Source organism: Nomascus leucogenys, chromosome 14 (assembly GCF_006542625.1).
Source record: "Nomascus leucogenys isolate Asia chromosome 14, Asia_NLE_v1, whole genome shotgun sequence".
NCBI classification, from domain to species: Eukaryota; Metazoa; Chordata; class Mammalia; order Primates; family Hylobatidae; genus Nomascus; species Nomascus leucogenys.
Genome location: NC_044394.1, coordinates 90,535,341 through 90,661,423, shown reverse-complemented (window position 1 = coordinate 90,661,423; position 126,083 = coordinate 90,535,341). Strand labels below are relative to the sequence as shown.

At 47.0% G+C, this 126,083-nt stretch overlaps 2 protein-coding genes across 5 annotated transcripts; both read left to right on the top strand.

The window, feature by feature from the left end:
- Positions 1-16,737: 16,737 nt before the first annotated feature.
- Positions 16,738-112,468, top strand: RNF157 (ring finger protein 157). Of its 4 annotated transcripts, XM_030827512.1 has the most exons (20): positions 16,738-17,085; positions 41,819-41,937; positions 83,214-83,302; positions 89,166-89,312; positions 89,754-89,871; positions 90,354-90,420; positions 91,342-91,385; positions 92,392-92,439; positions 94,559-94,630; positions 95,180-95,339; positions 95,533-95,645; positions 97,612-97,850; positions 98,685-98,793; positions 100,883-100,994; positions 101,470-101,642; positions 101,887-101,952; positions 102,874-102,922; positions 104,739-104,849; positions 109,884-109,924; positions 111,834-111,917. In XM_030827512.1, the coding sequence occupies exons 1-19, from the start codon at positions 16,998-17,000 to the stop codon at positions 109,922-109,924; spliced, it is 1,965 nt and encodes a 654-aa protein (XP_030683372.1). In that variant the 5' UTR covers positions 16,738-16,997; the 3' UTR covers positions 111,834-111,917. The 4 variants fall into 4 exon arrangements, with proteins under 4 accessions (XP_030683372.1, XP_012367952.2, XP_030683373.1 ...); XM_012512498.2 differs by lacking the exon at positions 109,884-109,924 and having other exon boundaries at positions 111,834-112,468; XM_030827513.1 differs by lacking the exon at positions 104,739-104,849.
- Positions 112,469-116,471: 4,003 nt separating this feature from the next.
- Positions 116,472-121,445, top strand: FOXJ1 (forkhead box J1). Its single transcript, XM_030827511.1, has 3 exons — positions 116,472-116,650; positions 117,203-117,870; positions 119,654-121,445. The coding sequence occupies exons 2-3, from the start codon at positions 117,373-117,375 to the stop codon at positions 120,419-120,421; spliced, it is 1,266 nt and encodes a 421-aa protein (XP_030683371.1). The 5' UTR covers positions 116,472-116,650; positions 117,203-117,372; the 3' UTR covers positions 120,422-121,445.
- Positions 121,446-126,083: the final 4,638 nt, after the last annotated feature.

Genomic DNA, 126,083 nt, shown 5'->3' with positions numbered 1-126,083 from the left:
CGGGTGCGGTGGCCAACGCCTGTAATCCCAGCACTTTGGGAGGCCGAGGCGGGTGGATCACGAGGTCAGGAGATCGAGACCATCCTGGCTAACACGGTGAAACCTCATCTCTGCTAAAAATACAAAAAATTAGCCAGGCATGGTGGCAGGTGCCTGCAGTCCCAGCTACTCGGGAGGCTGAGGCAGGAGAATGGCATGAACCTGGGAGGCGGAGCTTGCAGTGGGTGGATTTTGTGCCACTGCACTCCAGTCTGGGCGACACAGCGAGACTCCATCTCAAAAAAAAAAAAAGGCTTGAATCACAAATAAAACATGGTATCCTCAGAAAGAAAATCCTTGTTACATCAGTGGTCTGGGCTCCAGCACAAGCGGTGAGGCAGCAACCAAGAAGAGAAACAATCTTAGCAGTATTTCCTCCGTTCCCGGATAACAAGGTTGTTGTGAATGCAAGTCATTGAATGAGTCCTGAAACAGGCACACAATAGCCGGACCATAACAAGCAGCTGCCAGTTACCAAGCACTTCCTGTGAGCCAGGCAGCTCTCTAAGACTTGAATGTCTATTAACTCATTTCAATCCTCCCCCAAATCCAGAATCTCATTTCACGGGTAGGGCCGCTGAGGGACGGTGGAGGGGAAGAGTGTCCAGCGGTGGAGTGAGGCAGTGGTTAGCTCACCCATGCTACCTCCCTTCCTGCTGCAGCTGTCACTTCTGTGGGACTCTCAAAGGGCCCCTTCCCCAAAAGATCTATAGAGGGCACTAAGAGTTCCACTGGAGATGCTTGAAATGAGTGAACCCTCCTCGCCTCCGTGGGGATGAGAAAAGGACACCAGCTCTCTTGGGTACTGGGTTTGGGGGAAGGGTAGAGAACTGGCATTCCCAACCTCCATCTCTGCAGTGCATTAAATTCTTGTTCTGGCCAGGCGCAGTGGCTCACACCTGTAATCCTAGCACCTTGGGAAGTCGAGGTGGGCGGATCACTTGAGGTCAGGAGTTCAAGACCAGCCTGGCCTACATGGTGAAACCACCATCTCTACTAAAAAAAAAAATACAAAAATTAGCCGGGCGTGGTGGTGCGTGCCTGCAATGTGTAATCCCAGCTACTCGGGAGGCTGAGGCACAAGAATTGCTTGAACCCCGTAGGTGGAAGTTGCAGTGGACCGATATGGCACCACTGCACTCCAGTCTGGGCGACAGAGTGAGACTCTGTCTCAAAAATAATGACAATAAAAAATAAAAATAAATTCTTGTTCCATTCTTCCTCCTTTCCACCTCTTAGTTCCCTAAATCCAAACAGATCCAACAAAGCTGAAAGATGGAACTTGAGGGCTCTCAGAACTCCCAATAGGCCCAAGGCTCAGAGAGGGCACAAAATCCACTCAAGGTCATGAACACTCCCTTTTCCCTGCTGACTGATGGTCGCACTGGGATTCCATTCAGGTTTGGTTGATCCAAAAGCTCATTTCCTTCCTCCCTCGCTTCCTTTCCTTTCCTTTCATTCTTTCTTTTTTCCATCCTCTAATTTTTACTTCTTGCTTCCCTATTGTTTCTTCGAGATGCCAGGACAAAAGGACAAGGTGGCCAGGAGAAGCAGAAAGGTGTCGAGAGGAGAAGGAGAATGGGAAAGGGCCAATAAGAAGAGAATGAGAACAAGCAGCGCCAAGGCAGCTGGGCAAGGCTGGACTCACACACTCCCTGAAGGCCTGGGTCCAGGAGGCACTGGTGGTGCGATGGTTTTCTTCTCCTTCTGTGGATTTCCAACGCTATTGCTAGCCGTTGTTTGTTTAACATAGCCTATTTTTTGCTGCTATTTTTCATTGCAAATTTATGCTTTGTTTTTCTTTTTTTGGAGACAGCTTCTCACTCTATCACCCAGGCTGGAGTGCAGTGGTACGACTTCGGCTACTACAACCTCTGCCTCCTGGGTTCAAGCGATTCTCGTGCCTCAGCCTCCCTAGTAGCTGGAACTGCAGGCATGCGCTGCCACACCCGGCTAATTTTTGTATTTTCAGTAGAGACAAGGTTTTGCCATGTTTTCCAGGCTGGTCTCGAACTACTGGCCTCAAGCGATCTGACTGCCTTGGCTTCCGAAAGTGCTGGGATTACAGGTATGCGCCACCACGCCCAGCCAGTTTGTTTGTTTTTTTTTTTTTGAGACACGGTCTTGCTCTGTTGCCCAGGCTAGAGTGCAGTAGCTCACTGCAGAAACCCTCAACTCCCCTGGGCTCAAGCAATCCTCCAGCCCAGCCCCCTCAGAAGCTAGGTCTACAAGTATACAACACTACACCTGGCTGATTTTTATTTTTATTTTTTTGCCCCGGCTGGTCTTGAACTCCTGGCCTCAAGCGATCCTCCCACCTTGACCTCACAAAGTGCTGGGATTACAGGCATGAGCCACTGTGCCTGGCCATTTTTTTTCCTTCTATTCTTTTGCCTCAAAGAGGAAGGAGACTGTGCAGAAGGGCTGCTTCTACTCCAGGCACATCCCAGTCTTCCTGGGTGATGAGAACAGCTCTGTCTATTGGGAACACACTAAGAGCCCAGCTCTATGCTAAATTCTTTATTTGGATTTTACATCATTTAATGATTTTTTTTCTTTTTTGAGACAAGGTCTCGCTGTGTTGCCCAGGCTGGTCTTAAACTCCTGGGCTCAAGCAGTCCACCTGCCTCGGCCTCCTCAAGTGTTAGATGCCTGGCCTAGGTTACATCATTTAATACTCACAACTACCCACTTAGGTGGGAGTCTGCATGTCCCCAGTTAATAAATGGGAAAATGAAGGAGGTCAGGGTGGCTAAGTGATTTGCCCAACATCGCTCGCTAGCTCAGGGAGCTGAGATTTGAGCCCAGATACTTGGTTTCTGCTTCCAGAGCTGGCTCTCTTAATTATCACATTTGACTTTTTAAGCCCTGTCCGCCCCCTGGAATCCCCCTTAGCTCTCCCTCAATGATACTGAAAAGATACAAAAGCTTATCTGTGCTGCTGGAAGCAGCAGGAAGGTGAAAGCCAATTCCCCAGTGATGAATTCATTGCTGGCTTATGCCAGATTACATTTTTCGCCAAATGTCACGTGTCCCACAAAGGACAAAGGCCGCACCACTCCCAGCACAGTTAATGGCATTTCCTAAAAGCAGCACTCTGACTGGTGAGTACTTTCTGTCCTGTACCTGCCAGCCCAGTGATAAGGTGGCCCTACCTCTGCTTGCTAGGTGTGTCTAATGGTAGGTGAGTCCCTGGCAATCTTTTTTTTTTTTTTTCTTTTTTTGAGACACTTCCTCTGTCACCCAGGCTGGAATGCAGTGGTGCGATCTTGGCTCACTGCAAGCTCCGCCTCCCGGATTCAAGCGATTCTCCTGCCTCAGCCTCGCCTCCTGAGTAGCTGGGATTACAGGCGCCCACCACCACGCCTGGCTAATTTTTGTATTTTTAGTAGAGACAGGGTTTCACCATGTTGGCCAGACTGGTTTCTAACTCCTGACCTTAGGTGATTTGCCCACCTTGGCCTCCCAACGTGCTGGGATTACAGGCATGAGCCACCATGCCCAGCGCTGGCAATCTTTTCAAAGAGACACTTGGCTGGACACAGGAGGTTGCCTCTCTGCTAAGGAAAAGATAAGAAGTAAAAGCTTTCTAAGGAGGGTCCTCCTTCTCAGGGGTCCTTAGTTATCTGCTTAGACTCAGGACTCCCAGCCACTTTCTCTGGGGAAAACGGAAATGGATGGGCCTGGAGCTAGGCCACTATAGCTTCATGTCCAAAACACAAGAGGCCTATTGTTGCAGCAGGCACCGATTTCAGATACGAGGCAGCTTTCCCACCTGGCCCACCCTTTTTATTTTTTTTTGAGTGTCTCAATGTCATTCCAGCTGGAGTGCAGTGGTGCAATGTAGCTCACTGCAGCCTTGACCTCCTGGGTCAAGTGATCCTTCTGCCTTAGCTTCCTGGGCAGCTGGGACTACGAACATGTACCAGTGCCCCAGGAGGCCCCCAGCTGCCCAGACCAGGTCTCAGCCCCATCTCCGTGGGTGCGCCCTGCAGGATGGTGGGTGGGAAGCAGATGTAGAGGTAGTAGTTTTAAATATGTAAATATTGATCTACTGTAATTGAAAGTAAATACTTTCTAAAATTCATAAATCAAGAAATAGCAGTATAATCATTTTATTCAGGCTGAGGTGGACAGATCACTTGAGCCCAGGAGTTCAATACCAGCCTGGACAACATAGGGGGACCCTGTCTTTACTACAAAATAAAAAATTTTAAGTTGGGGCCGAGTGCAGTAGCTCATGCCTGTAATCCCAGCACTTTGGGAGGCTGAGGTGGGCGGATCACCTATGGTCAGGAGTTCGAGACCAGCGTGGCTAACATGGTGAAACCCTGTATCTACTTAAAATTAGCCGGGCGTGGTGGCAGGCACCTGTAATCTCAGCTACTCGGGAGGCTGAGGCAGGAGAATTGCTTGAACCTGGGAGACGGAGGTTGCAGTGAGCCGAGATAGCGCCACTGCACTCTGGCCTGGGCGACAGAGCACGATTCAGTCTCAAAAAAAAAAAAAAAATTCGTATAGCTGTGTTCCAATAAAAAAAATTTTTTTTTTGAGACAGGGTCTCAATCTGTCACCCAGGCTGAAGTGCAGTGGCTCCTTCTTACCTCACTGCAGCCTTGACCTCCTAGGCTCAAGCCATCCTCTTGCCTCAGCTTCCTGAGTACCTGGGACCACAGGGGAGCACCAGCATGCCTGGGTAATTTTCAACAGAACTTTATTTACAAAAACAGGCAGCAGCCTCAGGGCTACAGTTTGCCAACTCACAGCTAGGAGAGAGGATGGAAGATTCCTCATTTGGGTCATGATATTACTGCCCCGAGGGAAGATTTTCTTGAGTAACTGCAGCTGCCTTCATATGGGTGAGATGGAAAACCGTCTGTTACCTCAGTATGGCTGAGCCTTACCTGATGAATCTGAGGCGTCTCTGGGCCAACCTGACAGCATGTGCCGCTTTTCATGGATGAAGGATGTGACCCCCACCCCGTCTCCTTCCCTGCCCAGAGCACGTTCATTCCAGCCGTTGCCTGTCCAAGCTTAGCACCTCCCCAGGCCCCACCGGCTCCCAACAGATGCCCTGAATGGGCGTGGCTATGAACTTGCTTTGGTTTGCACTGCTCTCTCTTCCAAAAATTCCCTTTCTTCTCCTTCCTGTTTATCCAAATCCTTCCCAGGTTCAATTTGCCCTGCTCTAAGGAGCCTGCTTGGATTATCTCCTTCTGACCTATGGTTGCTCGTTTGGATCAGAGTCTCTGTCTGAGGTCACAGAAAAGAGAAAAGGAGCCAGGCCGTGCTTGGAGGAATCTACCTTGGTAAGAGAACTCCACTGAGCTCACCCACCAGAAGTTAGGGAGAGGGGCTGGGTCACATATGCAGTGGAATCAATGTGCCAACCCACAATGCATTGCTCGGGGATACACACATATAGGATTAAATGACGATGAAAAGCAAGGGACCGATTAATGCGAATCGGAGGATGCCGAGTCTCTGGTGAAGAAAGGAGGATAAGCATCGGGGAAAGGTCATTCAAGAGGCTTCAAAGGTCTGGGACTTCTTAAATTCTGTGTCGGGTACACAGGTGATTGTTTATTATTCTTTAAATTGTGCATATTTCAGTTTAGCCAACATGGCAAAACCCCGTCTCTACTAAAAATACAAAAATTAGGTGTGGTGGCATGCGCCTGTAATTCCAGCTACTCGGGAGGCTGAGGCTTGAGAATTGCTTGAACCTGAGAGGCACGAGGCTGCAGTGAGCTGAGATCTCCACAGCACTCCAACTTGGGTGACAGAGCAAGATTCTGTTTGTTTTGTTTTGTTTTGTTTTTCTGAGATGGAGTTTCGCTGTTGTTGCCCAGGCTGGAGTGCAATGGTGCGATCTCGGCTCACTGCAACCTCCACCTCCCAGGTTCAAGTGATTCTCCTGCCTCAGCCTCCCAAGTAGCTGGGATTACAGGCATTAGCCACCATGCCCAGCTAATTTTTGTATTTTTAGTAGGGACAGGGTTTCACCATGTTGATCAGGCTGGTCTTGAACTCCAGACCTCAGGTGATCCACCTGCCTCGGCCTCCCAAAGTGCTGAGATTACAGGCGTGAGCCACCGTACCTGGCCTCTGTCTTTCTTTTTTTTTTAATTGTGCATGTAAATTATAAACACACTTTGGGTGTATGATTGTTTTTTCTCGAATTAAAAAATAAAGCGCAGAGCTGGGCATGGTGGCTCACATCCATGGTCCCAGCACTTTGGGAGGCTGAGGCGAGTGGCCGGGTGGATTGCTTGAGCCCAGAAGTTTGAGACCAGCCTGGGCAAAAAAGCAAGAACCCGTTTCTACAAAATATAAAAAATTAGCCGAATGTAGTTCATGCTTCTCAAGAGGACCTCAGATACCCTTCCACAGTGTAGAGAAAAATACTCTGTCCGTGGTCAAGTCCTGCCAGCTATTATGTGTGCCTGCTCGTGTGCTGACAATCGTATTGTGTGTGTGTGTGAATGCACTAACGGTCAGTCTACCTACTGTGTGCCTCCTAGTGCACTGTCATTACACCTATTGCGTGTAATGCCTTGTGATGGCACATTCCAAAGAGGGAAGGGTCTGACAACCACTGTGAGGCTGCCAGGGAACCCACAAGTTCCCCCAAGTCCTCATCCTCCTCTGAAGACGTCTCCAGGCTCACCGTTTCCCAGCCACTGGTGAAATCCTCAATACAGCCCCCTTCGCAGCCCACGCGGTCTCTCCGCTGTTCCCCTTGTGTGTGACCCTGGGGCGAACCTCTCCTCCTTTGGAACCTTGATCTCCCAGTTTATCTCCCAAATTAATAATTTTTTTTATTTGAGTAGCTGCAATATACAAACCATAAAACCATAACGATGTCCTCTCTGGCACTTTGCACCACATGGAACATGCCAGCAGACAATGAGAGGACTGGAGAGCTGAGCATCGGCAATTAAACGCTTAGCCTGGGAGCACAGCACACGCTGCATAAAGACATTTCTGGCCGGGCGCGGTGGCTCACGCTTGTAATCCCAGCACTTTGGGAGGCCGAGGCGGGCGGATCATTTGAGGTCAGGAGTTTGAGGCCAGTCTGACCAATATGGTGAAACCCCATCTCTGCTAAAACTACAAAATTAGCCAGGCATGGTGGTGCATGCCTGTAGTCCCAGCTACTTGGGAGGCTGAGGCAGGAGAATCGCTTGAACTCAGGAGGCAGAGATTGCAGTGAGCTGAGATCAGCCCATTGCACTTCCAGCCTGGGCAACAAGAGCGAGACTGCGTCTCAAGGAAGAAAAAAAAAAAAATCCCAGAGTCACAGAGGAAATTTAAATGGACTAGGACTCAGCAGAAGGGAGAGAAATGTTAAAAGAAGCCAGAGTTTCTGAAGAGATCATGCTTGAGGATTTAGAAATTGTCAGGAACTCAGGAAGCCCAGGTATAGTGAAAAAAAAAAAAGTGAAAGAGAGAGAAAATAAAAAAGAGAGAGCAAGAAACAAGTGCTGGGAAGAGAAGAGTTTGTTTACCCTAAAGCCCCTTCCCCTTCTCCTTCAGAAACAAAGCACCTCCAGAGTGAATGAGAAACGAATGCTATTTCTGACCCCAACAGCCCAAGCCACACAAATCATTCTCTGGGCCAGGCATGAGGTGCTGTTAATAAAACACAGAGCCAGTGTTCTGCATAAAGAGGAAGGAAGTATTTACTGAACACTAGAGCACTGGGTTGTACACAACCGAATTGGGAAACCACCAGAATATGCCTCATCAACAACATCCGTGCCACACTCTCCCGTGCCCAACATGCCCTGGGGCCTGGGAACAGTCAGAGAAAATCTTGTGTCCTGCCTTTGGGAGCTTCCAGATCAGAGCTGACCCACTGACCACACTGTGTACAGAGTCCAGTCATCAGAAGGGATTGAGCAAGTAAACAGGGTGTCCATCCAGCCCTGAAGACAGGCAGCTGCCTACGCACAGGCTTCATGGCAGCATTTGCAGGAGGGCAGGTTACTCATCTGCTAGAACTCTTAGAGGGAAGCTTAAGGCCAAAAAGGACTTCCATAGATAAGAGTTCCCCAGGGCCTGTTGAGGAAATAGTCCTGATACAGGCAGGGAGATTGATAATACAGAGGGAAGTGAGGAGGAAAAGGAAGAAAGATTAAACCTGGAGAGAGGCACGGTGAAGGTGGAGGTGGTGGTGTGACAATGATGGAGACGTCCCCATGCATTGCCCTTTGTCACTGGCACCACCCCGGGAGAATCGCTCTGCTAGAAGAACCTGGGGCCAGTTCCTGCTCCCTGTGCCTACCTGAGTTCCAGTTTCCTCATCTGGGAAGTGGGAACAATAATAATTATCTCTTAGGGTTGTTTTGAAGATTAAATGAGGCTCAGGTGGGAGGATCGCTTGAGCCCAGGAGGTCAAGACTGCAGTGAACTGTGATCACACCACCGCACTCCAGCTCGGGTGACAATGCATTCCAAAGTGCTTGGACAGAGTCATTGCTCAAAAATGACTATTCCTGGCTGGGCTCGGTGGTTCACACCTATAATCCCAGCACTTTGAGAGGCCAAGGTGGGTGGATCACCTGAGGTCAGGAGTTCAAGACCAGCCTTGCCAACATGGTGAAACCCTGTCTCTACTAAAAATACAAAAATTAGCTGGGTGGGGCGGCATCCACCTGTAATCTCAGCTATTCAGGAGGCTGAGGCAGGAGAATCGCTTGAACCTGGGAGGCAGTGGTTGCAGTGAGCCGAGATTGTGCCACAGCACATCAGCCTGGGCTACAGAGGGAGACTCCGTCTCAAAACAACACCACCACCACCACCACCAACAACAAAATAGTCATTCATTTAGTGAGCACTTTCTATATGGGAAGCAATGTGCCCAGCCCTTCTGGGGGATTAGAAGAAACCTAAGACCAGGGGTATGCTGGTAAACTGGCTCTGGAGAATGGCAGGAAGCCGTGATTCACAGCATCTGATGATTTCTGTGTTGTAAATACTCCCATTATGCTACCAACAATTTAACAACTGGCTGGCAAAATTCCTGAACTATGAGCCCTGGAGAGCTGGCCCCAACTCAGTGAACTTGAACATTCTCTCTAGTTAGCAAATGGCACTTAAGTGAGAAGTTAACAATGGCAGAAGGCCATGCGCGGTGGCTCACACCTGTAATTCCAGCACTTTGGGAGGCTGAGGCAGGAGGATCACTTGAGCCCAGGAGTTCAAGACCAACCTGGGCAACATAGCGAGACCCTATCTCTTAAAAAAAATAGCCGAGTGTGGTGGCGCACTTTACTCCCAGCTACTCAGGAGGCTGAGGTGGGAGAATCGCTTGAGCACAGGAGGTCGAGGCTGCTGTGGGCCACGTTCATGCCACTGTATTCCAGCCTGGGTGACAGAGCAAGACCCTATCTCAAAACAAAAAACCAAACCCCCCAAAACAATGGCAGACAAATTCTGACCCACAAATACACACACCCGCAAATACACACACCATACACGTCCACAGATGGCTAATCCAGACAGCAGGGGTAAGAGGGCCGATTAGGGGCCCTGCTTTCTTCTAGTGCAGTGACTTGGTGGCAGTAGTTTGTTAAGAAGGAGCAGGGCTGGGCTAGCTTTTTCTCTGGCCCTTTAGCAGCCACCACACATGAGATAGCGGAGACATGTTCCTGGCATTTTGAGTTTCAATGAACACAGAAAAGTGATGGCTCAGGAAATCGAAACCCCGGGGCTCTGCCTCCACCTGGTGTGGGAAGTGCGTGGACCTCGGTTTCATCCTGGGCAGACTCTCAAATACATATCCTGACTTGGAAATCCAGAAACTCTTGAGTTAAAAATTATTATTATTATTATTATTTGAGACAGAGTCTCACTCTGTGGCCCAGGCTGGAGTGCAGTGGCGCAATCTCGGCTCACTGCAAGCTCCGCCGCCTGGGTTCACGCCATTCTCCTGCCTCAGCCTCCCAAGTAGCTGGGACTACAGGCTCCCACCACCACACCTGGCTAATTTTTTTGTATTTTTAGTGGAGACGGGGTTTCACCATGTTGGCCAGGATGGTCTCGGTCTCCTGACCTCGTGATCCTCTTGCCTCAGCCTCCCAAAGTGCTGGGATTATAGGCGTGAGCCACAGTGCCCAGCCTTAAAAATTATTTTTTTGGAAGCTAATCTCTTTGTTAAAAAAAGGGATTTTTGTTTGTTTGTTTTTGCTTTTGAGATGGAGTCTCGCTCTGTCAGCCAGACTGGAGTGCAGTGGTGTGATCTCGGCTCACTGCAACCTCTGCCTCCCAGGATCATACAATTCTCCTGCCTCAGCCTCTCGAGTAGCTGGGATTACAGGCACCCACCACCACATGCAGCTAATTTTTGTATTTTTAGTAGAGAAGGGGTTTCACCATGTTGGCCAGGCTGGTCTTGAACTCCTGGCCTCAAGTGATCTGCTCGCCTCGGCCTCCCAAAGTGCTGGGATTACAGGCATGAGCCATCATGCCCAGCCAGCTTTTTTTTTTTTTTTAATTAAAAAAGTTAGCATTCATTAAGCACCTGCTGTATGTCAGGAACTGTGTGAGGGCTGCACATGCTTTGGCTAACTTAATGTTCAAACAGCTCTTAGATGTTCTCATGGATGAAGCATAAATGAACTCAGAGAAGTCAAAGAACTTTCCCAGATACGCAGACAATAATGGAAGATCTGGGTTTTGAACCTTTCTCTGTTTGACTCTAGAGCTTTATGAAGTTGATCCTTCAAGTCCATGGGTTCCATATCCATGGATCCAATCAACCATGCATCAAAAATATTAGAAAAGAGTCTGGGCGTGGTGGCTTATGCCTGTAATCCCAACACTTTGGGAGGCCAAGGTGGGCGGATCACCTGAGGTCAGGAGTTTGACACCAGCCTGGCCAACATAGTGAAACTCCATCTCTACCAAAAATACAAAAATTAGCCAGGCTATTTGTGGTGGCGCATGTCTATAATCCCAGCTACTCAGGAGGCTGAGGCAGGAGAATCGCTTGAACCTGGGAGGTGGAGGTTGCAGTGAGCCAAGATCAGGCCAGTGCACTCTAGCCTGGGTGACAGAGAGAGACTCCATCTTAAAAAAAAAAAAAAAAGATAAGATAACAGGATACGGCTAACAGTGTAATAAATATATACCTCATGGTGCATAAAAAAGATCTAAGGCTTCCAATAGCTTACTGTGAGAACCGTAAGGGTAAGTGGTATTTCTGTTTATTACTTTGTCAAGATCCACACACAGTCTTTGAAATACCCTAATAGGATAGTAGTTATCACATAAATAAACAAGCAATTAGCTCGGAAATAAATGTGTCATTGTAAACAAATTGCTTGTCTGTAGTGGACTTTGGCTGGCACTCAGACTTTAGCTGGACACACTATTAGCATGCATATGGCACTTCTAACCTACTTGCTAAGAATCTGATCTTCTAACCCTCAGTGGCCTCTCATTTCTCTTTTCTCAGCAGCCCTTTGGTTCCTGTGCCTAGGAGGAGTTAGGTGACTGGTTGATCAGTTCAGTTCTGCAGCCCTGACCTCAGCTCCAGTTTCAGAGGAGCAGAGGGAGGGTGCAGGGAGTCTCCAGCTGAGAGGAGCTCAGTGGTTTTCTGATTCTGACTTGAGCACGGTTACAGACGACTTTCCTGTGAGTGCGGCTGATTGCATGCTCACACTGATATTGCAACAGCTGAACACGTGTGTGCACTTGCGTTGAGCTTCAGAGCTCAACCTCAGGTTCGCTTGTCCTCTTATGCCAGCTGTAGGAGATGGCTCACCAAGGAGAGAGAGAGATAAAACCAGCGTAGCACCAGCTTCCCATATCAAGACCCAGTGCACAGGGAGCCAGGGATCCCTGGGTTCTGAGCCATGGCTACCACTCGTATGGTCTTGGGCAAGCCTCTTAGCCTGTAGAGGCTGCAGCTGCCTCATCTGTCAGGGGAGGGGCTGCACCTTTAAGATTCCTTCCAAATCTGACCATCTAGCCAGGACAGGCATTTTCAAGAAACCCTGTTTGTTATTTTCTTCTTTTGATCTAAGTAACCACAGTTGAGTATTTGTTTTGTTAAGGAAAGGTTTGGGGCTGTCACCGTGCTGCCTCTTCCACATTCTACCTTCTCTAGGTAGCAAGAGGCAGATGCTGGGCTTTGTGCCTGTTTGATCTGGTCTGTTTCTCCAAAAAGGGCAGCTGGAGTCGATACTGGGCTGAAATGTTCTTTTTTGTTTTTTTCGAGACAGGGTCTTGCTCTGTCACCCAGGCTGGAGTGCAGTGGTGCAATCTCGGCTCACTGCAACCTCCGCCTCCTGGGTTCAAGTGATTCTCCTGCCTCAGCCTCCCGAGTAGCTGGGACTACAGGTGTGCGCCACCATGCCAGGCTAATTTTTGTATTTTTAGTAAAGATGAGGTTTCACCACGTTGGCCAGGATAGTCTTGATCTCTTGACCTTGTGATCTGCCTGTCTCGGCCTCCCAAAGTGCTGGGATTACAGGCGTGAGCCACTGTGCCCGGCTGAGAATGAGAACTTCTTAAAGTTGACATTTTGGGTGCCCCACTCGCTTCCCCTTATCCCCACCACGTTGGGCAGTGTAAACATCATCTTTCATTGTAGTCTTAACTTGAAAAATAGGTTAATAGGCTACAAACTAGACTGGAGTCTGCATCCATTTGAACAACTCTTCTTTATTGGCAGCCCAGAGTGGAGGATGAAATTAACAATGAGGAATTCACACTCAGCAAAAAGCAAAATATGAAAGCCTGATTGCAGATTTCCTAATGGACAAGATTATTTTCCTCTACAGAGAGCCTTAGGTTGCCAGAGGAACCGTCTGCAGGGCCCCAAAACATTTAGGATCAGACTATTCTGTCGACGTTAGCCTAGCCCACTGATCTGGAGCAGGATATGACATTCTCTGCTGGTGGTTTTGGCTTCAATCCCCCGAAGCCACATGTCGAGGACTAAAAGAAGGATCGGGCCCATGTGTGGCTGATTGGGCCCTATCTTCTGGAGAGAGCTGGTACTCATTAAGAACAGCCAAGATTCTCATCTTCCTGTCCCAGAGTCAGGGACCTTTCTTAGCTCTTTCAAGTCACCTGAGATACTGGTTTGCCTCCCAAACCCTGCTGCCTCCGGAATGCTGTACTGCAGGGCGGTGTCTGTCAGTTTCCACCTGCAGGCTCCCTCACTCCTTCCTGCGCTAAGCTAATTGTTGCCTGTGTTACAAGGGTGGAAATGGCACAGCTGGGCTGAAACCAGGAAAGCAACATGAACAAAATGAAAAGTCCAAAGGGACAAGCTCACCTAAAAGTTACTTGTCCCCGTACTTCCCCCACCGTTCTCCTTTCTCCCTTAGACCCAAGTTACAGAAGAAGAGCTTGAATGTGATAAAAATACTTGGCTTTGCCCCTTGCCTTCCAGGGATGTTTAGAGAAAACCCCTGAGATCCTTGGATGTTGTGTTGTCTGCTAGGATTCTCCCAAGGGCTGCATCCACAGTGTGGAAATGGATAGGGTGCTGCAAGGCTATTTCCACAAAGCACGTGTGGGATTTGCATGTGATTTCCCTATGCACACTGTGCAACCCCTCCCCAGACCATTTTTCAAGTTAAAAACATTTTTATGGCTCTCTTGATGCAGTCACTTCTGGATTTTTTCCTCCTATCCGACCTGCCTTCTCCCTCGGGCACTCTCCCTGGCCCAGATCTTTGGCGAGGGAGCCAAGTGGAACCAGGGGAAGAACCACAGAGGAATGCAGGACCCAGCTCCTCTAGAGTCGGCTGCTCTGAGGGTCTAGCTGCTTATCTCGCCTTTGCCCGGGGCACTGGCTGAGATTCTATTTCCAAAACTGTTCACACTAGGTGATTACACGGTAGACTGTGGGACTGTAGCTCAATTAATTCACAAAAAGTCTCTTTGATCTAGAAGTTTCCAGACTGCCTTCTATCCCTTTCTCTTCTGCCTCTGGTCAACATTCTTTTAAAAATGAGTCTTGGCTGGGTGTGGTGGCTCACGCCTGTAATTGCACCACTTTGGGAGACCAAGGCGAGCGGATCACCTGTGGTCAGGAGTTGGAGACCAGCCTGGCCAACATGGCGAAACTCTGTCTCTACTAAAAATACAAAAATTAGCCGGGCGTGGTGGCAGGCGCCTGTAGTCCCAGCTACTCAGGATGCTGAGGCAGGAGAATCACTTGAACCCGGAAGGTGGAGGTTGCAGTGAGCCGAGATCGCACCATTGCACTCCAACCTAGGCGGCAGAGTGAGGCTCTGTCTCAAAAACAAAACAAAACAAAAGAGTCTTGATTCACTTATCACATCTTTGCAATAACCACTGGAGACTGGGCTATTTCCAGAGGAGGAAACAGAGACAGTTTCTAAGGGCTTAGTTCAAAGTTACATAGCTGCTTAGGGGTTTGATTTGTCCAACTCAAAGTCTAGTGCTCTTTCTGTGCCTCATTCTCTTCGACTGTAAAATCGGGGTGTAAATAGCATGTATTTGATAGGGTTGTGGGAGGATTGAATGCTTTAATACGTGTGAAGTGTTTAAAACAGCCTGGCACATACAGTGTTCCATAAATATCCACTAATTTTATTGTGCTATGCCTTGTTTTTCTTTACCATTCTAAGCATTGGACTCATGACTCCTTGGGAGGAGGAACCAACTTCTTGGCTTGGGGAGTATTATTCAAGATGGAGAAGCTGGCTTCCCAGCGTCAGGCCAAGGTGGGACCAGAACAGACACCCCATAAGCAACAGGACTGGGCTGCTTGACTGAGCCACATCCCTGCCTGGCCCTGGCTAAGCAGAAGAAACTCTCAGACATGGATAAACCCACAAAGGGAAAGGATGTCCAGTTTACAAAATGCTGAGGGCAGGAAGAACCAAGGCTTCTGAATAGAGCCGAGGAGCATAAGGCAACATTTTACTCTGTGATGTGTCGAAGGCCTTGTGTTTTGAGGTGGTTCTAGATTCTTCATTACTTGCATTTTACCTTTACCCAGCAGTTACAAGGTAGCCCCTGTGTGTGCTGAAAGGAGTATGGAGGAGGACACCAGTTCCCTCCCACAGGGATGACAGAAAGCCTTGGAGTAGTTAGGACCAGGGACTCTGCCAGAGAGCTCTGGTGCTTGGGAGAAGCTGCCTGGGCCAGGGACTTGCCCTGTAACCCAAGCCTTCCTTAGCAGCAGCCAATATAAATGATAGGGATGGGTTCCCACCATCCTGGGGACCCTGGAGGAAACCAAGGCAATTAGCATCAGGTCTGTTGGCTGCTGCTGAAAAGACGGCAATGAAAAATACAAAATGTGCCGGGCGCGGTGGCTCACGCCTGTAATCCCAGCGCTTTGCGGGGCGGAGGTCATGAATCGGAGACCAGTCTGGCCAGCATGGTGAAACCCCATCTCTACTAAAAGTACAAAAATTAGCCGGGTGTGGTGGCACACGCCCGTAGTCTCAGCTACTTGGGAGGCTGAGGCAGGAGAATCCCTTGAACCCAGGAGGCGGAGGTTGCAGTGAGCTGAGATCGCGCCACTGCACTCCAGCCTGGGTGACAGAGGGAGACTCCGTCTCAAAACACACAAAAAACAAAAACAAAATATAACCAGGAAAGACCTATACTCCGTAAAATGGCTTTACAAAGCTAATCAAGGGAACCAGACACCCCAAACTGTACTTCGAACACTGTTGAAAAGTTGTTAAAGTCATGTTCTAGCAGTTGAAATTTTTGCTGATCAGTCCACTCTCTCAGGAAAAAAAACACCAGACCCACAAAGAAAATAGAAGGTTTAAAACACAAATGTCTGTAATTAAGCAATGGAATGACGTCTTCTGCCGGCCCAAGCTTCCCACTGTTGCGTGTGTTTCTATCAAGAGAAGCCCCCGGTTCTGCCTGGCCCGGTTCGCTTTCGCCTGCGTTGACTGTCTTGGCACTCAGGCCTTTCCAAAGTTTCCAGGGTCCCGTTTCCAAGATACAGACAGAGGCTGAATGTCTTGATCTTATCCTCAGTCGATGTTCTCCTAACTTTAGGGCTACAAGGAGCCTTAAACAGCAGGTATAGACTTGGGAGCGCTTTGAATAGACGCACGTGAGAGGGACGCGGCATCTTCCCAGCCGGTCACCAGCATTAACATGGGACAGGAGAGATGCGAATACATCGTGGGACCCCTCTCCTTGCCCCCCCTGCATGAGGTTTCCGACGACCTCCGCCGGCAGACGCTGAGGGGCGGGGCTGGGAAGGCTTCCTCCAGGCGCGGGAGCTGCGGAGCGGGGGCCGCCCGCTTCGGGACGCCCGGGACAATGGCGAGCGAGCTCCCGACCAGGCCTCGCGGACCGCGGGAGGGGGCGGCTCCCTGCGCGGTAATCCGAGCCGGGATAAACAGGCGCGGAGCGGCGACGCGTCCCTGCCCGGCGCAGCGCTCGCTTCCTGGGGTCCCCGCTCCGGCCGGTCCCGCCCCGCCCCGCCGCGAGCCCCCAGCCGCGCCCCCGCCCCCGTCGCGAGTCCCCGCCCCCTCCCCGCCCCCTCCCCGCCCCCGCCGCGAGACCCTGGGCTGCGTCCACGGGCGCCGAGTCCAGCCGCGGCTCCCCGCGCGAGGCACGCGCCGCCGGCTCCTGCTGCAGTCCCGCGCTCATTGGCTGCTCCGGCGCGGGCGCTCCCGCCCCGCCTCGCCATTGGCTGGGGCCGCCGCGGTCCCCGCGCGGAGCCGCCGCTGACATCACGGGGCCTGAGGCGGCGGCGGCGCCCCCGGCCCAGCCCCGCAGCCCCCTCGGCAGAGGCGCCGCCGCGGTGCCCGGCGGAGGATGGTGCGCGGCGCGCCGGGGGCTCCCCGCCGCCAGAGCCGCAGCGCCACAGCGGAGCCGGCCGCGGCGGGCAGTCGGCCCCCGCACCGGGCGCGAGGCGGGCGGCCGCGGTGAAGCGCGGAGGGCGGCGCGGGCACTGGGGCCGGGCCGGGGCTGCAGCCGCAGCGGCCATGGGGGCCCTGACGAGCCGGCAGCACGCGGGCGTGGAGGAGGTGGACATCCCGTCTAATTCCGTGTACCGCTACCCGCCCAAGTCCGGTGAGGGCGGGCGGGCGCCGCAGCCGCGAGGAGGGAGAGGGGCAGGGGCAGGGGTCCGGGTCGGGACGGCCTGAGGGGGCCCCGCGGGTCTTCGGGGACCCAGTGGTTGCGGCCGCTCCGAAACGGTCTTCGAGCGTGGGAGGTCTTCGAGAAGGCCGAGGTCTCCCCCGCCCCGGGCGAATTAGCCCACGGGGCGTCCTGCGGGGTCTGGCAGGGTCACCGAGGGCACCGAGCCCCTCCACGGGAGGACGGGAGCGGCCTCCATTGTAATCGGTCCCGTGACGGGGACGCGTGCCCGCAGGGACTGAGGCTCCTGGGGAGCCGGGCTGCGGCGGCGTCGCAGGCGAGGTCGGCGCCCCGCACGGACCCGGCTGGCCCGGCCCACAGCCTGCTTGCCTCGCGGGGTCCGAGGGCAGCGGGGGAGGCGACCTCGGCATCCAAACAGGCACTTGCGCCAGGTGCTATCACTGCGCTGCCGTCTCCTGGCCTCTGGGAAGGTTAGAATTAGGTTTCTCCTGGAAAAGCTTCCATTGCCTGCTGGAGGATGGAAGCCAAACAGGCATTTGCAGTGCTGGTGCTTTTGCAGAGGCTGTCAGAAGCGGGGGGTAAAAAGTAACAGAAATGTTTGGGAATCTGAGTATCAGAGTCACTCGGATTGCCCCTTTGCTAGCTTAGTGGCAAGCCTGGGTTTTGGAGCGGGACCAGCTCTGGGACAGGGCAGAGGTATTGGAAACGTATAGAAGTATGTGTGTTATTAGAATCATCCCTTCACTTAAATGTCTCCAGCCCCTGGGTTGTGGTATCAGCATTGGAGGTGGAGGAGGATTTTGACAGCAAAGCAGAGAATCACAAGAAGGTAGTTCAGTTACGTGAGCACCGGCCAGTGTGAATTGCATGATCTAGCCGGTGTTTACTTTTAATTGCAAGTAGTTTTACTTTAATTAATTACTTTTAATTTTATTCTCAAGACTTGTGGGGATGAATGGCTGCCACATTCTGTCTGCTTAGGACCCGATGGAGATTTTGGTGATCTCAGAATGAGGTGTGAGAATTGGAGCAGAGCCTCGTCTCTTTTTGGTAGAATAGAGACATACTAATGAGATGAGCTGGTTTCTCAGCAGTGTGTCCAGTGTCTGCCAGGTGAAAGCAGGGGCCAGACGATGAACCTGCCCGCATCCCTGCAGAGTGTCTGCCAGAGCTGTGTTTCTCACTGCTTTTGTGCCAAGGAATGAATCCTTGCAAAGATGAATATGAGGAAGAATTGTTTTAGAAAGGTCTAAGATAAAGCTGTGGGTCATTAGTATTTTAATAAAGCTCTGACCGATTTTTTTTTTTTTTTTTTTTTGAGACGGAGTCTCGCTCTGTCACCCAGGCTGGAGTGCAGTGGCACGATCTCGGCTCACTGCAAGCTCCGCCTCCCAGGTTCACGCCATTCTCCTGCCTCAGCCTCCCGAGTAGCTGGGACTACAGGCGCCCGCCACCATGCGCGGCTAATTTTTTGTATTTTAGTAGAGACGGGGTTTCACCGTGTTATCCAGGATGATCTCGATCTCCTGACCTCGTGATCCGCCCGCCTCGGCTTCCCAAAGTGCTGGGATTACAGGCGTGAGCCACCGCGCCCAGCAGCTCTGACTGATTATGACTACGTAAAATCATGCTAAACAAGGCATAGATTTTGTTTTTTAATAGACAAAAATATTCTTAGGGCGGCATGAGGAAATCTTTTTAAAATAGACAAAAATATGCAGCAGTATTTGTGGGCTCTGTTTTTCTTAAGCCACATGGCTTTTATTGATCAAAATATGGAGCATACTTTGCTGAGCTTGGAATTTTCAATAGTGTTTGCTGCCTCAGGAAAGTATTCACTGCTCTTTCACATGCGGGACTTAACATAGGTAAACCTCTGGAAGGCTGTTACCCGAAGCATATTTGTACAAGTATGAATCTTGGGTGATGATAATAAAAAGACAATAGACCAAACCAAAACTTTTGTTAATTAGCACACTCAATACTTTGTCTTAAATAATCCTCTCCACTCTACCAGTCTTTTAACAGTTTAACTGTAAAACTGTAATTCATGTTAAATCAGAAGTTATACTTAGAGAAGTCTTTACAGCAAGTGGACCAAATTATTTATGTTGAAGCTAAAACATAGAAAATGGAATCAGAACATACTGTCTCTGTCAGCAAACCTTTGTGTATTTGAAACCTTATGTGAGCTTGCATATATGTTCTAGATAGAGGCATCGCCTTTCTTCTGATCTTTGAATTGACCTGGCTCTTTGTGGGATTACGGTATTAGTCCTGAAAGGAACCGTTGACAGAGTTTGGCTGTGACCACCATGCCTACCTAATGTTTAATCTTTTTTTTTTTTTTGAGTCGGCGTCTCTCTCTGTCACGCCCAGGCTGGAATGAAGTGGTGCGATATTGGCTCACTGCAACCTCTGCCTCTAGGGTTCAAGCAATTCCCCTGCCTCTGTCTCCCAAGTAGCTGGGATTACAGGTGTTCGCCACCACACCCGGCTAATCGTTTGTGTTTTTAGTAGAGATGGGGTTTCACCATATTGGCCAGGCAGGTCTTGAACTCCTGACCTCTCAGGTGATCTGCCTGCCTCGGCCTCCCAAAGTGCTGGGATTACAGGCGTGAGCTACCACACCCAGGCAAGTTTTTTGTAGAGACAGTGTCTCACTATGTTGCCCAGGCTGGTCTTGAACTCCTGGTCTCAAGCAATCCTCCCGCCTTGGCCTCCCATTCATTTCACTGATAAGAAAATGGAGGACCAGCGAAATAAATTGGTCCGGCCAGGGTCTCTCAGCCAGTTAGTGTTCTTCATACTATACTGTCTGCCTCTACCTCTCAAGGAATTGGGTTTTGAACTTGTACTCAAAAAACAAGACTTAAAACAATCATTCCATGATTGTGGAATGAAGGCTATTTTGTGTCATAATTGAAGTCCCTGTAGAGGAATCAGCCTGGGTTGATTTTGAGAAGTCTCCTTATCCTGAGTACTAATAGTGGAACAAAGCAAGTAGCAGAGTCAGCTTTCTCCAGATGACATACCTTGCAGTTTGAGTGTTAAGTTGAGACCACTATCTGGTTCGCTGGCAAGCGGCTAGAACTGCACTGCCTGTAGAACAGGTGTTTCGGAAAGAAACACCATCATCTGTCCTTGTAATGATGGTCACAGTGTCCAGCGGAGATTGCTTTTTTCTTAGTACTTTTAATGGAACTTCTTAGTTTTGTATACACATTGAAATAGAAACATTTAAGTCCTATCAAGAATGGCTGATTTCAAGTTGAGACTTGGGTTTGTAGCTTTTTTCTATCCTTAAATAGAGGTAGATAGAAATAAATAGCCTAAATTATTTAGAATTATTTATTTTTGAATAGGTAATATAGTCACATGGTTCAAACTTTAAAAGAGTGAAAACGCCGTACAGTGAAAGCCTTGTTCTCGCTGCTGTTGTCCATCCACCTGGTTCTCCTTCCTCCCTCTAAACCTCCCATCCCATGTAACCACTTTTGGTTTCTTTGGAATTCTTTTAGAGTTTCTTGTGTAAATGCAAGCATAGCATGCTATTAGACTGTTCTACACCTTGCTCTGTTTGCTTTCAGAGATATTGGAGATCTTTTTATATTGTCTCATATTTGGTAAGTTTCTTTGTGCTTTTTAACAACTATATAGGATTCCTCTGTATGCATATGCCATCTTTTTTTTTACGTAGTCTCCTATTGATAAACATCTCTGAGTTGTTTTTTCAGTATCTTACTATTGCAAACAATGCAACAGTGAATAATGTTATGCATTGGGTGATTTTTAGATTTATTAATAATTGTGTGAATATTAATCATTTAAGTAATAGAAAGTATGGTGGGAGTTTCTGTATAGCATTTCTACATCAGCATAGAAAGCAATTTAGAGCACGATTCTACTATATTTGGATGTACTTTTGTAATTTTTGAGTTAGAGGTCATACATGCTTCTCTAAGATCTTTGCATCTTTAAAAGCCCAAGATCATTTGTTTAGCAAAGAAAGGTATGGCTTTGCGGAGATGGTTGCTTTTATGAAAGTTCATCTTTTGACAGAAGTATCCACATTGATAAAAGTCCACATTGATACAAGCCTGTTTTCTCTATCCAGGAAGAAATAGGCATAATATAAAGACAATTTAATTTATATAAATCAGTACCTCATAAATGTAGTTTGTTTCCCTCCACATATTTGGGCAAGTTGGAAAATAGGAATAATTTGTTTTGCTGAAGTCTTTAAGAAGTAAACCTACTACAGAAATTCAGAATGGTAATCAGAGTCCTGACCAGCTAGCTTGGTTAAACCCGGGTTTTTGCTTTTAAGGCCTTCAACTGACTAGACAAGGCCCACCCACATAATCAAGGATAATCTCCTTTACTTAAAGTCAACTGATTGTAGATTTTAAAAAATTAAATAATTTATTTTTAGAGACGGGGTCTCAGTCTGGCACCCAGGCTGGAGTGCAGTGGTGTTCTCAAAGCTCACTGTAACCTCAAAGTCCTGGGCTCAAGCGATTTTCCTGCCTCAGCCTCCTCAGTAGCTGGGATTACAGGCACATACCACCATGCCTGGCTAATGTTTAGAGTTTTTGTGGAGACAGTATCTCACTGTGTTACCCAGGCTGGTCTTGAACTCCTGGTCTCAAGCAGTCCTCCCACCTCGGGGTCCCAAAGCACTGGATTACAGGAGTGATCTACTGCACCCAGCCGTAGATGTGTCACGTCTGTCTACATCATCATTCTCCAAATTTTTGTTATTTTAGAGTACACATATTCTTGTCGAATGGGTCTTTCCTATTGCAAGAACAGTTTTTAAAGGCATGGATAATAAGTCTTTGTCGAATAACTATAAAAGTTTTTATATAAGTTTCTTCTAGCTTTAGGAGTATCAATTTAATATTAGATTTGAAACCATACACTTAAAAATATGCAATTTACGGCTGGGCGCGATGGCTCACGCCTGTAATCCCAGCACTTTGGGAGGCCGAGGCGGGCGGATCATGAGGTCAGGAGATCAAGACCATCCTGGCTAACATGGTGAAACCCCTTCTCTACTAAAAATACAAAAAATTAGCCAGGCATGGTGACGGGAGCCTGTAGTCCCAGCTACTCGGGAGACTGAGGCAGGAGAATGATGTGAACCCGGGAGGCAGAGCTTGCAGTGAGCTGAGCTCGCCCCACTGCACTCCAGCCTGGGTGACAGAGCAAGACTCCGTCTCAAAAAAAAAAAAAAAAAAGTAACTTATTACAAAATAAGGAATTATTTGGTTGGCACAATTTGACACTTTAAAATACCCAGAACAATTTTGAAAAAGAACAAAGTTGGAGGACTATCACTACCCTATTTTAAAAGTTACTATGCATATAATTACTATAACGCCACAGTAATCAAGATAGTGTGGTATTGGCACAACGAAGAGCATATAGATCAGTGGAACAGAGTTATGAACCAGAAATCCTTACATTTATTGTCAGTTGATTTTGACAAAAGTACCGAGACAATTCAATGGGATAGTGGTTTCGACAAATGATGCTGGGACGAGCAAAAAAGAAAATGAACTCAGACCTATTCTTTACATCACCAAAATTAACTCAAAATGGATTATAGAGTTAAAAGAGAACCCAGAGAATGGGAGAAAATATTTATAAATCATAGGTATGACAAGAATTTGTATCTAGAATATATAAGGTACTCATATGCTCAATAATAAAAAGACAACCCAATTAAAAATGGTCACAGCACTTGAGTAGACATTTCTCCAAAAAAGATATACAGTGGACAATAAGCACCTGAAGAGATGATCATTATTAACTTTCAAGGAAATACAAATCAAAACTATAATTAGATACCACTTCACACCCACTAGGATGGCTATAATTTTAAAAAATGATAATGGTGAGTACTGGTAAGGATATGGAGAGAGCGAAACCCTCATACCCTGCCAGTGTGAATGTAAAATGGGGCAGCCACTTTGGAAAACGGTTTGACAGTTTCTCAGATGGTTAGTTACTAAATGACTCAGCAGTTCTACTCCTAGGTATACGCTCAAGAAAAATGAAGAAAATACATTCACATAAAAACTTGCACATGAATTACTCATAATAGCTAAAAGGTGGAAATAACCCAAATGTTCATCAACTGATGAATAGAACTACTGATAAATAAAATATGGTAAGTCTGCACAATAGAATATTACTTGGCAATAAAAAGGAATGAAGATTTGATATGTGCTACAACCTGGATGAACCTTGAAAATGTTATACTCAGTTAAATAAGCCAGGTGCAAAAGGCCATCTACTGAATAATCTCATTTATAAGAAATGCCCAGAAGAGGCAAATCCACAGAGACAGAAAGTAGATTAGTGGCAGTGGCGCAGTGGCTGTGCCTGCGGCTGCCAGAGGCTAGGGAGAGGGAGAAATGAGCTGTGACTGCTAATGGATTTCTTTTTGGGATAATGGCAGTGTTCTAAAATTACATAGTGGTGAATAGTTGTATAACATGGTCAATATACTAAAAACCATTGGATTGTACACACTAAATAGGTGAATTCTGTGATATATAAATTGTATCTCCACAAAGCTGTTTTCAAAATGGGGCCAGGTATGGCGGCTCATGCCTGTAATCCCAGCACTTTGGGAGGCCGAGGCTGAAGGATGGCTTGAGCCCAGGAGTTCAAGACCAGCCTGGGCAACAGAATGAGACCCTGTCTCTACAAAAAATTTTTTAAAAAATTACCTGGGCATGGTGGCATGATATCAGCTACTCGGGAGGCTGAGGCAGAAGGATTGCTTTGCCTAGGAGTTCAAGGCTGCAGTGAGCTATGATTGTGCCACTGCACTTCAGCCTGGGTGACAGATTGAGACCCTGTCACTAATAAAAGAAAAAAAATGGATCATAGACCTGAATGCAAAAACGATGAAACCCCTAGAAGAAGTCATAGGAGAAAAATGTTATTTGATTTGGATTGGGCAAAGAGTTCTTAGATGTGACGCCAAAAGCAAAATCCATACAAGTAAAAAATAATAATAAATTGGATTTATTTGAAATTAGAAACATTACCACCTCAAAAGACAGTAAAAAGTTGAGAAGACAAGCCACTTTCTGAAAGAAAATATTTGCAAATCACATAAAGGATGTGTATCAATATTAAGAACTCTTATAACTCAATATTATGGAGACAAACCACCCAATTTAAAAATGTGCAAGAGGCCGGGCACGGTGGCTCACGCCTGTAATCCCAGCACTTTGGAAGGCTGAGGCAGGCGGATCATGAGGTCAGGAGATAGAGACCATCCTGGCTAACACGGTGAAACCCTATCTCTACTAAAAATACAAAAAATTAGCTGGGCGTGGTGGCCGGTGCCTGTAGTCACAGCTACTCGGGAGGCTGAGACAGGTGAATCACTTGAACTTGGGCGGCAGAGGTTGCAGTGAGCTGAGACTGGGCCACTGCACTCCATCCTGGGCGACAGAGCAAGACTGTGTCTCAAAAAAAAAAAAATGTGCAAGATTTGAATAGATATTTCACCGAAAAAGTTGTAGGAATGGCTGATGAACACATGGAAAGATGCTCGACATCAGCAGCCATTAGGGAAATATAATTAAAACTGCAATGAGATACCATTTCACACCTATTAGAATTGGGATAACTAAAATAGAAAAGGCAGACAATGTCAAATGTTGAGAATGCAGAGAAATTGGAATCTTTATGAAGTGCTGTGGGAAATGTAAAATAGTACAGCTAGTTTGAAAAGTTGGGCAGTGTCTTAAACAGTGGAACATAAATTTGCCTTATGATTCAGCAGTTCCACTCCTATGAATCTGTCCAAAAAATTGAAAACATACGTACACTCAAAGACATGGATGCAGATGTTCATAGCAGCATCGCTCATAATAGCCAAGAAACTGGAAATAATCCAAGTGTACATCAGCTGGTGAATGGATAAACAAAATCCATTGTTTATATCATGGTACAGTCATATAATGAAACACTGCTCAGCAATTTAGTTTTTTGCTTGTTTCTTTGTTTTTGTTTTAGAGACAGGGTCTTGCTCTAGTGCTCAGGCTGGAGTGCAGTGGTGCGATCATAGCTCCCTGCAGCATCGACCTCCTGGGCTCAGGCACTCCTCCAGCCTCAGCCTCCCAAGTAGCTGGGACTACAGGCACATGCCACCACTCCCAGCTAATTTTTTAAATTTATGTTTTGTAAAGATGGGGTCCCACTCTGTTGCCCAGGCTGGTCTTGAACTCCTAGTCTTGAGCCATCCTTCAGCCTCAGCCTCCCAAAGTGCAGGAATTACAGGCATGAGACAACACACCTGGCCATATTCAGCAATTTAAAGGGATGAACTACTGATACATGCTTTACAACATGTTTTAACTTCAAAAACATTATGCTAAGGGAAAGAAACCAGATGCAAGGCTATATATCATATGAGTTTGTTTATATGAAATGGCTAGAAGAAGCACATTTATAGAGATAGAAAGCAGAATAGTGTTTGCCTAAGGCTGATAATAAGAGTAGGAATTAATTGTAAATGGGCATGATGGAACATTTTGGGGTGATGGAAATGTTTTCAGAGTTGGGGTGTACATTATAGAAATGCAAACAACTCCAGAGGAATCATAAGCATGGTTACCCTAAACTTTACTTTAGAGTTTTACTGACTCTTTAAGTTCTCCAACCCTAGCCTTTCTTTGTCCTAATACCTCCTTCCTCTTATCTTTCCTTTTTTCTTTTTGACTCTTCACTCTTATGTCTTAGAAGAAAAACAAATTGCAAGCAGTTTAGGTTCCATCAAGGAGCTACAGAAGCACCCATACATACCTTTAGTGTGCCGCTCTCCATTCTAAGTAGCTCATTAAGGTGCATCCTCCAAAAAGATAGTGCCTTCCCTAAGAAGAGTTCTGGTGCCAGCTCTTCAGATAAAGTCCTCTTGATTCCTCCTCCTTCCAGAAGAAAAGGTTATTGAGTTTGAGGCAAAGATGGGCTATCTGGATGAAAAGATATGGCAGGTGATTGAAGATTTGGACTGAAACGCTGAAGATCTGAGACAAAGGTTTGGGAGTTGAGTATGGGAAGGGAGAAGCCAAAATTTATCAGTAGCCCACTGGGCTTAACCAGCTTCTATACACATGTGATCTTACTTGATCTCAACAATAATCTGTTGAAAGAAGTATTATTGTCTCTATTTTACAAATAAACCAAAGCTCAAAAAGTTTAAATAATTTGTCCTAGGTCACAAAGCTGATAGACAGCAGCATCAGGATAAAATCCAGCTCTCTCATAAGTCAAAACCTTTGCTTTGATTCTGTGAAGAGGAGAGAAAGTGTGAAGGAAGAGGAGAGGGCTGAACCCTTAAGATATGTCCATCTTTATGGTGAAAAGTGAAACAAGTGAGAGGCAGAAGAGACACAAACTATCCAGGGTTTTGAGGAAAGAGAGCCTTAGAAATGAGTGTTGAATTCTGCAGAGGTAAATGAAGTGTGAGACAAGACTTGGTTTGGTTGGTGTTCCAGAGAACAGTTTTAGTAGAGGGCTGGAAACTATTGTAAAGACTTGAGGAATTACTGGACATGTGGTGTGAAGGGACAGGATGAATCGATGGATGGGTGAGTGGGTGGGAGGGTGGGTGAGCGAATGGGTTTTTTTTTTGTATTATTATTATTATTATTTTGGAATGGAGTCTCACTCTGTCGCCCAGGCTGGAGTCCAATGACGCAGTCTCAGCTCACTGCAACCTCTGCCTCCCAGGTTCAGGTGATTCTCTGCCTGCCTCAGCCTCCCGAGTAGCTGGGATTACAGATGCCCACCACCACGCCTGGCTAAGTTTGTGTTTTAGTAGAGAGGGAGTTTCACCATGTTGGCCAGGCTGGTCTCGAACTCCTGACCTCAGGTGATTCACCTGCCTCAGCCTCCCAAAGTGCTGGGATTACAGGTCTGAGCCACTGTGCCCGGCCCGAGTGACTGGTTAGTAAGCCATGGCAGATGGAACTTTTCTGGTGTTTGTTATTTGAGTTGGGGAGACCAGTATATGCTTGTAGGTTGAGGTAAGTAAGAAGCCAGTGGAGAGAGAGGAACACAAGTGTTTAACAAGAAGGATGGTTACAGATGTGATCTCAGGTGAGGTAGAGGCAGTTGGGAATGAGAACTCAGGTGAAGAAGTTAACCTTGGAAAGGAGGAATGCCTCCTTGAGACTGGAAGAAAGTATGGATAGAAATATGGGAAGTTGTTAGGTGTTGAAACTTTTGTAATGCGTAAGGGTTTTGAGAGAGCACCACAAGGAAGAAGGGTACAGGGTTGGGGTTGGGACTTGAGAATGTGGGAAGGGTTTAGATGCATTGATGTGTGCCTTTCTCTAAGTGCTGTGAAGCTACTGTTGTTCAGACTATGTTCTACTGGTTCAGAATAGAAGAGTCCAGATCTAAGTATATTTAGCATGATAAGCATAGGAGTTAAATTAGTGGGGGAAATGGAATATTCAATAAATGTTTTTTTTATTTCTTTTTAGAAAAAAACCCCACAAAGTCTACATCTATGAATTCCATTTGTAAAAAACAGGAAGCAACATAAACTGTAAACAGAATGTTTATCAGTAGGGAAACAGTTACTTAAATCTGGACATTCAGTGGGGATACAGTATAACGGTTAAGAGCACAGGTTCTGGAATAAATATAGCTAGATTTGGGGACCTGACACTACCTCTTTTTTTTTTTTTTGAGATGGAGTTTCGCTCTTGTTGCCCAGGCTGAAGTGCAATGGTGCGATCTTGGCTCACCGCAACCTCTGCCTCCCGGGTTCAAGCGATTCCCCTGCCTCAGCCTCCTGAGTAGCTGGGACTACAGGCGTGCGCCACCATGCCTGGCTAATTTTGTATTTTTAGTAGAGACAGGGTTTCTCCGTGTTGGTCAGGCTGGTCTCAAACACTCGACCTCAGATGATCTGCCCACCTCGGCCTCCCAAAGTGCTGGGATTACAGGCGTGAGCCACCACACCGGGCCACTACCTCTTACTATCTGTGTGACCTTGGGCAAATTATTTAACCTCTGTGCATTAGTTTCCTCTTCTATAAAATGAAAAGAAAATAGCAACATCTTCAAAGGGTTGTGAAGAATAACCCGTGTAGTACTTGCTAGTACAGTGCTGGTATAGAGTCAGTCCTCTGAAGAGGTTATAGGCCAGGCGCAGTGACTCATGCCTGTAATCCCAGCAGTTTGGGAGGCCGAGGCGGGTGAATCACCTGAGGTCAGGAGTTCAAGACCAGCCTGGCCAACATGGTAAAACCCTGTCTCTACTAAAAATACAAAAATTAGCTGAGTGTGGTGGCAGGTGCCTGTAGTCCCAGTACTTGGGAGGCTGAGGCAGGAAAATCTTCTTGAACCCAGGAAGCAGAGGTTGCAGTGAGCCAAGATCGCGTCATTCATTGCACTCCAGCCTGGGTGACAAGAGTGAGACTCCGTCTCAAGAAAAAAAAAAAAAAAAAGAGGATATTAATATTATTTGGCCACTAAAAACAATGAGGTCATGCCATAAATACAGACATAGAAAGATGCCTACAGTATATTAGGTGAAAGCAACTTGCAGATCAATATGTGCAATAGTCCATTCAATTAAAAAAATAATAGAACAAAACAGAAGACCCGGATATATTTGTATATGTATAAAAAAATCTGGAAGGCCACACCCAATTGTGAATAGCGGAGTTACTTCTTATAGAGCAGGGTTAAATTTTAAATTACTAACTTCTGTATACTAATTTTTTTGGCAAAGGACATGTATTGTATATATTTTTTTCTTTTTGTGGAGATGGAGTCTTGCTATGTTGCCCAGGCTGGTCTTGAAGTCCTGGGCTCAAGTGATCCTCCCACCTCAGCCTCCCAAAGTGCTGGGATTACAGTTGTGAGCCATTGCACCTAACATGTAATTTTTTGTTTTTATTTTTATATTTTTGAGATGGAGTCTCGCTCTGTTGCCTAGGCTGGAGTGCAGTGGTGTGATCTTGGCTCACTGCAGCCTCCGCCTCCCAGCTTCAAGCGATTCTTTTGCCTCAGCTTTGCAAGTAGCTGGGATTACAGATGCCCGCCACCATACCCTGCTAATTTTTGTATTTTTGGTAGAGACAGGGTTTCACCATGTTGGCCAGGCTGGTCTCGAACTCCTGACCTCAAGTGATCCGCCCGCCTTGGCCTCCCAAAGTGCTGAGATTACAGGCATGAGCCACCACACCCGGCCCTAATTTTTTAAATAAATAAAAATATGCTCTAGGGCAAGTTTGTACTACCCGTGCCCCACAGGCTGGGCTACATGTGGCCCAGGATGGCTTTGAATGCAGCCCAACACAAATTAGTAAACTTTCTTAAAACATGATGAGTTTTTTTGCAGTTTCTTTTCTTTTCTTTTTTTTTTTTTTAAGTTTGTCAGCTATCATTAGTGTTAGTGTATTTTATGTGTGGCGTAAGACCATTCTTCTTTTTCCAGTGTGGCCAAGGGAAGCCAAAAGATTAGGCACTCTTGCTCTAGGGGGAAAACTTAAAAATGAAGAACAAAAGCAGCACTGTAGCATTATAGAATTGAGCTGAATATTTAGAGGTTTTTGCAATTTTCTTCTTATTTTTGTACTCTAAAGCTTATTGTTATTGAAATGTCATGTAGATGAAGATTTTTTCAAATATATGAAAATTTACTAGGATTCCCATAGCCTATAGATTCCCATAGAATTGTAGAAGAATGGAAAATGGGTTTAATTGTCCTTTATTATATGTTGTTATAATTAATAGTGGTTAGGTAACAAATGTCACAGTATCTCATTGAGGCAGACATAATTTAGGGAACCCATTGCTCAATATTTAATTTCACTATGGTGGTAGGAATATGCCCCAAAAACTTAAATTCAAAATGATTAGGCAAATTATTTAATACAATGAATTTTAAATGAGATTTTTCTTTTTTGTTCACATTATAAGGAACCAATAGTTGATTTTCCTTTGTTGAAGTCAATTTACTGATTTTGGGCTCTCACTTCAAAAATTGCCATTGATAGGGTAGGGCTCCCTCAGTGTAATACAAGTTCCCTTTGCATTGCCCTGAGTTCCTGTATAGCCAGAAAGTGGTGATAGTGACTAAAATAAAGTCAGATGTTAAGGAGTAGTGTCTGGAGCTGCTCTGGCCACTGTGGGCCTTGCCCTGTGTTATTATACTTACTTCTTTCTGATGGTGCTCTGCAAAGTTGTACATGAATTGTGTATGTGTTGAAAACACTACATGTTCTAGCATTGTTTACCGAGATTCAGAGTTATTTTGCTTTTGTTTCCAAAAATATAAAGGTGGGCAGTGCAGTCTATTTGGTTTTTTGTTTTATTATATTCCATATTTTATTCTGAACAGGGAGGCTGTACGTTGAACTTAGTGGTTCTTCCACTAGATATGTAAAACACGGTATTTAAAGTTGATGTGGAAAACAAAATGTTTTTGAGACCAAGGGGTTTGATTTACAATTCCTGTTTGTCAGAAAGAAAAAAATTTGGGTTTTATATGGTTAAGCAGTTTATCATCAATTCATTATCCCTCTTTCTTTTTTCCTATTACAGTACAGGAAAAGGAAAAGTCAGGTATTCTTTATATTGTAAAGAACCTTGGCCGAGCATGGTGGCCCATGCCTGTAATCCCAGCACTTTGGGAGGGCGAGGCAGGTGGATCACCTGAGGTCAGGAGTTCGAGACCAGCCTGGCCAACGTGGTGAAACCCCGTCTCTACTAAAAATACAAAAATTAGCCAGGTGTGGTGGCACACGCCTGTAATCCCAGCTACTTGCAAGGCTGAGGCAGAAGAATCACTTTAATGTGGGAGGCAGATGTTGCAGCGAGCAGAGATTGGACCACTGCACTCCAGCCTGGGTGACAGAGTGAGACTATGTCTCAAAAAAAAAAAGTCTGGGTGTGGTGGCTCACGCCTATAATCCCAGCACTTTGGGAGGCCGAGGCGGGCGGATCACGAGGTCAGGAGATCGAAACCACCCTGGCTAAGATGGTGAAACCCCGTTTCTACTAAAAACACAAAAAATTAGCCAGGCGTGGTGGCAGGCACCTGTAGTCCCAGCTACTCGGAAGGCTGAGGCAGGAGAATGGTGTGAACCCGGGAGGCGGAGCTTGCAGTGAGCCTAGATGGCGCCTCTGCACTCCAACCTGGGCGACAGAGCAAGATTCTGTCTCAAAAAAAAAAAAAAAAAAAAAGAACCTTAAACATTTGGCTCTTCTTCCACATATATATGAAATAATAAACATTACATTTACACACACACACAGTTGTTTATTTTCATTTCTGTCACACACACATGCTATTCTTTGCCACTGTCGGATGGAGAGACAGGTGCAGGGTTGAGATGTGGAGTTAGCCAGACTTTCAGTTCAAACCTTGCATCTCTTGGTCTCTGCTGTTTCTTAACTGTGGGACGTTGTGCGAGTCACTGAACTCTTCTAATCCTTAGTTTCCTCCGCTGAAAAATGGGCATAAGAGAATATCTTACAGATGAAAATCAGGGATAATTTTGGTAAAGTTCTGTATCTTGCTTACAATACATGCTTGGAAGTTAAAATAAAAATTCAAATGACAGCATTACAACCTGACTGTGCCAAATTCTTCCTCCCCATATGATTTTTTAAAATTGAGGTGAAGTTCACATAACATAAAATTATCTTGAAGTGAACAACTCAGTGGCATTTTGAACATTCACAATGTTGCACAATCCACTACCTCTATTCTAGAACTTTTTTTTTTTTTGAGATGGGGTCTTGCTCTGTCACCCAGGCTGGAGTGCAGTGACACGATCCTCAGCTCACTGCAACTTCTGCCTCCCAAGTTCAAGCTGTTCTTGTGCCTCAGCCTCCCAAGTAGCTGGGATTACAGGCATGCACCACTACACCCAGCTAATTTTTGTGTTTTTAGTAGACGGGGTTGCTTCATGTTGGCCAGGCTGGTCTTGAACTCCTGACCTTAAGTGATCCACCCACCTCAGCCTCCCAAAAGGTGTGAGCCACTGCGCCCGGCCTCTAGAACATTTTTATCACCTCAAAATAAAACCAATTAAGCAGTTTGTCCCCACTCTCCCCTGCCCCCATCCCCTGGCAATCACCCAGTCTACTCTCTCTGTGGATTTACCTATCTGGATATTTCATATACATGGAATCATACTACGGTATGTGACCTTTTGTGTTTGGCTTCTTTCTGTCAGCATACTGTTTTGGAGGTTCATTCATGTCGTAGCATGTTTCAGAACTTCACTTCTTTTTATGGCTGAGTAATACTCCGTTGTAAGGGTGTATGTTGGACACACTATATATCACATTGTGTTTACCCATTCATCTGTTGTTTGACATTTGTTTCCACCTTTTGATTATTATAAATAGTACTTCTGTGAACCCATATGATTTGAACATCTATTATTTCCTTGTATTTTATTTCTCATAGTTATTTTAGAAGAACCAATGAAGGAGCATGAACAATAGCTGGGACCAAGAAAGTCCTGGTTTTTGTTGATCGTATACAGTAAAATATGTGGAAATTAAAGGGTTTAATAAAATAAAGTCTGTACTTTGGATTTTCTGTTGCCATACTTTCCCCCCTTACAATATATTCATTGAGGAAACCTGGTCATTTTTCTTATTAAGGTTTTCCGCAGCCTGAGTTTTGCCAGTTGCTTCCCTGAACTCTCATTAATCATGTTCTGTTTTATTCCCTATAAGCTGATGGTTGGGTTCAGCAGCTCAATCAAGTTCATTTTTTTTAAAGCTTTAACATTTGAAGCTACTTACTTTGGTAAGACTACTTTGTTACGTTTTGTCACTAGCATGTATCTGGTTGTCTTTTTTGTGGGGGAGAGGTTTGGTAATGGATGATTTATTAATTTATTAAGACTTACATTCTAATCCTATCATTCCTTCTTTGTTTATTAGCTAGAATATTTCTGTAAAGAGAAACTTTCCCTCATCTACCTTTTCTTTTTGGTTTGAAATAGGGTCTCTGTTGCCCAGGCTGGAGTGCAGTGGTGCAAACACGGTTCACTGCAGCCTTGACCTACTGAGTTCAAGTAATTCTCCCACCTCAGCCTCCTGAACAGCTGGGACCAAGGCCCTTGCCACCAAGCCGGCTAATTTTTTTTTTTTTTTTTTTTTTGAGACAGAGTCTCACTTTATTGCCCAGGTTGGAGTACAATGGCGCGATCTTGGCTCACTGCAACCTCTGCCTCCCCGGTTCAAGTGATTCTCCTATTTCAGCCTCCTGAGTAGCTGGGATCACAGGCGCACACCACCACGCCCGGCTAATTTTTGTATTTTTAGTAGAGCAGGGTTTCACCGTGTTGGCCAGGCTGGTCTCAAACTTCTGACCTCGTGATCCACCCACCTCGGCCTCCCAAAGTGCTGGGATTACAGGCGTGAGCCACCGTGCCTGGCCCAGCTAACTAAAAAAAAAAAAAAAAAAAAAAAAAAATGTGTAGAGACAGTGTCTTGCCGTGTTGCCTCGGCTGGTCTCAAACTTCTGGGCTCAAGGCCTTCCCAAGTGCTGGGATTACAGGTGTGAGCCGTGGCACCCGGCCTCCCCTCATCTATTAATTATTCACTCACCCAGAGGTACAGTTCGTATAGGAAAGGCAAGATAAATGCTTGAGGCTTTCCCTTTAATTGCCAGTTTCCAAAATAATGAATTGGTTTACTAGCATCTTTCAATGGTAACCTTTTTTTTTTTTTTTAAGATATTATGAACTCATTGACCTAGACTTATTTTATTCCTTATCCTTATTATGCTGGTGAAGCTTAATATAGTCCATCTTTGCTCTGCAGGACCTCTTTAAGTCAGCTCTTGAGTCCCTTGGATATGACCCTAGTAGGTTTAGAGAGCGTCCTTGTTATCTGGTATGACAAGATGTTCTAGTCCCATCTTGTGTATTTCCTGCCACAGACTTGGAATGTGGCCTCCAAAGAGCCCTTGTTCCTGTTAGTGGGAAATGACTTTTGGAGACTACCGGCTGGGTGCTAGAGGCACCCCCTCCTACTTTGTTGGTCTTTGTTTGTAGGCCTTTTGAGTGGCCCAAGCTAGGAAACATTGTTTGTAAAGATAAAATACATATCATGCATTTTTATTGATATTTCTAATACAAATTCAGGACTATATGGTTTTTGTTTGACCTTGGCTTTCTTTAACTTTCTCTCTGATTCTCAGTACACTAGGCATGATAAAATTGAAATATCACATAATTACTCATCTGCTTAATGCCACATTCTCAGAAGAAAATACTGCCACCAATAATAGGATTACTGTAAACTGTTTGAGATATCTTTTTTGCAGTTTTCTTTCCTATTGAGATGTACAGTTAAATTACAGTCTCTTAAAGTTCTTGGGAATAGTTTCTCTTTCTGTAGTTATTCCACTACACACACACTTAGGTTCATTTGTTTCACTTTACTTTTGATTTTTAGGGATTGCCTTACAGAAATTTTAATTTTGTAATTATGCAAAATATTTACATGGTTCCAGTGGTAGATACATAAAACGATGTGTATTCAAAGAAACCTACCTTCTGTCTGGTCCCTTCTACTTCATTCCCTCCCTCCTCCTATGGATAATCACTTTAAAATTATTATGATTTATCCTTACATTGCTTGTTTTGAAAATATTAATTGATATGTATATGTCTTCATAGCCACTCTTCCTTACATGCATGGTAGCATAATATAAATTAAGCCTATTTATATTTATTGATATGATTGATATGTTTGGCTTAAGGCTGGCCATTTTATATCTATATGTATATAAATAGATATAAAAATTTACAGTCTTTCACTATGTAGTCTGTTTTGTTTGCTCTTTTTTTAAGATGTATTTTTTGGATTTAGGAAGGTTTGTATTTTTCTCTAATGGTTACCCTTATTTAATCTTTATTTACTACTGTTAGGTTGTTATTATTATTACTATTTTTGTCTGTTAGTTTCCTACTGTGAATAATATGGATATAACTAGTAACGTCTTCACTCACCTCTCCTCTTTACTCCAGCATTTGAAGTATCTCCTTTGACCCTCACTTACACCTAAAGTTTGTCAGCAAACATATTCTGCTTTTTCTCTGCTATCCATCCCCCTTCTTTATTTTTTGAGAGCTGTACTGTATTTTCTCTCTTTCTGTTTTTTTTTTTTTTTTTTTTTTTTGAGATGGGGTCTTGCTCTGTCACCCAGGCTGGAGTGCTGTGGTGTGATCTTGGCTCACTACAGCCTCCACTTCCCGGGTTCAAGTGATTCTCCTATCTCAGCCTCCCGAGTAGCTGGGACTACAGGCACATGCCATCACTCCTGGCTAATTTTTGTATTTTTAGTAGAGACGAGGTTTCACCATGGTGGACAGGCTGGTCTCAAACTCCTGACCTCAGTTGATCTGCCCACCTTGGCCTCCCAAAGTGCTGGGATTACAGGTGTGAGCCACCACACCCGGCCTGTTTTTCCTTTATTCAGACAAGAGTCTCACTCCGTTGCCCAGGCTGGAGTCCAGTGGTGTGATCATAGCTCACTCCTGCCTTGACCTCCAGCAATCCTCCCACCTTAGCTTCCCGAGTATCTAGGACCACAAGCACATGCCACCATGCCTGGCTAACTTGTTAATTCTTTTGTTGTAGAGATGAGGTCTTGCTATGTTGCCCAGGCTGGTCTTGAACTTCTAGGCTCAAGCAATCCTCCTGCCTTGGCCTCCCAAAGTACTGGGATTGCAGGCGTGAGCCACTGGGCTTGGCCTGGAAACTTATTCCTTAGTAGACTCCTCAGAAGAGCTCAGGGGCTTTTCTTTCTTTGACTACCTTAGAATGTTACTCCCTCGTCTTCTGACATAGTGTTTCTGTTGAAAAGTCTGATGACACCGATTTTCTTCCCCTCTAGAATTTTGACTTTTTGCCTGGATGCCTTTCTTTCTTTAAAAGTCAGTCGTTTTACTGAACTTGTCTTAGTGTTGATCATTCTGGCTCATACCTTTTGTTTTTTTTTCTTGATATTTATATGTTTATTATTGTGGCAAAAAAACACACAACATTAAATTTAATCATAGTAACCATTTTTAAGCATACAGTTCATTCGTGTTACATATATTCACACTGTTTTACAACAGATGTCTAGAACTTTTTTAGTTTATAAAACTAAAACTATGTACTTTTTAAACATTAATTTCCCCTTTCTCTTTCCCACTCATACCTTACGGTTTATGTATAATCTTGGAGATATGTGTATGATGTGACTTCTTAAAGCCTGCAAAGATTTTTGAATATGAGTTTTAAGAAATTATAGCTCACTAATAATGGAACACTCGAAGTTTATCTACTAGTGACATATGTTTTTTTCCCGTTAGCAAATAGGCAATGGTGTATTTTAGTTGAGTTCTGCAGTTTATCTGTGAGTGACACGTTTTTCCTAGTAACAAAGAGGCAAAGAAGTACTTTAGTAGAGTTCTTTTCCCCCACCACTTCTGATTTTGAAGCACAGTTCTTTGTGTTAAGAAGTAAAAATATGCATAAGTTGTCTAGAAGTCATCTTGTTTGGGGACTGTTGATGTGTTTGGTGTTGGTAATCTGATGATCTAGTAGCTATGCATAGCTGTGCACCAATTTGTCCCTCTAGAAAGACTGAGCAAATAGAAAGCTTTATTCAGTCTGAAAAGGGCTGATTTGCTTTTCTCACTTGTCTAAATGAAAGCAAGCTGCCAGAGGGGTTCATTTCCAAGAAAGGAAAAAGCAAATTTTTGGTTGTAAAACAAAATACAAATAAATAAATTTATTTTTCCTTTTAACAGATGAGGAAGGCTGGGCTCGGTGGCTCACACCTGTAATCCCAACACTTTGGGAGGCTGAGGCAGGCAGATCTCTTGACCCAGGAGTTTGAGACCAGTCTGGCCAACATGGTGAAACGCCATCTCTACAGAAAAACAAAAACAAATAAAAAATAGATGCAGGTTTGGGGAGCTCTTTTTAATTCATACAATCTTGCACATTTTATGCATCTTCCCCTTAATAACCAAAAGTTTAGAAATTAATATTGCCAAAGAATTATTAATTGAGTGATTGAACAGGTGTTCAAGCTAATTTTAAGTAAAAGTAAGAACAATTTTGCCAACTATGTAATTTTGAGAAAATCATTCCCAGTTATAAGTATACAGCTTACACAGCTTTTGTGGGTTTTGTTTGTTTGTTTGTTTTTTGAGACAGGGTCTTGCTCTTTTACCCAGGCTGGAATGTAATGGCGCAATCATGGTTCGCTGCAGGCCTGACCTCCTGGGCTCAAGTGATCCTCCCACCTCAGCCTACTGAGTAGCTGGGACCACAGGCTTGGGCCATCATACCTAGCTAATTTTTTAATTTTTTGTAGAGACGAGGGTCTAATGGTAACATATTGTGAACATTTTTAATGTCAGTAGATACAGATTTACAACACCACTTTGAATGGCTTCATAATACTCTACTGACTGAATATACCATAGTATTATTATTATTATTATTATTATTTATTTATTTTTTTTTTAAATACACAGAGACAGAGTCTCACCATGTTGCCTAGGCTGGTCTTGAGCTCCTGGGCTCAAGTGATCCTCCTACCTTGGCCTCCCAAAGTGCTAGGATTGCAGGTGTGAGCCACCACGCCCAGACTATTCTTGATTTTAATGCAAGGCAAAACTACAATTAGCTCTACACATCTTTTGTGGTCATTTCTTTTCTTTTAATATTATGGCATAAAAGGGCATTTCTAATCGAATGCTGTTGCCTCCTTTAACTCTTTAGCCCCCAAATCATTGGTGGTCCTCTCTCGCTAGGTTCAATCACGGCCACCTCTAAGCCAATCATCCGTGGATTTTTACTGCCCCAGATCCCTCCACTGAGCTCTCACAGGTACTGGAAATTCAGTGGTCCCACACTGAGGTCAACCTAGACAATTCCAGACATCAAACTCTCTTCTCCCCCTTTCTTTATTCATGATTTGGGCAAGCCATCCATCTGTGTAACATCTTTAACTTTTCCACTTTTACCTAATATATGATAAATGTATAATTCCTGATGCATAGAAAATATATCTTACTAAAGTTCATCAGGAAATGACTTAAATTATTTGAGATTGCTGCTTCTACTTAAGGCAACTAGTTACCTCCCCTCTCCATAAATTATGCACTTGGAAAATAGGGCTAGCAAGTGCTGGACATAAATAATTGATAATTAAGCTTTCCTAAATGATGAATTCCACTGCTGTATCACTGTATCAGATGGCTGCCCTTTGTCTTTTTAAGTTTTGATGGGTGACTTTCAGGAGTTCCTTAGTGATTGCTTTGATTTGGGCTGCATTATTACTCTCAAAGAATGTTTTCCTGCTTGTTTAATTCAATAGGTGCCTCACTTTGTGGTGGGTGATTTTATCCACATTGTTTTGTTTAATAGATGTTTCTAGACTAAAGCTCCTTTGTAGAAAGTTTTAAAAATGAATGTTTGGTTCAGTTTTTGCTAGAATTTTCTTCTCTGTCTTCCTTCCTATGGCTTCTCCACAGGCTCAAAGTACTGAATCTCATTTTTTCTTTTCTTTTTTTTTTTTAGTTTGCTATAAATCTTTTTTTCCTTTTTCCTTTTCTTTTCTTTCTTTCTTTCTTTTTTTTTTTTTTTCTTAGGGTCTCACTCTGTCACCCAGGCTGGAGTGCAGTGGCAATCATAGCTCGCTGCAACCTTGAACTCCTGAACTCAAGCGACCCTTCTGCCTCAGCCTTCTGAGTAGCTAGAACTACAGACACATGCTACCATGCCCAACTAATTTTTGTATTTTTATTTTTTTGTTTTGTTTTGTTTTTAGTAGAGACAAGGTCTTGCTAAGCTTGCTAAGTTGCCCAAGCTGGTCTCGAACTCCTGGCCTAAAGCAATCCTCCTGCATCAGCCATCCAGAGTTTTAGGATTACAGGCAAGACCCATCACACCCTGCCTGCTACAAATCTTCAACAAATATTGCAACTGATTTAGGGAGTTTGTGTATATCCTCACTGTATTATACACAAACGTTTTGCCACTTAATAAGTTCCTTGTGTTAATTTCAGAAATGGGGTATATGAGATTGTTGATAAAGGTATATTATGGGATGTGTCCTTTACTTTGGACAGCTTACCTTCATGGGAGAATTAGATAATAGAAATTAGAGGTAAGAGTCATTCGTTTAATCATCAAACTTAAAATGTATTCCCAGATGTAATTTTCAGCATAACCTAAGCTTCCTTTGGTTCTCAGTTCCATCATATCCTGTCACAGTTCCTTGGTTTTTCCAGATGAGGCTGATGGGAATTTTGGCCCCTGACTGCTGATTTCATTTGGTTATTATATTGTACTGAAAATATTTCTGCCTCCTGGTTGATTAAGAAGAGGCAAAGGGGCCCTGCCATGACTGATGTCCCAGCAGTTCTGGCCGTTAGCACTGTTAATGAATTTGAGGTGGAGAGGGTATGTGTGTAGCCTTCTTTCATAGCATTAAATTGTCCCCTTATTTTACACCATAGTCTGTGTAGTAATTGGTAGAGAAAGCCAGGGATAGCTGTATTATTTAAATTCATATTTTCCTGTGAAACAATAATGTTTTACAGCAAGTTAAAGTGTGAAGAACCTTCATCATAGAAGGTTATGGAGGTATAGCAGTAGTGTTGGGTGGGTACTGAGACTTCTGTGTGTAGGTATAAGCTGGCTTATGAAAATCTAGGCAAATAAATGTATGTATCTGCGGATATAGGAAAAAAACTCAGTTTCTCCTATACACTCACAACACAAGCAGCGCAGAAAACTTCTGTGACCTCTGGTCAGCAGAATATGTGGGGATTCTCTCCACCAGCAACCACTCAGTTCTGCAGAGGACACCAGCTGGGTGTCCTCCCATTCATTTCACTTCTGATACTACTTGAAGATAGTGTCCGATCCCACAGGTTGAGGGTGCAATCTCACAAGACTGCTCCCCACCTCTGATGCCCATCCCTAGCCCCAGGTTGTTTTACCTGTGCTTCTGACTAATCAACCAGAAAGCAGGGTTCCCATAACCCCCTCTTTGGGTTTGATTAACTTGCTAGAGAGACTCACAGAACTAGAGAAACACATTTACGAGTTTATTATCAAGGATATTACAAAGGATACAGAGAGAGATACATAGGGCGAGGTTATGTGAGAAGGGGCACAGAGCTGCTATGCCGTCTCTGGGCACGTTACCCTCCAGAAACCTCTAAGTATTCTCCTGTTTGGAAGCTCTCCGAACCCAGTCCTTTGGATATTTATGGAAGCTTCATTACGTAGCATGGTTGATTACATCATTGGACATTGATGATCAACTTAACTTTCAGCCCCTCTCCCTTCCTCAGTGGTTGCGGAATGGGCTGAAAGTCCCAACCCTCTAATCCTGCCTTTTCTTTCCAGTGACCAGCCACCATCCTGAGGCTACCTAGGGGCTGCCAGGCACTGGTTAATTCATTGGCATATGTAAAGACAAAAAAAAAAGACATCACTTTGGATATTCCAAGGACTTTTTTTTTTTTTTTTTTTTTTTTTTTTTTGAGATGGAGTCTCGCTCTGTCACCTAGGCCGGAGTGTAGGGGCGTGATCTTGGCTTACTGCAACCTCTGCCTCCCAGGTTCGAGAGATTCTCCTGCCTCAGCCTCCCAAGTACCTGAGACTGCAGGCACATGCCACCATGCCTGGCTAATTTTTGTATTTTTAATAGAGACGGGGTTTCACCATGTTGGCCAGGCTGCTCTCTAACTCCTGACCTCAAGTGATCTGCCCTCCTCGGCCTCCCAAAGTGCTGGGATTACAGGCATGAGCCACCATGCCGGCCTGGATATTCCAAGGATTTTAAGAGTTACATTCCAGGAAATAGGGTTGAAGATCAAACATATATTTTACAATATCACAGTGTATGTATATGCTGATACTTGTAGCTGAGATTCTTCAATACATGGAATAACTACTTCAAGTTTAAAGGCAAAAGTCAGGAACCAAAAAATATATATTATCATTAATGTGCATTGTAGGACCTTTTGGTCTTTTGGCTGGAGGTATTTTAAACAGATCATTAGAAGAATTCAATTAAGAATGTTAAAAGGAAAACAGTGATTTATTCTATGTTTGGTATCTGGGGTTTTCCCTGCCATGATTTTGCTTATTTTGTGCCATTGTCCCAAATCAGGAAAAGAAAACACTCTTGGGATTAGAAATTGCTCTAATTATTCATTCAGAGGGTTAACTTTTTTGTTTTTGTTTTTTTGAAATGGAGTCTCACTCTGTCACCCAGACTGGAGTGCAGTGGTAGGATCTTGGCTCACTGCACTTCTGTTTCCTGGGTTCAAGCCATCCTCCTGCCTCAGCTTCCTGAGTAGCTGGGACTACAGGCATGTGCCACCACACCTGGCTAATTTTTACATTTTTAGTAGAGACAGGGTTTTTCCATGTTGGCCAGGCTGGTCTCGAACTCCTGATCTCAGGTGATCTGTCTGCCTCAGCCTCCCAAAGTGCTGGGATTACAGGTGTGAGCCACCACGCACGGCCCAAAAGGTTAACATTTTTTTTTTTTAAGGTTAACATTTTTAAAATCCGCTTTTTTTTTTTTTTTTTTTTACTAGATTTAGGTTGACTGTTTTCTGCTTGTTTGATTTTTTTTCTGTTTGTTCCTCTCTAGGAAGCTATTTTGCCAGCCACTTCATTATGGGAGGAGAGAAGTTTGACTCAACTCATCCTGAAGGTTACCTGTTTGGAGAGAACAGCGATCTGAACTTTCTGGGGAACAGACCAGTTGCGGTATGGCTGTAATCAGTTTACTCCCACTTGGAGCTTAAGTGGCCAATTCAAAAAGTGTACCAAAAATAAGTTTGCAGTTGCTTGTTCAGCAGTTTGTAGCTTGGTCTGAGTTGAGAGCGATGCACTAGAAGACAAACTGCAGCCTCCTTGGTTGTATGGGGTCTCTTGTTGCTAGAGGACTGGAAGAGCTCCTGGAGTCTTGTGAGGGAGAGGATGAGTCTCACAAATTAAGCTTTCTTGAGGATCCGGATCTCTCCCTAAATGCCACCTCTTCAGGCAACCCTCTTCCAAGGGCTTACCTTTTGTTTTTTCTTCATAGCACTTAACACCAACCTTTTATTGATTTGTCTCTTTCTCTGCTTATTGTCTACTTCCTCCTTTAGAACGTAAGTTTCATAAGGCAAGGACTGTTTTTACTGTAGTATCCCAAACCTAGAACAAAGCCTGGCACGTAATGTTAAGCCCTTAATAAATGATTGTGGAATGAATGACTGAAAATTTTTCTCTTGATATGTGAGTTGATATGAGAATACATTTCTCTCAGTTGTTCCTTCTCATAAATTTCTATTGAGCACCTTCTCTGCATCATGCAGGAGGCTTTGTAATAATAGCTGCCAGGTGGCTGTTGAGTGGCTACTGTGTGCTAGGAAGGTCCTAGAGACCCCTGTTCCATATGAAGACCACTTGACATAGGACTTATCACTCTATTTTATAAGCAAGAGAACTGAGGTGTTTGGAGAGATGAATAATGGTAGAAGCTAGGAAGTGCACACTATGTTCTAAGCACTGTTCTAAGGGTTTTTATATACATTTTTCTCAAAGTCATGTAACTAGGTTTGCCTGGTCACAGATCAGTAATCTTTCCAGTGCTCCTCACTGCCTTGAACTATTCTGCCAGTTTGGTGGAGCAGACAAAACACAGAAACAGGAAATGTTTAATTAACAATAAAGATCAGAAATGATTGAATCTGGTGGGAATTGAGAGTGGGAGAAGACAATGGCAAGGACAGGTTGCTTCAGTGTTGTGCTGGGAAGAGGTGCAGGGAGTTGAACTGGCCTTTGAAGAATGGTGGGTTGGATGAGGCCTTTCCAGGAGTAGAGCACAGCACGGGCCTAAGAGCATTCAAGTTGTTGAATTGGCAAACATTTACTGAGCAACTACTGTGTGTCAGGTACCGTGATAGTCGCTGTGGATACAGAGCTGAAATGAGCATGGCTTGTTCTTCCCTGGAACAAATAAGGAAACCAGTCTGGCCCGATTGGAAAGGTGGGCCGGGCATGTTGGCTAACACCTGTAATCCCAGCACTTTGGGAGGCCAAGGTGGACAGATCACCTGAGGTGGGAGCACGAGACCAACCTGGCCAACATGGTGAAACCCCATCTCTACTAAAAACACAAAAATTAGCCCGGGGTGGTGGCACACCCCTGTAATCCCAGCTGCTCCAGAGACTGAAGCAGGAGAATCGCTTGAACCCTGGAAGTGGAGGTTGCAGTGAGCTGAGGTTGCCCCACTGCGCTCCAGCCTAGGGGCTAGAGTTAGACTGTGTTTCAAAAAAAAAAAAAGAAAGGTAGCTGGCGGCTGTGTTACCTTGATAGGTTTTTTACTCTCTCCTGTGGACCGTGAGGAATATTTAAGACTTGTAGGTAGGTGAGTGACCTGGAGAAATTGCTTTTTTAGGAAGATTGATCTGATGATGGTCTTCCATCTTGACCTTTAGCATAAAAATAATTATTTTGTTGGTTTTCATTGTTCTCTTCCTTTCTTTCTTTTTTTTTTTTTGAGACGGAGTCTCGCTCTGTCGCCCAGGCTGGAGTACAGTGGCACGATCTCGGCTCACTGCAAGCTCCGCCTCCCGGGTTCACACCATTCTCCCGCCTCAGCCTCCCAAGTAGCTGGGACTACAGGCGCCCGCCACCACGCCCAGCTAATTTTTTTGTATTTTTAGTAGAGACGGGGTTTCACTGTGTTAGCCAAGATGGTCTCGATCTCCTGACCTCGTGATCCGCCCACCTTGGCCTCCCAAAGTGCTGGGATTACAGGCGTGAGCCACCACGCCCAGCCTGTTCTCTTCCTTTCTATCTGGAGTGACCCCTCTGCTAATTTTTTGTTCAGTAGTACACTTTTCAAAATGCCAAATCTTGTCTGCTTCAAATTAAGTTATGTCAACTAATACTTATCAAATGTCTACTCTTTGATTTTGTTACTACGCCTTGGTAATTAGAGTAGAAAGATCTTTCTTTTTTTCTGATAGAGCCAGATAAAAATATTTCCTCACTCACAGGGAGTCAGCTTGTGCTTTGAAAGTAGCCCTTTCTGCTGGTCATGGTGATTCATGCCTGTAATCCCAGCACTCTGGGAGGCCGAGGCGGGCGGATCACAAGGTTAAGAGATCAAGACCATCCTGACCAATGTGGTGAAACCCCATCTCTACTAAAAATACAAAAATTAGCTGGGCGTGGTGGTGTGCGCCTGTAGTCCCAGCTACTCGGGAGGCTGAGGCAGGAGAATTGCTTGAACCCAGGAGGCGGAGGTTGCAGTGAGCCGAGATCACTCCACTGCACTCCAGCCTGGGCGACAGAGTGAGACTCCGTCTCAAAAAAACAAAAACAAAAATGAAAGTAGCCGTTTCTTCTATTAATAACATGGACTTGATGTTTGCCTCTGTGTCTTTTTCCTTTCATCTGATGTAAAGATAGTTTATATATTTAAAAAAATTTTGGCCTTTTCAGTCCATAAAGATGATATAAAACTAAGTAAATGTAAAAATAAGTAAATCAGGGATGTCCAATCTTTTGGGTTCCCTGGGCCACATTGGAGAAGAAGAATTGTCTGTCACATTGGGCCACACACGAAATACACTAGCAGTAACGATAGCTGATGAGCTAAAAAAGAAAAAAGAAACCGCAAAAAAATCTTACAATGTTTTAAGAAAGTTTAGGAGTTTCTGTTGGGCCACATTAAAAGCCGTCTACCCTTGGGCCACAGGTTGGACAAGCTTGAAGTAAATGCTGCTTTAGGTTCAACTTGAGGTTTATGCTGGCTGGCAGACTTTTCCCAAGCCCATGCCGACCTATGAATGACTGAGCTCTTCCTGAAATGCTAGGTAGCAGCCTTGACCTTAAAGTTGAGGCTTTTTCCCAAAGAAGATCAAGCTGGGCACAGTGGCATGTGCCTGTGGTCCCAGTTACTCAGGAGGCTGAGGTTGAGATGGGAGGATCACCTGAGCCCAGGAGAATTCGAGTCCAGTTTGAGCAACACAGCAAGACCCCCATTTTAATCAATCAATCAATCAATCAATCAGTGCCACTTTAAAAAAAAAAAAAAAGAACATCAACGTTGGAGTTTTTGTTGTTGCTTTTATGTAGTAATCATTAAGTATGCTTAATGTTACACAAAGCAAATGAATTTTTTTTTTTTTGAGACAGAGTCTCGCTCTGTCACCCAAGCTGGAGTGCAGCAGCAAGATCTTGGCTCACTGCAACCACAGTCTCCCAGGCTCAAGTGATTCTCCTGCGTCAGCCTCCTGAGTAGCTGGGATTACAGGCGCCTGGCACCACACCTGGCTAATTTTTGTATTTTTTTGGTAGAGATGGGGTTTCACCATGTTGGACAGGTTGGTCTTGAACTCCTGACCTCAGGTGATCTGCCCATCTCGGCCTCCCAAAGTGCTAGGATTACGGGTGTGAGCCACCATGCTGGCAAATGTTTTTGAAAGACATAATTTTATATTAGGAAAGGAAATCAGAGTAACTTCATATAGCTACATAAAAATGTAGTATAGAGAATAAATGCAGCATGTTTCTCTTTTTCTTTTCCCCACAGGTTATTTGATAATAATAATGGCTAACATTTGAACACCTAGTTTTTGCCAGGGCTGATTGTTCTAAGCTTTTCATCTGTGTTATCTCATTTTGTCCTCACATCATAATGAGAAAGGTCCTCATTCAACAGGTGAAGAACACGTGGCACAGAGAGTTTAAAGACTGCACAGCCTGTAAGGGATCAGGATTGGAACCTAGCAGTCTGGCTCCAGAGCCTGAACCACTCTGCCATTTTTGCTAATTAGGCCGGGTGTACTCAGAAACTCTGCCCACATCCTGTTGGTGAGTCCATTGTGTAGATCTTCAAGTGCAATTTCTGAAATATTGGTATCTGAAAGTGGAATGAGGTCAGCACAGTGGCTTACGCCTGTAGTCCCAGCTGCTCAGGAGGCCGAGGCCTGTGGATCTCTTGAGCCTAGAAATTGAAAACCAGCCTGGGCAACATAGCAAGACGCTCATCTCTACAAAATATAAAATTAAAAAAAAAAATAGCCAGGCATGGTGGTGCATGCCTCTAGTCCCAGCTACTCAGGAGGCTGAGGTGGGAGGATCGCTTGAGCCCAGGATGCCAAGGCTTCAGTGAGCTATGATCACTGCAGCCTGGGCAACAGAGCAAGAACCTGTCTCAATAAATAAATAAATAAATAAATAAAAGTAGACAAGTGGCAGTGGTATGTTCTCTTGGAGCGCCTCTTCAGAGTCCATATTCCATGTGTAATTCCATCTGCTGAGCTGGCCTCTGGGTTTTGCCATTACTGCACAACATGCTTCTTTAGGGGAAGGCCCAGAGATTGAAGATTGACGTGTAGCTTGAGTTCTAAACAGCTGACTTCCATTCTCTAGCAAAAGATCTTGGGTGTCAGCACATGAGTGTTGGGTTACAGGGAGCAGGAAAGAGAACAACCTTTTACAGCCATCCAGCGGCATGCGGCAAGAGCGGCTCCTCTTCGCAGAGAGAATGAATATGGGCAGTGAAATATGTTAAAATTAATTGTTATATTAAGGTATAAATGCCATAGACTTCCTGGCTTCTGGGATATCCTGTCATTTCTTAATGAGCAGACTAAAATGTGTATCATTTGACTGAGCTGTACTTCGCACCACAGATCTACCACTTAGGATAATGCATCAAAGCCAATTTTTTTTTTCCCTAGAGATAGAGTCTTACTCTGTCACCCAGCCTGGAGTGCAGTGCCGTGCTCATAGCTCACTGCAGCCTCAAACTCCTGGGCTCAAATGATCTGCCTGTCTCAGTCTCCTGAGTAGCTGGGAATAAAGGTGCATGCTACTACACTGGGCTAATTTTTAAAATTTTTTTGTAGAGACAGGGTCTTGCTTTATTGCCCAGGCTGATCTCAGTCTCCTAGATTCAAGCAGTCCTCCTGCCTCAGCCTTCCAAAGTGTTGGGATTGCAGGTGTGAGCCACCAAGCCCGGCCCAAAGCCAAGTTTATTATCAAGTCTTAAGGGTCAGATTTAAAGAAACTAGAGTGTGTGTATATACAGAAAGATGGTGGAAGAGAGTTGGAATCTAGATTTCAAGTTTTATTTATATCTTACCGTTAAACTCTTTGTAACCTTGGCAAACGTATCACTCAGGCACTCAAATTACCTACTTGTAACATGGAGATAGTTCTGACTTTAGGATAATGTAATGCTTGGAATATTTCTTGGAATTGCTGGACAAAAAGCAGCATGCAGCAATGTTAGCTATACTTGCTACCTTTCCAGTTGGTTATTTCTACAGCTACTTGTTATTCTAGGTAGAGGGATCTTCACTGTTTTGTTTGCTTGTTTGTTTTTTGAGACAAAGGTTTACTCTTGTTGCCCAGGCTGGGGTGAGCCAATTGCAGTGAGCCGATTGCAGCGAGCTGAGATCCCGAGATCAGGCCATTACACTCCAGCCTGGGCAACAAGAGCGAACCACCATGCCCAGGTAATTTTTTGTATTTTTAGTAGAGACAGGGTTTCACTATGTTGTTCCAGGCTGGTCTCGAACTCCTGACTTCAGGCAATCCACTCACCTTGGCCTCCCAAAGTGCTAGGATTACAGGCATGAGCCACCTTGGCTGGCCTCTTCACTGTTTTTTAAATACTGTCTTAAGTATTTAAAGTAGTAAACTGGGCTTCTGAAGGTCTTTCTGCTCTGGTCCCCTATATAGAGGAACTGAGGTGTCTGAATCAGTTATAAAATGTTAAATAAAGACCATCCCTTCCCTTCCTAGGTGGCGGAAGAGCTGGTGTTGCTTTTCTGCTCCTTTATTGAGTTAGATCTTGTTTTGTTGGGATAATTACTGCCAAACTCTAAGTTATTAGAGGCTTAGAAATTAGTCAAGTAATGCCTTGACTCCTTCCTGCCCCTTTTTTTTCCTTTTGAGACAAGGTCTTGCCCTGTTGCCCAAGCCGAGGTACAGTGGCACAACTACAGCTCACTGCATCCTCGACTTCCTAGGCTTAAGTGATCCTCCACCTCAGATTCTCCAGTAGCTGGGACTACAAGCACGCCCCACCATGCCTGGCTTTTTAAAAAAAATTTCTATAAAGAGAATGCCTTACTATATAGCCCAGGCTGGTCTCAAACTCCTTCGCTCAAGTAGTCTTCCTGCCTTGGCCTCCCAGAGTGCTGGGATTATAGCTATGAGCCACTGTGCCCCGCCTCTACCTGCCTTTTGTAGACAGGAGCTCAAACTGTTCCTCTCATTTTATAAGGAAAGTAGTTGAGTTTTAGCCTAGTTCCTAATAGTCTGTATCCTCTTGTGTGTTCTGTAGCTGGGCCCCATTGACACAGTTTCTTCTTCCTCATGCTCCCTGCAATCAGGGCTGCATAGCTGGCATTATTATTTTTATTTATTTATTTATTTATTTATTTAGAGATGGAGTCTCGCTCTGTCGCCAGGCTGGAGTGCAGTGGCACGATCTTGGCTCACTGCAACCTCTGCTTCCCAGGTTCAAGCGATTCTTCTGCTTCAGCCTCCGAAGTAGCTGGGACTACAGGTACGCACCCCCACGCTCAGCTAATTTTTGTATTTTTAGTGGAGACGGGGTTTCACCATCTTGGCCAGGATGGTCTCAATATCTTGACCTGGTGATCCACCCATCTCGGCCTCCCAAAGGGCTGAGCCACTGTGCTCAGCCACTGACATTATTTTAAGAACTAAAATGTGCCAGGCATGGTGGCTTATCCCTATTCCCAGCACTTTGGGAGGCTGAGGCGGGAGGATCACTTGAGGCCAGAAGTTTGAGACCAGCCTGGGCAACATAGCAAAACCCTGACGCTACAAAAAAAAATTAGCCAGGGGTGGTGGTACACACCATATTCCTAGCTACTTGGGTGGCCGAGGCTAGAGGATTACTTGAGCCCAGGAGGTCAAAGCTGCAGTGAGCCATGATTGTGCCACTGCACTCTAGCCTGGGCGACAGAGCATGACCCTGTCAAAAAAAGAAAAAGAAAGAAAGAAAAAAAAGAAAAAAGAAAAGAGGAAGGGAGGGAGCGAGGGAGGGAGGAAGAAAGGAGGCTGGGCATGGTGGCTCACGCCTCTAATCCCAGCACTTTGGTAGGCCGAGGCAGGTGGATCACTTGAGGTCGGGAGATCAAGACCAGCCTGGCCAAAATGGTGAAACCCTGCCTCTACTAAAAATGGAAAAATTAGCTGGGCGTGGTGGGGGGTGACTGTAATCCCAGCTACTTGGGAGGCTGAGGCAGGAGAATCGCTTGAACCCAGGATGCACAGGTTTCAGTGAGCCGAGATCGCACCACTATACTCCAGCCTGGGTGATAGAGTGAGACTCAGTCTCAAAAAAAAAGAAAGAAAGAAAAGAAATAAGGCGCATACAGTGTACTTTTCTTCTTTCTCTAGTACAGATATACCAAAAGTTGTACTCAAATCCAGTTTCTGTGAATTGAACCCTTTTATCACATGTGTCAGGAAGAGCAAGTTATTTAAAGGAACTTGGTAGTATATCCATTTGTAACATAGAGTTTTGCACACATGGAGCTTTGTGGCAAAAAAAGAGAACATGATTCTGTTAGTCCCGGTGCTATTCATTCATTCAAGTATTTATGAGTCAGATACTGTGCTGGGAACTAGGAATGCAGAGATGAAAAGACATGACCCTTGACCTGAAGATGCTTGCTGCAGAGTGGGGCAGCTGATGTGCCCCCACTGCGAGGGACTGTGATAGGTTCTACAAGAGAGGACCAGAGTGCCCTGGAGCACAGACCAGTGGGGATGCCCTCTCTCCAGGGAAGGGGCTTCTGGGAGGTGACTCCTTTAACCTGGAGGGATAAGCAGGATTTCCTAGATAGGGAAGATGAGGAGAGGCATCTGAGGCAGAATTAATTAATAAGCAATACAAGGAAGCATAAAGATGCAGAAGTGTGCTTTTGGTGCTCAGAGTGGTGAGTAGTCAATAAGGATTGGACTGTGAGGGATGCTGGTTGGAGTTGAGGCTGGAAAGACAAATTGGGTTCATATCTGAAGAGCCATCAATATTGTATTAAGAAGTTTTTACGGGCCAGGCGCGGTGGCTCACACCTGTAATCCCAGCACTTTGGGAGGCCGAGGCGGGCCAATCACGAGGTCAGGAGATCGAGACCATCCTGGCTAACACGGTGAAACCCCGTCTCTACTAAAAATACAAAAAATTAGCCGAGCGTGGTGGCGGGCACCTTAGTAGTCCCAGCTACTCGGGAGGCTGAGGCAGGAGAATGGCGTGAACCCAGGAGGCAGAGCTTGCAGTGAGCCGAGATGGTGCCACTGCACTCCAGCCTGGGCAACAGAGCGAGACTCTGTCTCAAAAAACAAACAAACAAACAAAAAAACAAAACTTTTTACAGGCCAGGCGTGGTGGCTCACGCTCATAATCCCAGCACTTTGGGAGGCTGAGGCGGGGAGGTCACCTTAGGTCAGGAGTTTAAGACCAGCCTGGCCAACATGGTGAAACCCTGTCTCTACAAAAATACAAAAATTAGCCAGGCGTGATGGTGGGTTCCGTAATCCCAACTACTCAGGAAGCTGAGGCAGGAGAATTGCTTGAACCCAGGAGGCAGAGGTTGCAGTGAGCCAAGATCGCGCCATTGCACTCCAGCCTGGACTGGACGAGACCATCTCTCAAAAGAAAAAGATAACTATTACAATCTAATTCGCATTTTAGAAAATTAATTCTATAAATTAATTCACAGTGTAGGTAATGAATCAGAAAGACAGGAAATAAGAAGACCAGTTAGGAAGAAATTTATTTTAAGAAAAAATACATGAAATACCTGAATAGGATTAACAGCATTGCAAATAAACATGGTGCAGACTTTCTATCCTAGAACCATGGACCAATTTATAACCTTGCAGAGAAGGCCCCAGGGCTGATGATCATTGCTTTGACTTATCTGAAGCATCGATTGGCCACTTTTTGGTACTATGCCAAGGCTGAGCTGCTTCCTCCAACCCCTAGTGAGATCTCTAGAACTATTCAGAGCCTGACTGAAAAAAAATAGTAATGCTCTAATAGCTCACAGTTAAGAAAGCTTTGCTGAATGATGTGGTGGCCACTGAGGTGTGGATGTGATTTTATGTCAGAGAGCTCATAGGCAAGTGTGGCATCATTGCTGTAATCTTTGAAGACCCATCTTTAACATCTGATTACATTTGATTTATCACTTGTATGTTCTTGGACCATGTGTGATCAGACTAAAATGTGTCTAAAAAACAGAAAATAAAATGAATACAGTGCAGATTAGAGAACTGCAGCAGTGTGAGTTGAGGCAAAGGAAACTCCAAGGAACAGCCTCTGTGAGAGGCCACCACTTACCCAGATGCTGTGCATGTGTTATGTTTGGAGATTTATTTGTGCCTTGGACTTGGAGTAACTGGCCTAATAGGTCACAGCACAAGGACCTGGCACTTACTGCCCTACAGGCCTAAAGCCCACGGTGGGAACGGGTGTCTTTCTCATGCACGTGTGTGTGTGTGTGTGTGTGTGTGTGTGTGTGTGTGAGGAGAGGAGAGAGAGAGAGAGAGAGAAACTGAGATGAGATTGGGTTATTTGCCTTTTGCATGCTATCTTCTTTCCTTCTTCCTTCCTTTATAATTTTACTACAATTTTTTTTGTCCTTTAGCCTGGAAATATTGATTAAATTTTGAGCTGTGCATACCCTTTGGCCCAGCTGTTTCACCTCTTCGAATCTCTCCTACAGAAATATTTTGAAGAGTGTGAAATGATTCCTATTTACAATGTATATTATAGCATTACTTGTAGTAGTGCAAAATTAGAAAATATCTAATGGCCATTGTAGCGGAATGGTTAAATAAATTATAATGTGCCTATGCCATGAACTGTTATTCAGCAAAAATTAGATGGATCTGCGTCCACTGAGATGGCAATATGCCCACAACCACATCACTTACTGAATAAAGGAAGTTGCAGTATATAATGTAGAGTCTGATTTCATTTCGGATAAAAATAATATATGTACATGTGTGCATTTATGTAGATATATTTATAGCCACAAAAATATACTATTACAATGCATTTAAACTGTTACAATGGCAACTCTTGGGATATATCAAGAAGGGGGGTATTTACTTCTTAATTCATATTTTCTAAAATTTTCTTTATATTTTTTTGAGAAAGAAGTTTGTTCTGTCACCCAGGCTGGAGTGCAGTGGTGCAATCATAGCTCACTGTAACCTGGAACTCCTGGACTCAAGCAGTCCTCCTGCCTCAGCCCTCCTGGTAGCTGGGACTACAGATGCATGACACCGTGCACAGCTAATTTAACATTTTTTCTTTTTCTTTCTTTTTTTTTTTTTTTGTAGAGAGCAGGGTCTCACTATGTTGCCAAGGCTCTTGGGCTCAAACAATCCTCCTGCCTCGGCCTCCCAAAGTGCTGGGATTACAGGTGTGAGCCACTGTGCCCGGCTCTTCATATTCTTCTATGTTGTTTGAATTTTTTCCAGTGAACATGTTTTCATTTTTAAATGAAAAGTATTTTAATTTTGTTTAAAAATAGAGGTGGGAATACTTCTAAGTAGAGGAAGGAAATAGGCTTAGAAGAATATTTAGAAGTAGGAAAATTAAGGGAGTTAACAAAATAATGGTTTTAATTTTTTAGTGAACTACAGGAAAGGTAGGGTCTGCTCAGTGGGGTTGGGATGTGTGCCAGGAAGTGTCTGGGGGCTTGTGGAGAAAGACAGAAAACCAGAGTAAGCATGGGGAGGAATAGAGCCAGGGAGCTCGATCCTCTTGGTGCCAACATGCAGTAATTCACCTTTAGAAACAATTGATTCGAAATGGTATGAGATTCAGTACGGATGTGGCCTGCTTTTCAGCAACCTGACAGTAAAAGAACTAAGGGATTAATATTCCTACTTTTAAAATGGTTTAGGGCTTTAAAGAGTTTCACTTAAGGCATTCTTAGAATACATGTCTCCCTACTTCCACGCCCTCCCCAGAGGTGACCACCCTGCTCATCACACATTGTTGTACAGTCTCCAGAACTCCTTTCATCTCACAAAACTGAAACTCTGTCCCCATTGGACACTGACTCCCCATTTCCCTCTCCTACCAGCCCCTGGCCTCCACCATTCTGTTTTCTGTCTCTATGAGTTTGACTACTCTAGGTACCTCATACGAGTTGAATCATAGAATATTTGTTCTTTTGTGACTGGCTTATTTCACTTGGCATGTCCTTGGTTCATCCATGTTGTAGCATGTGTCAGAATTTCCTTTTTAAGGCTGAATAATATTCCATTATATAGATACACTGTATATCCATTCATTCATCGGTAGACAGACACTTGGGTTGCTCCTGCCTTTTGGCTATTGGGCTAGGGAAGAAATGCCTTTTTTTTTTTTTTTTTTTTTTTTGACGAGACGGAGTCCTGCTCTGTCGCCCAGGCTGGCGTGGAGTGGCACGATCTTCGCTCACTGCAAGCTCCGCCTCCCAGGTTCACAGCATTCTCTTGCCTCAGCCTCCAGAGTGGCTGGGACTACAGGTGCCCGCCACCACGCCCGGCTAACTTTTTTTGTGTTTTTAGTAGAGGGGTTTCACCATGTTAGCCAGGATGGTCTCGATCTCCTGACCTCGTGATCCGCCTGCCTCAGCCTCCCAAAGTGCTGGGATTACAGGCGTGAGCCACTGCGCCCGGCCTGAAATGCCTAGTTTTATGAAATTATGTAGGCTTGTTGTAGGTTCAATTTTGAAATTTAACTTGTTTTTATGTTCTTACAAAAAACATTTTATTCAATTTATATTACTTTTCGTCCTTAATAAAGATGAGGACATTATTTCAAATGCCCCCTTCTAGGGAAAGTAGCTCCCAGTCGCCTAATAAATGAATACTGAATACACAAACAAAGACTATTTTGCTGTGTGTAGGTAACATCATAGTCATATTTTCAAGTACCAAGAAAGTATAACGAGATTGTAGATTTTATTCGAGTTAGTTTCAACTCTCTCTTGATTCCAGAGATAACATGAAAAAAACTGGTTACTTTTATAGAGAATAGTATAGGATTGGGTTTTTAAAAAATATATAAGAGCATAAAATATGAGGCCTAACAGTATGTGGAAGGTTAACTATACCTTTGGAAAATAAGTAGCAAAAGAAAGAGAACTTTGGAAAGCTATTAATAGGTCCAAGCATTTGCTTGGCCCTATAAAGGGGATTTTTATGGGGCTTCTGTTCCAGGAGTTTCCTGCCCTGAGACCTCTGTTTTATGGAGTTGGATTTCTGTGGTAGGTGGATCTTCAGAGGGACAGGGGTCCCAGTAGCATGAGCAGGTGGCAGTGGGATGGAGACCAGCGAGCTGCATCACCAAGTTCAGTCACACTTCACATTGAGATCACCAGTGATAAGAAGGGGCACTCCCAGAGAAGTTGAATCAGTGTTTATACCTATTAGTGTTGATGTAGCTCTTCCTGCCAGCTGTTCTTTTTTTTTAACTTTCTGTTTTGAATACAAAAAACAGCTGCTTTTGGCAGGGCACAGTGGCTCACATCTATAATCCCAGCACTTTGGGAGGCCAAAGTGGGAGGATCACATGAGCCCAGGAGTTCAAGACCAGCCTGGGCAACATAGTGAGACCCTCTACAAAAAATAAAGGAAATTAGCTGTGTATGGTGGAGCGTGCCTATAGTCCCAGCTACTCAAGAGGCTGAGGTGGAAGGATCACTTGAGCCTGGGAGGTTGAGGTCACAGTGAGCTGTGAACAAGCCACTGCACTCCAGCCCAAACCAATTTGGAACATAAGTGCACTGGGAGAAGGAGGAAGAGAAAGTAGAGAAAGGAATAGTTTCTTCTTTGTTCATATTTTAATCTGGTCTCTGTACTAATTGAGAAGATAGTTTTCTTAAATGATCATTACACGTTGCCAGCTTTGATCTTCTTTCCCCTCTGTTACACAAGTCACTGACTGACTGGCTCACTCCTTCATTATTCCCTCAATCATTTACATTCTGTGGAATACCCATTGTCCTCCAGGCTGATGTTAGACACTAGAAATACCGATGAAATGCAGTCCCTGCGTGAAGGAGTTGTACAGCTAGGAAACATGAACACGTTGGAGGAGGGCCCATGAGCAGAGGCACAGAGACATCTAACCAACAAGCGGTCTGTGCACTGCAGATGATTCAGCATAAGCAGGTGTAGCATCCAGAGGGTGGGAGGAGACTTTGCAAGAGATAAGGCTGAGACGCCAGGCCTGGACCAAGGGGCCTGCTATGCCTCCCTGTGAGCTTCGGATTTTTGTCCTGTAGGTGTGAGGAACCACTAATGGGCTTTAAACTGGGGCTCACAGAAGACACATTTTAAAAGATCTCTCAGATGAAGTGTAGAAGGTAGATTAGAGAGTCATGAGAATGGATACAGGGTAACCAGTTGTCCAACTGAGATGTGATGGAGGTCTGACCTCAGGCCGCAGTAGGAATGAAGAGGACGTTGATGCATATGGCAGAACCTATGCTGGTAACCAATGTGGGGCAGAATCTAGGGTGTGGTAATTAGAGTATGTTCAGGCCCCACCAAAGGACACAGCCAGCTAGTGGATTTTCCCACTTTATGTGGAGACCCATTCTCGTGGAGTAGACACTAAGCCTTTTGAACTTCTCCTCTAAAGACCTCTGTGGCAGTTCTGGAATCATTTACTGTGGTCCATCATTTTTCCAAGCTCCCAAGAACCCTCCCTCCCCCAGCACGTATCAGATCCAAGGCTCTTGCCAAGGTGTTTATTCTGTGTCATAAGAGAATGTCCCCATATCAACAGGCTCTCCCTCATCCAACTTTGTATTCCAACACCCTCAGGAACCCCTCCCACACATCCTCCAGGTCCTGCTAGTGCCTTTGTTGGCCAGGTCCCAAGCACCTCTGGCATGATAAGCCCTATCCTCTCTTTGTAGGTCCAGCAGGCCCCGGTTGAGTGATACTCAGATAATGGCCCTAATTATGGTTGGGTGGCCAGGAAGGAAGGTGGTGGCAGGTTCTCTGTAGGGTAAGCATTGTCTTTTAAGTTACTCGCCTCATTTGAGACCTCTGTGTAATCATGAGGGGTGGAGGAGCAGGTTCCTCCCATCTTCAAGGGAGAGGGAGTGGGCTATTTGCAAGCCTAGGGAATCTGGGGTTCATGTTCCTCAAATAAATATACACAGACATTCCCATCTCAAGTCTTAGAGTTCACGCCTTCCCTACCAGGGCCTGAATCTGGCACAGTAGACTAGTATAGGCTGAGAGTTTATCCTTTTTGATTCTGCCATTCTTAAAATTAGGTCTTGTGCCTGCAGGAAATGATTGTCTTTAAATGCTGCCAAAGTAGCCTGGCATGGTGGCACATCTGTAATCCCAGCACTTGGGAGGCTGAGGTGGGAAGATGGCTTGAGACAGGAGTTTGAGGCTGCAGTGAACTATGTTCACACCACCGTGCTCCAAGCCTGGGTGCCATATTGAGACCCTATCTCAAATAAATTAATAAATAAGTAAAAATTGCCAAAGGAAGCTTACTGACTATCATAGCTGGCTTTATTTCTTTATTTTTAGTTTTTCTTATAAAGATGGGGTCTCGGCCAGGCGCAGTGGCTCACGCTTGTAATCCCAGCACTTTGGGAGGCCGATGTGGGTGGATCACGAGGTCAGGAGATCGAGACCACGGTGAAACCCCGTCTCTACTAAAAATACAAAAAAAAAATTAGCCGGGCGTGGTGGCGGGCGCCTGTAGTCCCAGCTACTCGGAGAGGCCGAGGCAGGAGAATGGCGTGAACCCGGGAGGCAGAGCTTGCAGTGAGCCGAGATTGCGCCACTGCACTCCAGCCTGGGCGACAGAGTGAGACTCCATCTCAAAGAAAAAAAAAAAAAAAAGGTGGGGTCTCACTATTTTGCCCAGGGCGGTCTCAAACTCCTGGCCTCAAGTGATCTTCCCGCCTCAGCCTTCCAAATTTCTGGGATTACAGGCATGAGCCACCACATCTAGCCTCATAGTTGGCTTTACGTTTTTTTATTGCTACACCTGAAACTCATTTTCTCTTTTCAATGAACCAATCCTCTTAATAACAGTCACCCAGTTTCACAGTCCTTACTGTAACTGTTTCTCCTGTACCTCCTGTACCAAAGACATCAAAATAGCCTGGATGTTATACAGCCCCGTGTCTCCTATTGCCCTTCACCACAGGGGAATGTCTACAGCATGCTGGGGACCATCCACGTTCCACCCACCTCAGTGATGGGTCCTCATTGCCATCTGGCTGGTGGGTGATCCACCCCCAAATTCCATCCATAGACATATCAACCGGTTTAGGTTGGGTTCTCTGGGAGCAAAGCCTGAGATGGAGATCTTTGTGAAAGCTATTTATTGAGGGAATGCTCTCTAGAGATGAGGAAGACAGATGGGGCAGTGGAGCAAAACCAAACATGAGTGCGGTCTTGGCCAAGACCCATTTTGGCCTGGTCCCACGGGAAAGCTTTGGAGTACAGCTTGTACCACAGAGTTGCTTCATCTCAAGGTAAAGGGGCCACCTTTTTGTACAGCCCTGTCAATCAGTCACTGGCTGTTGGTGGCTGTCCTGGAGTGAGATAGGGAATCAGGAAGACTCTTGGATCAGGTGGCTTTGGTTCCCAGTTCTTGGAGAAGGGGTAGCTATGGCTGTTTGTAGCCAAAACTCTCCACAGCAGGGGTACAGAGACCTGGGGAGGGGGTTGGGGAAGGTTGGGATGCCAGCACGTGACTACACTCCCGTACATACTTCGGCCCTTGCTTTTTGATTTAATGGTGTATCATATTGGAGATCATTCTAGATCCATTTACCTAGGGCTGACTTGTCCTCTTTAAAAATACTTAATTGACGTATAACATACACACAGAAGGATGACAAGTCATCCATGCACAGTTGATCTTCACAAAGTGAGCCCTCCGCTGTGGCCAGCATTCAGATGAAGTAGTAGCACATGGCCTGCACCCCCAGAAGCTCCCCTTCTGCTCCTTTCCTGTTGTTACCTCTAGCCTAAGGTAACTGCAATCCTAACTTCTGTCCTGGTTTGAACTTTATATAAGTGGAACTGTGTTCAATTTGCTTTTTAATGTCTGGCTCCTTTCACTCAGCATCTTTGTGACATTTATTTATCTCATGGTAGCTTAGCCCAGGAGGGTCCTTGGCTTTGCTCAGGAAAGAATTTAAGAGCCAGTGGTGGAAGAAAACAGCTTTATTGAGGCGGCAGTGTTACAGCTCTGCTACTGCTCCTGCAGAGCAGGGCTACCCAAAGGCAGTGTGTTGAGAGTAGCGGCTCAGAGCAGGTTTGTAATCATATTTATACCCACTTTAAATTATGTGCAAATTAAGGGACAAATTATATAGAAATTTCTTTTTTTTTAATTAATTTTTTTGCACAAAAAAAAAATTTTAAAAAAAAAAAAAAAGAGTACAAAATATAGAAGGTTGAAAAGGGAAAAAATGGGAAAAAAAAAAAAATTATAGAAGATAAAATCAATCCTATTGAAAAAAGAAAGAAAAAAAAAAAAGTGGATAAAATCAAAAAAAAAAAAAAATTAGAGTATGACCAGGTAACTTTTGTTGTCATGAGTTGGTTGGTTTGTCTGTTAGAAATTTCAAGAAGGATAGTACCTTCCAGGTCATTGGGTCATTGCCATGGAAAGGGGTGGTAACTTGCAGGTGTCGCCATGGCAATAGTAAACTGACATGGCACACACTGACAGGTATGGGAGGTACGGGCTATCTCATGGAAAGCTGCTTCTGCCCAGTCCCTGTTTTAGCTTATCCTCAATTTAGTCCGATGTCCGAGCCCCACCTCTGGAGTTGAGTCTCACTTCCTGAGTCAAGTCCTACATCCTACCTCAATGGCGTACAGTAACGAGAAGGAACAAACTATTCCTGTGCTGTGTACAGTTCATTTCCATTGCCGTATAGTATCTCATTGTGTGAATACACCATAATTTATCCACTCTGTTGTTTGCAGGCATTGAGCTTTTTTGGGCATTTTGGCTATTACACATAGTGCTGCCATGAACGTTCTATTATTACATGTATTTTGTTGCGTATATGTATGCATGCCTGTTAAGGCTAGAGCTAGGAGAATTGCTGAGTCATAGAATATGCTGTAGTAGATACCGCTAACCACTTTTCAAAGTGATTATACCAATTTTTTTTTTCCCACTAGCAGTGTTTAGAATTCCCGGCACCTAGTATTTTACATCTTTTTAATCTTAGCCATTGTCGTAGGTTTGTAGAATTTATTTTCATTTTCCTGATAACCGATGAAGTTGGAGAGACAGGTGATCTCCTGGTTACATGGTGTCTGGAAAAAGATCTAGGGGTCTAAATGGTCTAAATGCTTTTCATACCAACCCCAGTTTCCTTTTTCCAGCCTTACTATACCCCACTTTTAGGAGGACCCACACCTCCATTTCCTAAGCCTGTCTGGAGTTCTGTGACATGAATATGTTTCTGCCATTTGGGATTTTGGCCTTTTCTGTTCTCCTGAATCGCTTTCCACTTGTCAGTGTGTGTTTCAGCTTCCAAGTTTTTATTATAATATCCTCTCCCATTCCCTCTGCTCTTGTTTTTTTTTTTTTTTTTTTTTTTTTTTTTTTTTTTGAGACGGAGTCTCGCTCTGTCACCCAGGCTGGAGTGCAGTGGTGCCATCTCGGCTCACTGTAAGCTCCACCTCCCGGGTTCACGCCATTCTCCTGCCTCAGCCTCCTGAGTAGCTGAGACTACAGGCGCCCGCCACCACGCCCGGCTAATTTTTTGTATTTTTAGTAGAGACAGGGTTTCACGGTGTTAGCCAAGATGGTCTCCATCTCCTGACCTCGTGATCCGCCCACCTTGGCCTCCCAAAGTGCTGGGATTACAGGCGTGAGCCACCGTGCCCACCCTGCTCTTGTGGTTTTATATTTTTTTCTCTCTCTTTTTAAATCTCTTTACTGTTGTTTTAGTAGCAATTCAGAAGAAAGCAGTTATCTAAACTGGAAGGAAACCTAATCGTGTCTGGTACTGTATTATACAATCATGGAGGAGGACATAGGCCATTTCTATAGAGACAATTTTAAATGAGTTATTTGTCTTTGGGTTTAAACTATCCACTTCACAGCCCACTAAGAAGCGTCCAGCTTTTGGGGGTCTTTCAGCAGAGCCTGCAGAGTCATCTCAGGCTGTAGTGAATTTATCACCCTTCCCACCATCAAACTGGCTTCACTATTTCTGATGTATTTGAAAGTCTCCTATGATGGCTGAGTGTGTGGTGTTCTATGCGAACTGAATGAGGCCTTTGGCTGTTTAAGCATTGTAAAGAGTGTTGTGTCATTCTGGAAAGAGCAAAATGATAGAGATAAGAGATAGATCAATGGTTGCCAGGGACTGGGGTGCATGGAGGAGTTGACTAGAGAGGGCACAAGGGAATGTGGGGGTAATGGAAATGTTCTTTATTTTGTTTGTAATGGTGGTTACACTGTTGTGTGTTTGTCAAAATTCACAGAACTGTACACCAAAAGGCTGAATTTTACTGTATATAAATTATACCTTGATAAACAAACAAACAAAAAAACAGAATGTGCCTTGGAAAGAGGAGCCGAAATTGTGCCACTGCACTCGAGCCTGGGTGACAGTGGGAGACTCCATCTCAAAAAAAAAAAAAAAAAAAAGAAATGCGATTGCCTTCTCTGTGGCCTGGTTGCCATGTAGTCCAGGGAGTCCCTGTTTGTGGACGTGTACCACTGAGAAGTGGTAGCCGTGTCCCCCGAGGCTGTCTGTGGATGTGGAGGTGGGAGGGGTAGCAGGGCAGCATTGCTCCTGCATCAGCAGCCCTCGGCCAGGCGCTAATCTCAGATCTGAAACTATGGGTGCGGCAGCCTCACTGCAGGATGCGGGAGAGCCTGCCCAGGAGCTGTGCCTCAGACCTCTGCTTTGTTTTCTCGCTCAGCTCTTGATTGTTTTGGATCAGGCTTCAGAAGTCACGTTTGTTTGTTAGACAATCAGGGTCACAACAGACAAAAGGAGAACTTGCTTAACTCTCACGTTACCTTAGACAGTGTCTTCCATTTCCCTTGTGATCATAAACTGAGAATCTCAGACAGCCTTTCAATCACTATGGTAGAATCTTATAAGTGTCCGTGGGTGGGGGGTGGTGGGGGTAGCTGTTTCCAAGAGGTTAAATTCCAGTAGAATATGGGGCAGATCTACAATAATTCTTCTGGGTCACAACCAAGTGAGATATATCCTAATTGTATTTACTTCAAGTGCTTTGGGATTTGTAGATAACAGATACTTATCTAATTGCTTATATTTCATTTGTGCATTATTTTTTCCAAGCATTCAAAATAGCATTACAAGTTCTTTAATGAAGATGTTATCACTAATGCTAATCATTAAGGATCACTAATGATAACATATATATATATATATATTTTTTTTTTTTTTTTTTGAGGCGGAGTCTTGCTCTGTCACCCAGGCTGGAGTGCAGTGGCACGATCTTGGCTCACTGCAAGCTCCGCCTCCTGGGTTCATGCCATTCTCCTGCCTCAGCCTCCCGAGTAGCTGGGACTACAGGCGCCCACCACCACACCTGGCTTATTTTTTGTATTTTTAGTAGAGACGGGGTTTCACCGCGTTAGCCAAGATGGTCTCGATCTCCTGACCTCGTGATCCGCCCACCTTGGCCTCCCAAAGTGCTAGGATTACAGGCGTGAGCCACTGCGCCCAGCCTATTTTTTTTTTTTTTTTTGAGATGGAGTCTCGCTCTGTCGCCCAGGCTGGAGTGCAGTGGTGCAATCTCAGCTCACTGCAAGCTCCGCCTCCCAGGTTCACGCCATTCTCCTGCCTCAGCCTCTGCGAGTAGCTGGGACTACAGGCGCCCGCCACCATGCCCGGCTAATTTTTTTGTATTTTTAGTAGAGATGGGGTTTCACCGTGGTCTCGATCTCCTGACCTCATGATCCGCCCACCTCGGCCTCCCAAAGTACTGGGATTACAAGCGTGAGCCACCGCGCCCGAACATATATTTTTATAGTACTGTATGGTTTTCAAAACATTTTTATTTGATCTTAATGACCCTATGAGATAGACAGAAGCTATAAATCTCATTTTACAGATAAGGACATTGATGCTCAGAGATGTTAAGTTATTTGCCCAAAGTCTTGTGTATGAAGTGAGAAAAGGCTGAGTGCTGTGGCTCATGCCTGTAATCCCAGCATGTTGGGAGGCCGAGGCGGGAGGATCACTTGAGCTCTGGAGTTTGAGACCAGCCTGGGAAACAGCGAGGTCCTGTCTCTACAAAAAGTAAAAAATTAACTAGGGGTGGTGGCGCGCCGCTGCTACTCATGTGGCTGAAGTGGGAGAATCACTTGAGCCTGAGAGGTTGAGACTGCAGTGATGGCCGTTGCAGTCACCCTGGGCAACAGAGTAGACGCTGTCTCAAAAAAAAAAAAAAAAAAAAAAAAAAAAGTCGGAGAGCCGAAACAAGAACCTGTGTCTTCTGGCTCTTGATGTCATACTTGTTTTATTAAATCATTTCACCTTCATTTTCCAGTCTTTCATACAACTCACTGGCAGAACCAGAGGGTTTCAGCTCCTAGTCAAGCTTACTCAGTATTACCCCACAAACCCTTAATTGAAAAACACATGGTGGTCTGTGTTTTTTCAGTTATTTCGTGAGCATTCATTGTACCAGTCTGCCATTTAGTCTGAGGGGAAATATTCAAAATCTAAAAAGTCACCACGGGCACATGCTGTACTCTTCTGAAGATCTTGTTCGTTTATTCATTCTACAGACATCTATTTCTGCCTTCTGTGCGTGCTGGTCTAATCACTAGGGGTAACACGAAGATGATTCCTATATGGATTTTGCCCTCGAGTTTATAATTTCATGGAGATCAGACTTGGACATACATAGCTATAATACAGAGCAGGGAGTGAAAAATGCAGTATAAAAATAGTCATATAAAAGCTTGGAGAAAGGAACTTTATAATGTAAATTTTGCTGACTTGAAAAGTGCCACTAAGTGCTTGAACTTTTGTTTCATTGTTTGATGCCATGTTTCTTAACCAACCAGAGTACAAAGAACTGCTGTGGTATTCAGTAGTGTAACTAAAGCATCTGTGTTGTAGGAATTTCCTCGAAATTTCTTTGAAGCATATTGAAACCAAGTGTGCACACTCTCACCTCCGTTTCCTGTTGTCATTGTGCACCCCCTCTGACGGGAAACTATACTTACTGGTTTTGCATTTCAAAGAAAAATCTGGTTAACTTTTTCAGCGTTTAAAGAGATGCATAGTGGCCTTAACTGTTAATGAAACTGTTACATAAAAGTCTGTATTGTATTGTCAAAGACTTATGAGTCAAATAGCTTAACAGTTGATTGCAAGTAAATTGTGTCCCTAAGCAGCACACTTCATTCTCTAAGATGGTCTTTCCAGGCCAATCAAATAAAATAGTAGCCCTGACTATTACAGAAATTAATCAGACACACATTTTATCTTTAAATTTTAAATTTTTTTTAGACAGGGTCTACCTCTGTCACCCAGGCCGAAGTGCAGTGGTGCAATTATAGCTCACTGTAGCTTCAACCTCCCAGGCTCAAGCAATCCTCCCACGTCAGCCTTCCTAGGAGCTGGGACTACAGGCACATACCACTACACCTGGCTAATTTTTTTTTTTTTTTTTTTTTGAGACGGAGTGTCGCTCTGTCGCCCAGGCTGGAGTGCAGTGGTGCAATCTCGGCTCACTGCAACCTCCACCTCCCGGATTCAAGTGTTTCTCCTGCCTCAGCCTCCCGAGTAGCTGGGATTACAGGCGCCTGCCACCACGCCCAGCTAATTTTTGTATTTTTAGTAGAGACAGGGTTTTGGCCAGGCTGGTCTTGAACTCCTGACCTCATGATCCTCCCGCCTAGGCCTCCCAAAGTGCTGGGATTACAGGCGTGAGCCACCACGCCCGGCCCTAACTTTTTTTTTTTTTGTAGAGACGGTGTCTCACTATGTTGCCCAAACTGATCTTGAACTCCTGGGCTCCAGCGATCTCCTGCCTCAGCTTCCCAAAGTACTGGGATTATAGGCATAAGCCACCACACCCAGCCCACTTTATCTATAGAAGGCAGCACTGAACTTTAGGGTAAAGGTTGGTATAATTATAGAATAGAATGTAGTCCTTAGCCATATTTTCTACTTATTAAAATCTTAAATGCTGGTAACACGAGAGGTTTATGTCCTCTGCTAATCCATATCGTAACTTTTTTTTTTCTTTTTGTAGAAACAGTCCCACTGTGTTGCCCAGGCTGGTCTTGAACTCCTGTCCTCCCAAAGTGCTGGGATTACAGGTGTGAGCCACTGCATTCAGCTGTGTAAACTATTTTTTTGTTTGTTTGTTTGTTTTTTTCAGACAGAATCTCGCCCTGTTGCCCAGGCTGGAGTGCAGTGGCATGATCTCGGCTCACTGCAAGCTCCGCCTCCCAGGTTTGCGCCTTTCTTCTGCCTCAGCCTCCCAAGTAGCTGGGACTACAGGGCGCCCACGACCATACCCGGCTAATTTTTTGTATTTTTAGTAGAGACGGGGTTTCATCGTGGTCTCAATCTCTTGACTTTGTGATTCGCCCGTCTCGGCCTCCCAAAGTGCTGGGATTACAGGTGTGAGCCACCGCGCCCAGCCATAAACTATTTTTTTAATTCTTTTTTTTTTTTTTTTTTTTTTTTTTGAGATGGGGTCTCACTGTCTTCCAGGCTGGAGTGCAGTGGCACAATCATGACTCACTGCAGCTTTGACTTCCCTGGACTCAAGTGATTTCCCTGGACACTGTGCCCAGTGTAAACTATTTTTAAAAGAGAGAGTGGCCAGGCACGGTGGCTCACACCTGTAATCCCAGCACTTTGGGAGGCTGAGGCAGGCAGATCACTCAGGGCCAGGGTTTTGAGACCAGCCTGGCCAACATGGTGAAACTCCGTCTCTACTAAAAATATAAAAATTAGCTGGGTTTGGTGGCACGTGCCTGTGGACCCAGCTATTCAGGAGGCTGAGGCAAGGGAATTACTTGAACTCGGGAGGTGGAAGTCGCAGTGAGCCGAAATTGTGCCACTGCACTCCAGCCTGGTTGACAGTGAGAATCTATTTCAAAAAAAAAAAAAGAGAGAGAGCAAGCAGTTAGCCTGAGCACTTAACAGAAGTAATGGTAATAAGTATCAGTGGGTCACATCTACCCTTTATAAAGTTATTTGTCTCCACAATTCCACTGTTGTTTCCTGGCCCCACACCACCCTGTGAACACTGGGGCTGGGACTCTGCAGCTCTCTCCATTGCTTGCTACACTTGGCCACGTGCTGCCAGTGGGAGGTGCTAGAAGGTCTACAGGGCTGGAGGAGAAGGACCCACTGCTTCTTGGACCTGGCTGTTCCTATGACCACCATCCCAGCAATGCCTTTTCATCCCACCAGCTGCAGTTTGCTTCAGCCTTCAGTTGTTTTTATTTGTTTGTTCGTGTTCTCCCCCCCAACAAACCCAGAACCAGCTGGGCAGTACCCTCACCTCAGAAGTCTGAGTCCCAGCTTCGGAGGGTCCGTTCTCCAGGCTTCCAGGATCTCAGAACCCAACCTCTCCCTTTGGTTCCCTCAGCCATAGGGATGGAAACTGTTTCCTGCAGTTTCTCTCTGTCATCTCCGTGCCCCCTTTTCGTGTTTTAGTTCTCTGATAGCCATTTAACCAGTTCCTTGTATTTAATTCTGCCTATTAAAATACCTTGTGTAGCACCTAAAGTTTTCCTGACTAAAACATGATTAATACAACTTTTACTCTCACAAATTTTGAGGTCGCTGTTATGGAGCTCATTTCACTGATAAGGAAATTGAGGCTTAGTAGGGCAAAGCAGCTTGTCTAAAGTCACCGTAACGAGCAGCACAGGAGCTGAGACCCACGCCTTCTGCTCATAGATCCTGAGCTTTTTCCATTTCATCTCTGCGTTTCTCTTGCTCAATTAATTTTTTTAATAATTTATTGTTACGGAAGAATCACAAAGGATAATAGAGTTGCCATATAGCCTTTACCCACCTCCACCTAAGGTTAACATCTTACATAACTGCAACACATTTATCCAAACTGAAAATTAACCCAGTTACATTACTATTTTTAAAACTAGACTTTATTAGGATTTTACCAGCTTTTCCTCTATTGTCCTTTTTTAGTTCTAGGATCTAGTCCAGGATACTTTTGGTTCTCATGTTTCCTTCATCTCCTTCAATGTGTGCTAGTTTCTCAATTTTTCCTTGTTCTTCATGACCTTGACAATTTTTAGATGTACTTGGCTAGGTATTTTGTAGAACTTCCCTTGATTTGGGTTTTTCTAATGTTTTCTTCTGAAATATCAAAAGACCAGGGTTATAGACATTGGGAAAGAAAACCACAGATGTAGTTGCATCATATCAGAGGTACATAGTATCACATGACTTATTGCTGTTGATATTAGCCCTGTTTACTTGGTCCGGGTGGTACAGGTTTATCCACTGTAAATCTTCCCCTTTCCATGATGTATTCGTTAGAAGCCAGTCACTAAATCCTCTTGCTGAACTTTTGACTTCCCACTTAATTAGGGAGCCATGCTTTCTTTATAGACTATTAACTAGTATAAAGGAATCTTTGTATTAATGACCAGACTGAGAATTATAAACTTAGAAGCCAAACTAACACTGTTAGGAGATACTAGCATGCATTGCTTTGGGGGGAATTATCGGTTGCATCTGTTGCACCATCTTTGCTTGCACCTTGTTTAAAGTTGGAACTTGGCTATTTTTAGTCTCAGAAAGCTTGTGGTTAATGCTAAGACATCTATTTATTCTTCAGGGACTGTAATCACCTCTGACAAGCCCTGAAAGATGATCAGAAGCCCAGGGTCTTAATGAAGTGCAGAAAATCAGTAAAAAGAGGAAGAACCACAGAGAAGAGGTTGCTGAGAATGAGGAAAATTGGAGGTGATGAAGGATGTGGCTCAAGGAGTGGAGATTTACAAGGATAGGCTGAGAAGTGATGGGTGACCACGTGGGGCAGTGGAGTGATCCCAGGTAGGGGGCCATGGGATGCAGTACAAGAGAACATAAGTCACCTTGGAGTTGGAGCATGATAGAGAGTATGGGTGTTCACCATCTAGAACCTAAAGTTCTAGCCACTGCATTTCACTATATCCAGTCTTTAAATGAGTTTAGACTTTCATAAAAGCCAAAGAAAGTAGTTCACTTGGTTTACAGAATCTTGGCTGCCCACTGCTATTGAGGGGTGACTGAAGAATAATCAGAGCTCTCAAGACTCTTAGAAGCTTAGCAATGCAAAATGGAACAAGTGCCACCTTATTAAACTAGCTGCAGAATAGGTTTTTCCACTAGGGCTTCCACACATCTTTACATTAATAACTCAGAAAATAAAACTATCAGGGCTGGGCGCGGTGGCTCACACTTGTAATCTCAGCATTTTGGAAGGCTAAGGCAGTCAGATCATTTGAGGTCAGGAGTTCAAGAACAGCCTGATCAACATGGCAAAACCCTATCTCTACTAAAAATTACAAAAAAAAATTAGCCAGATGTGGTGGCGAGCACCTGTAATCCCAGCTACTCGAGAAGCTGAGGTAGGAGAGTTGCTTGCTTGAACCCCGGATGTGGAGGTTGCAGTGAGCTGAGATTGCCACACTGCACTCCAGCCTGGGCGACAGAGTGAGAATCTGTCTCAGAAAATAAATAAATAAATAAATAAATAAATAAATAAATAAATAAATAAAATAAAACTATCAGGTCTATGCTATGGATTTTTATTTTATGCTATTTTGTTCTAATTATCTAGGGCTTCTATACCACAGGATTAGCTAAAGAAAATAAAATCCTGGCCAGGCGCCGTGGCTCATGCCTGTAATCCCAGCACTTTGGGCGGCCGAGGTGGGTGGATCACAAGGTCAGGAGTTCAAGACCAGCCTGGCCAACATGATGAAACCACGTCTCTACTCAAAATACAAAATTAGCGCGGCATGGTGTCAACGCACCTGTAATCCCAGCTACTCGGGAGACTGAGGCAGGAGAATGGCTTGAACCTGGGAGGCAGAGGTTGTGGTGAGCCGAGATCGCACCACTGCACTCCAGCCTGGGTGATAGAGCGAGACTCCATCTCAAGAAAAAAAAAAAAGAAGATGAAAAAAAGAAAATCCTATTAGAGTTATTGACTGAATAGTGGCTTTCTTCCCAGGGCTGTGTCTGCAAATACGTAGCCTAGCCAGGATAACCAGACCTTGCCAGGGCTTTGAATTCCATGTTTGTTTGGCTTATAAACTTAACTATTTCTATTGATAAATTTCATACTATTATTATTTTTCTCAAACCAGAGTTGAGATTTTATTTTTTAATATATATTTATTTATTTATTTATTTTGAGTCGGAGTCTCATTCTGTCACCCAGGCTGGAGTGCAGTGGTGTGATCTCAGCTCACTGCAACCTCTGCCTCCTGGGTTCAGGCAGTTCTGCCTCAGCCTCCCAAGTAGCTGTGATTACAGATGTGCATTGCCATGCCTGGCTAATTTTTGTATTTGTAATAGAGATGGGGTTTCACCAGTTTGGCCAGGCTGGTCTCAAACTCCTGACCTCAGGTGATCTGCCCGCCTCGGCTTCCCAAAGTGCTGGGATTACAGGCGTGAGCCACTGCCCTCCGCCCAGACCTGAGATTTATAGCCTAGTAGACCTCAGAGCATATTTTCCTTCCAGGAATGTGAGAAAAGTATTGACAACTCTTGTAATTAATCTTGAATCTCACATAAGTAGTTGTTTTGTTTTTTCTGTTTTGTTTTGTTTTGTTTTTTGTTTTGAGACACAGTCTCACTCTTGTTGCTCAGGCTGGAGTGCAGTAGTGTGATCTCGGCTCACTGCAACCTCTGCCTCCTCAGTTCAAGCGATTCTCCTGCCTCAGCCTCCCGAGTAGCTGGGATTACAGGCGCCCGTCACCACGCCCGACTAACTTTTTGTATTTTTAGTAGAGACGGGTTTCACCATGTTGGCCAGGCTGGTCTCAAACTCCTGACCTCAGGTGATCCACCCACCTTAGCCTCCCAAAGTGCTGGGATTACAGGCGTGAGTCACCGCACCTGGCCATAAATAGTTTTAGAGTTGATGTTTTTTAATGGGACATGAAAGGACAGCTTGGAGTTTTTCAGCTTGAAGACCAGTTTACAGTTTCTTATTTTTTGTTTTTGAAATAGAGAGTGGGGAAGATTTTGGTCCTCTTGCCCTTAGTAATTGGCCTATCAAAAATGCCTCTGTTTTAAAATATCTGGAAAACTTAATACTTGGCATTAGAACATTCAAATACTTGCTCAGGAGGAAATATATATATGTTTTATATTTTTAAATGCCTATTTAGTCTGATACTGGTGCTTGCTTCTCTAAGCATATTCTTCACATACATACAGTGTCAAGGCATCTCAAAACCTGCTGCTTTAAAGTGTATTCTTATTTGTGAGCTGGGTTATGAGTCGCCTGACCAAATGAAATCAGGAAGTGAGGCAGTGAGGATGGGTTGCTCGTGTGAAAGGAGTAATCTCTGACCACTAGTCCTTATTTACCAACTCGCTGGAGGGGAAAAGATGACTGTGTCGGCTTTATTAAAAGCACTCCTTTCTCTTTTTAACTCAACTTAAAATTAGCTGGTGTTAGTCAAAATCTTTTGCAACTAAAAAAAATTCATCTTCTGGAAGGTAGTTTTATTTTAGAAGCACAACATGATTGGGTAGAAGGTTTTAGCCTGCTGGGAAGGGAGGCTTCCTATCTGTGGGGGCCTGGAAGTCAAGTAGGTTCGTTTGTCATCTAAGCAGTTCACATAGCCATGTAGGTGTGTTTAATGACAGAGTGGTACTGAGCATGTTGCCCGGTCTCAGTATTCTCAAACAATGAGTCAAGACCTAAAACATAAGGAGAGATATAGAATGGATCTGTGATGGTCATTACCAAGATCTATGCAATTTTATGATGTGTTCTTCACTCTGTGGTAGGTTTTTCGTACTCTTATCACCTGTTAGGGTGAACAGAGAGAATTGCTTAAATGGCAATTGCTTAATTAAATATTTTGGAAAAGGTCAACATTACGTGGGAGGTCATATAGCCATGACATTGGTCTTTGTGTACTTCCCGCCAAGAGACCTAGCAGAGGAGTTGGAAGATTATAAATGGAGTGCTTTCTTGGATTGATTTCTTTGATAGCCAAATCTGAATACAAAGCATTTTTGTGTGCAAGGTCATCTTGTGACACTCTCTTGCTATCTCCCTCATATCTTTGATTTGAGTAGAAAGAATGTCTTGTATCTTGTCAGCTTTGTGATTACCATTCATTCTAAGCTGGTGATTGGCTCCCCATGAGGATTGTTTGGAAAATTAGTGAAAAGAGGTTTACTGCAGTTAATATAGGTCATTGTTGTTCTGATCTACAGCAGGCACATCAGTCTGTCTCAGAGATGAATGTGGCTAAATTTAAGGCAAATTTGTATTCACTTCACAGCATTCAAGCAAATACGAAGCTGCTCTCCCCAACACTGATCCATCACCAGTCTAAAAATATCCATTGGTAAGCCTTGGACACGTTATCTATCTCAGAAGAAGGGAAGCAGAGAAAGCTGGGAAAATAACCAGGCATCAAATAAAAATGAAATAGAATTTAAACACAAAACCCTGTAAAAGAAAGAGATTATGTAGTACCATAAATGAGTTTTCGATATGACCCCAGGTGTTGGTTTCTATAGTAATTATTATTTGATTCTTTGGCATAAATATTAAATGTCTGCTCAATATATAAAATGTGTACTTTGCTTTTTTTTTTTTTTTTTTTTTTAAGATGGAGTCTTGCTCTGTCGTCCAGGCTGGAATGCAGTGGCACTATCTTGGCTCACTGCAACCTCTGTCTCCCAGGTTCAAGCGATTCTCTTGCCTCAGCCTCCCAAGTAGCTAGGATTACAGGCGCGTGCCACTGTGCCTGGCTAATTTTTTGTGTTTTTAGTAGAGATGGGGTTTCACCATGCTGGCCAGGCTGGTCTCGAACTCCTGGCCTCAACCAACCCACCCACCTCAGCCTCCCAATGTGCTGGGATTACAGGTGTGAGCCACCACTCCCAGCCTGTACTTTGCTATTTTAATTATAAATTGTCTAAAATGATTTCCTGTCTTTGGAAGCATATTTTTGGTATTTTGGGTTTTTTGTTTTTACTTAAGTAAAAAATTAATATAAAATAAATTACATAAATACATAATTTATAATTAAACAAATGAAGAAATAATTGAATGATAAAGGACAGCTCTTCCTTACAGTAGAATCCCAGCTAATAAATGTAGAAAGCTATAATTATTCTATATCCATAAATGTTTTTTAATGTGGAAGAAATGATAGAAATTAGCCAGCTGTGATGACTTGCTTGTAGTCCCAGCTACTCGGGAAGCTGAGGCAGGAGGATCACTTGAGCCCAGTAGTTCAAGGCTGTAGTGCACTGTGGTCACAGTGAATAGCCACTGCATTCCAGCCTGGAAACATAGCAAGACCCTACCTCTAAAAAACAAAACAAAAATAACTTCATGTGAATTTATTTTGGTATATAATTAAATATTACTAGCTGCAGAAGACCAGCAGTTTTTCTTTCAGTGGGGTCTCTAACCTACCTGCATCAGAATTGGTTGGAATGTTTATTAAAATACAGATTCCTAGTTCCTACCCCAAACTAGCTGAATCAGAATTCTAGTGACAGGGCCCTGGGATCTGCAGTTTTCAAAAATATTCTCGTGTGAGGCCGGGCGTGGTGGCTCACACCTGGAATCTCAGCACTTTGGGAGGCTGAGGCGGGCTGATCACCTGAGGTCAGGAGTTCGAGACCAGTCTGACCAACATGGAGATACCCCATCTCTAAAAAAAATTTAAAAAGTTAGCCGGGCATGGTGGTGGGCGCCTGTAATCCCAGCTACTCGGGAGGCAAGAGAATCGCTTGAACCGGGGAGGCGGAGGTTGCAGTGAGCCGAGATCGTGCCATTGCACTCCAGCCAGGGCAACAAGAGCAAAACTCCATCTCAAAAAAAAAAAAAAAACACAAAAAAAACTCTCATGTGACTCTTGGCCCCTCTCAAGTTTGAGAATCACTGAGTTAGAAGTTAACTGGCTAAGTAGTGGACAGAGAATCAGATGCAAACTGTATTACTGCCTCCCTACATGATCATTAACAAACTTTACATACTTTCTTAGTGCCTCATCTTGAAATCTTTCATTATTTCTAGAGTTGCCCAAACTCTTAATTATTTTAATAATCCTGACCTATCTCCCAAGGAAGTATTGGTTAGGTAGACTAAAAATTATTATTTGAATAATTATGTTAATTGAAGAAAAGCCAGAATATTATGATTAACATGAAGTAGTCAGAAAAAATGCACACACATAATAACCAACAGAAGGGGGCCAGGTGCAGTGGCTCGCACCGCGGCACTTTGAGAGGCTTGAGACCAGCCTAGGTAACATAATGACATCTTGTCTCCACTAGAAGTAAAAAAAATTAGGCTGGGAGCAGTGGCTCATGCCTGTAATCCCAGCACTTTGGAAGGCCGAGGCAGGTGGATCACGATGTGAGGAGTTCAAGACCAGCCTGGCCAACATGGTGAAACTCCGTCTCTACTAAAAACACAAAAATTAGCCAGGTGTGGTGGCAGGCACCTGTAATCCCAGCTACTCAGTAGGCTGAGGCAGGAGAATTGCTTGAACCCGGGAGGTGGAGGTTGCAGTGAGTCAAGATTGTACCACTGCACTCCAGCCTGTGCAACAGAGCAAGACTCCATCTCAGGAAATAAAAAAAAATTAGCTGGGCATAGTGGCACGCACCTGTGACCCCAGCTACTCAGGAAGCTGATGCAGGAGGATTGCTTGTGCCTAGGAAGTCTAGGTGGCAAGTGAGCCGTGATCAGGCTGCTGCACTCCAACCTGGGTGACAGAACAAGACCCTGTCTCAAAAAAATAAAAATAGGCCAGGCATGGTGGCTCACGCCTGTAATCCTGGCACTTTGGGAGGCCGAGGCAGGCAGATCACCTGAGGTCAGGAGTTCAAGACCATCCTGGCCAACATGGTGAAACCTCGTCTCTACAAAAATTCAAAAATTAGCTGGGCACAGTGGCTCACGCCTGTAATCCCAGCACTTTGGAAGGCTGAGGCGGGTGGATCACCGGAGGTCGGGAATTCGAGGCCAGCCTGACCAACATGGAGAAACCCCGTCTCTACTAAAAATACAAAATTAGCTGGGAGTGGTGGTGCATGCCTGTAATCCCAGCTACTCAGGAGGCTGAGGCAGGAGAATTGCTTGAACCTGCAGGTGGAGGTTGTGGTGAGCGGAGATCGCGCCATTGCACTCCAGCGTGGGCAACAAGAGCAAAAACTCCGTCTGAAAAAAAAAAATTCAAAAATTAGCCGGGCATGATGGCGGGTGTCTGTAATCCCAGCTATTTGGGAGGCTGAGAGGGGAGAATCGCTTAAACCTGGGAGACAGTTGTTGCAGTGAGCCGAGATTGTGCCACTGCGCTCCAGCCTGGGCGGCTGAGTGAGACTTCGTCTCAAAAAAAAAAAATTAATTATAAACATAAAAATAGCCAGGCACAGTGGCTCACGCTTGTAATCCCAGCATTTTGGGAAGCCGAGGCGGGTGGATCACCTGAGGTCAGGAGTTCAAGACCAGCCTGGCCAACATGGTGAAACCCCGTCTCTACTAAAAATACAAAAATTAGCCAGGCATGATGGTGGGCACCTGCCTGTAATCCCAGCTACTTGGGAGGCTGAGGCAGGAGGATCACTTGAGCCCAGGGGTGGGGGGAGGTTACAGTGAGCTGGGAATCATGCACTGCACTACTACCTGGGCAACAAGAGCGAAACTCCATCTCAAAAAATAAAAATAAAAATAAATAAAAATTACGAAATTACAAGTAAGCAACAGAAGTATACAGTATCAATACTTTCTTTACCTGAGAATTGATGGTAATAATATAGTTTTCACTTATTTATTTTATATATATATATATATATGACGAGGCCTGAATCTAATAGCAAATGAAAACAAAGTGTATACTTTAGAAAAAGATTTATGTTGAAGTTAACTATTTATTTTTATGGATGGGATGAATGGATTATCGTGTTTTTTTATAGACTACTGGGAATTGCCTAATAATTTATACACAGAGTAAGATGTCCTTTCACATGTACTGTGACCATATTTTTTTACAGCAAAAATAGTACAACCGTAGGAGTAGTGTAATATTTGAAATCAGAATGGTAAAAAAAACAATCTAGGACATGTGGTTGATACACACACACACACACGCACACACACAGACTAAATGCGTGTGTGCCCATGTGTATGTGAATGCATGTGCACCCTTCTGGCCTGCATTTGGGCCTGGCCTGGCAATTTCATCTTTCATCACCAGGTGGCACTTTGCCGATGTGATGTGCCCGTAAAAGGAAGCTGATGAGCACCAGGGTAAAAAAGCCAAAGAGGAGTTGCTCATGTAACCCACAGAGCCTTCGTCGGTAAACACCTGAGGTCCACCGAAAGAGGTCTTCTGGCTGAGCCAAACTCTCCTTCCATTCTGGGCTTGAAATGTTTGGGATTTAAGTTATTCTCAGATTCAGGCTTACTTCAGGACAGGCACAGCAGCCCAGTCCCAGGAGGATGTTGTATCCAAGCATGCAGGGCACCAGATGCAAGCTTGACGCCCCTTTACAGAAGGAACTAAGAGAGGTTTGCTTGACTCTTCAGTGTGTCCCCCAGGCCTAGTTCAGTACTCAGGACATAGTGAGAGTGCTGAATAAATGGGTAAATGTCTTTGTTTCTTTGTTTTTTGAAAATTATTTATTCTTTTTTTTTTTTTTTTTTTTTGAGACAGAGTCTCACTCTGTCACGCAGGCTGGAGTGCAGTGGTGTGATCTCAGCTCACTGCAACCTCTGCCTCCTGGGTGCAAGCGATTCTCTTGTCTCAGCCTCCTGAGTAACTGGGAGTACAGGCACACGCCACCACACCCACCTGATTTTTGTATTTTTAGTAGAGATGAGGTTTCACCATGTTGGCCAGCCTGGTCTCAAACTCTGGACCTCAGGTGATCTGCCTGTCTCGGCTTCCCAAAGTGCTGGGATTACAGATGTGAGCCACTGCGCCCGACCGTTTTTTGAAAATAATTTAGTGGAGAAGTCGCCATATTTTAGAACTATCTGGCAGTAACACATCTTTAAGCATCTTGGGTGGAAGGTAAACACTGACTGACATGTCCATTGCGGCTGTGGCTGCCGGCAGTCACCCTGCCCTCAGTGTACATTTGTATCTTCTGCAGGTACTGTTAGATCTTACAAAGATTTTGTCATACTGTGCTCCAAGAAACCTCTTCTCTAAGAAGACCTTAGATACTCCTGTTAAAGATGGAAAGGAGTGTGGTGTGTGGTATGATTTTGTACATACTGACACCTAAGCATAGGGCGCCATCGGAGATTTTTGGCCAGCTTCTAGAACCTTCACAGAATTCAGTACTGTTTGCCATGATGGTATAACTTTCAGACTCCCCAAACTCTGCTCAGGTCCCTAGAACACTCCTAGGATTAGAAGAGCCTGTAGATTTGCCCTACAGTAGAAGCGGTGCAGTAGAGTATGGCTTTTGGAGTCAGATGTACCTGGGTTCAAATTGTGGTTCTGCTGCTCATTAGCTCTGGGGCCCTGGATGATTATGTGAATCTTTTGAGTCTCAGTTTCTTTATCTGTAGAATGTCAGTTTCTTTAACTGACATTCTTCATTTTTCAGTCAGCTACTGTGTTTCTCCTGCATGTTAGACCGTCCTCCAGCATACACACAGAACTTACAGGCTGGTGAGAGTGGCAGGCATATGGTTTCTGTCGAGAATATGAAATAAGAGCATACCTAAACTGGAGCTGGATGGCGGTGATGGCCGCACGATAATGCGAATGTGAATGTTATTTAATGCCACTGAACTGTATACTTGAATATGATTGAGATAGTAAATTTCATGTTATGTGTATTTTACCAAAATAAAAATAAAAAAGACCAGCTGTGGTGGCTTACACCTCTAATCCCCACACTTTGGGAAGCTCAGGCGAGAAGATCACTTGAACTCAAGAGTTTGAGACTAGCCTGGGCAACATAGTAAAACCCCATCTCTACAAAAATTTAAAAATAAAGATAAAAAATAAGTAAAATGGGGGACAAAAAGAATCTATCTAAAGTACCTAGCGTAATGCCTGGCACATGGCACATAGCACATACTCAGTTAAATATTTCCTTACGTTCTCTTTTTTCATGATTTGCCAAGCTGTAATTGCAGGTTACCCAAGTTTTACCCCATGAAAGGGGCTTTCTTTTGGCAGAGTTTTCTGGTTAGATGAATAGATTAGGGGGATCTGTGCCTTGCTTTTCTGTCGTAAAGATACTCACACATAATGTTTGGTCCACAAATCCCTGAGCAGACCAAATTTCATTCTTTGTTCGTAAGTCTTGATCTGAGGCCTGTTTTCATTAGAAAAAGTGAAATAGGATTCTAGAAGCTGCATTTAGTTATCCTTCGTAAGGCTGTTAAGGGTTTATTTACTCCAGAATGATACCTGAGAAACAGGAAGCCATTCTATAAATCCATGTTGAGCTTGAGGTAAGAGATCAGAAAGCTTCTCAGTCTCCCTCTGTCTGTGGACCTAGGGCATGTTGTATGCAAGACAGAAAAGGAAGCTCTTCCTGTTTCCGGATATGCCAGGATGCTTACATCAGAAAGACTTTATCTGGTCTTCCTTGTCACCATGCACTCCCTTACTCAGTAGACCTAGGGCTGAGAAAATTACCCTTTGCAAACTCTAAAAAAAACAGAAACTCTGTGGATATGAACTGAGAAAACAATCGCTAATGTTAAGTACAGTGGACTGGTGCATGAGTACTTCAGAAAAATGCTTGGCCCTGAATCTGTTCTGAGCTTCATCTTTCTTGGTCCCAAGAAGGCATTAGTTTTCTTTCCTTTCATACTTACCTGTTAGCCTATGAGTGAGATCTCTGGTTTTAGGTTGAAATAAGGTACTTATTTTTTGTTTTTGAGACACAGTCTCGCTCTGTTGCCTAGGGTGGAGTGTAGTGGCATGAGCTCAGCTCACTGCAACCTCCACCTCCCAGGTTCAAACAATTCTTCTGCCTCAGCCTCCCGAGTAGCTGGGACTACAGGCCCGTGCCACCACACCCGGCTAATTTTTGTATTTTTAGTAGAGATGGGGTTTCGCTGTGTTGGCCAGGCTGGTCTCAAAACTCCTGACCTCAAGTGATCTGCCCACCTCAACCTCCCAAAGTGCTGGGATTACAGACATGAACCACCATGCTTGGCTTCCTTTTTTTTTCTTTTTGAGATGGTCTCACTCTCTCCCCCAAGCTGGAGTGCAGTGATGCTATCATAGCTCACTGAAGCCTCAGTCTCCTGGGGTCAAGTGATCCTCTTGTGTCGGCCTTCGGAGTAGCTGGGACTACAGGTGTGTGTCACCATGCTGACTAAATTATTTTTTTGTGGGGACAAAGTCTCGCCATGTTGCCCAGGCTGGTCTCAAACTCCTAAGCTCAAGCGATCCTTCTGCCTCAGCCTCCCAAAGTGCTGGAATTACAAGTGTGAGCTACTGTGCCCGGCCAGGATACATCTTTTGTCTTAAATATAACTTAGTAATGGTGCATGTATTGAGGAGATAGTGTGGACAAACACAAACATTTATTTGATGTCTTGACTTTAGAAAGGAATGAGAAAATAAATAAATTTGTGTCTTCAGATCTTTTAATTACCAGCACTTTACTCCTTGGAAATCTCATCTCTAGATTAAAAAGCTGCATCCAGAGCATCTTGGGGAAAGATAAAGGTAGAACGTGTTCAAACCTCAACTCTGCTCCCTTTAAGACATGTTAGTTACTGGAAAAAAAAAAAGAGAGAAAAATAACCTCTGCTCCCTAAAACTTGGGAGACTTTAGAGAAGTTTTTCAACCTCTTTGCAACCTCTATTTTCTTACCTGCAAAAATGGGAACAAGCATGACTATTTCACAGGATTCCTCAAAGATTAAATAAGATAATATAAATAAAGAGCTCAGCATCGTGCCTGGCACATAGCATTACGTGATCTTTGGGGTGTCACTTTTCTGGCTGGAAACCTGTGGCTAGTGGTGCGTTGCACAGGTTCGCCTCAGGCACACTGGGCTTCTTCTACCCACTTGGCCTGACAGCTGCACTCAGCTCACACTACCAGCCTATATCCCACGCCTCCAAGGGAGACTGCAAATCAGGCATGGAGCAGCAAGGGGGGTGTGAGCGAGAGTGGGGTCCGGCCACTGTCCAGCTGCTGCTGTGGGGCTGGCAGCCCCGGGTGCCAGCATAGGTGCCAGCTGTCTGCGAGGCTGTGGCTGGACCAGGTGCACTGCAGGCAGCTCTCCCGGTTGGCACCAGGGAATGTGGTGGCACCTGGAAGCTTGGAGATGCTGGGAACCACAGGGCCACAAAGAGGAAGTCACAGCCCTGGCTTGGGCAGCTCCCAGGTCTGGGCTCCCTGAAGGGCCACAGCTCTTCTCTCCTCTTCGCCTGCAACATGACAAGCAAGGAGCATGTTTCAGTCCTGTTTGTGTTACAGCTCTTTTAGTCCCACCATTCCATGGGTCCAAATTTCTTGTCCTGCAACCAGGAAGAATGAGATACACAGACAAACATAGGGTGAGCAAGATGAAGAGGAGCCTTATTGAGCCTTAGAACAGCTCAGAGGATACCCACAGTGGGTAGCTCCTTTCTGCAGCCAGGGTGTCCTGACAAGTGTCCTAGCATAGAGACCCTGGAGTGGGAAGCTCTTTTCCACAGGAAGGTCATCCTGTCTTCTCTGCAGCTCTCAGCAGAGAGGAGGCCCTGGAGTGCTTAGCTCCTCTCTGCAGCTGGTCTTATAGACATCTCTGCAGCTATCAGTAGAGAGGAGGCACTGGAGTAGGTTGCTCCTCTCTGCAGCTGGTGGTCCCAACCTCCGCTCTGTTCTGGCTGAGCGTGGGCCTTTTATGGGCCTCAGAGGGGAGGAAGTGCAGGTAGACTGGTCCCTGGGCAGCCATGGACAGGCCTAGAAAAGGCAACACAAGTTCCCACTCCCGTGAGCGGGACTGGCAGCCAGGCCCCCAGCCTTCACATCCTCCCTGAAGGCCAGCACCAAGCTGCCCTCAGCACCCCCTCGCCTCTTCCCCTTCCCCCATGCTCATCAGTGCCCAAAGTCTGGAAGGGGCGGAGGCAGCAGGGGGCTGGCTTATCAGCGCTACCCCAAGCGTGTGCACTCCCAGCCTGGCTGCGACAGCACCTGGGCTTGGCACCACACTGCTCTAAGATCAGAGCCAGCACCAAGAGCAGGCAGAAGCTAGGCGGCAGGAGCAGGCACTTCTGAGCCTACTGGGGCGCGGGGGTGGCAGGGCTTTTCCGTGTCTCCAAGAGCTTATGGAGGCCCCAGGTCCACAGCCCAAGGCGGGGCCACTGCCTGTTCCTGGCTTCCACCAGCTCTGTGGAGCATGCAGCCCCTGCAGCACCCCCTTGCAGCCTAGGGCAGGGGCTCCAGGTCCTCACTGGGCCGGAGCCAGCATCCAGGGCAGGGTGACATCGCCATGAGCTCCGCCTGTTGCCCCGGCGCTTCACGGGCAGCCTGGGACAGAGTGGATCCTGGGCCTGGGCCTGAGCCAGGCCATCTGGCCAGGAGTGTCAGGCTCAGTGGTCACCCCAATGTGGGGCAGACCCGGGGGTGCAGCCCCAGACGGGCTGTGCAGAGCCTCCTCCCGAGGCACAGGAACCTGGCACCCTCGGCAGGGTGGGCACAGTGGCTGCGCCACTGGCCAGGTGCCCGAAGCGGAAGCTGCTCCCACTTCCTGCCCAAGGCCCCTGAAGCATGGCCCCAGCTCCGCGCCCTGGCCCTGGCGCTCCATGTGCAAGCGGGACACTGTCCGAGGCCCAGCTGCACCTCGGGGCTCCTCTCTGCCCTACCGCGCTGCTCTTCTGCCACGCTGCTCCTCTGCTGGCGGGTAACCCGGCCAGCCCCATGGGGTGGCCTCCAGGGCAGCAAACTGTGGAGGGGCTGTCTGTCTGCTCCCTGCGACCTCCCTGCAGCGGCCGTTGTGATGGCAGCGGCTGCTCCAGACGGCCCACCACTGTCATCAATAGTAAGCACTCAATAAATGGTAATTTTTGAAAGGAAGATAACTCACTAAGAAATTTAGAGAGTAATGGTAGGCAAAATCGATTTACAGAAGAATGGGAGACAACTCGAAGAGCAGAAAAATATTTGTTTTTCAATTTGCCTCTGATCCTACTGTCCCCTCCATCTTCTCTGTCGTCTCTGAATTTGCAAATTTCATTTATCCTTTAAGATCCCAGATCAACTACCACTTCCTCCATGAAGCCTTCAGGTTACCTCAGCCAGAAATGATCACTTCCTTTATTTTTGCCTTTTGTGGCAAAAAATATTAATATGTTTAATCTCTTTAGTATTACAATTACTATGTCGCTGCCTTATAACGCAGCTTCCTGAAAGAGCAGGGCCTAATCTTCTTGGTTTTCAATCTCTCCTTACTCCTGGCATGGAGTGTTGCATGTAGACTCTGATTGCATGAATGAAAGGCCAGCAAGGCACCAACTTTGGTAGGTAGCAGCCCACGAACAAGGTTCTCCTGAACAGATTTGCCGTTGTTGTCTTGTGCGTGTATGTGTGTGTATAGGGAGAGCCTAAAGTGTAGGGGTGGATTTATTAACAATTGAGCTCATTGATACCTTTCCTTCAGAGCCAAATAGCTTATGTTTCATTGCCACAGTTATCATCAAATATATTCAAAATGGAGGGTGAAGAGTGCCAGGATTTTTTTTCTTTCTTTTTATTTTTCTTCCTTTTGCGGCAGGGGGTGGCATTGGAGGAGAAAGAGTAAAGAATAAGGGAAAAGACGCATCTTTTTTTTGAAATGCAGGTAGGAGTTATGGATAACACCCACGTACCTGTACAAATGAAAATGATTAACTTTGCTACTCCAGAAAAAATTTTAATCCCAAAGTCATTTATTTTGGCTTTAGAATAGACTAGCGTTTGTGTCGGATTTTCCTGCCTAATTACTTTTTGCTTAAGCTTATTTAAAAATTGCTTTAAATTCCTTTAGTATGACAGCCTAGGAAAGTTGGGGGAGGAGAAACAGGCCACAGATGGGATCTGAACTAGAATTTCAGTTTTCCCATGTCAAGGCCTCCTGATGCACTGCTTGCAGGAGGGCAAAGTTGGAGTCAGCTTTGTGGAAAACAGTTTGGCAAAATAATTTTTAAAGTCTTAAAAATATGCTTACTCTTTGATCCAGTAATTCCACTTCTAGGAATTTGTCCTAAGGAAATAATCAAACAAGCATGCAGAAATATAGGGACAAGGATATTCACCACAACATTTATAGCCGCAAAAAAAAAAGTAAGACCAACATAAAATATTGAATAATATGGAATTGATTAAAGTATGCTGTTATCTGCACATGTTATCAAAATTATAGACTTTAAAAATGTTTACCACATCTTTTTAGGTGAAAAAGAAACTGCAAAATGGTATGTTCAGTTTGAAACAGCGCATAGATACAGAGGTGGATGGATGGATGGATAGACGGACGGATGGAGATACATATTCCGTAGTGTTAATTTTGGTATTGCTGAGTAGTAAAATTAGGGATAGTTTTGTACTTTTTGGTGTTTTTCAAGTTTTCTGCTTAAACATGTATTACTTTGTAATTAGAAAAAACTATCATTTTTAAAAGAATATATGGTTAATATATCAATGAAAAAGTAAATTACTACATCATGCCCACAAAGTGAGTAATCTGAATGCAAATAATTTCTATTGAATGTAAGAGTCACATTCATACATTTGAATTATAAGCAATCTTACTGCATACATAAAGTCAGATGCACCTTAACTATGGTTTAAGTATGTTGTTTCCCAAGTAAAATAACCATATTCAATAAAAACCTGTGAAGGCACAATTCAATTATAACTTGGGTGTCCTGTTTTGTGATACCACACTATGGAGGCAGACTCTTCTTGAGCCAAGAGAACCACAGTTTTGCAAAGCTGCAGAGACCATTAGGTTTTTTGAGAATTATATGTTAAAACATTTTGATTGCCCAAATAACATTTTAAAAATACTGGGAACATTTGAAATCATTCTTGATCCTCAGAAGGCAATTCCCAGTGAAATTTTTGGCTGTTTCCCCTTTCTTTATCTCTTTATTATCAACAACTCAGAACTTCAAATCCAAAGGTCTAAACGGGCAAAGGGGGAAAAAGTGGATGGTAAATGATGAAGACAACCATAAACCTTTGGTGACCCCAAAATAACTCTTGGCTCACATGTTAAAGAGCTGTGCTTTATATGATCAGCTGCAGGGGAAATTTGTTCTTTACTGTTTGCAAACTTCAGCTCTGTACACATGATGGGGTTCTCTTTTATTTGCAGTCCCTAAATTCCTGGGATACCATATGGCCTCACCGAAGGAAAGGGCTTGCAGGTCTGGCTCCCTGTCGTCTGAGGTCAGATGGAAAAGCCTTTTGTGATTAACTCGGCCACAGTGTGTCCTTTGGTATTTGGAACTTCAGTGTTTTTTTTGTTTTTTTTTTTTTTATTAATTCTCCAAGTTTTGAACACTGACCCAGATAAGCTTCATATAATGGAAAAAGAAGATAAATCTGGCTCTTTGGGCCCCAAATTGAATCCCAGTTTTCCTGCTAGCTGTGACCTTGAGCAGGTTGACTCAGTATGTCGGAGTTTCAGTTTCCTCACTTAATTAGGAGAGTTGTGCCTTCCTGCCTCACCTCTTAGGGCTATTCTTGGTGAACTGTAAAGTGAGGGACAGCTGTGGGTCTTTTTAAACACACTACCTTCTCCTACTTTCTTTCTGACACAGTTTCCTTACGCCGCCCCACCTCCCCAAGAACCCGTGAAGACTCTGAGAAGCCTGGTCAATATCCGAAAGGACACACTGAGGCTTGTCAAGTAAGTTCCCAGAGGCTGGGGCCAGGTCCCAGGCACCTTCCTTTGGGGAGGTTGGGAGCCGGGGGACAGACTTCCCAAGGAACTCACATAGCAGTTTCTGGCAGCCCCAGAGCTTGCTTCTCCAGGCCTCAGACAGGAGTGCGGGCACTACTTTCTGCCGAGATCAGGCCATCCACACCCATGTCGTTCAGCACTGGATGCAATGGTCTGTGTTTGTGAAAAACTTTCACTTGCCTAGAAATGCTCAGTATCCTTATTTTATGAATATTTTTTAAAAGGAAAGAAGAATTATTAAGGAAAAATGGGAATTTTTGCAGCTACTCCAACAAGCCAATGTAAAAATGGGAAATTTGAACTTAGAATATCAAATCCTTTATTTTATTGCTATATTTTCTTTTTCTTTTTCTTACTTTTTTTTTTTTCTTTGAGACAGAGTCTCACTCTGTCGCCCAGGCTGGAGTGCAGTGGCGCAATCTCGGCTCACTGCAAGCTCCGTCTCCTGGATTCACACCATTCTCCTGCCTCAGCCTCCCGAGTAGCTGGGACTACAGGCGCCCACCACCACACCTGGCTAATTTTTTTGTATTTTTAGTAGAGACGGGGTTTCACCGTGTTAGCCAGGATGGTCTCGATCTCCTGACCTCATGATCCGCCAGCCTTGGCCTCCCAGAGTGCTGGGATTATAGGCGTGAGCCACTGCACCCAGCCTTCTTTTCCTTTTTTATTCCCTATCTCATGTGTCTATTCTCTAAGGAACTCATAGTTCCCTGGGTTGGTTGTTTAATCCTCATCATCAATGTTTATTATCGTCATTTGCCTTCTTGGTGCCATCCTCGAGACAGTGTAATTTTTAATCTGATACATTCCCACCGCCCGCCACCCCTAGATGATATGTCTACCAAGGCTCTCTGATTCCCTGGTGAAAAAATTTGGTTAGGGCAAATCAAGGTCCCAGATTTTTCTGAATAGGCAGGGAAGAGGACTCAGAGACCATCTCATGCTTCTGTAGAACAGCCTTATTAGCATTACGATGTTTCTGTCTGATATATATATATTTTTGAGACAGTCTCGCTTTTTTTTTTTTTTTTTTTTGAAACGGAGTTTTGCTCTTGTTGCCCACGTTGGAGTGCAATGGCACAATCTCGGCTCACTGCAACCTCCGCCTCCCGGGTTCAAGCGATTCTTCTGCCTCATCCGCCTAAGTAGCTGGGATTACAGGCATGCACCACCACGCCTGGTTAATTTTATATTTTTAGTAGAGACGGGGTTTCTCCATGTTGGTCAGGCTGGTCTTGAACTCCCGACCTCCGGTGATCTGCCTGTCTCGGCCTCCCAAAGTGCTGGGATTACAGGCGTGAGCCACTGCACCCGGCCCAGAGTCTCGCTTTGTCACCCAGGCTGCAGTACAGTGGCACGATCTCAGCTCACTGCAGCCTTGACTTCCTGGGCTCAAGCAGTCCTCTCAGCCCTAAGTAAACCACTAATCTATTTTCTGTTTTTGTCTCTTAATTTTTTATATTTTATTTATCCCTGAAGTTTCTACTGGTTCCCCAGCTATGCTTCTCTCCACCCCAGGGTCAACTCTGGGGAGGAGAGAGCCAAGGAGGTACCTATCTGCTGCAGAACAGTCCCCCGACCCGACCCAGGGGAGTTCATCCAGCAGCAGAGCAGACTAACGAGGCCTCTGGGGCCTGCCAGTTGCCAGCTACTCTGTCCACTTGGTTTCTCTCATCACATATGGCACATTCACACGTTTGATGGAGACCATTCAAGGGCCTGAGCTGCTGCAAGGTCATAGCCTCTGCCGTGGCAGCCTGGCTGCAGCTCTAGAATAGGATGAAGCAGCTGTCATGCGCTAGAAGAACCAGACTTGAAAGCAGCAGAGCAATTTGCTTCCCAGGTCCACAGATGCTTGCTTGAATGAGTGTCTGAGCTTCAGGTTTTTTTATCTGTAAAATGGTGATAATCAACTTTACCTTTCATGGTTGTCAAAATTAAGGTAATAGAAGGGAAAACGCCTAGTGTTCAATAAATGTTAACTTGGCCGGGCGCGGTGGCTCACGCTTGTAATCCCAGCACTTTGGGAGGCTGAGGCGGGCGGATCACGAGGTCAGGAGATCGAGACCACGGTGAAACCCCGTCTCTACTAAAAATACAAAAAATTAGCCGGGCGTGGTGGCGGGCGCCTGTAGTCCCAGCTACTCGGAGAGGCTGAGGCAGGAGAATGGCGTGAACCCGGGAGGCAGAGCTTGCAGTGAGCCGAGATTGCGCCACTGCGCTCCAGCCTGGGCGACAGAGCGAGACTCCGTCTCAAAAAAAAAAAAAAAAGTTAACTTGAAGGGTGTTCTTTGTTTTGTTTTTCTGTGATTATGGGAATAAATTCTGATTCTGATTTCCAGGTAAAGATGGAGGATTGAACACCTACTTTTGCTTCCTCTGAAAACCCCATTAAGTAATTATAAACACGTATTTAAAAGGCATAAATCTGGCCAGTCATGATGGCTCATGCCTGTAATCCCAGCACTTTGGGAGACCAAGGCGGGCGGATCACCTGAAGTCAGGAGTTCAAGACCAGTCTGGCCAATGTGGTAAAACCCCGTCTCTACTAAAAATATAAAAATTAGCCAGACATGGTGGCATGCATCTGTAATCCCAGCTGCTCTGGAGGCTGAAGCAGGAGAATTGCTTGAACCCAGGAGACAGAGGTTGCAGTGAGCCAAGATTGTACCACTGCACTCCACTCTGGGTGACAGAGTGAGATTCCATCTAAAAAATAAAAAATAAGGCCGGGTGCAGTGGCTCACGCCTGTAATCCCAGCACCTTGGGAGGCCGAGGCAGGTGGATCACGAGGTCAGGAGATCGAGACCATCCTGGATAACACGGTGAAACCCCATCTCCACTAAAATACAAAAAATTAGCCGGGCGTGGTGGCAGGCGCCTGTAGTCCCAGCTGCTCGGGAGGCTGAGGCAGGAGAATGGTGTGAACCCGGGAGACTGAGGTTGCAGTGAGGTGAGATCGTGCCACTGCACTCCAGCCTGGGCGACAGAATGGGACTCCATCTCAACAAAATAAGTAAAAAATAAAAATAAAAATTTAAAAAGGCATAAATCTGTAAGTATTTGGAGAAAGGGAAGAGAGCAACAGCAACAAAATTTTAGAAGCTGGAAACACATAGTAAATGTTAAATGACTTAGTAGACCCAGGAAATCAGAATCCTGAACTAACAGAAAGAAAAGCTGATAATCACCCAATTTATACTATGATATTATCCCCCAGAGGGTTCAGAAATTAGCAGTGCCAGGTCCCTCTAGAAGTTAAGATGGGAGGCTAAAATGAAGAAGATTGGTAGAAAGTCTGCCCTCAAGGTAGGCAGATCCCCTCCCTTGTACCACACAGCCAGAACTACGTTCCTATACCTTGGCCGAAGGCAGGCAGATGACTCTCCCTGGAAAGGTCAAAACAGAGAATCTCTGGACAAGAGAGACCCAGGCACAGTTAATGGCCACTACTAAAAACAGGCTAACCAGCCTGGGCAATATGGTAAAGCCCTGTCTCTACAAGAAATACAAAAATTAGCCAGGCATTGTAGTGCACACCTGTAGTCCCAGCTATTTGGGAGGCTGAAGTGGGAGGATCACCTGAGCCTAGGGAGATCGAGGCTGCAATGAGTCACGATCACACCACTGCACTCCAGCCTGGGCAAGAGTGAGACCCTGTCTCAAAACAAAACAGCAGGTGAGTGGATCCTGGCATACTGGATGTTGAGCCCTCAAGCTGCCTCTCCACTCTGCCCCTAGAATGCTGGCAGCCAGGCCTTTGTCAAGAGAGAGGAAAACTGTTTTCTGGAAATTGGACCTGCCTGGATAGGAAAACCTAAGAGACTAGAGTTAGAGGTTCCTCAACAGATCCAGGTCTGCCCACAGTGAAGCCCAGGATCCCCAAGTCCTGCTGTGCACTCAGAGCTCTAATCGGCAGTTTAAATATCTTAAATACAAGCAGACAGCCACAGGTTCTTAGATGTGTAAGGAATGCCTGTAATAGGAAAGACAGTAGCAAAAAAAACCCAACATTTTAAAACAACCTAACTAGGCCGGGTGTGGTGGCTCACACCTCTAATCCCGGACCTTTGGGAGGCCAAAGCAGGAGGATCACTTAAGCTCAGGAGTTTGAGACCAGCCTGGGCAACATAGTGAGACTCCATCTGTATATAAAGTAATAATAAAGTAAAAAAGAATCTAATTGGAAACAAAAGCTATGCAGGAAGAAGAAAACTTCATTAATAGTCTCAAAGATACAAGAAAAGATCTTTTTCTTTCATGGACACGATGACACAAAGTGTTTATGAAACCAAAAAAAATAGCTTTTAGAAATTAAAAACAAGGAGCAGAAATGAAAATTTCAATAGAACAATAGGAAGAAAACTTGAAATATTCTAGAAAGTAGAGCAAAAATCCAGAGAGAAGGAAAATAGAAGAAGAAAGATGCAAGTAATAGAACACCCATTTAGAAGATCTGACATCCAACTAACGGGTTCTACAGAGAACAGAGAATATAAAAGGAAGGAAATCATCAGTGACCTAGAATTTAAGAATATTTCTCAGAACCAGAGGGTACAAGTTTCTAAATGGAAAGGACCACCAAGTGCCCCAGTGGATGAGAAAGAGGGCCGTCTGTAAGCTTTCAGAAGAGGAAGGGTCAGCAGTTGGAACGACTTCAGACTTGGGAGCAACGCTGGGAAGTGAAAAATAAGGCAGCAAAAAGGCTTTCAGTATCTTTTAGAAATTATTTATAATCTAGAATACTTTGCTCAGCCAAACTTTCAATGAAGTGTGAATGTTGAATAAAAGCTCTCAAAAGTTTATTTCCCAACACACCCTTTTTCAGGAAGCTGGTAGAACACGTGCTCCGCTGATATGAAAGAATAACCCAAGACAGAGGAAGACTTGAGGTGCAGGAAACATGAGCTTCTACAGGAGGACAGAGGCAAAAGGGACCCACCAGGATGATGGAGGGGGAGAGATTCCAGGGTGGCGGCTGGGAGCCAGGTGCAGAGGGCCAAATACAGATGGGAGCAAGTCCAAGGGACCTCCTCAATGAGATGAAATGAATAGACCGCTTGGTGCATCTGAACGTCTTGAGAGATTTAGACAGCCCCAGAGAGGTTGGGTTGGAATTTGTGATGAGTACATAGGAAACTACACAACTGAAAAAAAAAAAAAAAAAACAAAAAACCAGGATGAGCACTAAGAAAAAGAAGTTATGCAGGAAAAGAAAAATCATAGATTATATGTTTGTATAATCACAGTAATACAGACACAAATGTACTGGACTATTATAATAAAATCATGATGCAGCTACACTGTGGGGATGGCGGAGTTTCTATATGGAGCAGAATGAGGAAAGAGAAAGAAATCCTTGTTTCCGTAGTAGGAAACCCATAGATAGTGCCTGAAACTGAAAAATCAAGAAGTAGTAACCCAAGTATATTTTTTAGAAACGTGGGTAAATGCCAAAATGATCACTAAAAGGGGTGTCCTCTGAAGAGGGGGAAAGGGAAGAAGTAAGGCCTGCTTTTTTTTGCCTTGAGGAAACTATTTAAACTATGTGATTAATAACTTTTACTAAAATAAAAACAAAAGTGCCAAATGCACAATGGTGTAGTGGTAGCACTATGAAATATCAGAAGTAACCTAAATGCCCAGCAACACTGGTCATGAAGCACTCTGTGATCATTCAAAGTGAAGGGGTAGACCTATGCGTATCATTCAGAGAAGCCCACAATATATTGCTAATTTTTTTAAAAGGTAAATTTTAAAATATTGATATGCTACTCTGCAAATGCTGAGTCTGTGGTTTTCTAGATGTGCTGAGGAAGTGAAGAGCCCTGGAGAAGAGGCCAGTAAAGCTAAAGTCCACTACAATGTTGAGTTCACCTTTGACACAGATGCTCGGGTAGCCATCACCATCTATTACCAGGCCACGGAAGAGTTCCAGAATGGTATCGCCGGGTAAGATCAGGAGACAAGGAGAGCCACTTCCTTCCCAGATAGGTAGAGTCCATGTCTCATCCCCTCAGCAAGGGCAGAAAACATTCTTTTTCTGCAGCCAGATGAGATCTGGTTCGTGAATTTAGATTTTCTTCTACAAAGCCTTACCCTTTACCTTTTCTCTTCAAATTGTGCCATCTTGGTATAGCGGCAAATGGTGGTAGTCCTTCAGGTCCTTAACATGCTGTTAAAAATCCAGTAAGCTACCTTTCTTTGGATGTGTGGGTCGAATAGAAAAGTTTAACGTTGCCAAGCAAGAGCAAGGGAAAGAGATTATAAAGGACCCTTTCTTCTCTTCGCTAGAGCCTGTTGATAATTGAGAACAGGCGTGAGCAGAGGAAGTTGTCAGACCCATCTGTGCCGGATACTGACTTTTGCTTTGCCTCCCACTTGTATCAATAGCTACATTCCCAAAGACAACAGCCTCCAGTCGGAGACTGTGCACTACAAGCGAGGAGTGTGTCAGCAGTTCTGCCTGCCCTCCCACACCGTGGATCCCTCCGAGTGGGCCGAAGAGGAGGTGAGCTGCCTCTGGGGAGGGTTTCCCACATCGACTCAGAAGGGCCTAGGGGCTACTTGGGACTCGGGCCAACAGCAAAGGGGCTGCTCAGACGCTTGAAGGCCATGCTTACCTTTCAGCCTTGTGACTTCGTTATGTCGTTTTAAAGCTCTGCTTATTTTGCATCAAGGATATACCGAACTTTGTTAATTTTTCCATTCCCTAGGAATGGAAATAGCCCATTAGCCTAGGATACTTTGAGAAAGCTATGCTCAAAGAAAAAAAAAAAACCTATAGGTTAGAGGGCCTTATTTACATCTATGAGATTTTTAAAAAGCAGCTGATGGCCCTCAGTTAACAAACTTGGGTAATTAACAAAGCTAAAGAATGAGGAGCAGAGATGAGATTAATGCTTCTTGACAGTATCGCCCTTTCTGAGATTAGCTGTGCCAACTATATGTGTTAAATCCTCTTTTTTTTTTCTTTCCTTTCTTTCCCTTCAGCTTGGCTTTGATCTAGATCGAGAAGTTTACCCTCTAGTGGTACATGCTGTGGTGGATGAAGGAGATGGTAGGGGCGATTTCTGTCCTCTTTGGCTGTGCAACACTGCTCTTTGTGGCATATTCCTGGCAGCAGCTGTGGCCCCAGAACAACATGCCTTCTTTGTGGGTGTTTGTGACTGTGAGTCAGGCAGTCTCTGCATCCTCTCACATCTGTGACTCCAAGCTCCTGGGCTGATGTGAAAAGTGTGGGTTTGGCTGGGCACGGTGGCTCACACCTGTAATCGCAGCAGTTTGAGAGGCCGAGGCGGGTGGATCACCTGAAGTCAGGAGTTTGAGACCAGCCTGAGCAACATGGGGAAACCCTGTCTCTACTAAAACTACAAAAATCAGCTGGGCATGGCAGTGCTTGCCTGTAATCTCAACTACTTGGGAGGCTGAGGCAGGAGAATCATTTGAACCCAGGAGGCAGAGGTTGCAGTGAGCTGAGATTGCACCACTGCACTGCAGCCTGGGTGACAGAGTGAGACTTGGTCTGAAAAAAATGTGGGTTAGCTGGGCTTGGTGGCTCATCCCTGTAATCCTAGCACTTTGGGAGGCTGAGGCGGGCAGATCACCTGAAGTCAAGAGTTCGAGACAAGCCTGACCAACATAGTGAAGCCCCGTCTCTCCTAAAAATACAGAAAATTAACCGGGCATGGTGGCTCATGCCTATAATCCCAGATACTTGGGAGGCTGAGGCAGGAGAATTGCTGGAACCCGGTAGGTGGAGGCCGCAGTGAGCCAAGATCATGCCACCGCACTGCAGCCTGGGCAACAAAGCCAGACTCTGTCTCAAAAAAAAAAAAAAAAAGTTTGGGTTATATAATGTGCCCCTTCTAGGGACAGCCTGGCACATTTGGTTTGCCAGATTGCAAGGAACTGGAGAAGGTCATGGGCATCAAGGTGTGCTGTTTGGGCTTCTTCACTCACATGCCTTTGTTTCTTTCAGAGTATTTTGGCCATTGCCATGTCCTGCTGGGTACTTTTGAGAAGGTGAGTGACTTTAGAGGGCCTCGCTTTACTGCCTTTAGCCCTTTCTTTCATGTGAGACATATGTAACCCGTTTGCTGGGTGCCTGAGCTCAGCAGAATGGGTCTGGCTTTTACATCACTTTTTGGGCTACACTTGGGTGTAGGTCCAGCCCTGCCACCGGCTTGCTACAGGACCTTCAACTCCTTAGGCCTCAGTCTCCTTAAAATGAAAGGATTAGACTGGGTCAGACGCGGTGGCTCACGCCTGTAGTCCCAGCACTTTGGGAGGCCAAGCTGGGTGGATCACTTGAGGCCAGGAGTTCGAGGCTAGCCTGGGAAACATGGCAAAACCCCGCCTCTGTTAAAAATATAAAAAGTAGCCAGGCATGATGGCGGGCACCTGTAATCCCAGCTACTCAGGAGGCTGAGGCAGGAGAATTGCTTGAACCTGGGAGGCGGAGATTGCAGTGAGCTGAGATGGTACCACTGCACTCCAGCCTGGGCGATAGAGTGAGGCTCTGTCTCAAAAAAAAAAAAAAAAAAAAAAAGGTTAGACTGGATAATTGTAAGACCTTTAAAGAATTAGGATTGTATAATTCTACTCTGAGAGTGTCCAGGAACATGTGTACAGTAGTCCCCCCTTATCCTCAGGGGATAAGTTCCAAGACCCCCAGTGGATGCCTGAAACTGCAGATCGTACAGAACCCTCATATACACTGTGGTTTTTCCCATACTACATCTACACCTATGATAAAGTTTAATTCATAAATTAGGCACTATAAGAGATTAAGAGTAAACTAAAACAATTATAACTATAAGGTAATAAAAGTCTGAATGTGATCTTTCTCTCTCAAAATATCTTATTGTATGTAATATTTTCAGACAGTGGTTAATGGTGGGTAATTGAAACCATGGAAAATGAAACTGCAGATAAGGGAGGGCAACTGTAACTGGGAGATGTAACAGAAGAATACCTGGTGCTTTATTATCCTCCCTTCCTTGTCATAACTTTCATATTTTCATTCCAGCACACAGATGGAACTTTCTGTGTCAAGCCCCTCAAACAGAAACAAGTAGTAAGTATTTGAAGACCACAGACTGTTAGTATTAGGCTCCTTCCTTCCTTTTATTCTTTCCTTTCTTCTTCTCTCTCCCTCTTTTTTTGTTTTTGTTTTTGTTTTACTTTTTGCTCTCTCTTTTTCCTCTTTTTTTTTTTTTTAAATCAGAGAAGAAAAGAAAAAAAAGGAGTGCTTTTGAATGTTACAAGCTATTACAAACGACTTGGGTGGCCTGAAAGGAATGCTGATTTTTGATGTCTTCATTGTTCCAGAAGTGTTGGTGTTGAGGGAGCCTTTATCTGAGCAAAGGACTTGAGAAATGAAAGAATAAGATTTATTTCCCAACATTGGGTTTAGGGAGAACTCTTTTTCTTTAAAATGCCAGAGTGAGAAACACTTCAAGCAAAAGGATAAAGCATCAGGGTCCAATTGAGGGTAATTAGAGTCATTGGCTTAGTTTATCCATTCCTTTTCTAAAATTCAAAGTTAGCCATTCTCCCTCTTCCAGAATGATCAGCACCTTATGCATATGTCTGCTAGAAGTCCCAGCCCCTACCATGTGCCAGCACTTTTCTTTCCACTCTTATAGAGGTAGGAGGAGACATCACTGGGAGGAGAGAGAGTGGTGCCAGTGGCATTGGCAAAGGGGGGGGTGGGTGAGGGGCAGGTCATCTCACGGAGGGTGTAGAGCAGCTGGGTAGGAGGCGGGGTTGGGCTTCTTCGAGACGCAAAGAAAAGCCTCCCTGCAGATGGGTGATAGATACCTGAAATTCTACACTGTTCGTTCTTTTAGGTTAATTACTCGCCTCTCTTTTAATGAGGTCAATAATAAGAATAACTTAGTATAAATTAGTTTTCCAATATAATCACTGCATGAAAACAAGTTTTAAGAGCAGCAGAGGAGGAAACAGATCCTGAGCCCAAGGCACTACCTGGGCAGGCCAGGCCTTGGTGAGTTGCCTCATAGGGGAAGGCCTGGTTCTCCAGGAGGCCTGGATGGGATGGAAGGGCTCAACTATTTTCCTCTTGTTAGATTGGCATTAGCAAGAGACTGTCAAACCGGAGAGTGGGATATAAAATCAGAGACAGGCTGTGTCTTAGGGGAAGGGATGGCTAAGAAACAGAGGTGAGGCAGAAGAGCGTGCTGCTAAAAGTAAATGGGGCAGGGTCAATGTAGGCACTGACATGGCCCAGGTTAATGGGAGTGGGATTGGGCCTTGGTAGTTGGGGTTTTAAGAAACAGGGCTGGCCGGGCTTGGTGGCTCATCCCTGTTATCCTAGCACTTCGGGAGGCTGAGGCAGGTGGATCACTTGAGGTCAGGAGTTTGAGACCAGCCCGGTCAACATGGTGAAACCCTGTCTCTACCACAAAATACAAAAATTAGCCAGGCATGGTGGATCACGCCCTGTAATCCCAGCTACTCAGGAGGCTGAGACAGGAGAATTGCTTGAACCCAGGAGGCAGAGGTTGCAGTGAGCCAAGATGGTGCCACTGCACTCCAGCCTGGATGACAGAGCAAGACCCTATCTCAAAAAAAAAAAAAAAAAAAAAAGAAAGAAAAGAAAAGAAACAGGGCCAAGAGGTGTAATTTTGCTGCATGTTGGGGATGGGGTGGCTTCATGGTGTGGGGTATACACCATTAGCCTCTCCCTCAAGGCCTTGCTATCACCCTTTGTTTGCATCTATATTTTCCCTTCCCATCTTTTTCCTTGCCAATTTCTTCTTCTTTTTCTTTCTCTTTTCCATTCCTTTATTTTTATAATGTCTGAACTCAAATTGGATTACATAGCAAATGCCTAGGTTTTAATGCATACCCTCCCACCCTTTTTCTAGTCTATGCCTTCTTAATTGTCCATAATAGGAAGCTGCAGTGCAAGTATTATCATTGTATTTGTGAAATTTTATGTTGCCTGTTGTATATAATGATGGGTGAATTAAATATTTGATTTTCTTTCTTCTCTCAAAGAGAAAACATAAGTAAATAAAAGCATCCTTTACTTATCTAGGCCTTTGATTTTTTTTCTCATTATGAATCGGTAGTCCTTGGTTACCAAAAGAGGTAAGATGGGAGGGAGTTCCCACTCTTGTCTCTCAGTAGAGACAGCCTGTCCTTGAACCTACCTGTTTGCTGTTCAGGTAGACGGGGTCAGCTACCTCCTTCAGGAGATCTATGGAATTGAAAACAAGTACAACACACAAGATTCTAAGGTAAGTTTTACCCAAAATTCTGAATGTACTCTTTCCACTAGGCCAAGTGAGAAATCGTAAGCCAGCGTCCAGAAATTTAGCGTGCCAAACTCTGAAATCAGTTAGGTCTTAGAAGGGTATTTTCTTGTTCCTCATTTCAGATCATTATGCTTTTACCACTTTGGAAATGAGAAAAGTAGGCTTGTTTGGCTTTGTTCTGCCGCAGAGCTCTGTCCAACTCGGTTTCCACCAGGGCCCTTTCTTTGCTCCTTTTCCTTTATCTGAGTGGTCCCCTAGGTCCCTTCAGCTGAGACTTGAAAGGCCCAGCTCTGAGCCTTATAGGAGGAGCTCTAGTGGTTAGTCTCGTCCTCTCAGTTTTAGGTAAATACTTCCCAGAAGCAGTGAAGCTAAGTGTGTGGACGCACTGGGTAAACGACAAAGTCCAATGTCAATGCAGATTTTGTTCATAATTATTACTTATATTAGCTCTTCAGGCACGCTGCCTTGTCAGTAAAGTATGGGACAGGAAGGGCTTTGTGCCATTGGCTACATTTCTTTCTCCTCGGCCAGGTGGGTGAAGACGAAGTGAGTGATAACAGTGCCGAGTGTGTGGTGTGTCTCTCAGATGTCCGGGACACCTTGATTCTGCCCTGTCGCCACCTCTGCCTCTGTAACACCTGTGCAGACACCCTGCGCTACCAGGCCAACAACTGCCCCATCTGCCGACTGCGTAAGCCCCAGAGCGGCAGGGGGACTGGTGGGTGGGAGAGAGGACAAGAGGACATTTACAAAACACTGAAACGTGCTGCTGCTGGATCTGACAAACGGATGCACGCTGGGAGGGATCATGGTTTCTGTCTGGGCTCTTGTTCATCCTTAATCCTGCATCAGGATGTCCTGATTGCCTGTTTTCTTCTTCATAGCCTTCCGGGCACTGCTTCAGATCCGAGCCATGAGGAAAAAATTGGGCCCCTTGTCCCCAACCAGCTTTAACCCCATCATCTCATCCCAGACATCTGACTCTGAAGAGCATTCAGTAAGTTGGGCTCAGAACCACGGCCCCTCTGAAGCAAATGCCTCATTGGCTTTTTTAAACTTTTCGTGCTTCTCTACATGGCATTGCAGCAAGGAATTAGACCTGGGCATGCTGCAGTATTTAGCAAGCCGGCTGAGAGCATGCATTAAAACCAACTTATTACTGTGGAAAATTGAATATTGGTCATGAAAACCTCCCTTTTCCTCCTTGGGAACTTGGTGTCCAGTTAATGTTTACCATTCCTAGAGCCATCTGCTTGCAGTTTCACTCCAGCGAGGTTCAACTCGAACTCCCCCAGGCAGAAACAATGGGACGATTATTTTGGATTTAAATACAATTTATTATCTTTATTTGAATCCTCGAAGAAAGTAACTGTTTTTCTTTATCCTGTTTTGTGACCTCAGTGCCTGAGATAAAGTAACTGACTTCAGTTTCCTAGTGTAAGTGCTGATATTAGGGTGAAACCTCAAAGTTTTGCAGTTAAAGAGCAGCAGATACTGTCTTTCTTTAGATTAACGCACTGCTGGGAGAGATTATTATTTAATGAATGGTATTGGGATAATTATTAGCTATTTCGGGAGGAAAAATTAGTTTAGCACTTTACTCCTTACCAAATAAATTCCAGCTGGAGTAACTAGTTAACTATATTAAAAGCATCAAGCCAAACAAACATTACAGCAAACCAAGCAAAACATTCAAAACCTAGAATAAATTATAGATGATTATTTAGTTGACTTTGGTTTGGAAAGGATTCTCTAAGCTTGAAAGCAAGAACCATACATTTTACCACCTAAAAAGTTTAGCACTTCAGAGGTCTAAAAGGTAACCAAAATTAAAAGTTAGACAACAAACAGTGGTTTTTAAAAAAAAGTATTTACAATGTATGTATCAGAGGAAAAGCTAGTGTCTTTGCCATAGTTCATATTGAATAAAACAGTAGATAAATGGGCAAAGGGCATAAACAAAACATACTCAACATAGAATTTTTTAAAAAGTTCAATCACATTAAAAATCAATGATATCAAATATGAGAATACCGTTTTCCAACTTTCAAATTTTAAAAACTTTTCTTTTTAGCGATTCTCCCTGCTTTCGGGGAAGTAGTCAGAATAGGTCTTCTGTATTACTTATAGGAGTATAACTAGAAAAGGCACTGAAGAAAACAAAACAGCAGAAAACAGCAGTATATATCAAGAGCCTTAAAAACATTTATACCTCATCATCTAAGAGCTAGTAATTTAATAACAAGAAGATAATTTGAAAAAAGGCATTCAAGGATGTTCTTCAAGACTTGTTCACAATAGGATGTGTTAGACACAACTAGATTCCCAGCACTAGGAGAATAGTTAGAAAACTTAGGGGCTCTATGAGAAGGGGACATACATGAAGAGGCTTCAGAAACGAAGGAAAATATTTATGTTCTGGCCAGGAATGGTGGCTCACATCTGTAATCTTAGCACTTTGGGAGACCAAGGCAGGAGGATCAATGGAGACCAGGAGCTCAAGGCCAGCCTGGGCAACATAGTGAGATCCCATCTCTATTTTTTTAAAAGAGGAAAGTATAATAAAATAAGCAGAATATGAAATTGTTATTTACAGATTGATCAAAACTGTGTAAATAGTACACAGAAAAAATGGGAAGAAGAGACACCAGCATGCTAACAAAAGTAACTTAGGGTGATTTGATTACTGGTGATTTTTTTGCCTTACTTCTATGTATTTTCCAAATTTCCATTATAATCGGAGAAAAAATAGAGACTATTAAGAAAAAGCTTACCAATAAGCAGGATCTGCAATGTGTGGTTCTTTGATATTTTATCTCTGTCTCTAGTACAGTTGTTCTTACCAGACCCCCCACCCAAGAACAGATATAAAACATTTTTTTCAGTGTAGAGTAAGTAGCATGATCATGTCATAAAACAAAAAGGATCTAATTAATTTTTCAGCCTGTCTCTGTTTCCCCTAGTCCTCAGAGAATATTCCACCAGGCTATGAAGTAGTATCTCTTCTGGAGGCCCTCAACGGGCCCCTCACCCCGTCCCCAGCAGTTCCTCCACTTCACGTGCTTGGAGATGGCCACCTCTCAGGAATGCTCCCTTCGTATGGCAGTGATGGCCACCTGCCCCCCGTCAGGACGATCTCGCCTCTTGACCGCCTGTCTGACTGCAGTAGCCAGGGACTCAAACTCAAAAAGAGTCTCTCCAAGTGAGTAGCCAGTGCTGCACACTGTTGCCCCCGGAATCCTTGATGAGATGCTTCAACCCTCCTTGGTGCTGGCCCACATCCTGGGGACTTAGGGCAGAGTAACCCTCTGGGCTGTTCCCAGAGCTGCTTGCGGGAAGGTTATCCCATCCATTAAGAGATGAAAATAAGATGGTATGTAGGTACTTAGGAAAACTCTGATGAGACAAATCTCTTATGTATTCTTTTTTTTTTTCAAGGATAGGGTATGGGATATAGGGAAGAGGACGCTGAACACTGTGGACAGGGCCTTCTAGGCCCCTGGGAGCATTGCTTAGTCCAAAGACTGAAGGAACCTTGTGATCCATATCTCTTAAACATCTAAATCTAGCTAGGCACAAATCATGACAAGGTTTCTGTGGCAGAGTAAAGGGCAGGGTATTTTACAGATGAAAATATTGAGACCCTGTAAATGGCAGTGGTTTTTCCCAAGTTTAGATAGCAAGTCATCAAAGGAGCTAAAAGTAAAACTTAGTGCTTCTGACACCCAAAAGAGGTCTCCATCCCTCCCTGGTTCTCTTTTCTATCTCCCTAGTCCTACTTAAGATTTGGGTTTCGAGCCAGGCAAGTTAGCCCGGACCTACTCAGCTCCTCAGGAGGCTGTACTCCTCTGTTAAAGCGTCAAGAGGATCGCTGAATCCCAGGAGTCCGAGCCCAGCCTGGGAAACATAATGAGATGCTGTCTCAAAAAATAAACAAACAAAAAAGATTTGGGTTTTCCCCTCAGCTCCCCTTGTAGTAAGTACTGTTCTTTAAGTGGACGTTGGATGTAGCTGCTTTTCCACTGAACTCCTACAGATCCATTTCCCAGAACTCTTCCGTGCTGCATGAAGAGGAAGACGAGCGCTCCTGCAGCGAGTCGGAGACACAGCTCTCTCAGAGACCGTCCGGTCAGCATCTTGGAGAGGTAATGGACATTCTTCTCTTCTTGGGTGTTGTACTCCAGGGACTTTCCTCCTACCTGCATGCCTCCTCAGGTCCCTCTGCTCTCATTCACTCATCAAACACCTTGTCAACACCCTCTGAGGCAGTGGCAAAGGTTTCACTGGATTCATGCATTCAACTGTGTGTGCAGCCTGTATTATTTGCCAGGCACTGTGCTATATGCTGAGGATAGTAGCTGGGACACTACAAAAGTCCCTGCCCTCGTAGCATTTATATTCTTGCTAGCTGGGGTGGGGGTGGGGGACACAAAAGACAATAAGTAAAAAAATACACGTGTGCCAGATGGTGCTGTGGATCAGCATGTGTGACGTGTGGGAAGGGAGTGTCACGGCTGGAAGTGGGGGCTGCCATTCTTAAAAAGCGGTCCAGGAGCTGAGACCAAGGGAAGTGGGAGAGCTAGCTATGCAGATATACGAGGAGAGAGGGCCCTAGACCTGGGAACAGCAAGGAGAAAGTCCTGGGGGTAAGTGGGGGGTGCCGGGAGGCCCATGTTGAAGAATGGAAGACAAGGCTGGAATTTTCTACTCTGTGCATCCCACAGAGACCTCACTTAACAAAGGTTTATGCAGCTTCTCTCTGTAGGGCACTGAGCTAGGTACAGTGGGGCATAGGAAGGTAAATAAAGTGGTCCCTGCCCTTAGGTGCTCAGGTCTGGCTGGGACAGGACATATACATGGGAATAGCATGTGCCTGGCACATTGTTGTTGCTCAGTAAGTATTTGTTAAATGACTAAGTAAATTTTATAAAAAAGCAGTGTGCCCAAAACAGAGACAATAAATTGCTGTGTCAGAGATGGAAAAGATCATTGTAAGTGGAGGAAATCAGAAAATGTGTTATGGAGGAGTAGCATTTTAGCTAAACCTTGAAGTTTTTTAGACATGGAGAAAAAGGTGAGAGAAACATCCATGTGGAGAGCATGATGCATGCAAAGGCACAGAGCAGGAAGTCGGGGCTCGGAGCAAGCCAAGGGCACAGTGAGTGCTTCACTCCCCAAAGGCCCACCCGACCGCAGCGTGCAGCCTGGACTAGACGGGAGACAGACCTAGCCAGGAAAGGGTTTCGGTAGCCCAGGCAAGAAGGACTGTGTGACAGGCTGGGCACGGTGACTCACGCCTGTAATCCCAGCACTTTGGGAGGCCGAGGCGGGCGGATCACGAGGTCAGGAGATCGAGACCATCCTGGTTAACATGGGGAAACCCCGTCTCTACTAAAAATAGAAAAAATTAGCCAGGTGTGGTGGCATGCATCTGTAGTCCCAGCTACTCGGGAGGCTGAGACAGGAGAATCGCTTGAACCCAGGAGGCGGGGGTTGCAGTGAGCCAAGATCACGCCACTGTACTCCAGCCTGGGCTGGGCGACAGAGCAAGACTCCATCTCAAAAAAAAAAAAAAAAAAGTTAAAAAAAAAAAAAAAAGAAGGACTGTGTGTACTAAGACAAAAGAGGAGTGCCTGGAGGAAAGGGAAGGGATTATGGAGACACAGTTCGTAGAACTTTGCATCCGTCTTGGATGGGTGAGGCTGTGCACCCAGATGCCTGGCAGGTGGGGGCTGGGATCGGAGGTGGGGGTGTGGGAGGAGCAGCAGGCTGGGGAGCAAGGTGGTGTTTGTATCAGAAAGCAGCTGGGCAGGAGTTAACTGGGGTCCACGTGGAGATACCCTGCAGGCAGGAAGGCCTCTGCTGGCTTTGTATGCTTTTGCCACAGAAGGAAAGCTGATCATAATCCTGGGGAAACCTGGGGTGTCCCCATGTCACAGCTGCAGGGTGACCTGGGTCACCTAAGCTGCAGTCTTTGTATGGCCGCGGCAGATGCTGTGCCCTGGGCAGGAGGTGTTGACTGAAGTGTGTGCCTCCCCTGGGAGGCAGTCATTCCAGGCTTGGGCTGAGAAGTGAGGACGGAAGAGAGAAGCTGCGGCCTCTGCATGCCACTCAGTCCCTCCCAGTGTCGCCTTTCCTCCTCATCTCTACCCAGACCTCCGCCCTGACCCCTTCCTCCAGCACAGGTGACTGGCGCTTGCTCCATGTCCTGTTGTGTCCCCCCACAACCCCCAGGAATGTGGTATGACTCCAGAAAGTGAGAATCTCACCTTGTCGTCATCTGGAGCTATTGACCAGTCATCTTGCACAGGGACGCCTCTGTCATCCACTATTTCCTCCCCAGAAGGTACATAAGCAGCGGGGAGTGGCTGCATGTCCTTCCCCCTTATCCAGCCCACAGTGTCCTGGTATTTCCTCCGGGAAGGGACATGGGAGTGGCAAGCTAATACCTGGACTGCATGACAAGTAGGCCCTGGCTTGTGAGGGAAGAGGACTTGCTTTCCTACCATGGGATAGCGGGCTTGCCTGTAGCTAGGGGGGTGTCAATTCTCTCAGCCCCAGTCCTGCTGTAATGAGGTTTCCTTTAGCATTATGACAGGGAAAAGCAAATGTCTCGTCCCCGAGGCTGAGTTCTGAGCTCTAAAATATAAAGGAACAGAATTTTGGAAAACCGTAAAGCTAAAACCACTTTTGGGGGAGGACAAGATACGGCCACTTCACTCCTCAATGCCTGAATGCAGGGAGAGGGGTCTGCTGCCCAGAAAGCTTGCAGAAGCCCTGCCTGACCTCCAGGCTCCTTTCCCCATCCCCTGTCTCCAAAGGCCCTGCCAGCAGCAGCCTGGCCCAGTCTGTCATGTCCATGGCATCCTCCCAGATCAGCACCGACACCGTCTCCTCCATGTCTGGCTCCTACATCGCCCCTGGCACTGAGGAGGAGGGAGAGGCTCTCTCTTCCCCCCAGCCTGCCAGCAGGGCCCCCTCAGAAGAAGGAGAGGTAAGGGAAGGGACGGGAACTGCCCTGGCTTCTCTGTTCTTTGCACACATGTCCAAAGTAGCATAACCAAAGGTCTGCCGTGCATGGCTGCGAAGCCCCCAAAATGCCAGGAGTGCTGCAGAAAACAAGGCATTGCCTTAGGTCTGACCCTCCTATTTGACACCAGTTTTGTTCTGAAGAAGGTTTGGGTTTGCTGCCACGAGAGCTGGATGGAAGAGCCTGTAAAAACTGTGTTCTTCTGCAGGGGCTGCCCGCGGAGTCTCCAGACAGCAACTTTGCTGGCCTCCCAGCTGGAGAGCAGGATGCAGAGGTAACCCCAACAGCACAGAGTGGTGCCCCTTCCCACAGCCAGAGGAGTGCTGGCCTTGGCTGGGGATGCCAGTAAGGACTAGGGCCGGGAGGCTGTGCTGACGAAGCCTTCCTAGGGGACATGCCCAGATCAGTGAGAAGTGGAATGTGGGTAGAGACGAGAGCAGCTGCTCCCAGGCCTGTGGACTGTCCAGTGAGTGGGGCCACTGGTTCCCGGGGTCACTGGTGTGGAGTGAGTTTGAGAGGGAACTTTTCTGGCTAGCCCCTGGCCTTGAGAATATATCGTCCTTCATTCCACTAGTATTTACATGGGGGACTACGCCACAGGTGCTCTCCTGGTGCTGGGGCACATACAGACCTATACAGACCTGGGGGGCGAGGTTTCTGCCTACCCCCAGCCCACTGCACCCATCTAGGAGCCCAGTCTAGCAGGCAGACAGGACCACAGTTCAGTGTGAGACGTGCCTTGACCGTGGTGTGCTGTGGAACGCCGGCTCACAATGAGAGCCCTAGAACTCTTCTTGAGCCAACTCCTCTCGATGGAGGATCTGGATGGGGTTTGGGATCTTAAGGGATTTCTGAAAGTCTTATGATCTCACAGTTTGCTCTTTCATTTAGTAATTTTTACTTCCACCTTAGAGAAACAGCATCAGCTAAACTATTAACAAGGATGTTCCTGACAGACCATTCTGAGCATATATGGCTAATGTGGCTCGAATCTAATCCCTATAGCAGATGGTGCCTCACCAAGCAAGATCTGCCTCTACTCAGCCTCTGAGGCATATTAAACACAGATGGAAATATATGCTATTAACGTAGGCCCTGGAGTTAGATACCATTAGGATGATTAGTTTTGTCTTCAGCCAATCAGTTTCCTCATTTTGCCGCTTCATAGACTCACAGGGCCTTCCTTCTGTCCTAGGGAAATGATGTTATAGAGGAAGAGGATGGGTCACCCACGCAGGAAGATGGTAAAAGATCTGGTCCTTTACTTCTTTATTTATCTTTCTTTCCTGGGTATTCTTTGAGGGGTAAAGAAAAGGGTACCGGTATGACTTGATGGCACTGCTCAGTTGTACGGGGCTGTGAGAGGAAAAGATCGTCTTCTTAATGGTACATCAAAGCAAGCAGGGCACTGATGACCTCTATGACCTCCTCAGCTCTTTCTGGGCCTTAGAGCCATGGATGTCAGGTGCGGGTGCTGCAGGAGATACATACAGGTCCATATTTACCTGAAGTAGATTCGGAAGCTCTCTAAGCAACTCGCATCATCAGCCTCCCTGCTGCAGGTTTTCAGTGGAGCCCCACAGAGCTGTCCTGGCATTCTCAGTGTTGAACAGCAGTGGCCATTTCTTCCACTGGGGGGAGGGGGAGAACTATTTGGCAGCTGGTCAGGTCTTGCTTTAGTTAGGAATATGGCCGACATTACTGTAAAAGAGGACGCTCAGGAGCCGGCAGACATGTTAAAGGCGTGGTCAAGGAAACAGGTCCAGGTTTCTTCAGGAGCTCAGCTTAGGCAAGTATTTTAAAGGCTGTTGTAATAATCTTCCTTTACCATAATTCAGGCCTCAGTTACATCTTCAGTTGGAAGAATGTTGTTTCCAGTAAGGCTAGAAGAGAAGGAATGGCCCACAGAGCAAGGACATAGGAGGAAGAAGGGGGGCAGGAAAGTCTCCCCCAAGCAGGGAACACTATGTGTTCCAGGAGCCAGACTCTTCCCCCTGCTGCTCTGAGGCACCTCCCTCAGGGGCACCTCCAGAGCACACGTATGCCCGGCCTGGATGCAGACGCGCCAGCAGATGTCATCCTATTGCTTCTGCTTTAGCGCTGGCCATCGCTTGGGAAGTGTTGGAGGTGTGCATGTGGACCTGACAGCTCCCGCCTGGCCAAGGAGCTTGAAGGAGAAGGTGGCCGCCAAGGCTGCCTCCGTCAGCTCTTGCACCCCAGCCCAAGGGGGTTTGGAGTGTCACCAACTCAGCTGATGACTTCAGTGCTTGAGGCTCTAGAGTTACCCCTTGTGATTGTTTCTCCCATAGAATATTTGCTTCTAAGAGGTGCATCGTGGCCAGGTTGTTTCACCTGACATTCCCTAGCCCGTGGAATGGATTTGTTTTCTTCTCTCTGTTTCACTGAGAAAAAAAGAGGGGAGCCTGATAAAAAACAACTTTTAAAACTTTTCCCTTCCCTTCTTACATGTCTGTAGATTTCTGGTTAGCCACCTAAAACACACTGAAAATAACAACTCAGGTCTCATAAGAAGGGAAATCATAATTTTGTGAATATAGTCATTCTGATTTGATATGCAAAATTGTGGACCCTAAGACCTTTAGTTGTTGTTTCATGTACTTATTTTGCAGAGCCATGTTGTCTAAACACACCCAGCTCGCACCCAAGGCAGATGCAGGCATGAGCAGGATGCCCTCCCCACTGGCCCTCCCTAGCTTCTGCTGGTTGGTCGCAGCCTCACCAGCCTGGCCTCTGCCCAGCTCTGCTCGCTGTAGTGTTCTTTGTTGAGCCTGTGTCCCACAGCCCTCCTCAGTGATCTGACTTGTTAGGGAACAGCAGACGGAAAGGGCTCTAGGGAAACAGCAGGATAGTGCGAGAACACAGACATGCCCACACAACGTGATTCCTTTCTTGTCCACTCTTTATCCACGTAATTATTGTCTTTTTTTTAACATATGATTTGATTTTTTTTGTCTCCATCCTTAAGATTTTTATTTTAAGTACAGCAATGCAGAGAAAAACACAGCCAGCCCCTCTCTAACTGCATTAACTCCGTTACAGGCCAGAGGACATGCGCATTTCTAGGTATGGAGTGTGACAATAACAATGACTTTGGCATCGCAAGCGTGAAAGCACTGGACAATAAGCTGTGCTCTGAGGTCTGCTTACCTGGTGAGTGGCAGTCTGCCGAACATGAACTTGGTGGGAGACGATCCCTGTGCTCTTACCCCTGCTCTCACCCTGGTACACCCATCTCCTGCCCTGCAGTTCCTGCCAAGAAGGCCTGGGGTGTGCTAGTGCTGGAGACCAGTTGCTGAAGGAAGTAAGAAGGCCTGGGAGAGTCCTTGAGCTTTTTGCAATGAGCCAGCCTTGCTCTGAGTGAGAATATTAGGATAGGAAGAAAGAAGCAAAACTTACGATTTGGCCTAACCACTCTCCACCCCACATCACGGCCTTGCAGGTACCATGTCAGGTGGCCCAGTCTTGTTTTCATCAACAAAAAGTTTGAGCAGACAGACACCACCTCTCTCCGAAGGTCTTGGAAGGATTGCCTGCGCCCTTTAAAAGTGAAGCTGTAGCTCCTCAGAAGAAATGTGTTTCAGCTAGGATCAGAGAGGAATGTGAAAGCCAGCATTTTAGAGGCTAGGGAATGGCTCTGTGATCCAGGGAGCTTTGGGTTCCCAGTTGCATTGTACATACTACTGGATTTGGATCCCAGTGGAAAGGTCAAGTTAGGGCTCCTCTCTGCTCCCTGGAGCTGTAACTTCACAGGTGATCAGGTTGTCAGTGTGCCCCTTACTCCTCCTCATGATGCTAAACCCAATCTAGGTAATGCCTTACACAGGATCATGTTAATCACACTTTGAGCACTGAGTGCCTTTTTAGTTAATGTGCCCGTTCAAGGGCTCCAAAAACTGCTTTTCTAAAATCCACATCTTGCCCAAGTGGACTCAGTCAAATGTCCCCTCCGGGTTTCACGACAGAAATTGTCCTTCAGATCGTGTTGTTTGAATCCTCTTAAACATTCCCTGAACGAAGACTCACTTCAGCTTCAGAACAGCCACGTCCCGGGTCCAGTGCTTTACTCGCTCAGCGACGTGGCTGGAGGTGTTGGAGCCACACGACCTCTGTGGTTGCCACTCTCCATCAGCCTGTGCAAGACACAGTCCAAGCACGTTCTGGCCCCACACAAGCTTGTGGCAGGGGAAGCTGGAATTCTCTAGAGATACTTTCTCCAGCCCTTCAAAGGGCTTTCTTGAGTCATTTTCTATTTAGTTTGTTCTAAAGACACTGCCCAGGCCTCTTCATCTTCAGTGAGACCAAAAGAGGCAGTATCAGTTCCCCTGCTTCTCCTGCACAGGCCCAGGGAAGACCCCCTTCCTGCCTGAGCGTGGAGGAGGGAGTGTTGACCACAGGGCCAGCCTCCTGCCCGTTAGGCCTGGACTGGAGCTGCTGGGGCCCGGGGGCTGCTTCACTCCCTGCCTTCCCGCTCCTGGCCTGGCTTCCATCTGTCCATTTGTGTTTCACATCATTTTGCCAAATGTAAATCTGTCTGTCTGGTTTGTTTATTTTCTAAACTCATGTATGTTCTCTAGACTTGGTATGAAAGTTCATGTTCACTCCGTGCCAGCACTGTCCTCCTCGCCAATGCTTCACCCCGTCCAAAGCTTGCTGGGCACGCACACACGTGGGAGGCGCTCGCTTGGGGCTGTGAGCAAGGCTCCCATTCCTAATTGGCAAGGGGCTGTATTCAGGGTACTAAGATCTTCTGAGAAAAAATATTTGTGAGACCGTATTAATTTCTGCTTTACAAAAATGGGAATGCTTCTGTGGCAAGGGCTATGGAAAGGATTTGGTTTTAATTGGCATCCTCCATCAGTAGTTGGGTGAAAATGATGTCTCTGCCTTAGCTGTGCCCTGTGTCTGAGGCAGCTCTACCCTGGTCAACCCCTTACTTGGCTTTAGGAGAGAAATTTAGGTTCCTGCCTCCCTCAAGGGACTCCCTTACTCACCCCTATTTTTTTGGCAGAGGGAGCTGCTGGGAGTTGTTTTAGCCAACAGTGCTAGTGGAAACTGAGCTTATTCCTCCTCTTCCTGACTACCCTCAGCTAACCTGCTTGTTGATAGTTACTCCATGGGATCACGGGAGGAGAGTGAGGACTGAGAGGAAGAGAGAAGCCCTGGGGTTCCTTAGGGTGACTTGTGGAGCTAGCTATTTAGAGATTATGGTGGGCTCACAGTTTGTGCCAGACATGAAATCAAATGTCTGTGGTGGCTCTCGGAAGAGGGCCTCAGGTATAGGCACGGTTAAGTGTCCTATTATATCCTCACCAGAGGCCTCAAGATGAGGGGCTGTATTCAATATACTAAGATTTTCCAAGAAAAATATGTGTGAGGCCGGGTGCGGTGGCTCACGCTTGTAATCCCAGCACTTTGGGAGGCCGAGGCGGGTGGATCACGAGGTCAGGAGATCGAGACCACGGTGAAACCCCGTCTCTACTAAAAAAACAAAAAATTAGCCGGGCGTGGTGGCGGGCGCCTGTAGTCCCAGCTACTGGGAGGCTGAGCAGGAGAATGGCGTGAACCCGGGAGGCGGAGCTTGCAGTGAGCCGAGATTGCGCCACTGCACTCCAGCCTGGGTGACAGAGCGAGACTCCGTCTCAAAAAAAAAAAAAAAGAAAGAAAAACATGTGTGAGACTATATTAATTTCTGTTCAATAAAAATGGGAATGCTTCTGTGGCAAGGACAATGGAAAGGATTTGGGTTTTTTTGTTTTTGTTTTTTTGTTTTTTTTGAGACAGAGTTTCGCTCTGTCACCCAGCCTGGAGTGCAGTGGCGCGATCTCAGCTCACTGCAACCTCCACCTCCTGGGTTCAAGTGATTCGCCTGCCTCAGCCTCCTGAGTAGCTAGGATTACAGGCGCATGCCACCATGCCCAGCTAATTTTTGTATTTTTAGCGGAGACGGGGTTTTACCATGTTGGTCAGGATGGTCTCGAACTCCTGAACTCAGGTGATCTGCCCACCTCGGCCCCCCAAAGTGCTGAGATGACAGGTGTGAGCCACTGCGCCCGGCCATGATTTGTTTTTAATTGGCATCCTTGGTCAGTAGTTGGGTGAAAAGTGATGTCTCAAAACCTCTGGTTCCCTTTTTACTTGACAGGGAAAACCACATCTCTAGGCAAAATGTATCTCTGGTTCCACTGTTAGCATCACACTGGTAGCAAATTTGCTGGAGAACTCTCTGGAAGTGTCTGCTAGGTTACAGACAGGAATAGCCACTTTGGTAGGTCCCGTGGAAGAAATAGGCCTCTTCATACTCAGCTGTAAGTTCAGCTTTCTATCCTAGGGCTGAGACACCGCTGGTTGTCTTGGCGCCTCATTGCTCCTGCGGCCAGCTCTCTCCCCATCAGGACAGCTGCACATGCGCCTGGTCTCTGCTTCAGTCTATTTCCCTCTTCAAGCGGGTGCCACTCCCTTCATGGAGGGCCAGTGGGAAATGGAGCCCGGGGTGCAACCCATGTTGTCCCTGTGCCCTGCACCTTGCTCACGGGCTCTGCCAGGAGACTCGGCTGGTGGCAAGGACTGAGAACCTTGTTGGTTCCCATCCTCACCACTCTGGTAACACTGGTGAGGGGCTTAGAGGCACTTTTGTCATTCTAGCCCCTCTCCCCCTAAGAAGCTTCTGGGTCTTCCTGGGCCCCAAGACCAAGGGTGGATTTTTGGTTTTTCACTGGGGAGTGGTGTGTTCTGAGATTGCTTCTGAAAGGAATAAAGGAAGGAGATCTCAGTTGACGGGTGTGACAGGTGGTAGTAAGACTAGAATTGCGAGACCACGCTAAGCAGATGTGGCTCTGAGGAGTTTGGTGGACTGTTACACAGGTGGCAGGAAAGTCATCGTGGCAAGTGATAGTTATATGAAGGCCTTGGGGTAGTCAGTGATGGAAAAAGGCAAAGATAGGCCAGGCACAGTGGCTCACGCCTGTAATCCCAGCATTTTGAGAGGCCGAGGCAAGTGATCACTTGAGCCCAGGAGCTGGAGACCGGCCTGGGCAATGCAGTGAAACCCTGTCTCTACAGAAAATACAAAAATTAGCCAGGCTTGGTGGCGTACGCCTGTGGTCCCAGCTACTCGAGAGGCTGAGGCAGGAGGATCGATTAAGCCTGGGAACCGGAGGTTGCAGTGAGTCAAGATCACACCACTGCACTCCAGCCTGGGAGGCTGAGATGGAGTGAAACTCCATCTAAAAAAAAAAAAAAAAAGGCAAAGATAATTTGGGTCTTTTTAGTGGAAATACAAATATAATTTTTAAATGACTGCATTCCACTGGAATGAGCATATCCAGTGAAATCTAAAAAGGTTTGTGGAGACCTAAAATTGAATTCTCTCCTCTTTTTGAGAGGCCTCAAAACCCAAGACTAAGATGCTACTTGCACTTTGTGGGCACTAAGGAAAATTTCAAACTAAGTTTCTCCTTCCCCTGGAGAGCAACTCTACAAAGACTATTACAGTCCTTATATTTAATAAGTGGCTTCGTAGAGGCAGGAAAGGGGCTTGTGAAATTTTCCTGAATGTACTCCCAAAATCTACCTCTAGAGGTCTCTTCATACTCCCGTTTTTGATATCCCAAAAACCAAGACGTGAACGGAAAGCACCTTTATCTATTTCCCTCTGAGGATTTTAAATCTCTATGCTCCATTTTTTGGCTGGAGGGGCCTGCACTCAGCCAGACAAAATGGCGGCACCCGCTCTGGAAGGCCCCTCAGCACCCACACTGACTTTCCACAGCCAGGCTCACCGTGAGAATGAGGCTGAGGAGAGAGCAGCAGCAGGGCTTTGCCGTGGGCCCCTCAGGGTCCTTGCCAGGGGCAGGTGCCCCCCGCTTGCTGCAGGATCTCCCTCACCACAGAGCATACCAAGAGGCCAGGAGAGCAGACTTCAGATCTGATTCTTGAGTCTTCCACAAGTAACCGGTTCTGCCCTGGCTAAGGCTTCTATAGAATAGAAGGTTGGAGTTTATAGCAAGGACTCCTGTGAATTCAGAGTCAGGACAGCTCTCTGGGCAGCCTCTCCGGCCCAGCCTTCCATGGCTTGTTGGTGGTGGCGGCCGTGGTGGTGGTGGTGGTGCTGCTGTTTTTATTTGTGCATGCATGTGTGTCTTCTCTCTTGTTTACCATTTGCTTTTGGTCTTTCCTACTGAACAGCCGCAGCTCTGGAGTCCTGCCCCATAAACATTGAGGAATAGGTATGAGATCTACCAAATTATATAAATGAACAAACAGCTCATTTTATTTTGGGTTCCTCACTTTAAAGGCAATATTAATATTGCCTTATATTCATCCTGCCACACTTAGACACATAGTGCCACCATTAGAGGTGAAAAAAAAACAACTTGACTCATGTCCCAGGCTCCAGTACCCACCCCCAGGGAGTAAAGATCCCAAATTCAGTTTGGATGTGAGAGAGAGATCCAAGACTCTCCTGTTCTCACTGTTGCCCTGGGGTCAAGCACCAGAGACTGTTACTAGAGCCTGAGGTGGATTAGCACACCAAGCCATTGATGGAAATCAGCCATTTACACCTGCTGACTCTACGTGCCATTAAAGGGTTTCATGTCCTGGGCTGGCCTGAGGCTGACCCTGGACACTTGTGAGTGGCCTCTCTCAACCTTACGGCCACACTCTACAGTTGGTCAGGTCCTCCTATGGGTCAGGTGTTGTGCTGGGCTCTCGACTGCAACAGTGAAGAAGTCATGGCCCCTGCCTAGGAGGAGCTTCGTCCCATGGAGGAGCCCCAGGACCTAGCGGTTTCCGCCGTGTGAGGCATGCGTGGAGCAGTAGTTCAGGTAGCACTACTTAGCTATAGTGCAGGGAGCACTTAGGAGCACACTGGGCCTCACCCGCCCAGAGATGCCTCGTGAGGGGGGCGGCACCGGGAGACATGGCTTGGGAGGCCCAGTGTCCGGAGGACGACATGCCTTCCCTACCCCAGGGAGCCAGGGGGCCCTGAGAGCGGAGGCAGCCGAGGCCCAATGCAGGAGCGCTCTAGCCTCACTGGAGGGAGGGCACTGGAGGGAGCGAGCTCATCTGTGGGCAGGAGATGAAGAGGACTCCCAGGGGAGAGGCGAGATGGCCTGGAGGAGCCTGAGCACAGGCTGTTCTAGGAGGCAGATACTCACCAACACTCGCATTCTCTCATCCAGTCCTCACAGCAAGCCTGTGAGGTCAGTGCTCATCTCCCATCTGATGGATGAGAAAACCAAGGCCCACAGTAAATTGATGTGCCCAAGATCACACCGTTGGAAGCTGGGAGTGGAGCCCAGGTTAGTGTGACTACAGAAGGAGTCACAACACGGCTAGGAAGTGAGTCCACAGGAGGTTGTGGAGGATTGGATCCAGAGCACAAAGGAAAGAGAAGCACCAAGAATGGGTTTCCAGACAGGCGCTGGCACTCCTCATGTGGGGGCAGCAGCAGATTTGGGGAGAGGATGCGTTCAGTGGTGGTATCTGTGGGACCCCGAGGCTCTCGGGCTGGTGTCTGCTGGGCTGATGGCACCAAACCTCAACAGCTGCGTAGGTGCAGGAGGAGAGGAAAACGGCAGGTGACGGGGACTGGAGCCTCACACTGTCCTCCCTCCAGGCAGCCTTCCATCCCAGCAACCCTGCTGGGTGGCCAGTCCTTTCTTGCCCCACCTGGGCCCCCACAGAAAACATTAACACTTGGGGCCAGAATGAACAGTCTTCTCGCTTCCCCCCACCTCTTCCTGCCCCGATGAAAATAGCTCAGCGAGGCCCAATTTCCTTTTCCTGTCTATTGTAACCTATAGGCAAACTTTAAAACCAAGTAATTAAAATACAAAAGTGGATCCCAGGGTAAGTTCGCAAAACAAGGAACATCTTTCATGTGCCTCCCTGTCTGGGAGCCACAGTGGCAGTGACTGTACCTAGCCCAGGGGGCAGGAGCAGGCTCTGCACCTGTCAGCACCTGCTTCTCTCCGTTCTCACGCATGAGTGCTGTGGCTCGCACCCTCATCGGAGTCTCAGGTGACGTGCATCCTGCTCCTTCTGTGCCGGCTCCTGGGCTGCCCTGCTGGAGACACCATCTGGATTTAGCCAAAGGGCTGGCTCCTGTAATGTTCATTTTCTCTTCCCCAGGTGCCTGGCAGGCTGATGACAATGCTGTCAGTCGGAATGCCCAGCGCCGGCGCTTGTCATCCAGCAGCCTGGAGGACTCTGAGACAAGGCCCTGTGTGTGGGGCCCTTTGGCTGTCTGAGCCCCAGCCTCTGCACTTGGGCTCCCCTCCTGCCCTGCATTCCATCCATCCTCACTCAGCTGCTGCCTACTGGGCATCCTCAGCAAGATGCTGGAGACTTTTCACCCTCCTGTGACAGCTGTTACAACCTGTAACCACAATCCCTCACCTCTCAGAGGGAACTGGAGCCCTCCTTTCTCCCTGTGACCTAAAGCCACTCAATGAACTGCAGCTCATGAGACCCTTTGCAGGGACTCTGGAATGTCCCCACAGTACCTTGATGCTCAGGTGGAGCCTGGGGCCCATGGGCTAATTTCTTACACATCTTTTTTTTCTTTAGGGGGTAGAACAAGAAGGCTTAGAGTTTTGGCAGCTTTGTTACAAACATCCCTCTGGCATTTGCTGGTCTCTGGCACATCATAACCAATTGGAAACCTGCAGTTTGGGGTAGGGTTGGAGGACCGCTGCTGTGATAAGGGAGAGCCATACTGCACGGATGTGGCGTTTCCCTCCACAAGCACTAGGAGCACCTTTCTCAAGGCCAAGAAATGGTAGCAACCAAAAGGTTGGTTGAAGGAAACAATCCTTCCTTCTGGTGGCAGAGCCAGTCTTCTGGGCCTCAAGTGCCTGTCTGCTTAAGAAGGAGCTCTTGGCCTGGCTCAGTGGCTCACGCCTGTAATCCCAGCACTTGGGGAGGCCGAGGCGGGCGGATCACGAGGTCAGGAGATCGAGACCATCCTGGCTAACACAGTGAAACCCCGTCTCTACTAAAAATACAAAAAATTAGCCGGGCGTGGTGGCGGGCGCCTGTAGTCCCAGCTACTCGGGAGGCTGCGGCAGGAGAATGGCGTGAACCCGGAAGGCAGAGCTTACAGTGAGCAGAGATGGCGCCACTGCACTCCGGCCTGGGCGACAGAGCGAGACTCCATCTCAAAAAAAAAAAAAAAAAAGAGCCCTTGAATCTGAGAATCCCCCAGTTAAGATGATTTCCCTTAAGGAGCATTTCTCCTGATCAGGTGCATTCAGGGAGGCCTGCGACTCCATCCTAAGGTGACATTTCAAGAAACACATGTGTTGACCACCTCTGTGTGCCAAGCACTGGGTGAGGAGTGGTCATATATTACCATAATTCATCCTCACCCACCTGGGAGGTGGTATTCTTGTCCCTGTTGCCCCCATCTGTACCCCCTTTTGTTAATGGTTGAGAGAAATGTGGACCAGTGATTCTCAGTTTGGTGCCCGGGTCCCCAAAGGAAGTGGTGGGGAGCCTTGAGCTAAGTTCAGGCAGCAGCATGTGGCCAGCAGCAGTGCGCTGGGAACAGAGGTTGGAATCAGGGCTCAGGGCCTTCACCTCAAGGGCCCTCCCCATCCTCCATGTGTTCCTCCCTTGCCTTCCAGAGCTGCTGAACCTAATTACTGAAGGGGGAGATGGAGCCAGGCACATGCCGATTGGCAGTTCAGAAACAGTGTTCTGTTCATGTGCCCTCCCTGCCCCGGTCCAGTGCGAGGGCACAAATACAAGAGCTGAAACAGCATGGCTGGACTGTGAGGTGGTGGCTGCTCCGCCTTCCTCAGTGTGCGTGTCATCAGTGGATTCCATGTGGCTCTTAGATGTGTTGTCTACTGGCCTTTGGAAAAGGTGGTGGTTTAGTAGGGCATGAGATTATTTGGAAAGCAAAGCTAGGAACAACTATTATTTGTGAGGTTGAGATGTGGGAAAGCCTTATATAGGCTATGCCCATTGTGGTGGACTTGTCTTAGGGTTTGGAATTGTTACCCTAAAAGCTTTTTGGCCGGGCACGGTGGCTCATGCCTGTAATCCCAGCACTTTGGGAGGCCAAGGTGGGCAGATCACCTAAGGTCGGGAGTTTGAGACCAGCCTGAACAACATGGAGAAATCCCTTCTCTGCTAAAAATACAAAATTAGCTAGGCGTGGTGGCACATGCCTGTAATCCCAGCTACTTGGGAGGCTGAGGCAGGAGAATCGCTTGAACTCAGGAGGTGGAGGTTGCCATGAGCCGAGATCGCACCACTGCACTCCAGCCTGGGCAACAAGATCGAAAAGATCAAAACTCTTTCTCAAAAAAAAAAAAATTCAAGGCTGTTTCCAAGGCAGATAGCCTCAAAAAGAGCCTGGTGCCCAGGGGGTCCTTTGCTTCTGTGTGGCTGCAGAGGCCAGGAGTGCAGTGACTGTCTCACTGCCTAGTAGTTGTGGCTCACATCCTGCCCTGATGGAGGGGAGCCCGTCATCCACCCTCTCTGAAATACTGCAGTAGACTTTACTATTTCAGGCCCCACCTAATGTACTTTCCTTCCCGCTACATTCTTCCCGCCCCTTTCGTAGTTAAGATGCATAAGCTGAGCAATAACCCCACTTCCTGATTTCCCTGAAATATGAGCCCAGAAGCAGCAGGCGACAGGGAGCTTCCCTTACCCTGGGGTGGTGGCACACAGACCACCTCCTGTCCTGTCCCCTGCAGGTAGTATTCACAGTGTGGTGTTACCTGGGAGGAGGGAGGAAGGAGCTGAGATGAAGGAGATTCAGGTAAACAGTAGCCGCAGTGGCCAGGACCCCCTTCCTGGAGGATCCCTGTCCTTCCTCGCAGCAGATGCTCAGTCGTCTCCTAGGGAGAAGCATGGAGAGATTCCTCAAGGCCTCAGTCCCATGTCCAAGGCATACCTAGGTTAGAAATGTCCTTTAATGTTTCTCAGTTACTATTTCTCCTCTTCCTCCCTCCCCCTGCCTTCTCTTGGCTGTCATTTAGCTCTCTGGCCCACAGAAATACTCCATCCAAGGAGTTGGTCCTCAGTCAGCCTGATGAGGACAGGTCAGTGGCCAACCCTTTTGCCCCAGTCCTTCATCTGGAGACAGTCACATAGTCACGTCAACAGTTCACCCAAAGAGAAGAGGTGGGCCTGGGAACCACAGGGCACAGCCTAAGTATGGAGACCCAGGGCTCCTTCCTGCTGCACTAGGCCTGTGCTCTCCCTGTTGCCTTCAGGTGGTGTGATCCCGGCTTCCTCACAGAGCCTTTTTTCCTTCTGCCCAGCTCCATCCCACCAGAGTTTCTAACCGCACCCCGCTCCCCCCGCTGAGGCATCTCCTGGGCACAGACCACCACACTCAAGCCGGCTCACCTGGGAGTTAGGGTCCTGCCCACTTGGAGTTAGCACGCTGGTTGCTCACTTTGCTTTGGTCTGCACACCTGGTGTGTGCATGTGTATACTGCTTGTGCCATCTGTGTACCCCTCTCCCTGGAGTACACTTGTGGTCACACTACAGTGGGGACATCAAGAATGCAATATTTATGGATTGCTGCATGATTCTTAAAAATGAATAAAACTGTTTACAAGGAAAGGAGAGCTAACTGCAAAGTGAGCTTATCTGTGAAAGTTTCTGTCTGACTTTCTCCAGCACTCTAATATTTTTACTCAAGAGGATCTGGAGTTGGAGGAGTGGGAGAGGCAAGGGCTAGGGAAAGGCATGTTGGTGGGGGAGTGATGCGCCGTAGCCGGGCCTTCTTCATGGTTTGGGCACCAGGCTTCCCGACCCCAGCTCTCCAGCTCCTGGGCAGAGGAGGGGTAAGCAACCCAGCCCCCACCACTGCCTCTGCAGCCGCCTTAAACCGGAGAACGTCCAACCCTGCAGCTCCTCAATAATTAAAGAGCAGGAAAGCTGGTGACAGGAGGGAGGCCAGGGAAAGGGAGGAGGAAGGGATACAGTCCCCAGAGTCCCTCTACTCTTAATCCCTGTCAGTTAAAGGTTGGTGAAATTAATTGGGCAAATGACCCCGCTAGGAGAATTTGACAAGTCCATGACTTCAGAGTTTTACCCACGGGCTCTGGTTCATCAGCTTTCTCCAGAGGAGTGAGTGCGCTTCTGCAGAAGCCTCTGGAATGTCAGCTTCCTGGAACCTCGAGGATACGGGTGGGGAAGGAGCTGCTTACTGGGACATACTGGATTACCCTACCCTCTTGGTGTGTCTGCCGCCTCTGTGGCTGTAAGCGGCAGGTGGCATCGGAAAGTCAGACCTGCCTGGGACACCAGAGAAAGACCCTAAGAGTCGGGGGAGAGGGAAAGGCTGCAGAAACGTGAGAAAGTGCCACTAGTAGCGGAGAGGAAAGAAAACCTCAAGGATACGGTTCCCGAGCCTGAGCCCGCTCCCAGCCTTAGCCCCCCAACCCCAGGCTCTGTCCCAGAAGCAGTCGACGCCTCAGAGCGACCGGGACAGGAAGGGGGTGGGGGCGAGGGTCGTGCTTCGCCAGGACGAACGGATCCATAGCGGTTCCCGGTGCCGCGGGCCGCGCGCTTCTCCGACCCCAGCGCGGGGCCCTCGGGCGCGAATGAGCCGAGCCGGGACGTAGCGGCGGGTAGGGGGTTGGGTGGCGCGGGAGAGGGCGGCAGAAGGAGGGAGTTGGAAGAGAGTTGCCGCCAGAGAGAGTGGCAAGTGCCCGCGGTCTCCTTGGAGACGTGCTGGCCAATGGCAGCGGCGGAAGCTGTTTATGGGGGCGGAGCGTCGCCATGGCAGCAGGAGAAGCCTTTGGAGCGGCTACTTAATGCCGGTCCCGAGGCCGCGGTAGCTCAGAGAAGCGCCCGTCGGGCGGGGGGCGCGGCAAGAGGCGCTGGCAGGGCCCCCGAGCTGGGGGCAGAGAGCCGCAGGGGGTGGGAGCAACTTCTTCCAGAACCTTCCTCTGGCCTGGGCTGCGCTCTGAGCCAGGTAAGGGATGGGGAGGGCTGCAGGCCAGGGGGAAGGGTGGGCGACGGTACCAACCCTCTCTCTCATTCGTCCTTGACGGAAGTGGTGGGCCCAGGGACTGACATCGGAGGAGTCTGGGGGAAACTCGCCTCCTGCCCCCCATAACTGTTCCGTCCCCTTCCTTCCCGATGATCCCCTATCATAATATTCCTTTTCAAGGATCAGAGGACCTCCTCCGCCCCCGCCCCGTCGTACTGCCCTCCCAAACTTCTCGCCCCATCTCCATTTGTTGCGAGGAGGAAGGGGGTCCTGATTTCCGCTCTTCGGGAGAAAAGGATAGCCTCGGATGCCCCTACCCTCTTCCTTTATTTGGCGAATAAAACCTCCAAGAGGAAAGGAAGAGGGAGGCGGATCTGGTGGGGGTGGGACCCCAGGGCCTTGCTTCTGTTTCCCAGACCTCGGCACTAAAAGATCCTCCCCAGCTGCGGGGATGATGTTAGAGGAGGCGTCCCCCTACACACACTGTCCCCTCTGGGGTGGGGTAGTGCTCAGCTCCCACCGTGGTCCTCGCAGGCACCACATACTTATTCGGAGGAGGCGCCCCCGGGGTCGCGAGATGGAAGCGCGCTTCCGGGAGGCCGTTTAACCGGAGCTGCGGGACTCAGCGGGCCAGAGAGCGCGGCGGGCCACCCCCCGGCTCAGCCCGTGGATGCTGACCGCCCCCTCGGAGAGTCCCCGCAGACATGGCGGAGAGCTGGCTGCGCCTCTCGGGAGCCGGGCCGGCGGAGGAGGTCGGGACGGAGGGCGGCCTGGAGGAGCCCGACGCCCTGGATGACAGCCTGACCAGCCTGCAGTGGCTGCAGGAATTCTCCATTCTCAACGCCAAGGCCCCCGCCCTGCCCCCGGGGGGCACCGACCCCCACGGCTACCACCAGGTGCCAGATTCGGCGGCGCCCGGGTCCCCCCTGGCGGCCGACCCCGCCTGCCTGGAGCAGCCACACACGCCGGGCAAGCCCACGTCGTCGTGCACGTCGCGGAGCGCGCCCCCGGGGCTGCAGGCCCCGCCCCCCGACGACGTGGACTACGCCACCAACCCGCACGTGAAGCCTCCCTACTCGTATGCCACGCTCATCTGCATGGCCATGCAGGCCAGCAAGGCCACCAAGATCACCCTGTCGGCCATCTACAAGTGGATCACGGACAACTTCTGCTACTTCCGCCACGCAGATCCCACCTGGCAGGTAGAGGAGGCACGGGCGGCGGCCGCTCCCTCCCCATTCCCTCCTCGCTCTCCACGCCGCACTGGATTCATATCCCAGATCTGCAGGCCAAGTAGGCTCGGTGCGGCCAGGGCCCCAGAAGGGAGCACTGCAAAGGAGCCCAGTTCTTGCAACTGCCCCTCCTTTGACTGAAAGAGAGAGAGAGAGAGAGAGAGAGAAGGGAGAACGTCCAGAGGTGGAGGGCTTCAGGGGTGCAGAGGCTGGGATTCAAGGGGAAATAACCTGCCATTCATCCAGCAGGCCCAGGCCAAAGACCAGGGCTAGACTCTGCGTGGACAGAGTCTCCTTGGGGAGAGCGATGAACTGAAGGCACATTCTTGTCCCAAGTCCTAGAATTCCTAGACACTGCCCTGCCCCGGCATGGTTTGTCAGGGCCGGGAGTCAGAAACGGAAACTAGAACGTGGCCTCCCTGCCAGGCTCTACGTCCTGCCCTTTTGCAGTTGGCTTGGGGAGGGTGGAATGGAAGGGGTGCTGTAGCACGTGAGGGCCAGGTATGTCCCAATGGAGGGTGGAGGGGGTAAGGGGCCTTCCTAAAGCTGCTGTCCCAGCCCCCCACCTCAACCTCTGCTCAGTTTCCTGCTTCCAACCCCCGATGTCAGCCAACCTCCCTGGGGGGACAATTACCTGAGCCAGGTGCCTCCCACTGGGGCTCTGCCTACCACACTGGCTTCATGTTCCACGTCTCTGGAACCAGGCACTGAGCAGCCAAGGGGCCCAGGCCACCATGTAAACATCCCAGCCTTGCTGCCAGGCGCTATCCACCCACCTGCCCTGCCGTCCCAGCCCAGGACCCCTGTCCCCCAGCAGGCTTTGGACAAGATTAAGCACCTAAGAATGGACACGGCGGGAGGATGGTGGATTTGAGGTTGAGTAGGCAGTGCCCTAAGAGTCTTCAGCCATCACCATCAAGGGCTAGTTGGAGGCAGAGGCCCCCCAAGGACGCCCAGACTCTTCCCTGAAGCACCCAAAGCGGGCAGGCCACAGGACCACAGTCCCCAGCCATTTCCAATGCCCCTGACCCTAGAGCAGTGTCATTTGTAGCTGCACCGAAAAAGCAGAGACCCTCAGCCCCACCCTACCCTAAGCCTGTGCAACTGGGCTTCGAAGAAACGAGCCCCAGGAATGAGTGCTATGCTCTTAGCTCTTGGCTGGGTAATGATCAACTGAGCCTGGAGTGGGGGGAGGGGGCCGTGGGGGGTGAAGGCTCAGGCCAGCAGCCGGCTCAACAAACAAGGAAAGTCATCAGATCCCCCACCTCTCATCCCTGCGCGCTCTCTCTCTCTCTCCCCCTCCCTCTCCATTCTCGGCTGCCCAGCTCCCTCCCTGGACCCACTCAGTCACAGAGAGGGCCAGCCAGGCCCAGGCAAAGGGAGACGGTGGTCCAGGCCCTGGGGGAGCCGAGGGCTTTGGCCAGAGGCTGTCAGTGGCAGGGTGAGGGAGGGAGGGCAGGCGACGGGGGTGGCACCGAGAGCCACCCTGCGGCTCAGAGCTCGGATGACTGAGCAGGCAGATATCCCGGCAACAGGGAACAAAAGCCCCCGACAGCACTCCGGGCTCCCAGTGCCCCGTGGCTGGTGTCCCAGAGCCGCAGCCGCCTAGGCAAACCAGTGTGTCTGTCCCCCCCTCCTCTCCCCTGCCAGAGAAAAGATGGGGGGCGCGCAGCAGCGCCAGGTGCCACTTCATCTCCCCGTCCCCACTGACCCTGCGGTTCCTCTCTCTCTCTCGCTCTCTCCCTGCACCCAGAATTCAATCCGCCACAACCTGTCTCTGAACAAGTGCTTCATCAAAGTGCCTCGGGAGAAGGACGAACCAGGCAAGGGGGGCTTCTGGCGCATCGACCCCCAGTACGCGGAGCGGCTGCTGAGCGGGGCTTTCAAGAAGCGGCGACTGCCCCCTGTCCACATCCACCCAGCCTTTGCCCGCCAGGCCGCGCAGGAGCCCAGCGCTGTCCCCCGGGCCGGGCCGCTGACGGTGAACACCGAGGCCCAGCAGCTGCTGCGGGAGTTCGAGGAGGCCACTGGGGAGGCGGGCTGGGGTGCAGGCGAGGGCAGGCTGGGGCATAAGCGCAAACAGCCGCTGCCCAAGCGGGTGGCCAAGGTCCCGCGGCCCCCCAGCACCCTGCTGCCCGCCCCGGAGGAGCAGGGTGAGCTGGAACCCCTCAAAGGCAACTTTGACTGGGAGGCCATCTTCGACGCCGGCACTCTGGGCGGGGAGCTGGGTGCGCTGGAGGCCCTGGAGCTGAGCCCGCCTCTGAGCCCCGCCTCACACGTGGACGTGGACCTCACCGTCCACGGCCGCCACATCGACTGCCCCGCCACCTGGGGGCCTTCGGTGGAGCAGGCTGCCAACAGCCTGGACTTCGATGAGACCTTCCTGGCCACATCCTTCCTGCAGCACCCCTGGGACGAGAGCGGCAGTGGCTGCCTGCCCCCGGAGCCCCTCTTTGAAGCCGGGGACGCCACCCTGGCCTCCGACCTGCAGGACTGGGCCAGCGTGGGGGCCTTCTTGTAAGAGGCCAGGCCCTGCCCCACCTCTGGACAGTGCCCAAGTCAGGGCCCAGAACTGCCCCCCAACACAGATCCACAGACACCCCACTACCCAGGCAGGGGCTGGGCCAGGGCTCCAAGGCTGGCCCCACAGGCCACATGACCACCAGCCCCAGCTGCCATCAGATTCAAGCCCAGGAGGCTGAGAATGAGGGCCCAGGGCCCGAATCGCTGCCTCCTCTCCCCAGCCCTGCCTTGTACACACAGTGTTTCATTGCTCCGCGTCTTCCCAGCCCCAGAAGCCGGCTAAAGGGTCCTGCACCATGAGAGCAAGGCCTGGAGGGGCCCGGGTCAGGCTGGGGAGGAACAGAACTGGGCCCTCCCAGAGCACCTCCGCTTCCCCCCTGCTTCCCAAGGTCTCTATCCAGAGAGAGTCCCCAGGTACAACAAATGCTAATTAGATGACAACAAATTAACCCCCTGGAGGCTTCTCCTGGCAGAGCCTCCCTGGGGCTGGGGCAGGCAGTGGATGGGGCGGGGCAGGGCAGAAGATGGACTGGGGGAGGGGGCAGAGACAGGAGACCAAAATGAGGTGGGGGCACAGGGTGGGGCAAGGAGATCCTCTCTAAGGCCTCTGGGGTCTTTGCCTGGCCCCATCCCTAGGGGGCGGGGAGGGGACGTAAATCCCTAATCTTTAAACCCGACTTGAGGCTGAGAGCAGCAGGAAGTTTGCGTTTGGCGGTTTGGGGGCCGGGGCAGCCAAGCTGTAGGGGGCAGGACAGACAGACAGACTAATGTGTAGTGAGTGTAGCTGTAGCTGAGGCTTAACTGGGAGGGACACCGAGTTTGCTGGAACTACTGGGACCAAGAACTGGAGTACCCCACGCTCCTGCCTGCACTCCTCGGGGGTGTGGGGCGTGCCTTGCTCCACCCGGACTCCCTGGGCTGCGTCCCACATCCACCCTCCTGCCCCGTGGGGCAATTTAACCTTTTCATGAAAGTTATTTACAATGAAAAGTTTTTAAAAATAAAATTTTTAAAAATCTAAATATGGACCTGCTCAAAACTTTCTGTGGGAACAGGTGAGGGCTCAGTGTTCTGGAGGGCAGCGCTTCTCTTGGCTGGAGTGAGGGATGGCTGAGAGGAAGATGCGGGGGCACTTAGGGCCTGCAAAGAGCACTAACCAACTCCCCATGACCTCAGCATCCCCAGGGAGGAAGGGGCTGAGGGGTGGCTCTCGGATGTCCCCTGCAGCCTAGGCGTCAGTGCCTCCATCTGTGCAATGGGGAGACTGGGGCCCACAGCTCTGGGGGATCAGGAGACAAAGGGAGGAGGAGTGGCCCCCGCCCCCAGACCCAGGGAATCTCAAAGGCTAAGTGTGCACTGGGCTCAGCCCCTGCTGTCCCCCGCTGCGAGGGCCTGCCCAGGCCCGCCTGCCCCAGTCAGCCATCCCTGGCCTGGGCCAGTCTCCAGCACCTCCCTCCCTTGGTCCTCTCCTGGAGGGACCCAGCCCCAGAGCCCCCACTTCCCACACAACCTGGCCCAACGCAGGTTTGGAGAGGAGGAAGGCCACCAAGGAAGGGAGTGAGCTCAGACCCACCCCTCCCACCTACACTGGCAGGAGCCAGACTACCAGAGTTCTGATGGGGAAACTGAGGCATGGGAAATTTGTGTCTGGGTGACACTCAGCCAGCACCTTTCAATCCCCTCCCCCTTGCTTTGCCTGGGAGCCACCTCCCAACTCAGTCCCCGCCACATATACACCCTCACGGGTGCACGACGCCCCCAGAGAGCCACTTCCTCGCACACGGGGGCACACACAGGCAACGTCCCAAGCATTCCTGCCCAGCCTCCACAGACCCCTTTCTCCCAAAGCCCCTTTCTTTCTCCGTCCTCGGGGTTGGCTCTAGGCCAACCTGGCATTCCCCTGCTAACTGGCTGCTTTCACTTGCTAATTATTCTAAATACTGCAGGAGGGCACGCAGCCTGCAGGGTCCAGGAAGGCAGGCTGAGGGCTGCCCCAATTCCCTTCACCCTGCAAGCAACTCCCCTCTCCTTTTCCCCACTGTCTGCCCCCTCCCTCTCCATGGACCCCAGCATTGGGGGAACAAGGTGGGCTCCAGCCTTTTCCCCACAGGATCAGCCTCCAGCTTTGGACTGACAGGCGGGGCGTGTAGCTGTGTGCCCCAGGCCTGTGCTGGGGGGAAGAGGGGCAATGTCTGGGGCAGGCAGGACCCCCCCCCAACTGGGGGAGCACCAGGCCTGAGAAGCAGATCGAGGTTTGCCCCAGCTGGACAGCCACCCGGAGGCTCCTGAAAAGTCCCACTGCTGGGCTGCACCCTGGACCAATTAGACCAGAATTTCCGGGGTGGGACCCAGGCCTCAGCATTTGTAAGGGCCCCAGATGCTTCCAATGTGCAGCAAAACTGAGAGGGGGCCCTGGAGAGGGGGCCCTTGGAGCAGGCCAAGCTGGGGAATGGCGAGAGCATGGGCTAGGAGCCCCTCACTCCTATTCACCCCTGCCTTGCCCCTCAGTGGGGTGGCTTTTTCGTAAAAAGATGCTCATTTACCTCTTTTTTTTTTTTTTTTTTCTTTTTCTGAGTCGTCTCGCTCTGTCGCCCATACTGGAATGCAGTGGCATGATCTCAGCTCACTGCAACCTGTGTGCCCCGCCCCACCGGATTGAAGCTATTCTCTTGTCTCAGCCTCCCGAGTAGCTGGGACTACAGGCGCCCACCGCCATGCCCGGCTGATTTTTGTAGTTTTAGTAGAGATGGGGTTGCACCATGTTGGCCAGGCTGGTCTCAAACTCCTGACCTCAAGTGATCCACCCACCTCAGCCTCCCAAAGTGCTGGGATTACAGACGTGAGCCACCTCACCCAGCCCATTTACCTCTTATTTATTTCCGGGTTCAATGTAATCCTAACCAAAATATGTTTTGCACCATTTGACAGTATGTTGAAGACCTGACTCCCCATACTACTAAATACTTCAGTATGTATTTCCTTAAAACAAGGGCGCTTCTGGGTTTTTGTTGTTGTTGTTGTTGTTTTGTTTTGAGACGGAGTCTCGCTCTGTGCCCAGGCTGGAGTGTAGTGGCGCCATCTCGGCTCACTGTAAGCTCCGCCTCCCGGGTTCACGCTATTCTCCTGCCTTAGCCTCCCACGTAGCTGGGACTACAGGCGCCCGCCACCACGCCTGGCTACGTTTTTGTATTTTCAGTAGGGATGGGGTTTCACCGTGTTATCCAGGATGGCCTCGATCTCCTGACCTCATGATTCGCTCGCCTCAGCCTCCCAAAGTGCTGGGATTACAGGCGTGAGCCACCGCGCCCGACCTCTACAGATAATTTTTAAAACTAGCCAGGCATGGTGGTGTGCATCTGTGGTCCCAGCTACTCTCTACACAAGAGGCTGAGGCAGGAGAATCACCTGAGCTGAGCCCAGGAGGTCAAGGCTTCAGTGAGCTCTGATTGCACCACTACATTCCTGCATGGGTGGCAGAGTGACACCCTGTCTCAAAAAAAAAAAAAAAAAAAAAAAAAAAAAAACAGGAAATTCACATTGGCCTGATAATCCCATCTAATCCACGGACCCCATTCAAACTTTGCAGATTGCCCCGTCACACTCCTCCCTGTGCCAGCATCCCAATCCGAGATCACCGTTCATTCACTGTCCTATCTCTTTGGAGCTGTGTGGCTTTGAGCTCATAACTCAAGTTCCCTGGCAGGTTCCTCACCTCCTTTCATTCTAACCTGCAATCTCCACTTTTGGGATAACCAGCCCCTGCTGCACGTGACAGCCCCCGCCTGAACCACCTCTTTTTTTTTTGTTTTGAGACAGAGTCTTGCTTTGTCGCTCAGGCTGGAGTGCAGTGGCACAAACTCGGCTCACTGCAACCTCCACCTCCCAGGTTCAAGCGATTCTCCTGCCTCAGCCTCCTGAGTAGCTGGGATAACAGGTGTGCACCATTAAGCCCGAATAATTTTGTATTTTTAGTAGAGACGGGGTTTCATCATGTTAGCCAGGCTGGATCCTCAAGTGATCCGCCCGCCTCGGGCTCCCAAAGTGCTGGGATTACAGGAGTGAGCCACCACGCCCAGCCCCACCTCATTTTAAGTGTTGGGGGAAGCCTGTTCCCAAAGCACGGAGCCACCCTTCTGTCCCAGAATTTCCAGCCTCTTCCCCATTCAGTCTTCCAGCTGTATCCCCCAGCTAGGAATGTGATGGAGAGAGCAGGGAGGGCCAGGATGTGGGAGGAAAGGCCAGGAGCTCAGACCTTGGACGGCTCCCCCTCCCTGCCCAGGGCACATCCTGTTAAATAGGACAGGCCACCCGGAGCCCAGTGACTCTCAGGTCTGGAAGGTCCCCAGGGATCCCCCTCAACCCTGCGCTTTATGCTGCGCTGGGACAAACTGGCCAGGCCCCCTGCAGAGCTGAGCTCCATCTGGGGCAGGAGTCAGGAATGGCTCTCCACCTCCTCCCCCGCCCCAGGACCCAGACTTGCCGGAAGAGGGTGAGCTGGAGGGCAGGAAGGAAGGCGGGGCGGTGGAGGGTCAGGTGCAGCTCCCTCCTGGGCTGAGGCCCAAAGGTAAATAGGTGTAGGTGCGCTCCCGGCAGGGGGCAGTGGGCTGGTCCCTTGGGGCAGGCCTGGGCCTGTTGGGGGTGGGGATGTGGGAAGGGGCCGCCGAGCCGGCCTTGTTAACAATGGGGTGGGGGAGGAGCCCGGGCCCTGCTGACACATTCTTGTTTGATGAGGAGGAAAACACAGGTGATGGGGGTGGGGGGGGACCTCGAGCAGGGGAGGGGGCTTTGCGAGCCCCCCCCATGCCAAAGCCTCACTGACTGGTGTGAGCTGAGGAGCAGGTGAAGCGCAGAAGGCCCTCAGGGGCTGCATTCTTCCCGGGGCACCTGTGTCTGCCGCACTCTGTGGCTCCCAGGTGGGCAGGTGAGAGCTTCTGGGCATGCTGGGGCTTGAAACTTCCCTGTCTGCGTCAGAAGTTGGCAGGGGCCAACTGGAAGGACATTGCCCCCCGGAAGCCAGCCAGCCTGAGCTGGCACGGCAAGGAGAGGTGGGGGGACCGTAACGGAGGGGGCTGTCGGGGCTGAGGGTCTCCCTACTGGCCCCTGATAGCCTCCCAGTACAGTCCTGAACTGACTCCCACCAGCCCCTCACCTGCCCTTGGGCCGCACCACCCTGTTCTGAGGACAGAGAGGTCTGAGCCCCAGGACCCGCGCTCCCAGGAAAGTAGGAGTTCCAGGAATTGGAGAGGGTGTGTGCACCTCCACGAAGCCCAGAAGCCCCCCCCGCCCACAGTCCCCAGGGCCCTCTGAAGCCAGAGCCACAGCGGGATTGCGGTGGGCAGCCCTCCCAATGCTGCTGTTTGCCCAGGGAATTAAGTTGAGGCGGGGCAGCTGCCCACAGCTCTCCCCTTGCCCAGCCACCCACAGGCTCCGTCTACAACCCCGCACCCCTACCAGCTGCCCTGCCTCTCTTCTTGCCTAACCCTGGGCACCAAGCCCTGTCCCCATCCCCACTGAGCAAGAGAGTGCCTTCAATTTCCTTCGAGTGAACTGTGTCCATGAGTTGGGCAGGGGACAAGGAGGGGTGGACTGGGATACAGACCCTACCTACTAAGCCCACAGGTCTGCAGACCCCTGTGGGAAGATTACCTGTCTTGCTGATT

Bases quoted from the DNA above. Each gene is read 5' to 3' on its own strand.
- RNF157 (XM_012512498.2), top strand. From the start codon at position 16,998: ATGGGGGCCCTGACGAGCCGGCAGCACGCGGGCGTGGAGGAGGTGGAC. The intron at 94,631-95,179 runs GTAAGTTTTACC...CTCCTCGGCCAG, and splicing joins ACAACACACAAGATTCTAAG to GTGGGTGAAGACGAAGTGAG. The intron at 104,850-111,833 runs GTGAGTGGCAGT...TCTCTTCCCCAG, and splicing joins CTCTGAGGTCTGCTTACCTG to GTGCCTGGCAGGCTGATGAC.
- FOXJ1 (XM_030827511.1), top strand. From the start codon at position 117,373: ATGGCGGAGAGCTGGCTGCGCCTCTCGGGAGCCGGGCCGGCGGAGGAG. The intron at 117,871-119,653 runs GTAGAGGAGGCA...CCCTGCACCCAG, and splicing joins ACGCAGATCCCACCTGGCAG to AATTCAATCCGCCACAACCT.